This window comes from Cuculus canorus, chromosome 19 (assembly GCF_017976375.1).
Source record: "Cuculus canorus isolate bCucCan1 chromosome 19, bCucCan1.pri, whole genome shotgun sequence".
NCBI lineage: Eukaryota > Metazoa > Chordata > Aves > Cuculiformes > Cuculidae > Cuculus > Cuculus canorus.
The window spans coordinates 9,377,414-9,521,592 of NC_071419.1; the positions used below are offsets into that span (position 1 = coordinate 9,377,414).

Below are 144,179 nucleotides of genomic sequence, written 5' to 3' on the forward strand. Positions count from 1 at the left end.
TTCAAGGCCTAGAAATGAAAAGGGAAAGGCAAGAGCAGGTGTCTCCTCTGTGCAAACTAAACCTCAGTGCTCCTAGGAGACCTTATAGTGACCTTCCGGTACCTGGAGGGGGTACAAGAAAGCTGAGGAGGGGCTGTTTCCAAAGGCTTGTGGTGATAGGACAAAGGGCAGTGGGTATAAACTGGAGAGGGGCAGATTTAAACTAGACATAAGGAGGAATTTCTTCACTATGAGAGTGGTGAGGAACTGAAATGGGTTGCCCAGGGAAGCTGTGGCTGCCCCATCCCTGGAGGTGTTCCAGGCCAGGTTGGATGGGCTTTGGGCAGCCTGATCCAGTGGGAGGTGTCCCTGCCTTTGAGAGGGGGTTGGAACTGGATGATCTTTAAGGTCCCTTCCAACCCAAACTACTCTCTGATTCTATGAAGGACCCCCATCCTGTGCTGATGGGCACAGGCCAGGGCAGCTCTTGGCTGGTGCTGGGACAGAGCACAGCACAGTGTAACTCCTGCTGGGTACCAGGCTATAAATTGGCCACAATGCTGGATTTGACCCTAGGAACTGCTGTGCACTGGAACTGTCAGGTCTCTGCAAGCAAATCCCATAGCTTTTGATCATCTGAGTCTTTTATGCATAAGAATTGTATTTTGCGGGAGGTTTGGGGGCTTTATTTTTGTTTTTTTACACACAGTACAAGAAGTATTCATTCCCTGGACTGCTTTCAGAACAGAAAACCTGAAAGGTGCCTGTGTGCCTATTATTCCTTTCAATATAACCCTTATACCAACTGTATCCTTTATAGTCAGCTTCTGGAAAGGATGCCAGTTACAATAAGTTGGAAAACTCAGAACATTTTCTATGTTTCTTGTCCTTCTTACTGGGTTGTTTGCTTTTGTCTGTCAGTAGACGTAAAGAATGTAAAATAACTTTTTCCTCTTTTACTGAGGGTTAATTTATCCATCTGTACCGCAGTGCTGGAACAGGCACAGGTGCCAAGGGTCGCTTCCAAGATTATATCTTAATAACTTCCTCAAACATCTGTCAGCTTTGAGATGCCAATTGTTTCACTAAGGCATTGCTTGTAATTCTCTCCACACATTTCTTGCTGGATCTGGGACCCCCTGAGTCCATGCCTCTGCTGTCCGAGGCAGCTACTGAAAGGATAAAACCTATTGCGATCTCCTTCTTGAATGGTTATGCATCTTTAAGCATATGCTGCTCAGAGCAGAGGGCCCAACAGAATAAAAAGGACATTTCTCACTGGTTCTTTTGCTATCCTCGTCTTGCTGCCCGCTCAGGAGATTCTTACTTTGTTGGTTTTTTTGGTATTGGAGGACTGTGACACTTCCACTAAATAGGGCATAGGCTTATACCTTCTCAGACTCTTGACTGGTTAGAAATGCCTATTAATCCACCTAAATGTGACTGTGGAAATGAGCCATGTTGCATTCAGGTTGTTAGCATGGGGCTCTGGGCTGAAAGCAGAGTCGATGCAGCAAAAGTTAATTAACCCCCTTGCCAGCCTGTCTTGAGTGCCTGAGATCTGGGAGCATGGATGGGGAAGCACCACAAACAGAAAAGATGGAGCCTTCTGGCTCCATGAAGCTTTTTTTTGTGCTGCCTCACCTGAAAGAAGAGCAGTTAATGTTTTGATAGGGGCTCAGTGTCATTTTGTGGTAGTCTCTCAGTGGGGCTGAGCATCCTCTACCTACAGAAGACAATTTATTGCATTCTGGCTGCTCACAAAGAACTGAGATGCTCCAGCTCTCTTCTTCAGCTACCTTTGATACTCTGAATGCAAAGGAAGTTATTTGGCAGGTTGTTTCAGCAGACAACGTCGCTGTTATTGCCAAATGCTTTCCTCCTGGCTTGCCTTGGGGTGGGCAGGCAGGGAACACCCACAGCTAATTAGAAACAGGTATTTGTCTGCAAATAACATTGCCAGACAGAAGCCTGTTTGCATCTCGCGGAGTCCACACAACATGCAACATCTGAATAAGCCCCATGGGGAAAGAGATGAATTTTTCACACCTGTTTCTCCAAATTTAATGATAATAAAAAAATCCATGCAAGCTGAGGAAGGCAACGTTCCAGTAACATTTTGCTTTTACTGACTGAAATTTCCCGTAAGATGGGCCTCTGGCTGTAGAATGGAAAATCTGTCCTCACTCACTTCCTCCTCAGTACTCGGCGGACGTATGGAGTCTGGTTGCTTTTTTATTCTTGCCAGGGCTGCTGCAGTAGCTCTTGTTGGTCCCGGGTGCCATGAAGTCAGAGCCACGAGTCTCCCTAATGCAGTAGGCGGTGGGGGCTTGTAGTTTGTTCCAGGGAGCGTTCCTAAGCCCTGTGTCACTTCATTACACAGCAAATTGGGAACAGACACTGGTAATGTAGACAGAAGGAAAAAATAAAAAGGCAAAGAAAAAGGGGAGTCATGATACCATCAGCAAAATATGCGTCAAGTCCATAAGTGCTCCTGTCCCTCGGCCAAATGCCAAAATGAAATCCAAGATACTTGATGTGTTGAATTCTGAGTTTCCCATCACATTGTTTTGTTTTATACTTAATTTTTATTTAACAACAGGCAACGAGATCGACTGTGCAGCAGTTACAATGTTGAGGCTGTGGAAAATTACTGTAGGAAGACATGGGCTGAATTTGGCTATGATTGACTGGAATTCATGGCATGGAATATCTTTTGTTGGTGTTACAAAATGGAATTACTTCCTAACAGGAGAGAGCAATCTTGGACATGACCATTTTGGGATACTAAAGCACTAGCTGTTAAACGAGTGTTTCTACTCCTTATTGCATATTGGTGTCCGTAAAAAGCTTTTAAAGAAGAAATAAAATATTTGGAATTTGATGCCTATATAGGTTCTGCATCCTCTTTCTCTTCTCCAGGAATCAATTTTAGAATTCACCCTTGTAGGAGGAATTGCCTTGGCCAAAATAGTGCGGTTTAGAACAACCATAGGAAAAGCTCTCATAATGGAAATATTTGCCCTAACAATTCTTTAGATGAGAGAAGTCTAGCTGCACTCTAACAAAATGAGGGCTCTTCTGGAGATGACAGGTTAAAACAGAGATCTGCAGTTGGCACTCTTTCTTTCTTTTTTTGTCGGATCCTTAATTTTGTCATGTGCTTCTGTGCGTTCCTTATTACAGGCAGTGTGTGCCTTATGTTTGGGATGATCATAAAGTAGAATTTGCTGCTGTACCCAACAGCAAGACTTTTCTGCTGTGTCTTGATAGTTTGGAAAACATAGTTATTATTAAACTGTTGATGCAGATATTGCAAAAACATGAAATGTTTGTTCTTTTCTAAATTGAACTCGTGCATTTGATTAACTTCAGTTTTGCAAATGAGGTTTGGGAGCAGTACTTGCATATTACTGTCACACAATTTGCACTCCAAAAGTATGAGGATTAAAGGATTTATTCAGAATAAAAACAGCATACATGATTCCTGTTGTTGTGTTGTCATACATATAGGTTGCGAGCAAACTTATTTCAGTGCGGAGTTACTTGTATTATTCTGTTGTGGAAGGTCTGCCTTGTTCACTAGCTCTGAAAGGGAGATAATCTTAAATCTGAGATAAGAAAGAGGGTTATGAGCAAGAGAGAAGGTTTAAACTGTATTTGTTCTTCCGTTGTTGATGTTAAGAAATCCCCAAACTTATGAGAAGATAACAAGGTGCTCCTGCATTTTAGAGAATGCAGGAAAGGCACTTGGTATAAGGAGTAGTAGGAGTTAATAATTATTCTGTTTTAGTCTAACGTATATTTTCCTTCTCCTGTGTTATCTGGTGGACTTGATTTTCAGTGTAGGGTGGACTGCACTGCCCTATTAAATATGCGAATATCTGGAAAATAAGATAGGATTGGTTAAGGCTCAATTAGAACCTTGCATTTTTTTATTACATTCATGACTTAGATGCTTCTGACATATTTAGAATTTAGTCTGTCTTTTTTAGGATTTTTTTTTGGCTCAAAATCATTTCTAAGCCTGAATTTCTAAAGACATGGAAGCAACGTCAGAAGTGAGCTAACCCATTTGAAGAAGTCTGGGATTCCAGCTGTGTTTAATAAAATCTGAGTTAGCTATAGAGAATGTAAGTAAGCTAAATCCCATCTGCTTTGAGGTTTCCCTTCGGTCCCAGAAGCAGCCAATTGCAGGATATGAGGAGAGGTGTATGGGCTCCTTCCGGAAATGCTGGGAAAAAGGCAAGGAATAAGGCCTCCCTCGTCCCCTTTGGTCTGCTTTTATGGTGTGAGCTCACTAGTAACACAGAGCAGCGCATTGAGCAATACACAAGGAGAGAGCAGAAAGAGCTTGTGTTCCCCCTTGCTGCCGTACAGATGGGAACAGAGGTCTGTGAAGAGCCACCATCACCTCTCCCATTCCCCATTGCTTTGCTGTGTCCATAGCCTCTCCGGTAAAACGGGCAGCATTGAAATCAGGTTGGTAGGACTGTGCTCTTGTCTCTTCATGCCTGGGTGAAAGTTAGCGATGGACAGTAAGACAATACTGAGGACTCTTGTGAGTGATGCGAGATTAATCACGCAGCTGGTCCTTGCCAGTCTTTGACAACTTGGAGATGATATCCCAGCTGGTCAGGGGGATTCTGAGAAAAAACGGAGGGGAGGGAGACTCTAATTAGCACTTTTCACTAAAAATCAGCAAGATTGGAGCTGGGGAGTTGAGTGCAAATTCTCACAAGTTTGGTTTTCCTTGCCCATGTTTCTTGTTATATTATGAAGAAGTGAGACAACAATTAGGCAAATGTAGCTGAAAAAAAACCCAACTGTTAGTACTTCAGGAAACCAGAATTATATTCCAAGGACACGTGACTACCATATCTAGAAGCCCTCCCCCACTCTGCTCTCAGGATATTGCTCTTGACCCTGTGGCACAACATCCATAGTTAATCCTTCTATGAAAACGAACAGATTAGTTCCAACTCTTGCACTAACACTTGGCTGCTCTGTACAAGTGCTGGGCAGGTCATGCAGCTCTGTGTTTGCTTGATGTCTCTACTATTTCAGCAAATACGGCTAAGAATTACAAAGCAAATGATCCCTTCCCCATCAGCCAGATTCTTCACTTTCTCTAATGATCTTATCTGGTGTTCACCTTCAAAATCAGGACAGAGAGGCTAAATATCCTTATTTGTTAACCCATGACCATGATTTATTAGTTTAAAACAGTTTTAGGATATGTTTTGAAGACTAGAGATATAAGCATATAGGACCAGCACAAACAGGTAATGTTTAGTTGATTTTGGATGTTTCCTGTCTTCTCAACCATGGTTTGATATTTCCAGTACTCGGACAGACAGCTTTCCTCCAGGGATTGTTAGGGTTTTGGGGAGATCCTTTTTTTTACTCAAAGGACAAAAGCGTCTTGTCCTCTCTTATCGGGGTGCATTGAAAAGAAATGGGTATTTCCCTTCTCTTATGTCAGTGGGTCAGGATTGTCTTTGTAACAGCCAGTCAAATGGTGCAAGACAGACACAGTGAGTCTGCTTGTCCTCAAGTAGGTCTTTTAAAGGTGACATTGATAGAACTGGGATGGGAAAACCTACCATAAATACCAACCTGTCTATGTACTTGTTTATCTTCACTCACAGGAATGCCAGTGATGATTTTCATGATATGATGTTTGTAGATGTGGCTAAATAGCAGTGTTTATTTAACTCCTGGAGGGTTTATAGGTGAAGATCCTTATGCCACATTTTCCTACACTGTCTTCCTATGTCAGCGTTTTGCTTTAGGATTAGGACAGCCAATGTGATCAGCTTTCTCCTTCAAAGGTTTGGGCGTAGTTAACTTGACAGCCAGTGGGTCTTGCCTCTGCAGATAGCAAAAATTAATCACTGCACATGAAACCGACCACCTTCAACTCCATGGAACCAAATCCTTGTGAAGCTTCTCTTTTGTTATGTTGGGGTGTGCAGGCATGTGTATATTTGCCACGGATTACCTGTTAAACAGATAACCAGGGCAGGTACAGGTTTTAGACTAATTGACAGCATTGCCTGAAGCATGAGTGACTGAACTGAGCTGTTATCTTTTTTGGTTTTTTAATTTAGAAAATATTTTTTCTCTATTTCCCTCAGAATAGAGGCTTTCATCGTAAGGCAGGAACATAACAGAGCCAGGGTGCTGTGTATTTGGGTACGGACACCTGAAAATTGTCAAGGTTGTCATGCAGGCTTCTGACCGGGTGTTAGAAAGTCTTAAATCTTGTCTTCGATTTCTCATTATGCTGCTGATATCACATTTAATTTTGATGTAGTTCTCCCTCAACAACAAAGTGCTATGTTCTTTACCAAGCTTGTTCTACTGAATTTTATTGGGTTTGGTGTGGCATATTACGGTCTAGGGAAAGACTGTTTTACCTGTAACGTCTCATCTTATTCTTTTTCTGTGTAAATGCTTTGACATTTTTTGATGAAACAAGCACTTGGGACTAAATATTGCTCAAATTCATTAAGAGATTTTCTCTGTCTTTTAGTTACAGCACAGCATGACTCACACTGATTAGAATAATTAAAATACATGGTTAGCCACTAGAGGAACTTCCTGTTAAATCTTCATTCTCCTTTTTCCTAAGAAAGCAGATTTTATATTTAGTGGCAGCAAACAAATATACGTCTGTGTGTCAGGTGTACATTTTTGCGGAGGAGTGGTCTCACGCTTATGTGAGGTGAGAGATCCATTGCTGGTGAAACACCAGTGACTGAAGATGCTTTCTGGGAGCAACACCTCACCTCATGCTTCTTCCAGGTACCTTTTACTGCAGGGCTCTTCAGGGCCATAACTCGGTCCAGGAGGACATCAAAGATTATGGATTGCCCATGGGGTTTTTTTCTGGAGCATGCAGAAGGTGTATGTGAGGTGTTAATGAGGACAGGACATTTGGGTTGCAAGCACCACCAAATTCCTACCCGAAATAAAGGCAGGTTCTTATTAAACAAGTGGTACTTGATACACCAAGATACAGGCCAAGAGAACATTGCTAGCATCGTCTGTGGAGAGCTACATTTTTCAGCTACCAATTTTTCTAACTTCATTAGATGCCCCCCTCTCTACCTAAGGGCGTGTTTAGGTGGAGCAATCCTGTGGGTAATGTGTTACTTTCCTCCTAGGTCAAATCCCTTGTGATGATAGCTGGGTGCAATTGCATCATGTTTGCTAATAAAAACATGCTTAGGTATAAACATTTGCGCTGTATAACTGTCCACACTATCAGCATTAGGAATCTCACCACTGTAGGACATATACCGATAATGGCTATCATTATATTGGAACATGTTTCATATAGAATGGATAAGCACTGTAAAGTTCCACTTTCCTGTTTTCATTACTTAAGCTTCAGGAGAGAAACTGTTCCTGTAAAACATTTAAGGATGTTTAATATCATTAGCTGTAATTTCAACATCAGTAAGCTTAAAATCATGATTACAGTAAAGTGCACATAAGTATTTAGGCACAGTAGAAACATGAGCTTAAGTATTTTTATGAACTCAAGAACTTACAGGATACAAATTGGTGTGACACAATATAAAACCTTTGCAGCAGTTGAGTTACTTTCCTTGTGTCATCTATGCATTAACCACATATGAGTAATGCTAACATGCTGATAAAAGCTTTATGCCATCCCACATACTGAGTTTTGCGTTCTCACTCAGTGCTCAGCAATTTGATATATTCTTCTTTGTCACTGTTCTTACCCTGATACACAGTGAAAGCTATATTTTATCTCATAAACTTCTAATAAAGTGTATTGCAATTACAATAAATGCCAAAGATTTTTATGGACATCAGAAGTTACTCTTTAATCAGAGTCTGACATTGATAGTTTGGATGGAAAGTATTTATGTATCCCTTGTGATGTAGCCTGTGGTCATCCCAGGTCATGCAAATACCACCAAGACATACTTATCCCTTGAAAGACCAATTAAAGAACGGCTAAATGGGTGTCTATCACAACTGCCTTCCTGCGTACAGGCTGTACACAAGCCCGGTGAGTCTGCTCTCAAATATCTGCTTCCTATTTCTTCATTTAGTGAATGAAGGCACCCCTTGGGAAATGTCCAGGTGGTGGCAATAACAATGATAAATCCCAGTAGTAGCTGAAATAGATTGCAAACTTGTACCTTCAGTTTCTGCATTTACCTATTTAGGTCAAACTTCCCGTGGGTTAAGAATGAGCTTCTGCATTCTCTGACACCAAAACAGTGGACAATTTTTCTGCCATTTAACATGGGTTGTAACTATTAGGATCAATCCAACCTCAAAACAATGTCGTCTTCAGCATGGTTGAACATGGTCATAGCACTGCTCATAATATTTGCAAAAGGATGGATATTTATTGCATTCACTAATATTTTCCCAAACAATTAGTTGGTCTTGTTCATGTTTTCATCAATATAAAGCTGTTCCTAGATTTGTTTATTTGTTATGATCTTCTGTACATGTTTTAATTTCATCTCTTATATGAGATTGTAAGTGCATAAAACCACAGCAATAAACTCGAGTAGGAAGCTCAGTGTTCATTTAATTTCTCCCAGTTCCTTTCATTTTAAAAATAATCAATCATTATTTATCTAATGAAAGTGGATGCCACAGGGCACAGTTTTAGTCCTGCCTGTTAAAGATCACAAACTAAAGATATATTTCTGATTAAAATACATTTTTCCCTGTTCATTCATGTTATCATTTGCTTCTGACTCAGTGTCTCATTCGATGTTTGCAACAAAGTGTGATTAAGGATGGGTGAGTCCAAAAAGATGAAACAAGAACAGGCCTGAACTCTTACCTGAAACTCATCTCCTATGGCTTATTTTCTTCAAGTCAGGTAAGTGGGTGGAGAATTATTGGAAAATAAATGAGTTTAAGTTTTGATTGAACAGCTGTTGGCAGAAAAGCTGGTGTGAGCAAATGCTCCAAACCCAAATGCTGCAATTTGCTTTCCATAGTTAATACACAAGCTTTAACTCTCTTGTTTAGACTTGTGGGCATGGACAATGTGAAAGGACTACTGATGTAGTGTAGTCCAACTACTGATGTAGTAGAGGCAGTGAAGGGTCCGTTGCATGGGGAACCATCTTTTCCTGAGTCCCCATCAGATTTTATTGGAAAATTGGTGTTAAATCTCGTATTCAGTTCTTAGCTTTGAGTACACGCTTAGATTGAATTTCACAGGACTACATAATTGGAGGAGGGCTGATGTAGGCAACTACCAGGGCCATTGTAAGAACGTTCTGAGAAGAATTACACCCAAAACCTGAAGATTTACTGGTGGCTGTACAGAGTGACCCCATTGCCCTTGGTGGAGAGTCCAGAATAAGATTCACTTTTAGGAAATCGGTAATCAAAGAGAATTCGGTGCCTTTACCGGGGATTAGTCAACATTTCTGTGCTTCTGCACTAAAGTTTCATTTCTTCTTTCTAGTCGCAACTGCTATGAAACACAGCGTGGCAAGAGATCAGTGCAGAGATTGGAAATGGGTGGTCACAAATGGCTGCTAGGGGGTCATCACTGATTTTAGTAAAACTTTTGATTGCAGTGTTTTATGAACACTTCTGTAATTAGTTGGAGAAGTGGGATCTGGGTTTTTTTTGAGGAATAACTTGTGAAAATTCTATGTTTTTTTGTTCTTGGTATTTCTTCTTTGGCAGCAGCTGTTTGGAAATGGCTAAAATTTGTGCCATGTGCGGAGGAAAGAAGCTTGGCATGAGCTCAGCAATATTATTAGACACAAGAGTATGCACACGTGGAGTCCGTGTTATGTACGAAAGGCACAGCAAAAAAAAATTCAAGACAAGAACTCTAGTATGTATAGTCTCCAAAAATAATTATTCTGAAATGGTGATTCAGAATGTCAGGGTCAGAAATTCTCATACGTTTTAGTAAATGTATAGGATGCACCAAATCTCCCTGGGAGAGCTGTGCTTCTGAAGCAGCAGAAAGAAAGAAATTATAGAATCACAGAATCATAGAATACTTTGGTTGGAAGAGACCTTAGAGATCGTCCAGTTCCAACCCCCTGCCGTGGACAGGGACACCTTCACTGGATCCGGTTGCTCCAAGCCCCATCCAACCTGGCCTTGAACACCTCCAAGGATGGGGCAGCCACCACTGCTCGGGGCAACCTGGGCCAGGGCCTCACCACCCTCATTGTGAAAAAATTCTTCCTACCCTAGATCTTTCCTTCAATCGTGGAAGTGATGTGTGAATCCCCAGAGCCTGGGAAAAGGCCAGCTGGGAGGAGGTTCATTAGAAAAGAAACATGATCAGAAAGGCCCAGGCAATCAATTTTTATGCCCATGAGCAGCCGTGTTCCCAAGTAAGATCCTACTGCTTTCCCACTGGGCTGTCCCATAGCTCCTTGAAATTGGTGAGTAGTGTTCTGCGTTTTCGCTGTCTTCAGAGGTGTTTGGATAAGCCTTACTTTCCAAATCATCAAACAGAAGAGTCATTTCGTGTTTTATCCTAGAAAACAGACCTGAAAGTTAAAGATAAACTTTACTCTCTCCCCCTGTGCTACTGCTCCCCCCTCAACCCGAACAAAAAGATCACAAACCAAACCCAAACCAACAGCAGGCTGGGCTGTAGGCAGGGAAGAGACGCACTTTTAGTATCAGGCAGGAGGGAGATAGATGTTAATGAGAATCCCTCAACTGTGACTGTCGGTTTGTGTCACGAGCCTGAGGCTGAGGGGCACTCAGAGATAACAAACACCCCTGCACAGGGCTCAGAGGAGCGTCCTCTGTGTTACTGATAGCTCTGGGTTGGGAAGCAGTGAGAATGCAGTGACTAAGAAACCATAAGCCTCACAAAAGTGGCTGGATTATCTGTACACACACAGAGCCACGTAATCTCTCTTTATCAGATCTGAGAAGAAAGGGAATCCCTCCTGTGTCATTCTCTTGGGGCTTTTAGTTCCTTTTTTTTTTTTTTTTTTTGCAAAGACTGGCTGGACTTTTCTCTTGTTTTCTCCACTCTTCTCCCTATGGTCTTGAGAGCAGGAGTGCAAAAGGATGCGAAGGAGATCACACGCTTGAAAACATGGGGATTTGCCAGATCCTCAGTTTATGTAAATCTGAATTTTTCAGCTGATTGTAGTGAAGTGAGGTTGATTTACACTAATTACACATTAGACCCATTATGTTCTGAAACTGAAATCCTTTTTGCCATTCTCCTCCTTTTATTTGTTTGCTACTCTTTCACAATGTTAAAATAATGGGGATGAGGGGATTAAAGTTCCTGATAATGTACTCTGCTGATGCTGTAAGGAAAATATTCTGCTTTCTGAGTCATTTGCCCTGAGCTGACTTTCTTCTTTCAGTGGTTCAGGGGTTTCCTTCTTTAGCCATAAATTGCATGCAAATTCTTTTTTTGTGTGTATGACAGTGAGTGTATGCGAGAGTGCGTGTGTGTGTGTCTTTCAGAAGCTAAGCCAAAGAGAGAGGCTGTTCCTTTAAAGCAAAACTGAAAAAAATGCCTTCAGGCATCCTATTACAGTGGAATGAGCCAAGGATCGGGATTTGCAGCTCAGCTATATAAACCCAGCCGAATCTGGCTGATCTGACCAGTTTGCCTTACTGTCAAACGCTTCTGTCTTTCACACACTCACACGCAAAATTAGTCAGCGCAACTTCTCTGAGTTTTGACAGGACAGCAACAAAGTCAGAAGCCGATAGCTGACTTTACATCATATTTATTTCATGGAGACTGCTCCCAGCGGAATCTAATCTCTGTCAGAGTCTGTAAGGTAAGTCTGCTTCCTTCCTGAATTAAAAAAATCAGGAGCTCTTCTACACAAGTTTGCAGTAACACGTTACCCTGTCATGACCCTCATAGTTAGGGGCATCAGTCTGAATAGTCAGGAATCTTATTAAGGAAATTTTTTAACTGGAGCATGCTTGCCTGTTATTTGTCTTTATTGTCCAATGTAGTAATGATATAAGAAATGTCTCAATGACATCAATCTGATCCACTGAATGAATGAAGGATGAGGTAGTTGAATGCTGGACATCTACTGTAATATAGTCAGAAACCTAATTGACAGAAATGGTAGAAAATCAGATATGGGATTTCCTCTTGGCTACTGAAGTAATATAAATGATTTCCCCATCCTCACCTCCGGTAGCAGCCTAAATCCACTTGCAGTTCTTCAAGCTCCCAGGAACTCATCTTCCTATGCTATTGTGTGTCACTTAAGAAGAGTCAGGCCCTTTTCCTTTTTGATTTGCTGTCTGCACACTTATTTTCACTGAAGCCTTTGTCACCTTCTCTCCCACCCCCACTGGGCTCCAGTTTCTTTTAAAAGTGTGGTAACATTAATCTGCAGCAGGGAGCAAAAGACAAAGGAAAATTCAGCTGGTATCTTATTACCAGTACTTAAACGGGTGGGCTCTGGGGAGTGGGAGGGTGAAATTCTCCATCAGCATGGAAAAATGGAGACACTTGCTTTACATTGTGTCTTAACTACTTGCTCCCTTGTGTGCTGAGATTTTCTGCATGACTGTGTCTGCAATTACCAGTTAGGCTCAAATTGGCTTAAGACAGAAGCTGATTAGGAGAAGGTGATCACATTTAGATTCATTTAGGAGTTAAGCCCATTTACTCAAAACTTTGTATTACATCACCTTCACAGAGATTTCCCTTCCTAGTTGCTCTCTGGATAGGAGGAGATAGAGGTTTGGGCAGTTATTCTAAACTTCTGAGAAGTCTGTATCACACTGTGCAGGAGAAAGATATGTTTGGATTGAAATGATGATGCTAAAAGACTGATGATGAAAAAAACAGAACCAAAAGAGGTGCATGTGATTCTATGGACTGGGTAAAAGCCTTATTGTCACTCTGTTGTCTTTGATTTTCTCTCTTGGTTTATTTTTCAAAAAAATTACATTAAATCATGGGAATTCACTTTACATGTTTCCTAATTAACTGTAAGTAGCTTTTGCTTTATTATGCAGGAGTTGTGAATTTGCATATTAAAACTGTGAAATAATAAGGATGCTCTTGTCCAAGAATGAGACGGACAGTGGAGGGTAACGACAGTCCTTTGAAATCTAGGAAGACTCGCAGAACGATGTTGTGATATCTTTTAGTTTTTTTCATAACTCTTATCGGGAACTTGGGACCGAATGTTTGATCGAATGAAATTGTTTAGTCAGAAGAAGAGAATGGGTCTATCTGCAGTTTGCTGTCCACTGTAGTGAAGTTAGAAAGTATTTGGAAGAGTTCTCAGGGTATCTTGGAAGAGTTCTGAGTGCATTCCTGTTGCAGCTACCTCACCTCTGCTCTGTTAGTTAGGGAACGATGCACATCTGAACAGAGCAGGATGATTAGCAGATGAAAAGGGGCAGAGTGTAAGGGATGCTCTGCAGGGGACTGCTTCCCCTCACGGTTCCTGACCCCATCACAGTCTCTATCCTCAGGAAATTGCTATCCATTTCCCATATATTTTGCTCATTAATTTTATCCTCTGGCTTCTTCCAGCTCACAGAAAATTCTTTGCAAGTCCCAGTCCTTAATCCTATAACAACAGTTACTTTATCAGTGTTTCCAAAGCTGTAGGAGAGCCAAAGATCTGCTAAAAAGCACTCAGCCTGCAGGTTAGAATGCCATGCCTTATTCGGAGAGGAAACTGATGTTCTGCTGAAGAAATCTCATCCAGGTATGTTGTGGTGATAGGTGTACAAAAAGAGAACCAACTGATCCAATTCTCCCATTGAAATAATTATGTTTAATAATGCCAGAACTGACTGGGAATTCTCCCAAACTCAGGCAAAAAAGAGCTTGATTCCAACTCTTTAAGACTGACTGGTTCATTTCACCGCAGTATTTGCTTAAAGTTAACTATCATGTTGCTAGAATAGCATTTCTAAAGATGCTTGAAATTCAGCTTGGATGGCTTATTTTTGATATTACTGCTTTTTACAAAGTATCTAAAAAAAGCAAAAGACTATTCACGTAGAAGGTGTTCTGACTCACTGTGAAGAGACTGTCAAAGTTTGTTCTTGAGTATTGTGTCACTTTTGATAAGAAAATGAGATTAGATGGCAGTTTGTGCTGCCTGGGACTTTTTCATCCTTCTCAGGAATGAACCAGAATTGAGAAGAAAATGTGCGTTTGAAACAGTGATGTTTCTTTGGAGCCAGAGCTTTAACTCTTTCTGGTAAAACCATTTGAAATCCTAGACCTGCTTGTGTGGTTCTCTGCCATTTTTCTCCTACAACACAAGAGCGCATCTGTTCATTAGGCTTTGTAGGGTATGTTCAGAGGTCTGACTGGGGCTAAATGACTGGACTGCCTAATAGCTGTCTGGTGTAAATGGATGTCCTGCATTGGCAAATCTGTAAGGGATAAAGCATTCGTACAGTTGGCTGTATATATTAGTGAACCCTGGTACCTGTCTAGGTTGAATATTATATTTGGAAGTAAGTGTAAATGCAGAAGGAAGTGTTTGCTTCATTATCAGATGACCATTTACCTCTCCTACCTGTGTCACACTATTGAAAAAATGAAAAATTCAGAGTGGTTAAAAATTACTCTAATTTGGAGCCCATTATTTGATATATTTATCCCTGGACATGTGCCATCACAGTCTGCTAAGCTGAAGGGCTATTGGCAGTTTTAAGGTCCAGGATCTCATAAAGCTCTAGGTTTAGAACTGGCTTATTTAGATCACTAGAAAGTTAGAAATCTCAGCTTTCCAATAACAAAAAGGCATTCATTTTGAACTGTGGTAGTTTGAGACATCAGGCTTTCTCAGACTTAATTTCAGGTGTGAATTTAACACACCGCTCTCAAAGACTGATCTGAGTTATCAGAACTAGTTGTTATAAACTACAGAAATCTGAAACTACCATAAAATGTAATAGCTACACGTACTATTTTTAAGGAAGCAACTGACCTGATATTGCAGAAAAATCATTGTTACTGAAGTGAGCAACTGAAGAAGTAAAGAGTGAATTAAGTTAATGAGTAAATATCAGCCAGGCTCAGAAACATGCAAAATTAGTGCAAGCAATTGTAATAAGTTCTGGGCAGGAAACATCATAACTTGAGCTCAAGAGCTAATTAATGTGTACAGAAAACTTATGAGTTTATAAAATATAATTTGATTAATGAAACTGCTTGATATCAAAATGGACTTGCTGTCCATGACTTCTATTGGTTCTGTGTAGGAGTTTATTAGAAGCTAGTGGTATTGTTACTGCTGCTACAGCATTTAGAGATGGTGAATAGACAAAATAAGTTACGTTCTCTGCCACAAAGAACTTACAATTGCTATTATTAGCTGTTAAAAAAGTTCTTTGTGCAGTGAAGAGAAAGAAGAAGGAAGAAAGCGTTTCATTGAGGAACAGGACTACCAGAAAGAAGGAAAATGAACAACACCATGAGACAATCTTGAGCTGTCTCTGGTTTCCACTGAGCTTTGGGGTTTATACAAGTGTGAAGCTTCCCCTCACTCAGTGCTTACAGTCCACTCATGTGCTCGACCCTCTGTCCGATCTGAGCTTAAGTTAAATGCCTTCCACATGTGGGAAAAGTTAAAACCTGGGCATTCTTCCAGCTAGAGAAATCTTTCAATGTATGATGTAACTGAACTGTGCGGAATGGGCAGACTGGGGAGGAGGAGTCAGGATGGGATTCTGCCTGACAAGAGATGTCTCTTGATCCAGCAGAAAGTATTTGACATTGTAAGAAGGATTTTAATAGGGATCCTTCTGTTAAAAGGACAAAGTCTGAATAACTGAGTGTCTCTTTTTAACATTGACTGGAATGTTATACACACCCTTATAACCAGATATAGCCTTAGTGTAATATTTTACTGGCTTTCTATACACCTTATTTTTCTCTCTCCTGTGTTCTGCCTATCTCGTTTCTGACAAAACAACAATTAAACAACCCCTATGGCTTCAGTGGGTATATCTGGATGTAGATTTTAAAGAACACTAATTAATATACACTATATGTGTGTATATATATATCTCTCAAATGTGAGATTTTGCTTCTCAGGTTGTGGAGTCCATGAGAATGATATTCTATTTATGTTTTTGTTTGGCTTGCGCATGAGTCGATCACCAAAGATAAATTCATCCCGAGCTGATCTTGTTGCAAGAAATTTCTTCAAATTCACATCCTTAATTGTCTTGCCACTGTAGTTTCAATTAAACTAAGGTAGGATGTTGCCAAGTTTTCAGAACTTCTAACTTGAGGGTCCCTGTGTATGAATAGCCTGTGGCATTTTGTATTCTTTGGGCAGCGGAGAACAACGTTGCCAAGTTTGCATTCAGTCATCCATCACATATTAGCCTACTGGAGGTCCATTCTTCCCTAGCAATAGGGGAGCTCTGCTTCCTACTTAGAAAGATTACTCACACAGAAAGCTCTTTCCCCATAACCAGAACTGCACAGGGAAGAGAAAGGAAGCTTTCTTCAATTCATATAAGTGTTCGGTTTCCAAACTCTTGACAAAAATGATATTGTTTCGTGCTTGGAAAACATATTCTTTTTAGTAATTGAGTAGAAAGTAACAGGGTGGAGGAACAGAAATCTTTAATTCAGATTTTAAAAACAATTCCTTGAATCATAAGCACAACAAAGGTCTGTTGTAGTGGTCTGCCTCTTCCCCATGCCAGGCTGCAGTGCTGGCTATAAGTGTATAGATATTGGCCGAGATACTCAAAGGAGACCGAAATTGTATGCCAGGGGAAATTCCACTGTAACGATTTTGCTTCAACCAAAGTACTTGAGCATTTGCCTGTGCCGTATCCCAAGACGCACCTGAACATAATAAGCTCATAAACCTAAAATTACCAATGTTGGTTTTCTTAATGGATTAGCATATTAACCATAATATTGACTTAAACTGTCTTGTTTCTTCTTTAAATTTATACTTTTACACTATCCTGGCAGCACAAAGCTATAAGGGGATATAAGTATCTTCGGAGTATACATAAAAATTAAACTGTGAGATCGTTTCCCTGTGTGCTCACTAGAACTGACTAAACAGTTATTTCCATTGTTAAGGAACACCCTCTAGAAGGGGATTTATTTCCAATACAGGAGTTCACTTTCCATTCCCAAGAAATCAAAAGAACTGGAAACAGGCAGATTTTGTCAATCACTTTTCGGCTTGTCTCAAAGACAGGATGCAGGGGAAGCAGGTGAGAGAGCCAACTGTGAGCTGAGCACTCCTGTGACTGTGGTTTTCTGTCTCTTTGGTCTGATGAAAAGCCTTCATTTGGACAGGAAAGGTTCACTTTCAGTATGTGTCTTACACTTCAGTACAAGGCCTTAGTGGCTGTCGTCTTTCTTGGCCCAGCATGATCTCATTTTGCCAGAAGTCAGTTTGTTCGACTTTCAAAAGGAGCTCAGTGTCCACTTGTCCACTTTGCCCTGGTTCTTTGTTTTTAGTGGTTCTTGTGGAAAACCAGCCTCTTTCGGATACGCTCAATCCTCCTAAATAGTTTCTCTGTGCTGTGTGAAAAAGGTCTTTGCCAAGAAAGATATAAAGGTAGCTTGTGATGTGTAGGCAATCCATTTCTCTTAGTGAGACACAGGGTAATGCATATTTTCCCTTTACTTGTGGCTTGTACTTCCCTACTGCATTGCTTGTACTACAGTAATTCAAGTCTGACTTAGAATGAATGCTGCACACTGTAGACTACAAGTCAAATGAGAACAGGATACATGTTAAGGGAAAGATCTCAGATCATTTTTCTTATTGAAGTATTTAGGCAATGTAAATAGTTTCCAGGATAAAATGCTGGCATCTCCCATGGGGAGCGCTCCTTATGAATGTCCTATCTATTTTTCCAGTTTGGTGGCCAAGCGAAGTGTTTATATGAGGATATACCATCTACAAGCCAGGAAATTTATACTTCCACTGCCAAGCGTTAATTATGATGTAGACTTATATACTTTACAGGTTAGCAAGTCAATCACAGTGATCCAGCACTACAAGTGCTGCAGTTCCAGGTTTGGTGGAAAGAATGCAGGACCTATAGAGTGCCCCATTCTCAAATGCATTAGGCATTATTTGTAGTTTATTTGTCATTCTCAGGCTGTTCTTTCATATACTGTTCATTCCTCCAAGTAGTACCACTATGGGATTTGACAGGGTCACTGGCAGAAGCAAGGAAATACGGTTTATTTGCAGCCAGCCATGTGTGCCTGTCCATGCCCTCCCCATCACTGGACATGGTGCCTAGGCTCTCGCATCTCTGGGAACTCGGTGTCAGTGCTCCATCTGCATTCTCAGAAGCCTCGTGTTTCTGCTATGGTAATGCCCTGTCGATGAGTAAAATCATTTTGGACTGAAATGATTTGCTTTTATTTGGTTAGGATCCTTCTAGATCTGGGTGTGAGCACATTTCCATATTACTGATGGTCCCCCTGGCACTATTCAAATGGGGAAAGTCTCCTCTGTAAGAAAAGGGAACCAATCCTGAGTTAAGGTGTTTTTCAGGTTATGGTCTGACTCTCTTTTTTAATACAATTTATGTTGCTTAGGAAAAATGCAGGAACTGTTAAACTGCATTTGTTTCTGTGTATGTAAAAGCAGTATAATTCCTATAAATAGAAATATATTACATGTATCCTATAATCCTATATCCTGCTAATATGCTTTACTACATTGACAAAAAAGGGGCATTAGTGTAAATTAAAATTCAGGCTACACGCCTGATTTCAGTGGCCTTACCTGGGAGGAAAGCTTTTTCTGCTAACACAAGGAGTTATTATTTCACTTTGATATGCGATATTGAATGTATATACAGTGTCCTGCTGGACGTTGGCTGAATTATAGAATAGAGACACTTCTTATTGCAGAGGATGCCTTGGCCAGATCTGATTGGTTTGTGTTCATATAGGTCAGGAGTGCAGCTCATGGAGCAACGTGAGGATAAAACCAGGCTGACAGAGAGGGGATAAGAATCCACTGAACATTTTTTATACACAAAGTAGCTTTTCATTGTCTGCATTATTTCTTGTTCACTTCACTTCAGACTGCATTTCTGATAGGATGGTTTTCTCCTATGCAGACTTCAAAGGCTGCCAGCCAGATTCTCATGTGACACAATTGCATTGATTTCACTAGAGATCTGCTGCTGGATAATTGATGCTCCACATCCCTTCTTTTATTCCATGGCTCAAATTGCTGTCAGCTAAGACTTCAGTACAGAGAGGTCTCAAGTCACTGTGGGTTGAGAGAACGAGGTCACAGCATTGTTGGTGGAGGTCTCTCAAGTCTCCCATTAGTGTAACCATGCCCAATTTGTTGACATTTGAAACAGCAGTGCAGATTTTTGTCTGAGTTCAGTCACCGTTGTGACTAATCACTTGCTCAGGGCTGTGTATATGGCTGTATTTTCCATTACATTACATAAGTGCTTCTGCTTTGCATCAGAGCACTGAGAAACACCCTCAGACGAGACCTTTTAGAAAGAGCCTCCTCTCTTTTTCCAAATGCCTTGCACTCAACTTGTTTAATATCTTGTGAATATATATTCCACTTTGTCTTACCAAGATGTGGTTGATTTCACTCCATCTTCACTTTTCATTATGTATTTTGTACTATTAAGAGATTCCCTCTGTCCTCCCCTCAGTCACCAAAGACACAAGTTCCTGATGCTACCACATCTGACAGAACTAGGCCGAGCAAATATCCAGCCTGGGGGCTATTACTGGAAATCCGATTTCAAGGAACTCCCTCTGTGGTCTTGGGAGTTACAAAAATGTGCACATTCCGGCACGTTCCGGATCCTAGTACCAAGGACAGAGGAGCTCCGGCAGGGAGGAAAAGCTGCCCAAGTCAACTAATCATCGTTTTAAAAGCAAAGAACTATTTGGGGAAGGGTTATCCGTGTGTTTTCCCAGGTTCTTTCAAGACCACGACCGAAGTCTGCCAGTGTCAGGAGGCTAGTAATGATATTTCTGATCGCCAAGAATAGTACAGGCTTTTAAGATTGAGTTCTGAGACGTTTTTAGAGAAGTCATTTTCCTTGCTTGAATAAGTACATGGTTAAATCAATGTAAAATTACAGACTGTATGCAAATAACCACAACGAATTCTGAACGTATCCTGCTGCCTGTTGACCAATACTGTCTGTAGCAATTCATACTTCTTAAACACTTTTTGTTATTCCAGGCCAATGCACACGTAAATTACTTGTGCTCTTAGTTACAGCAAAATCATTAAACAGAATTCCACATCACTTGCCTCTGTATCTGGTATTCCTCCAGCTAAAATCTCTTTCAACAAGGAAAAGTGTGACACTGGATGAATGGAGCAAGATGTTGAGCAATTTCTTCCTTCAAACCTGCATGAGAAACTTAAAAACCAGCTTCATCAGAGAGGTTGTCCATCTGCTTAGCCTATTCACTTGTACAGTATGCAAACATTTGTTTAATATTTCAGTGGTTCAGGGTTCTTCTAAATGCAAAGGTCCTAATTTCTGCTGACTGCATAGTTTTCACCAATATTTTTGGTAAGTTTATTAATTTGCTCTCTGCTTTTTGTATCGGATCATCTATTTATTCACCTATTCATATTACCCTTATGAAGAATATTGATGATTAATTTCTCACCTCTCATTAACTGTAGAAAAGCTGATGTTTTGACACCCCAGTTGTGAATTTTAGGGATGAATGAGACTGTCTAGGCTTCTATCCCTAGAACTGGCTGCTACTTTGTTCTCAGAAACTCTTCCTCCATGTGAAAGAAGTGGGAAGAAAATCCTAATTTTCTGTTCTTCCCATCTCACCACAAAACCATCTAGAACTTTTTGAAACAGGTATGGAAAATATATAGGTGGTTTTGGGAGAAAAACCATCCAGAAGGGTCTGGAAGTGAAGCAGAGCTTTGTATATGGAATGAACGTACGTTGCTCTGATTCATGCAAAAAAGCACACAAGCCTCATAGTATGAAACTGCATCAGCAAAGCTCTCAGAATAATTCAAAGCAAAGTCTCTAGTGTCTACCCAGAAAATAATGAACTCCTGACAAAAAGTGTAACTTGGCAAAGAAATTTTCCAAAGACAAGTTTAGAAAAAAGTAGATCTTTTCCAGCTCTGCGTTTTTGCTGTGAGGAGGAAAAAGCCAAGAGAACAAGCAAATGCTTTTGCTATTAGGAAAGGCTTTAGTAAAAGGTACAGTACATATTTAGAAGGCAAGAGCGATTTCTGCCGTGAGACAGTGCGCAAAAGTTGCTTTTGCCGTGAGACAGTGCGCAAAAGTTGCTTTTGCTGTGAAAGGGTTTTTTTATATTGCAAAAAGTACTAATCTAGGCTTCCGTGTCTGTGGCAGCTCTGCTATGGACCTGATTCAATTCCACATTTAACAATCCAGAGTTCCACGTATGTCTTCAGAGACTAACAAGTAAAACTTGCTTCTGTGCTGTAAATGCAAATGGGGCTTCAGTGGGAAAATAAGCAAAAGAAAGGTGTGAACATATCCCTTCTGCTTTCCATGGAGTCCTCCTGAGATGACCCATTTGTACAGTTCCGCTTCTGTTTTTAGAACAGCGATAGTTTTTCTGAATCCATTGCCTTTGTTGTGTTCACATCACTGATGTGTCCTGCTGTTTCTAATCCACAGTTTTTGTCTAGGCTGTATCTGCCAGTGTCTATTTTTATTTCAGCTCTGAAAGCTACAGTAAGAACAGAGATTGCTTTGCAGAAGGGAGGAAAGAAGTCTTTAGCAGATGCATAGTCCTGCCTTTTTTTTTTTCTCTCAAGTTCATGGCAAATTGCTCTACTTGGCTGATTGCTGTGCACCCTGCCAGGAGTCTGAATGCAGCTCAAAGCACCCCACTGACCTGCTTGTTTTGTTTCTCTTTGCTGAGTTCCCATTTCCAGAAATTGATGCTCAAGTGTCCGAGCCCTTGACAAAAAAAAACAAGTTCCAAGGACAGACTGAATTCCCTGTTAACTTCTGCCTCCTCTCAGTCACTGGGAGCTGGACCAGATGGGGTTGGTGCTTGTTCTCCTGTAGTTCTCCTTTGTAATTCACATTCTCTTTTTTTTTTAGTTTATATGTAACACGTTTGAAAAATCAGCCCCGTAAAATAACTGTCTTGTTTCTCGTGGCTTGTACAGAAATCCTGCTGTGGTTTGAGAGGGTTGTAGTATCCTTCTCATACTTCCTGTGTGGAAGCGTGAATCACTTCAGTTGTGTAACAGCACAAGAGGTTGCTACCCAATGGCGAATACAGCTCATCCTGGCAAAAGACTGTACGTGTGTGCATGAACGATTCTGCTGATTTCATAAACTGTCTGGAGACAGCTGTAGATGAAAGGGCATCCTGTAGCTATACCATAATTATCTGGACCCATGTAATTTGTTTTAGTTGCAGATTTTTCTCATTTTCTGCTCTGTTTCTCTGTGGATTTTGAAAACCTTATTTATTTCGATGGGTTCAGCTTCTTATTCTGGTAATTGGTTTGGCACATCCTATGTTTTGGCTTCAGAAGAAGTCTTCAATTTCCTATGGTTACTCTAGAATTTGAAGCCATCATGTAGTCATCTGTGTATTTGCTACACTTCTCTGGTCGGACTTTCTTCTTCAGTGCAAAAGCCTTTTCCCTGTCTGTTCTTTTTCTCCCTTACATTACAGGGGATAACACTCCAGTTCTTTCCTTTTTAGTTATGTTAGTTCTGGCAGCTTTACAGAACTCTTCAGGAAGATGTTTAATTATGGTAATGAGGATTTGACAGAACCTTTCCTGTGGGGTCCTTGGAATACTTAATTCACCAAGACATACATTCCCTCTGTGAGGTTTTACCAGTGGATAAACTGAGACGCACCAGATGCTTACAAAAATCATTTCAGTGCAGGACGTCTGAGTTTCAGTCCTCAGTTCTAACCACAAGACCACACTATTAATCCCTAGACCACACTATTAATCCAAATTTCTGGAGTCTGTGCTGAGAGCAGACAGTTCTGTGGGAAATCCATACATCCAGTCCTAACAAGCCAGCTCTGTTAGCTTTATTTCTCTTGTTATGGTTCAGAAGACTCTGAGATGGTAGACCCTTAGTTGGAAAGCTTTTATCTCAGCTACTGTTGAGACAGTTTTTCTGAGCTTGGGGAATCCATTCCATTGGAAACTCATTCATTTCTCACTTGGCAATGATACTACAAGGTAATGCTCCAAGCCTCACCATGCCATTGAACTAGAACTTATTCTTTGGCTGCCCTAGACATCTGTTCATCTCAAACGTTATTTCTATTTTGATTTTTCCCACCACTCAGCAGTAGACTCCCTATAAGAACATCCGGCATTTTGTAATCCCAGTTTTCATAAAGGAGAGTCTCTACTGTCCAGAAAGATCCATATAGCGTCACAGAACCACAAGCCAAAGCTTTGTGGCAGAGCAGAAGTGAGCTGTGTCCTCCCTTGAATGCCATTTTTTCCACATGCCCTTTCAGACAAATCCAGAAGATACTTAGAGCCGAGTAGCAGGATCCAAATCACACCAACATACGAACCACTGTTGTAATTGTCAGCTGAAATATATATTTAAAATAGTAATTACCCAAATGAATATTTGGTTGCTTTTTTCAGCTCAGCAATCAGCCTATCCTCTTCACATAATAAAGAGGATAAACCTAGTTTGTATAAAACCACTGTGCCTTTTACAGATGGAGCATTTCATTTCCTGGGCTGTGCACCTCAAAGACAGAAAGCAGCAGCAAGAAGACCACGCAAGACATGCAGCCAACCCACTGCAGTTTGCATTATTCTCTTGAACTCATTCAGCAGAGTGCTTTTTATGTGATCCTGTCCTTATTTTTGCCTCAAACCAAAACAGTATTTTTAAAGATGTAACGTAGAGACACATTTGTAGCCCCTGTGAAGCACAGCTCAGAATCACCACCTGAGATAGGATGCATTGCAGGCGAAGAGAAAGTGGAGTTGGCCAATGCACCACAACAGTGCAATCAAACTAGAAAAGTCCTCTGCTGTCCCTCCTCGCCCCCTTCCCAGCTCTTCTTTCTTCTCTTTTCCCAGTCTTTCAAGCTGTTCGTTTCACATCTCGAGCCAAGATGGGTTCCAGCCAAACATGCTGGAGGGTGCAGGGGGAGCATTATTTGTCTTTAGTTATGATATGTTTTTGTACAATAAACAGAACTTACCTCACAAACAGAACAATCGACGTCCTCAAAGGCGGTAAGAAACATGAAGGTAAGCAGACAATGAGTCAGCCACCAGGAAATAGCTCTTTGGCTCTTGCATTACTATTTTTGAAGTATTTTGCTACCTGAAAATTCAGTCTATTTGTGCTTTAAAATGCACAGTTGTGTCTCACTTCCCCATGGGCACATCTAGAGGTGTAAATGAACGTACAATTAATACTCTTTCTCCTTCTGTCCAGGGATGAAGAAGAATATGGGCACTGTAGTTTAGCTTTCATAATGCTTTTTTTTCTTAGCAATTGAAGCCCAGGCTGCTCTGTCTCTTATTAGAAAATGGAGGCTGAAGAAATGATTGAAGTTGTTATTCTTTCAAAAGGGCCATTTTTTTCAAAGCAGAAAAATTACTGGTTTCAAAGAATAATCCCTCAGAAAGACTTTGCAGAGTAGGATAGAATTCCTTCTCAAGAAAAGGAACTCCTGAGGTGTTGAGGCTGAATATATGTTACTTTTGCTGAGTTTGCAGAATCAGATGAGAAATGGCAAAATACGTGCTGTGAAAAAACTTTCAACTAATTGTAACTGTTACTTTATCACCACTGTGTCACATTTCTTTTCTAAATCTCCCTTTATAAATCCAACCTTTATATATCTGGACTCTTAGACATCCAATGGAGGGAACAGGGGAACAACCAAATAACCTAGATTGAGAGGAACAGGGAACAGAGTTTTCTTTTCTCGATACACGGCATCACTGATGCCACCAAATACCTAATCTGAAATTATGTAATTCTAAGAAGTACAGGTACTTAACATCAGATACTTTATAAGTATCTTTGAGTGCTTATATATAAATCAGTGCAAAACAGCTCAAACTGCTCTTAAACTTTACAATCTAAGTTGACCTTGGGAGTGTGTCCTACAAGGGAAATTAGTAATGATTTAGTTATAACTCACTCTTTCCCTGCTCTCAGAGCTGAGCTGGCATTCCTGCCACGTGATCAGGGTACTAAAAAGCATCAAAAAAGTTGTCAGAGCCACAGGACAAAATATTCTCATCCAAAGGACTGTCTTTATTTGAGTCAAATAAAACCCGAGAGTGCATTTTAGTTTATCTCCCCCTAAAGGAGCAAAAGCCGTGTGTTTTGGTATGGATTTCACTCCTGGAGAAAGTAGAGGCTGGGTCACTCCAGCAGTGAGAGGCACAGAATGGCTCCTGGGAGGCTTGTGCTATTTGGGTAGCGCCCTGTGTGATCCTTCAAGGTGATGTTTGCCACATGGATGTGAATGATTAGTATCTGGCCCAGGGCTGGGCTCTGTAGAAAATTTGAAAGTAGATTAAGACCTTTTGTCCTGTCATCTGAGAACAACGAATCCCTCTCTTGTGCCCCTTTCCCATCTTATTGCTCTCTTCTTTTCCTGTTGGATAAAATGAAAGGGGGAAAAAAAGTTTATTTATTCGCTTCTCAATTCTGCCTGAGACTGTTTTTTAAAGACCTCTCTTTTGTGAGTTTAATCAGATGCTTGATAACAGAAAAAGCGTTGCTAACTAACCCGGGTTACAAAGAAACCCCTTCAGAGGAACACATGACCTCATCGACAGGATTACTCTATCACATGAATTCAGACTCCATGGCACACCAGAAATAAATGTAAGGCTCCGTTTGCAGCGAGGTGCTTTATTCGCCTCCCTTCGGCAGGGCATATGCTTTGCCAATATCTCCCTCAGTCTCTGGGATTAAACATGTATGGAAATACTGTACAAGAGGCAGATTTTTTTCCTGGTCACAATTAGCCTGTCGTGCACTCAAAAGCTGCTGGTTGGACTGTGCCTTTGGGCCATTGCCCTCCTGGAACCAGCAAGCTCTGGCACAGGTTTGCGGTCGTGGAGCAAGTCTGGGTTTCGCTCACAGCTCCCATTGTCTGTCTTGGTTTTGTTGGATGCTCAGAGCCTTGGCAGCCAGGACTTGACTCTGGGAACGCTTGTGGGGTCACACACAGCCCTCCCACAACTTGCTCTTTGCCAGAAAGGGGCACACATTCCTCCTTAATATATAAGAAATGACACCACCGTATTGCCTCAACGCCCTCAGGGTTTCTAGAACCTAACGTTGGACAGCATGGATATCCTTAGGACATCCTTTTTGTAGGCACTTCTTGGGAAGTAGGTGGAATTCTAGCCAGGTGCTTTGACATCTCAATCTGGTTGTAAAGGCACAGTTTGTTTTGCCCCTGTGAATGAAGTAGATGACATGGAGAGCAGTACATGCCCCCTCCTTGGCACACTTTTGCTGCACATGGTATAGCAGCAGAGACCTCCAAGAAAAGGCAGGAAAGGCTTCTGCAGTTCTTGAAATAAAATTAACTAAACAGGCAAGTTCTGCCAAGTCACAATCAGGGAGCATATTTGGTATAAGCCACATTATCTATAGTTGGGAGCAATGAGCATGCTGGAAGGCTCAGACTGAGATTTATCATTTATTTGTTCCTAATTATGCAAATTTTACCTGTATATTATATGAAAGGTTAAACACCAAGTTATGAGCATGGTCTGACTAATTTCCCATCTAAGTCACTCAGCCATTGTCTTCATTCATTTTGAACTGAGATAATTTCATTCATTCTGATACTGTGAAAGTTAAGAGCTCTCTATTCCTATGTTTAGTACGGGTCTGAGTCTGGCTGGCTCTTTCTAACTATTATGTAATGCCAGGTTGGATGCTTTTCACATAAACAACTGTGTTTAAGTAGTCGTAATGCTCTGACACAAGCCAAGAGAAGCTGGAATATTCTAAGATTCAGCAGATGCCATTTCCTTGGGGTGTGATCCTATACACGTGAATTCTGCAGAACACTTGTGATACCTGTTGGGGGACAACAGATGTTTCAAATCCCTGTTCTTGAGATTTTCCAGTTGATATTTATGTTCATTGTGACTAATTGAGGTTCAAGCCATTATGAGAGCATCGCATTACAGTACCTGCTGTGCCTTTGCATTTCTTTGACGAACAGGAGGCTGCTTTTTATCACGACAGCCTGAATGTACCACTTGGAAGTTATCTGCAGGAGGAAACATTCAGCAGTAGTGGCCCCTCAGGAGAGCTCCAGGAGTTGTGTCTGGGCAGCAAGCAGAGCAGAAGGCGTGCAGTTCTGCCACATCCTTTGCTGCCCTGAGCCATGCAAACTGCAGCAGGAGCCACCCCTGCCTCCTCCGCCCCAACACCCTTGAAATGAAAATCTTACAGTAACACAAAGCATTTCCATACGTAATCTTCTTTTAATATTGTTAAACGCAGGTTTGTTATTTAATTTTCTCCAATGCTGGCTGACGTCTGGAATGGCTCCAAAGGAAGCACTGACTTTATTCTATGAATAATTGTGTAGGTATGGCCTTAACAAGAGTATCTTATACCCAGGAGCCTCAAACAGCACGGTAGTTGTTTCAGAGCAGCTGTGTTCTAGCTAGATTGTATGATTTCCAAAGTCCCTTTTCACCATCAATCTTGTCTGCTGTCTATCTGTGACCTATTTTAAAGGTGATTGTGATTAAACTAAATTAAGAACTGAAACCACTTGGCTACTATTGTTTAACACACTTGGGGCTTCCTGTACTATCGGTTATATATAAATGCATTAAGGGACAACCTCTGGCATGAAAATCATAGAACTTAGAAAAATTGAGAAAAAAAAAATGAGAAAAGTTTTTACACAGAGGGTAAACTGAAGAATTCTGTAGAGGAACAACTGAAAACGTGAAAAGAATTAAGTAAATTAGTTTGGTTATTCACGTTTTGGCACTTTGTTTAGGGTGCAAATCTGCCATAGACTTGCTAGAAGTCAGGATGATAATTCTCTTGGCTAAACTCATGCCAGAAATTAGAAATGACCTCAGATCTCATGAGTCCCTGCACAGGGCCATTCCCACACACCTGGCTTTACTCTGAGTTCTTGCTCTGAATGGAATAGCAAGAGCAGCATTAGTACTTTCAGGCAGATATTCTCATCGTTGGCCAGGTAATTCCTGAGAAATATAAATCAAAACAGTCTTTAGGACTACAAAGCTGGAAGGCAGTTCTCGGTTACTGAGTTCAATATCCTGTTCTTGCAGGCACCTCATCACTTAATGTGTTTTTCACTTCTGTTTGATTATTGCATGTTTTGAGTAGTTTTTTTCTCCCAGCTGTGTCTCTGCCATCTGATTTCCTTTTTTCATTTAATTAATGAAATTTGCTCATTATATTTAACACTTTATTGATCAAAGGCATTACTGATACTGGAAGAAGACCACCTCTGATCTCTGAACTTTTGTTCCACTTTGAAAATCAGCCAAAATCATTGTTTAGTTTGGGAAGGTCTGTTCTCTCTGGGATCCTGAGCAAGGATAGACCCAGAGAGATTTTCCACGGCTAAAAGTACAAAACTTTTGAAACAAAGTATTTTATAATGGAATAATCATGCTAATTTAACTCAAAATAGTCATTGCACCACAGAAGATTTGGTCTCTCATGGGGCTCCTTTTATGCTTATCATTCAGAATTTACCATAGCTCTTTCACATTTTTATGGATGTTGGCTTCAGTGGGTTATTTTTCCTTGCCCTTTTGTGGCCCTGTCACAGTGATGGCTTTGAAATATGAGCCTTTGCTAAATTCTAAATTGTACACAAAGCAATTAATTAAAATTCCTTCCAAACCAGCCTCGGCAAAGCCCTGTCTATGTGCTGCTTTTCAGCCAAAGTAGAATGGGCAGGGGCTAAACTGAATCCAAATAGTATCTTTTAATGATGACATACAGTCGGATCTGAGAACCAGAGACCATACAGCTTCCCTGAAGTAGAAATGCCATCTGAGAGCAGAAACCAAAGATGAAAAATTACCTGGAGTGAAGAGTTCATGCCTTTAGCTGAGTGATGTTTTAATGCAGGACCTCAGGGGCTGGATGGGGCAAAAATTATCTGTGTATTTGTTTTGATTGCTATTCTTTGGAACAGTTTGTGGTATAAATCTGATCACAATTCTAGTGATCACCAGCATCTACTGTAGAGTTTATTCATGGTCATCAAAAACTAGTTTGGTCTTCATTAATAATTCCAGTAGAAGAGGTGAGGCCCTCAAAATGCACAGTGGATGCATTCTGCTCAGGAAAACTCTGATCTATGAGATCTCAGAAATCAATAATGAATTGATGTGAAAATCAGTTCTATCTCTGTATTCAAAGTGCCCATATTTAAATTTGCTTTGGTGTGAAGTGTGCTGCTCTTAAATGTGCGGTGCCAGCATGAGATGAAACGCTGGTGACTTCAGGGTGTATCCGGAGCTCTGAGGAGTGGATGCTTACCCACATCAAACAAAAACTGCCAGTTTGCCTTTAAATAAAAAAGCTTTAAGTTATAAAGGCAGACTGGTGAAAAGGAAACTATGGTATGAGGGTCTGGTGCTGTAAGGTGCTATAAATGCCTTCTGGGAGGTGCCTGTGTTTGAACTACTGCGATGGGATTCCACAAAGGTGGATCAGCTTTGTCAGTCTTGCAGTGGGTAAAATTCTTGGGTCTAAATGCAGAGGCTTCCAGGAGCTTAAGTGTCTCAGTGCCAGCCTCTCTGTATCTCAGTGTTCCACATTTAAAGCAGAGGAATGATGCTTTTTTTGTCCACTTTAATCACAAACTCTTTTGGAGAAAAGGAGCTCTGCCACACCTTTGGCACACATGGATGCCACGAGTCCTTGTTCGGGGGCTGTGGACATCACTGAGTCATTTCTCTATCAGGAAGTCGATTTTAGTTCCTATACTACCTTGTTTCCTTAGATGTCATACTTCTCCAGTTAAACAAATATGGTTTAAAACTTCTTTCCCAGTTGTTTCCTCTCTGCCTCTTTCTTCATCCAGTTCTTCCAGAGGCTGTTTTCTCCCTCTTTTTCTTTTTTTTGGACATCCACAGACAGCAAGATCATTTTGGTTAATGTTTTCCTTTCCTTTTAACCTCCAGGAACAGATTCAGTCTGCAAATGGGAGCAGAGTAGGGTGGCAAAGGCTTTCAAATTGGCGCATTCACATATTACTATTTACAAAGAGGAGGAGTCGCTGAGTCTGGACTCACAGTTGTTTGCAGGTTTTCCAGATGGGGTTTTTCTTATATAGGAAACTGTAGAGGGCAGGCAGAGCATTTTTCCTTCGTGAACTGGCCATGGAGATAGAAGTGAAGTTGTTCAAATATAGATTAGAGGTAAGTCTTCACAGTGCACCTTGGAAACTCAATGGCACAGTTTATCACAAGGCATTTTATTTATCAAAATTTTTAAGAATGAGCTTCTTTCTTTCTTTTTTTGATAGTTATGATCTTATTTTCCTCTATTCATGCCCTCGCGATTTAAGACTTTGCAGAAAATGCCTGAATTATGAGTATTTCCTTGGAGTTTCACAACCTAAGGACCCGTTTGTATCTGTAGTGTCTAATTGGTATTGAAACAATAGCAACATTTCTTTGCACACATGTTCTCTGAGAGCCTTGGGGAATACAACGCATTTCCTAAATTACTCTAGCTTTGGCTGCCTTAAAATTCTCCTTAGAATGAATGCGATGTAAATAAGGAAGAAAAAGAAATGCAATAATTTAACTTTGATTATTTCTGTTGGAAATCTGCAGTACTGACGGTTTAAGACTGTTATTAATTTATCCTCCTCACTGTGATTTTATGTAGTTTGACCTACATTGAGTACCCCTGCTGATTCCTTTGCTCTGTTGGAACTGAGAATGGAAAGAAAATGTAGTTATGAGAGTATGGAAACAGTAGTGAAAGATGATGAAGTCAGAATTGTTCGTGTTTTGTCCTGCCGTGTCAATATTTTTGGGCCATTCCCCTCCCAGTCCCTTTCTTAAAGAACTATTTTAGTTTATTTTAAACATAATCCATCGACGTTTGAGAAGATGTCTGGAGCCTCAAGAGCCAAGTGCTCTTGGCAAAGCTACATTAGAACTTTTCCTTTAAAAGGTTGCATCTTTTGAAGCCCTGCCTAGTAAAAATGAACTCTAGCAGGCAGTTTCAATTTATTAAGCCTCTGTTACAGCACCGCTTGTATTAATTCCCTGTGTCTGCAGAGAGGGAGTGCTCCAGGTCAGATCAAATTCCTAATGTGTTTTTTTTTTGTCTGTAGGGCAATAGATAAAGAGAAGAACATGATGATGCCAGTGCCTACACACTGGATACCCCAGTCTTGAGGGAACAGATGACACCTTGGTGGGATGACTTGAAACATTAAGATTTGTCAGTTAATCAATCACAGAAAACTATTTTGGGGTTAGCAATTAACAAACCCCTAAATGCTCTATTTTGTGTCGTCTGTAGAGGGCTATGACTCTTCCTCATCTGAGTCTTCCTCTCTTTCAGAATACAGTCCATCACTACTTTTAGGCAGATTTGAACAAGACGTAATTGAATCCAATATATGCTGAGAATATTTGATCCCATCCTGCTGTAACGTTGAAAGTATCTGTTTAGAGAGGAATCATTTCCATTTTTCCTCTTCTTTTTCCTGCCTTCTTTAAGTCTAATTTCCAAGTCATGACATGTAGAAGGTGTCTGAGCAAATCTAATCAGCCTTCTGCCTTCGTTGAGAAGGACAGCCGAAATACTTTTTAACACCTCCATTTCTTCATTGCTGCAATCTGTTTTGATTAAAATCGCACGCGGTTCTCATTTGCATATTTATCACTCCACATACCCACAAATCTTCTCACATCTCTCCCACTCCTTAATTTGCAAGAGCAACTGGAGTGGTACCCTAGAACTTTAAACTATGCAAACATTAATTTAGTATCTCACACCTGCTGGTTTCCAGCAAATATGTCAGTGGAAAAGGAGAATACTCATACGTTATCTTTGCTTTGCATTCCCTGAGAGACAAGATTCTTGGAGTTTTTTCAGGATTGAAAATTTCCTATCAAGAAATGATTTTTTAATTAAATGGAGAGGTCCTGAAAAAGTTCTGGTATCAGAGAGGGGAGCTGTGCGGGAAGGAATGTCTAAACAAAAAATGACCCCGATATTTTTCACAGTTAGACTATGATGTGCTTTCAGCTCCTCTGATGAAAGGGCTGCAGTTGAAATGACTATTATTCCTTTCCTTTGTGCTTTTGATGGTCTATGCTACTTCCACGTCCACTTTTGTATTTTTAAAAGTATTACTAGCTAGCAATCAGATTTTTAAGGAGTCTTTTTCTAGGAAAGGTCTTTTTCTTCTGGATAACGTAACTTTTGCAGTCAGTATTTATACTAGAAAAGAGAATTCTTGTTCCTGAAACTCTCTCTACATCAACTGGCACTGCATAGATGCCATGATTACCTTTTCATCTTGTAAAGGCCAAAGAAACTCTAAAGTGATTTGCAACATATTTTGAGTCAGCCAAGACGGAGGAGTAGAGATGAGACAGCAAGTTTAGCCTGTGGCTGGGATGCAGAAATGTGTAGGATCTTCATAATCCTCTGACTTCAACTTGAACTGAATTCTCCTTACAGATTCCAAACTTTCAACCCCACTGCTGCCTCAGCGGCTGAACTATTGCCAATCACTCTGTTCCAGTGTCGCATTGATACAGACAGCACATTTATCAGAGAGTCTGACATCTCTGTCCTCGGCATAAAGACCAACAATTTCAGAGATATTGCTTCTTAAGTTTATGTGCTGTAAAGATCTTGCACAATATAAACGAAAAAGCACTCTGACGATGACAGCTGGTGCATCCAGTGTTGGTGATTCAAGGTTTACTGCTCAGCCTGTACCTGCATGAGCTGTACTCAGATGGATAGGCTACCTAAGTGTTCTTGGAAGCAAAGAGGTGCATAGCAGCCTTCAAGTGACTCCCAAAGATACACTCTTGCATCTATTTTTTGTCTGGTGCCAGTATGCAACTCATTAAGTGATGTGACTGCAAAATTCTGACCTGCAGGAAGCCACTCCTGATCAAGGAAATTTAAGACTCATATGAAAGGCCACAGCATTTCTTATTATTTATATTGTGGTTGTATCTAAGGGAACAGGAGAGAAGTAGAAAATAACTCTTCCCCGAAGAGGGTGATGGCTGTGATCAAACTGGGAGAACAGAACCTCTGGACTTTTTATTCCGCATAGCAAGGAGAATATTTTGTAGCACAACCACGTAATCATTGTCAAGATTTTTGAAGTCGTTGTGTTGTAGTCAGGAGAGCAGGAAGACATGAGGGGCACAGTTCTTTAGGATGAACAATATTCTGTTTTAGGCAAACATAAAAAGTTGATACATTCTTGGTCTTACAAACCTCTCAACATGTCTGAGATGTGTGCTACTTGGCTCTTTCTACATGCATTACGGCAAAACCAAATTAATGATAAGAAGGGACATCTTCTTTTGCAAACTCTTGCTGCAAGACTTCTAGGTGCCTGTAAATAGTCCATGAGCAAAGAAAATATAGAGAGGATGTCTCCAAGAGGCTGGTTTAAAATACAATGTGCCTGAACCATTCCGAAGGGAAGAAGATGGGGAAAAAATGAAAGAACAGCAGAACCTGACAGTTGCTGTGGCTTCCATTTCTCTGTAAAATGGCCTGCTCCTGGGTGGTCCATTGCAGTCTGAAATGTTTAGATACATTTGAGGAATGGGATTTGGAGAGAAGGATGTCATCTTTGTTCTTCCAGCCAAAAATATTGTTAATGTATAAATAATTTTATGAAGGTGTCTTGTTTTATAGATCTCAGTTCTAGGAGTGGAACTCAAACCATCATGCTGGGTCCTTGTTAGGTCAGACAAGAAACACCTGATCTGAACTAGCTCAGACATCAGACGAGGTGTCAAAATACAGAGGTCACAGATCACTGGGGAATGCTTCTTCTAGACCACCACAGCGCTTCTTCATAAACTTCAAAAGGATGTCAGCCAAGATACATTAAATCCAGGATCATCTGTAGGCTGAGAGATTTGGCTGACTCCAATGCAGCGAGTATGCAGTGAGAGTAACAGTGTTCATGTGTCTTTCATCAGTAGTGGGGTAATAGTAACAGTGACTCCAGTCAGAAGCAGCTTTTTTGTTTCCCAGTCGTATTAAAAAAAAAAAAGATATCACACTTTGTACCATTATAAAATGACGTGTAAACTCGTGTCAGTCAGAAGAAAAACTGCAATCAATCTTCTTGCTTTGGGCACGGCCTGTGTTCTTTTAGGTTTGGATTTACAAAAGCCATAAGGAAATTAATGTTTGGCTTTCAGTAAAATTCAGTGAGAATTAGGTGCAGAGATGCTCCCCGGTTGTTCCACCTTCCATTGGTGATGCATCTCTCAAGCATCCTACCCTTAAATAACTGATTGAGCATTGAACACCAATTTTGACCATATGACTTAGTCTAAGTGCACAAAGTGTATAGCACATGGAATTTCACTGTGTGGAAAGCAATTTGCAGACCCCAAGTGGGAGTGCATGAGAGTAAAATCCTACTTCAGATACTGTCCTGAACATGCTTCACGAGCTGGCAACCTAATTTAGGGGTTGGCCTGAGTTGCAAATGAGACCTGGACCATGTCTGTCTCTGTTATTCTTTATTAGCTACCTTATGGTTTCTCCTGCTGCAGACAGGGGTTTCAGACATGTTTGTACAAATGGACTACGTGTTAGAAATGGCTTAAAGCTGAGTGCTTTTCCATGACAAGACAAAAGTCTCCATTGCTGCTTGTTTACTTCTGATTTATTCCCCAATAAAAAGGGATCAAGTTCGTTCTTTATGAGCTCAACATTGTCTAAAAAAAATAATTAACTTCAGTAAAGTGTCTGATGTCTTATTGTCACTCCTTCACAAAAGCAGCTGGGATAGCATGGGAAAAAAGTGATCTCTACATTTCAAGGGAAGCAGGAGGGTGGAAAAACTATCCTCTCATTTGACAAATGAACTGTCATAAAACTCATGGTGTTTAGAGAATAAAGTACTGTTTCCTCCATTACTGGCATTTTACTATAACTTACAGCTATTGAAAGCACAGTCATTGACGCAACCATTCAACCAAGCTTTTCTGGGAGCAGGAAGAAAAAGAACTGCTAAGATGACATTTATTAGGTGCACTTGTTTAGTCAGTCCATTAGCAGCTTTTGGTTCTGGCTCTACATGCTGAAGGGTTGGTTCTGCATGGAAGGCAGTAGATGGCTTTCAGCTCCCCTGGCTCATATCATTTGAAAAGAATAGGTACAGACTGATGAGGAAGAGGAAACATTGAAGCTAAATGAAAAGAATGAGCGTCAGGAAGAGCTAGTGTAGCCCAGTCATGTGCTTGTAACCATAAGCGAGCTATTGTATTATAGCTGATGAAAGATCAGGCAGTGAGAAACGTTGCCTAATGAAAAGTCACAGTGGTTGCTAAAAGGACTTTTTTACACCTGTATTGATGTAAAGCTTCCTTTATTGGAGAAATTAGACGATCAAAACTTTTCTTTTCCTTCTCTCACTCTCCCTTTTTTGTGTGTGTGTGCGCACCTGTATTTCTATTGCTTTTTCTTACAGTTTGTCACCTTTGTTGGAGTTTCGTCTTCTGTTGTCTCTCACTACTTCTATGATAAATTATTCCTAGCTATGGCACAAGCTCTGATAGCAGAACCTTCAACCTGCAGTGCTTTCCGGAGAACTCCATTTATCTTCATGATGTAGACAAATCATCAGTATAGCGAAAGCTCTTATTAGGCTACAAGCACCAGAGTTCAGATTCCTAAGCAACTGGAATAATTTAAAGCATATGGAAAAGGGCTGCAATGAGTTTAATGGTGCTGATAGGCCTTTTGACAATACTTTTGTTTCTTTACACGATCCAGCCTTCAGTAGCTCTCAAGCAGCGGACTAATGAGTGAAAGAAATACAGAATTTTAGCATCAGTTGAATCATAAGAGAATATAGATTTGTTTAACATATCCCTGTCTGAAAGTAGTGCTTTCAGTTGAGATGAGACCCAGCAGTCTTCTTTGGTCTTCAGCTTGAGACATTTAAACCTTCCATGCTCCACTGTACTTGCTCGAAATTGTAAACAATAGTATCTTCCTTCGAGATTCATGTCTTGTGATGTTTTTTTCACTGCACGCCAAGATTATATGGAAAAGCAAGCTCAGTAGCTTGGATGAAGTGAGATCATCCGCAGGGTAGCACCCCAACCATGATCTTTAAGGGTACCATCACGCATTCAGTGTCATAAGCCTTTTGACGGGTGGTGTAGCTCAGTTCATCCATTACACTGTTCCTTCTTCTTTTAGGGAAGAATTGTTCCAGGAAAGAAAAAGATACCTGACTTAGTTTGAACTGGCTCTCCAATTTCTGCTCCAGACTAAAAGGCCAAACATATATAAGACTCTATCAGCTTTGAAAAGGAACTGAACTTCACCATGGGACTCCCTACCCAGATTTTGACCTGTGCAATCTTGGCTTTGCTGTACCAGCATGTCAGTGGTGGACTCATCAAGCGAATTATCCGGCAGAAGCGGGAGACTGGGCTAAACGTGACCTTGCCAGAGGATAATCAACCTGTGGTTTTTAACCACGTCTACAACATTAAGTTGCCTGTTGGCTCCCTTTGCTCTGTGGACCTGGATACAGCAAGCGGTGATGCAGACCTGAAGGCAGAAATTGAGCCTGTCAAGAATTACGAGGAGCACACGGTGAATGAGGGGAACCAGATTGTCTTCACGCACCGTATCAACATTCCCCGAAGGGCTTGTGGCTGTGCAGCTGCCCCAGACATTAAGGATCTGCTGAGCAGACTAGAGGAGTTGGAAGGGCTGGTATCCTCCTTACGGGAGCAGTGTGCCAGCGGGCCTGGATGCTGTCCTAATTCCCAGGCAGTAGAAGGTAAGGCAGACTGGGGAGCAGCTCTTGGGTAAACTCTTGTGCTGGCTGTAGGTCTTGTTTAGAGTAGATAGTCAAATCTGTTTCAAGAATGAACAAAAGTCAACCTGTTGAATTTGAAATGTAATCAAAACTTGGGAAGTGTTTGGCCAGCTTGCAAGATACGTTCATTCACAACTTTGCAGTTTCATGGATTTGTGGGTCAGAAGTCTGCCCGGGCCGCTTTGTAGCTGTGGCATTGAGTATGTACGGCACTTGGGCATGGTGACAATCTGTGTTGGAGTTAAGGTTGAAACTCGTGTAATCCAGGCTCTTGGCTCCACATTTTGTCCCCTTGAGTAAGCTGCCAATGTAACCATTTTCGATTCCAAGTTTTCTTTCATAGAGACCAATAAAAATACAGCAGGAAATAAGGCAGTAGACAAGCACAAATAGTTAGAGAAAGGGGAAAAGTGGTATCCTTCCGGCTGTTTTTTAAACCAAGGTAAGAGATTGGTTATACAAGAGAGAAAACACAGGTTTTCTCAGTGGTGACCTGTCCTTCCAAGCTCAGAGCCGGTCTCATGGTTGATGATACAGCACGTTGCCCAGCTTTTTAAGTTCTGGGGTGAATCGGTGAAAAATGCCTCATGGTGCATGCCCTAATGAAACAGTCAGGAAAGCTGCTCAGTCACTGGAAGAGAGATTTTGAGAAGGGGAGAGTAATCCAGCATGCTCATTTACCAAGTAGTTGGCAGGAGCTCTTCCCTGGCATTAGTGTGAATTAAAGCATTCCTGGTAAACTAAATCTCACTAGAGAAAGAAGAAGGAATTCTCATTCAAAAGCTTTGGGGATTCTGGAAATTATGTCATGTGGGGAACAGAGAAAATCAGATCTGGTTTAGGTCGTGTGTGCAATGTTGACTTAACCCATCCCAAAGCCAAGGGGAGTAATGGGTTTTCTGGATTGTTGGTACAGGTCGCCTGGACACAACACCCTATTGCAATGGACATGGCAACTACAGCATCGAGATCTGCGGCTGCATTTGTGAGCCCGGCTGGAAAGGTCCCAACTGCTCCGAACCAGTCTGCCCACAAAACTGCTTCAACCACGGCCTCTGCGTCCAGGGCAAATGCATCTGCAATGAAGGCTTCACTGGTGAGGACTGCAGCCAGGCCACCTGCCCGTCTGACTGTAACGACCAAGGCAAGTGCGTGGATGGGGTTTGTGTGTGCTTTGAGGGGTATACAGGCCCAGAGTGCAGCGAAGAGCTCTGCTCACAGGGGTGTAGTGTGCACGGGAGGTGCGTGAACGGGCACTGTGTGTGCCACGAGGGCTTCACTGGTGAGGACTGCAGCGAGCCCCTCTGCCCCAACAACTGCCACAACCGTGGGCGCTGCGTGGACAATGAGTGTGTCTGTGACGAGGGCTACACCGGCGAGGACTGCAGTGAGATCATCTGCCCCAATGACTGCTTTGACCGTGGGCGCTGTGTCAATGGGACCTGCTTCTGTGAGGAGGGCTTCACTGGGGAGGACTGCGGGGAGCTGACCTGCCCCAACAACTGCAACGGCAACGGGCGCTGCGAGAACGGGCTCTGCGTCTGCTACGAGGGCTTCTTGGGGGATGACTGCAGTCAGAAGAGGTGCCCAAAGGACTGCCACAACCGTGGACGCTGCGTGGATGGACACTGCATCTGCCATGAGGGATACCTGGGTGAGGACTGTGGGGAGCTACGGTGTCCCAATGACTGTCACAACCGCGGGCGCTGCATGAACGGTCAATGCGTGTGCCATGAAGGATTCGTTGGGGAGGACTGCGGGGAGTTAAGGTGCCCCAACGACTGCAACAACCGCGGGCGCTGTGTTAACGGGCAGTGTGTGTGCCACGAGGGATTCGTTGGGGACGACTGTGGTGAGCTGCGGTGCCCCAACGATTGCAACGGGCGTGGGCTCTGTGTCAATGGACAGTGTGTGTGTGATGAAGGGTACACAGGCGAGGACTGTGGGGAGCTGCGGTGCCCCGAAGACTGCCACAACCGTGGGCGATGTGTGGAGGGGCGCTGTGAATGTGACAATGGCTTCACGGGAGTGGACTGCAGCGAGCTGTCCTGCCCCAACGACTGCCATCAGCACGGGCGCTGCATCGATGGACGCTGCGTGTGTCACGAGGGCTTCATGGGGGAGGACTGCCGTGAACGATCCTGCCCCAATGATTGCAGCAATGCAGGCCGTTGCATCGATGGACAGTGTGTCTGTGAGGATGGCTACATGGGAGATGACTGCTCCGATGGTAGGTTGCAATGTCCCTTTTGAACCATTTCTCCTGTGTCCATTCAACAGCCTCGGAGGCTCTGTGAACCATTTCTATATAGGTGGGCCCTGTTACTACTCTTTATCATGGTCCAAAATAGCTGAATCAGAGAAGTGACAACACCAATAGCAAGCTTTTGGTCTCCTTTGCTTTTCAGGGTTACATAGTGTGGCGGTTGCTGATGACTTTCGGTGATGAGCAAGCCAACAGGCTGATAATGGTGATGCAGCCCATTAGTTATCTCCAAATTTGCTCCCACCACAATGTCACTGGAGCTGTAGTGAGCACTGACTGGGCTTTGTCACCATGACCCTATGGTTTCTCATAATATGTCCTGATGCTAAGCAAAAAGGTGTCTGAAAGAAAGCGTTCTAACAATGGAGAAGAGGGAAAGGTATCCTGAGTCCTACGAGGTACTCAGCAGGATTAGTCGAAAGAATATGGACTGAATTTTGAGTAAAGAATAAGGCTTTGCAGGAATGAGATGATGTAGATAATGAATCCCAGTGAATAAAGAGCCTGGGTGTTAAATGTTTCTCACAGCCAGGTTCTAGTTCCCAGGCTCGTGCTGGATGGCTAAGAAAGGGGTTTGCATTTACAATGCCATCACTATTGTAGGAGAAGAAAATGACACACAGCACTAACAATATACTCTGCCAGACCCCAGGGGCTCAGCAACTTTGCTTTGGAGGTAGATCTCTGACCCTAAGCCCTGGTGGAGGCAGAGGGTGTAGTGGAGGCAAGGCACAGACAGAAAATAATGTTATCCTATCCAAGAGAACATTATTGAGACAACTGTCATGATGGAATTGCCAGATATTGCAGTGCAAGCTTTCATGGTTATTGGAGGGTCCTTGGGCTACCTCTCAATTTGCCACATAGATTTTTATTTTGAGAGTAAAACTTCATTTTATATATCTGCATATGTAAAAGTGTGTATATGTGTATGTATATAAGTTTAAAGTAAAACCGTGGGATCAGCTGGAGTGGAAACTTAACTGCAAAGCCACATGCTTGGTTTCACAGTGCCGCTGACTCTATGGAAACTGATAGAAAACTTGGCAGCCAGATAATCACAGGCATAACACTATAAACGTGGTAGTTTAATTCAGTAGGTCCCAGGGGAGAAATTTTGGAACTAAGATCTTTATAGAGTAATCAAAGAGTACTTTGGGGCTGGGAACATTCTAAAAGACAATGAATACCCTTGAAAAGAAATTCCCATTTTTAATCTCCTCCTCCTGGAAGAATTCCCAAGCCACATCTTGTGCTCTTGCGCGTGCAAATGTGGAGTAATCTATTGAAAGTATTTACAAAAATAATCATGTTTTATTTTACTTTGGAAAATCTATGCAGTTCTGTGTATACAAATGCCAGGACTTCCAGCTATAAAATCATGTGTTGCTGGCAGTTAAATTAAATGCCAGAATCCCTGAGGACCCAGCTATAATAGCGTTGTGCAGTAGCCGTAAGAGGAGGAGTGGGAACACAGTCAGCCATAGGTTGTGTGCAAGTGTGAGAGCAGAAATTGGCCAGCGACTATTGGAAATGTCTGTAGTCTTCATCAGCTGAACATTCCTTTCTTCAAGCAGTTCATCTGTGTGACACGGCTTCCCCGTTCTCTGTTTGTTAGATAATTCTTATAAACCGCTCCTGGGAAAATGGGAAACTGGGCAAGTCATTATTTTCTGAGCCTTGAGAACTTCTTATAAATAAGGTTTGGTTTGGGTTGTTTTTTTTTTCCTTCCTTCCTAGTGTCTCCTCCAACTCAGCTGACTGTGACAAACGTAACTGATAAAACTGTAAATCTGGAATGGAAGCATGAGAACGTCGTCAATGAGTACCTCATCACCTATGTCCCTACAAGCAGCGGTGGCTTAGATATGCAATTCACTGTGCCAGGAAACCAGACAGCTGCCACTATCCATGAACTGGAGCCAGGAGTAGAGTACTTTATCCGTGTCTTTGCCATCCTTAAAAACAAGAAGAGTATTCCAGTCAGTGCCAGGGTAGCAACATGTGAGTGCAATATCCTCTGTATTCCTTCTTTTGTTTATTCCATATTTATTTGCATCCCCTTTTCAGGGTACTGTTTCTTCTGTATTTTCTATTTTCAATTAATCTTTTCTGGATGAAGACAACCTTCTGCACTTTCGTTTTTCTGTTTCTTTTCCAATACCAATGAATGTGTAGAAAGTACAGTTCTTCTGTTCTTCTCTCTGTTCTTCTGCTCTCTGCAGTGCCTACCAATGTATAGCATGGAGTCTTTGTAAATCAAGACCTTTGGCTTCTTCGTAAGAAGGTGCATTTTTAAAATCTGGTAATGCTTCCTGAAAAAACGAGACTGAAAATACAGCAACGTGTAAAAGAGCAATGTGAAATCACTTGCGTTCAAACTGTTTTGACTAAACTGGAGATTCTATTTGTTCTCCATCTTCAGTGTGTTTAAACAGAATTTATTTTCCATCTGTCTGTTCATTTGTTGTTCATTTTCCTTTTCATACTGTGCACACCACAGTCCTATCCAAACATCCCAGCCTCGAAGGTTGCTTTTTGACTTCTGTCACTGTGTTCATTTTTAGAGATGAGGGGAAGGATTCTTCTCACCAAACTTTGAATGTCCACACTAGGCTTCTCTCAAGAGGGGGGGGGGAAAAAGGAGATTTCTAGATTAAATTTGTTTTACTTTAAGGTGGCGTTTAAAACAGGTCAGAGAAATGTCTCTCCAAAGGCAGAATAACTGGCTGTGAAGAGGGTTTAGATCTCTCAGGTCCAGATACCTACATGGCAGATATTTATAAGAATGGAAAAACATCCCATCCCCAGTACCCTATTATGGGTACTTGTTGATCGTGTAATCATATCCTTTTTTTTCTGTCACAGATCTGCCTGCTCCAGAAGGACTGAAATTCAAATCTGTTAGAGAAACATCTGTCCAGGTGGAATGGGATCCCCTGAACTTTTCATTTGATGGCTGGGAGCTGGTCTTCCGTAACATGGTAAGGAAGCAATGTTCCTAGCATAGAGGCCATATGTAAAATCATAGAATAGTTTGGGTTGGAAGGGAGCTTAGAGTCCATCCAGTTCCACCACCCCCGCCACAGGCAGGGACATGTCCCAGTAGATCAGGGGGCTCCAAGCTCCATCCAACCTGGCCTTGAACACCTCCAGGGATGGGACAGCCGCAACTGCCCTGGGCAACCTGGGCCAGTGTCTCACCACTCTAACAGTGAAGAAATTCCTCCTTATGTCTAGTCTAAATCTGCCCCTCTCCAGTTTATACCCATTATATAAGTGAGAGATCCTGGATTTTTTGTATTTATATTGATTGTTCTGTGTGTTACAGAAAAAGGATGATAACGGAGATATAACCAGCAGCTTGAAAAGGCCGGAGACATCGTATATGCAACCAGGTTTGGCACCAGGGCAACAGTATAATGTATCTCTTCATATAGTGAAAAACAACACCAGAGGACCAGGACTGTCCCGAGTGATAACCACAAGTAAGCACAACCTGTGATTGGTGTAGTGCCACCACTAAACAACTGCGCTTTGGTGTAGCCTAGGGAGTTTTCAAAGACAAATGCAAGATCCATACTGTGTATTGATAGGGCTGGGGCCAGGAGAGGAAGTAGTAGTGGAGCTGCTAATGAAGAATACATGAGCAGCTATTAAATCCTTTCCAAACTGCCTGTTTGAACAGTTAAAGAAATATATGTTTAGCTAGAAGGTAGCGAGCAGTATGCATTTCTGTTCTTTTTCAAAATGTCCATCAACAGGAACTAGAATTTCTTTCATCCTAGTGATATTTGTGTGAAGAAATTATTTAAAAGAGAGCTTCTGTTGTGCAGATGGAGAACCTCTTACGGCCCCTGCTTGCCTTTCCATTGGCAGCTTCTGCTGTTAATGAATTTTGATGAATTTGTGTCTTGAATTGACATTTGGCACTTTCTTCTACAACTACGGAAAGTAAAGGAAGAAAGTAAATGAAGATAAGTTTCAATTGGTAGATGCTATTCATTTTAGTTTTGCTCTAAATCGGCATTTAAAAGCACAAGAATGTGTATGAATTTTCTGGCAGTTTTTCTTTAAAAACACTACCTTTTTCTCTCTTTGTAACAGAGCTTGATGCCCCTGGCCAGATCGAGGCAAAAGACGTCACAGACACCACAGCTCTTATCACCTGGTCCAAACCCTTGGCTGAAATCGAAGGCATAGAGCTCACTTATGGCCCTAAGGATATTCCAGGGGACAGGACAACCATTGACCTCTCTGAAGATGAAAACCAATATTCTATTGGAAACCTGAGGCCTCACACTGAGTATGAAGTGACGCTCATCTCTCGTCGAGGGGACATGGAAAGCGACCCTATGAAAGAAGTCTTTGTCACAGGTAAGAGGCTTGGATACCAGTCCAGACTTCTGGGAAGATAGTGTGGTCGCCATCAATCTTCCTCTGTAATGTGTGTCTTGTTGTTTGAGTTGACAGTTACTGCATCAACGTGGAGTCAGCACTGTTGTAGAGGTACATGAAAATGGAGAATGTTTTTTTGCGCCTCTCAAGTATCCAAATGTATTCTGAATGTGAAAATTATATTATTAAGTCACATTTTGCTCATCATACCCTAAATTTCTGGTTCAGGAAAAAAACTCCTCTGGATTACTTGCCTGCTTAACTAAACATCTTCCACAGTTCCTGTTCCATCTAAGACCTTATTTCTGTTTGTCTAAATGCATAACAGAAAAGCAGACAACTTTTCTGTTTTTCCCTCTTCAGTTCTGCCATGCTTTTATAAATCTACTTTTCTCCTTAGTGATTCTGGGAATGCTTCATGAAAGTGTGGGTCCTTTAGCGTATTATCAAGGTTCGATATATTATGAGACCTGAGTAAATGGTACATAGAGAATTACCTCCCTTTTCATCCCAAAATGTAGTTGTTAATTCAAAGCAGGATCTAATTCTACTGCAACTGTGAACAGTGAAAGCCCACTGAATTTCTATATAATGTTCACCTTTAGTTTTGAGACTTAGAGTGAGTTCCTTTCAGTTATGAATGCAAGGTATACACTGAACAGAAATTCTAGAGATAATCAATTCTCTTTTCTTAGCAGCCTTTTTCCTTTTGAAAGCTGAAAGAAAAGTAGCATTTTTGTCCAAATATGTTTTTCACAAGCCTATTTTGTGATAAAAAATATTTACTAAAATTGAAAATGTTATTTTAGTTTCAGGAAGAAGAAGTTGAATTTCTTCCACTGATTTCTTTTCCAAAGCTAGTGAACTTTCCACTTCAGGCTGAAATAAATCTGCTTGTTGTAGTTAAGAGCACAGTGGTATTGTGTGGGAGGAAACTTAACTTCAGTTTTACGGATCATTTCACTTTTTAATAAGTACTGCCATAAGAGACTTCTGTCATAAGAGAATTATTCCTATTTACTTATTTATTGGTTGATTACAGACTTGGATGCTCCAAGAAACCTGAAGCGGGTGTCTCAGACAGACAATAGTATTACTTTGGAGTGGAAGAACAGTCATGCAAATATTGATAACTATCGAATTAAGTTTGCTCCCATCTCTGGCGGAGACCACGCTGAGATCACAGTGCCAAAGGGCAACCAAGCAACAACCAGAACTACGCTCACAGGTAGGGGAACGGAGAGACTGTCGTTAAAGTCAGGCCACTGCTGTCACCCTAGAACACAGCAGCGTAATGGCAAAACGTCCTTTAATTCACCATATGTAAAAGGAAAGAGCAGAGGTTGCACATTTTGAGTACAAGCACTTAAATAAAAACACATTTGATATATAGATTTATACACCTGCAGATGGATAACTCACCGACAGAATGTGTGTACCCGTTTCACTTTCATGTGCCTCTCTGAATCTCACTAGTCAGTCCCTGAGTTCTAGGTAGCTATGTGCCTTTGTGGAGATGGCTTCACATCCCTGAGTTTAAGAGGCTTTTACGTATTCTGGGGATGGTATTTACTGATGCCAGTCTGCAACATTTTTGTGTACCTGCAAGGCACCTTACCAGCCTGAAAATCTTGATAATAGTATTTTCTCCATATTATATTGATGTCTACCTGCTTTTCTTTGGTAGAAGAACCTATACTGCAAGCTCTTAAAAGTAGAAACTATCTCTGACTATACATCAGTCTTAAAAATGCACTCCCAGTCAGGCATAGTCTTTATCCTTTGGCATGTACATGGAAAAAGATTTATTAACATCAGGTCAGCTGGAGGGTCACCTGAAAGCTTGATTCTTTGCATACCAAGAAGAGCATACATCTTACGTATGGAACAGGAACTCACACTTCTGTTCCTCATCTCTTAGGTTTGAGGCCTGGAACTGAATATGGCATTGGAGTGACAGCAGTGAGACAGGACAGGGAAAGCGCTCCTGCTACCATTAACGCTGGCACTGGTGAGTAGCTTAATCCTCCTTTTGCACTCTGGAGGAAGAATCAAGTCAGATGGAGCCATTCTGATGTTTCTTTCCAAGTGGCGCTGTAAGAAATATTTTAGAAAGTTCTTGATTTCATTTTAGTGCCTATGGGACATTTCCCCAGAGATCTTGAGCTCTGCATCTGGCTTCCTTTGCCTGTATGAGGGTCTTATAATGCTCTGGGAGTTTCGTTTTCAGGTGAACTCGTTAATGATAATTATGTTTGCGCTGATTACTCTGCCCATGCTCTTTCTGGTAGGAATGGGGGTTATGGCCCAAAGGTTGATCTGACGAAGAGCAATAGTCCTGATTGCCCTTTAAATTCAGAATTTTTCTCACAATATACCCCATTTCCCAGGCAAATTATCTGAAAGATCAAATCCTGCTCCTCCTCCTTGGAGCTCCTGCTGAACTGAGCGTAATTGAAGGAAATTTTTTCTAGTGTAGCTCGTCTGTAAAAGAGAACTTCATCATCCTCTACCTATAAGCAGCAACAGAGCTTCAGAAGCTCCAAAAGGTGGATAAGACACTAAGGTGCTGCTACGCACCCGTAGATGTGTCCTGTCTACAGATGCCACAAAAACTGTCCCAGGGCACTTCAGAGACACGTCAGCTTTGTTTTTTTTAACCTGCAGATCTTGATAACCCCAAGGACTTGGAAGTCAGCGACCCCACCGAAACCACATTATCCCTTCGCTGGAGAAGACCAGTGGCCAAGTTTGACCGTTATCGCCTCATTTATGTTCACCCCTCTGGAGAGAAGAATGAAATGGAGATCCCCGTGGACAGCACATCTTTCATCCTGCGAGGGCTGGAGGCAGGGGCAGAATACACCATTAGTCTGGTGGCAGAGAAAGGCAGACACAAAAGCAAACCCACCACTGTCAAGGGTTTGACTGGTGAGTAACAGCTTTTGATGCACCCTGTGCACAAGGTCATTGGGCAATGACTACCCCAGGTACAACTCCATCTGATTCTGTAAGCCATTTCTGGAGAACAGCTTAGAAACATCAGCTGCCTGTAGGGCAGACTTTGCTCTGCCTGACGTGATAGACTTAACTGAGGGTTAGCCACGTATTTCCCCACCCACTGCGTTTAGCTCCGTGTTCTCAATGATTTATTGCTTACCCTTTGAGAAGACTCACAACAAACACAGCTGTTTGTCCTGCAGGAAATACAGACCTCATCCTTTGTTTTAAATGAGGCTGAGGTTTTTTGTGTATTATGTCTTATAATTTGTATTGTTTTCTACAGCCAGAAACTAAGAGGAAGAGCAACCAGAATGTATTTAACATTCCTTGTTCCTGCCTAATGAATTCTTTTCACAGCATGCCTCCACCCATCATGCTTCAGCAGGGTCAGTAGGGCTCTGATGGTGTACTCTTTCATTTTTCTCATCCAAAAGCAAGAAAGGCTACTGCCACAAATCCAGTCATGCTTTCCATTGGATATGGTGATTTTTACGTGTGTCTGCAAAGAAGAGGTCCATTTCTACAATCTCCATTTGGACAAACCACTCCTCTTAACCAGTATCAGTGAACTAGTTATTCGATAAGATTTTATTCTTTGTGAAATATTTTGATCCAGAGTTTGTTGCATACAGAATTATATCTTGGTATAGAACATGAGTTCTGGATCTTTAGGTGTCTTCAGGCTAAATCTTATGAGGCAGAGCCCGAACCCTTTTAAGTAAAGTAGAAACAGTAAAATCAGAATCAGTTGAGCTACAATTGCTATCCTTAGCAGATCTTAAGCTGTTTAGTCTTTTTTCCCCAAAGACCATCTATAAGGTAGACACATGACAGAAGTTGTGGATTTTACCAGTTAATAACTATACTGCTTAACTGATTGAAACTGGTTTCATGTTCCCTGGTAGTGTTCATGCCAGCAGAACCTCTGAGTACTTTATAGAGTCCAATAATCCAGTAGAGGAGAAAGTTATATGGCATGGTATAAACTGCAGAAAACCATCAGTACTCAATTTCTTGCGTGGTGCATAAGCCAGGCTTGTGTCCAGTGTAGGGAAAAATTAAGAAGCCTTAAGACACACTCATACAAAAGAAAGCTGAAGGTTTATGCGATAGGAGTGAGCCTGTTTGGTTTTTTTCAAAGTTATCTGTTTCCCCATCTGTCTGAAGAATGAGAGGTCTCAAAGCACGTATGCATCAATGGCGGAAAGGCAGAAACAACTTGCTGTGGAATTTCACAGCCTGTTCATCCCAGTACTAGCATCCAAAATCTCAAAAGGTGGCTTCTTTCTCCTGGTTTGGTATTTGAGATTTTTTTGGTTTGTTTTTCTCTGGTTTTTTTTTTTTTTTAATGAATATATTCATCTGGCCAGTGTATTTGGTTTAAGTCTTTACTCAGAGCAGCTAGCAAACAAAGTGATCTCTGCAGTGGGCTCCCTAGAAGCAACAGAAGTATTTGACATAACTTGTCACTGTGACCTTTCTCCTGCTTAGGAATGGGCAAATCCAAACACATGAGCATGGAGAGGTAGAAATGCCCTGTAAGCCTGGCGTTATGAGGCATGAGGTCTCTTCTTCAGTTTACTTCTCATCCACCCTCAAGTTAGTCCTCTTTATTCATGTTCCCAGTATTTGGGAGGTCCTGAAATCCTCAGGGTAGACCAAAGAAACTTTGTTGTTTTACCCTCTCTTACAGAGCAATGGGGGACCTGAGTTTTGTTGCACTGTCAGGGAGAGTACTTGGAGCAACCAGGGACAGAGAGGAATGATTGAAGTGGAAAATGCCAGTGGCATGGTTAGGATTGGGCAGTTTCTTCTCAGTGGGGGGAGGAGACAGTCCTGCTGTTCAGAGGGGCTTGTGCCATCCCTGCTGAACAAGGGAGCCAGAGGCTGTGGAAGGGAGGAGAGTTTTTCTTTTCAGAGTTTCTTTTGCTTTTCCAAATCACCAATTTTACATCTTATATTCCTCCCAGCTTCTTGAAGGCTCTGTCAGGCTTCTCTACCAAAAGATATTCAGGAGTTTCCCACTCTTTTTTTTTTTGTTTGTTTGTTAGCATACTGAAATTTCTGCCACTGAGGCTAAAGCTTCTTTCAGCCCTAGAGCTGAAGAGCTTCTGTTGGTGCATCCTCTCCCCTCTCGCATTCTTCCTGTTATCTGTTTATGTGTATCAACTCTCCACAAAAAGACAGTTGAAACATTCAGATCTCATGAACCTCTAGCCAAGGACATGTCACAAAATCTTCCGTAGTAGAGGCTGGCAGCCTTCTGTTGTTCTGTCTCTTCATATGGATGAAGTGCAGCTCAAGTGACAAAGTCTTTTTCTTAACAGATGTCCACGACCGCCTTCAAGGAATGGTAAAGATTAAAAAGTGAACAGTTTGCTAAATGTTATGTTGTCGTGCTGAAAAGGAAAGACTGAATATTTCACACTGCTATTTGCTTCTCTGTTTCTTTGTAGCTCTCTATAGTCTAACCCTAATGCAGGCAATGACTCCTGACCCAAAGGAGCTTTCTGGTTCTGGGAGTTTTCTTGCTCCAGAGGCCTCAGGGATGCAGGAAGATGCACTGGGGGACCTTGTGGTCTCGAAGGTAACAGACCACAGCTTTAGTGTCTCATGGTATGCAAATACAGGAGCCTACGGTAGTTTTGTACTGGAGTACAAGGAAGTCTCACTGGGAGCTGGGCCCCCTGCAGAAATCTTCCTGCCAAGGGAATCCCTTGGTGCTGTGATTGATGGCCTCCAAGCTAACACTACCTATAAAATCAAGGTGTATGGATTGGAGAGAGAACAGCGCTCTTCTCCTCTGGAAGCTGTGGCTACAACAGGTACCTCCTTTCTGTTATTTATGAAGGTATCGCAAACTAGGATACTGCTTGTTCATTAGCGATCCCACCCAGCATCTCACTAAGGTTTTGGTTTAGAACCAGTTCAGAAACCAAAGAAAATGAGCCATTTTACTAGTTGGAGGGACCTTCCTGGCAGCATGTCTTGAGAATGTTACACCAGATTAACAACTAATCAGTAGGGTGAGCACGTAACCCAGCTCTGAGGAAGCTGAGCAGTCAGACTGCATTTTTGTTCTTTCTTGCTCTGGTTCTGGAACCCTGCCTGCATTGCACAATGTAGGTCCTGGAGGAGGATGGACGGTAATACATCAGGCATGAGAGGCCTGTGGAGATAAATGAGGGGACATTAGAGAAACCAAGCATCAACCTCAAATTCCTCTGCTGAAGGACCCAGATTGTGCAGCAACTGCTGATGAATCATGGATGTGATACTGTCTTGCTTCTGGAAGTGAGTTGCATATAGAAGCATGGCTTGGAGAAGTAACTTTTGCATTCTGTTGAATGTTTCCAAGATTTATGCTGTTTACCCAAGACCCTTGTCTGTGTCGTGCATCAGTCCCTCTTCCTTTCCTGGCTTCTACTAGTCCTAGGTTGCACCACCCATTTTTATACAAACTCAAACATACATTCAGAGGAATGGTTGGGTGAGCCAGTTCAGTAGGAAACTGCAGTGCTGACCACTGCAAAAAGAAATTTGCCAGTAAAGATTCTCCATTTCTTCAGCTGATTCCTCTGCTTAAAAGGACCTGGAACCCAACTTCAGTATGAGGGTTTTTAGTGGTAGCTACTGTAGTATTTCTGGCTTGTGATATACTGCAGTGCTTTCTTTATGAAACTCAGAGGAGCACCAGCAGTATAAGCCCGGTTTAATCAGGTGGTTGAGGGAAAGTCACTTAGACAAAGAGTCTGAAAACAACACAAATACCTCAGTAGCGTATCGTTTCTTACAGTGTGCTTGAGCTGATATAAGACTCCACAGTGAAACTGGCCGGTAGCCCCTCTTGGAAAATAGAAAATCCAAAAGGACAGAAAGAAGAAATAATACAGAATACTGTTTGCTCCATCCTAAGTAACTGAGGAAATGTCCTGGCAGAACATTAGCATTCTTTTTAGTAAATTCACCAGTTGAGCATTACAATGGAATTCCTCAAAAGGCCAACAGCAGCAGTATAGACACATTGAGGCCATACTCAGCCTGAAGATTTTACTAAGAGAATTATGTTTAGAAATATTCCAGTCTGAGAAACAGCATACATTTGTTGTCCATCCAGTTTCCCTTCTACATACCTTTGAGCACTTTGGCATCTACTCTTCATACATCTTGCCACCATGAATCATTCTGTCATCCGTTCACCTAGGGCTCCTAGAGCTCTCTTTCTCTTCTCCCCATCTATTCCCCTGGTTCCTAAAACAAGTCTTTGAATCCCATTGGTCTTGCTATCCTCCAGTTTGATTGTTTTCCAGATTTTCCATTATCTGTTATAGTATTCAATCTTCTCAACAATGAACACTGATATTTTCTGTGGCATCAGGGTATTTTCCATGTATTCATACCATTTTCATTTTTCTATATGTTTTATGTTTGCACACAAAACGACATATTCCTCTATTACACATGGACTTAGTGTGGAGTATAAGTGTGTTTGTGTGTGTGTGTGTGGAGTGTAGACCACTCGTTCTCATCCACAAATTCACTTGTGGAATCAAGTCATTGAACCCAAGGTAATATTCAGAATTAGATCTGAACAAAAATCAGAGGTAATGTAGCTAAATATAATTACATATGCTCCATGAGATAATCTGTACATAGCAACCTTCCATGTAGCTGCCAAATTTGGCAGAGTAAAATTAACCCTCTTGTGGCAGCAAAATTCTGAATTCAAATGTTAGTTAAGTGGTTGATCCTTCAGTTTTTGAATAATTGAGAAGAACTGTTGCTATATTGCCCATTCAGATTGAAGAATCCAGGTCCATAAGTGGTTATACTGTAACCAGCAGGAAAGTGGGAGAAATGTCAGCAGGGATGATCAAGTAAAATGAGGAAAAATGAGAAGCCAATTTTGGCTAATATTGTACAGGGTTTTTCTCAGGGATCTTCAGTATATCAGGAGGATAATGCCAGCTTTTTCTTTTCTTCCCTTTGTATTTTTCCATGTTTGGTCCCATGTTTCCAGCTCAGGGTGCATGGCAGTTTCCCAGTGGGACATTCCACAGCACAGAGCTGAACATGCGTAGTGTATTGCTGCCCTTTCCTCCCCGCTGGTCTGTTCACTTCATCTATGCATGTCTTCTGCAGAAACAGTCCCCGGTGGAGCCCAGCTACCACTATGCATGTTAAGTAGACAACGCCAAGGCTAAACACTTGCTTGATGCCACAGTTATTTACCTGTTCCCAGAATAGGAAAGAACTGGTTGGCATCTAATTGTGCACAAGTCGCTGAGAGTGGCAGGAGGCTAAAGATTCTGTACTGCATGTCTTCCTGTTTGATTACATGAGCTCAGTAGCCCTGGTGCAGTCAATCATGGGTTTGACAGTCCATTTACTGAGAAAGAGGGAATATGTTAGTGGTTACCACGCTGGGGTGATGACAACATGGTTGTTCACCGAATAACGGTTCAAATCATGTTCTACGCTAATTTAAGGAGGGTCCTTACCTAAGCCAAAGATATCCATGATAGGCACAAACCTAAATCACAAGCTCCTCTCCTTCTAGAGATGATCAGAAATCAATGTTTTTTAGATCTGTATTTGTCCTGAGAGTATATTTTAAAGATAAATTTTTTGCATTTGTTTGAAAACCTTTGTAATTGATCTTCTTCCTCTGAAAACTTCCTTTGTTTCCTGATACACGTGTGAATTTGGAGACACATACTGAATCCTGAGTACATATTTGTACTGACCTGATTGATGTGGTAGATGACTTGCTCTCTCTTAATTGAATGCAAGCGAAGCATGAAAGCGAGGCAGTCATTGAGATGTGAAATGATGTTGTTTTCCACTAATGAGGAGATAATTCTGCATGTCAGAAAATTCACCTGCTTGCTGCCTTGCAGCTGTGATCAGAAACACATTTCCTGTGATGTTCACAACTCTCAGATTTTCAGAATCTTACTGTGTCACGAGATACGTTTACAGATCATGCAGCATGTTAAAGGCTGGGCTCTTTTCCCCTTCCATTTCTTTGAATGTCTTAAAAGAAAGATTGCAAGTTCTTTCTGTCTTGAGTTTTAGGTAAGGATGTGAGTCCCCCCACCTTTTTTATAACGGCTGCATGTATCCACATGGATAACTCCTCCAAGCCTGTTTTTTATTGGATAGAATGAGATTTAGTATGCTTCTGCTGCGGCTGATTTCTCAGGATTCGGATACGTTTGTGATATTTGGCATGCATCCCTGTTACTCTTTGTATCAGAAGCAGTGACTGATGTGCTGTAGTAAAGATAAAAGGCATGGCTGAGAGGCTTAGGGTTCAACTCCTCACTGGTGTAAATTAGCAAAATTCTTTGGAGGTAGTAAAAATTTACTGATTTACATCAATGGAGGAAGTGCCCTTTTCTCTGCTGGAAGCATTTCTGCTCATCTTTGTGTTCAGTGGTTGTTGCTCTGGACTGCTAGTTAGTGTGGTCATGAGTGATGCTACCTTTGCTTGTGGCCTGGATTCAGTCTCCAAAAAAGAAGTTCCTGTCTGTTTTCTCTGTTCTTAGAGCCCTAATGCAGAGCACACAAACTTGTTTTGTAGCAGATATGAGCTGTCTTTTGTATAGTTGGGGGTTTATTGTCAGAAAATTTTAACTTGCAATTTACCTCTGTTTAGCACATCTAGTCACAACAGCTGGAGAATCAAACAATGAAACGTCATTTAATCCTACTGCTCCTGCACCTACAGAGCTAAGTTATTTACTAAACCCCAGTACTTATTCTCATGCTCTGCTTTCGATGCCCACTGATCTTCCCATCTCGGAAGCCAATGGTGCTCTTCATGACCTTAATATAACACACAGGACTTTCAGCAGTTTCACCCTGTCTTGGGCAGCACAAGATGAGGTATTTGATCAGTTCTTTATCTCTCTGAAAGACCTGTCCAGTTTAAACAGAACACAGGAAATCTTTTTGCCTGGAAACCATCGAGAAACAGAAATTAGCAATCTCACAGCTGGCACACAATACCAGATTACTCTTCATGGAAGCACTCAAGGTCAGCTCTCTTGGTCCCTGGAAGCTCTAGCTGCTACAGGTATTTTCTATGGATTCATTAGCCATATGTTCTTTTTCTGCTTTGAAATATAGAACTTCATTTTTACTGCTGTTCCACTGCAGGAATGCTAGGCTTCATGAGTGATGCCTTTCTTATTAGTGTATTTTTTCTTTCTTCTTTCTGCACGAATCTAATTTCTATGGAACGAGAACCTTGAGTTGTGCAGCATGGACAATGGCCCGTGCATCAATTGTAGCATCAATTCTCTCTTTTCAAATTGCATGCAAGGAGAGAACATTGATGCATCTGCTATTTGCAAGACATGTAGAAATAGCAAGATGCAACAGGTATTTATCTGGATTGTGGTTCAAACACAAGAAGGATCACAAGGAGGTTGCGTTTTACAACACTGGCATGGAAGTGGTGATGTCAGAGAAAAAAAAGATTGTAACACATTGGGAGTATATCTGTCTGAAAACTTCCGCCTCTTCCAGTTACATGAATTTCATGAAGATCAGGCCTTTAGACACAGGGTTCATTTCAATAGCGATCAAAGTACCATTGCGTGAGTTCATATCTGGGTTTGTTCAGCCATGAGAGGAGAAGGCTTAGAGGAGACCTCATTACCACGTACAGAAAGGATGTCTGCCAAGAGGATTGAGACTCCCTTTTTATGAGGAGTCACATGGAAAAGATAAGGGGTAATGTGTATATGTTTCTCCTGGGGAGATTCTGACTGGATTCCAGAAAAAATTTTTTTATGGTTAGAAAAGTTAAACATTGGTATCATCTCACCACGGTAGTGGATTCCTCTATATCGGAGACTTTTAAGGCTCAGCTTGAAAGCTGAGCCATCTCATTTAAACTGTACATTACCTAGAAGGTTAGACCAAGTGATCTCTGAGGTCCCTTCCAACCTGGCATTCTGTGACTCTGTGATCTGGAGAACTTAGCTGGAGATAAATGATTGCACCTGTGCATCACCCCAACCCCAGATTCACAACATGAGATAAAATAGTTACATAGGAACACATAGATTACTACACACCTACAACAAGCTCAAAGCAGTCTCATCTCTCAATGGTTTGTTCTTTCTTTTTTTTTTAAATAAGAAACATCATCCCTTGATTGCATTTGCCATGACGTTGTCATATATGTTGGATGCATAATGGATGAGGCTTTTGGAGATCTCCAACAGTCCAAGTTGGTGCATGATTTTTGTATGAGAACCTCTTGGTCCCTAGGGAGCATGATGGGGTTGCGTGCGCTTCCATTTCAGATCTGCATGACAAATAAACGGGAGGAAAAGGGACTGCATCTTGGAAGCGAATGTAACTGAGCACTCTTCAGAGAAATCTGAATTGCTTTTAAGCTGTGATGATTACTGCATTACTTATTATAATCAAGCTTTTACTCAAATGATTTCACCTTACTGTAACTTTTGGTTTATCTTCATTCTCATTTTAATGTGTCTATTTGTTTCTTTTGCCACCAGAAGATCACAATTTCTGCTACAACCGGTTCCTTTTCTATCCTGCTTTCTCTTTTGCAGCTAAAGAGTGCTATTTTGACAGGATTTGTATTTTGCCACAGCGAGTCTCATTTCTGTTCTTGATTAAAGCCAAAACAGCTCTGGATTCATGCAGTTTTTCACTGAACAGGATTGTGTTATTTCATAAACAACCTTTTCCTTTCTAACAGGATGGGAAAAGCTCGTCAAGACTTTTTGTGTTGAGTAGTAATAATATACTGTATTTTGGTAAATTTCATTGAAGATAATCGACTGTCATTTAGGAGTGCTCAGCTTCTGCAAATACAACCCCAACTACCTATAGAAGGCTGTGCAGTGGTCGTACAATAACACTCTGTTTTTACAGGGGGGAAATTCATATGATTAATGTTGCTGAGCCTAATTCTTTTTTTTTTCAGGGCCCCTTTACTTTCTGTCTTAAAATATGGATAAAGCTTGCGGTTGAATTTACAACTGACAAATCAAATCTATTTCCATTCATGCATTCTCACTTATGTATTCTTAATTGTGTAGATTGGATTTATTCACATGGACTCCGTTCTTATTATAATGTTTATGTGTTGACAATGCAAGTAAATAAGAAGAGTGCTAGAAAGTCATTGCAGCCCACAGGCCAGTGATAGAATGCAGAGCAAGAATTTCCATGTAGAAAAAAACATTACTCCATTGTTTTCCCAAATGGCTGTTAATTTTAAAGAATAAGTTGTATTTCCTCTGTAACAGAGACATTTTCTTGCTGAGAAAATGACTTAAATGTTCAAATCGAAGCTCTTCCTAGTGTGATGGCTTATGAGCACACTGATTTCTGTGAATGCAGATAGCAATTTTGGATTGATATTAGTAACTCTGAAAATCCAAGCTCTCCGCCCCCAGGAAGGTTGTGTGGACACAATAATGTAAATTAAGGAAGACAAATTCTTTTAACTAAAGACATGCAGACACAGAGGAATTTTTCCCTTCTTTATTGTTTTGAATCAGAAATAGTTTGGAAGGATAAACAACATCCTTCATATGGACAAAATTAAAAGCATAAACATCTGAATCCCAGCTCCTTTAAACTCAGTGTTTTCCTACTCTTACAATAGGAGATATAGCAGTATTCACAGTCACTTCATAATGGCAAACACTGAGTTGTTAATAGTGCAGTGAAGTGGTTACACTACTGCTTCTGTCATAGTGTAGCTAAGGTTGGCAAAATGCAGCTGTTAGATGGTCTATAAGGTGCTTTCTGTAAGCAGTCTTTTCACAGTAAGGGGATTATTATCTGTTATTACAGTTCTTTTCTATTTCTTTCTGGTTTACTGTGTCTCTGAAGAGACTTTGCGAGTCATCTGGGGCAGCTGAGAATGTAAATGTGGGTGTATCTCCATGTCACCGATTACAAGTGAAATTCATTAACACAGAACATCATTAAGTAAGACATCATCACCACTGGTCTGTAATCTGAGTAACTAATTGACTCTCTGTCCTTATTCAGAGGAGGAACCTGAGCTTGGAAATCTATCAGTATCAGAGACTGGCTGGGATGGTTTCCAGCTCACCTGGACAGCAGCCGACGGCGCCTATGAGAACTTTATCATTCAGGTGCAGGAGCTGGACAATCCTGAAGAATCCCGGAATATCACGGTCCCGGGTGGACTGCGCTTTATGAATGTTACAGGCCTCAAGGCCAACAGCCCTTATACCATCACACTTCATGGTGTGACTCAAGGCTACAGGACCAAACCCCTTTCTGTTGAAACTGTGACAGGTACCTTTTCAAGTCACATCCACTCTCATGGTTCCCTTTCTTTGCAGACCATGATGTCCGCCAAAGCTATTGCAACTGCTCGGCAAAGCTTGCTCACTTGCATGGGGTGCGCTGAACCCATTAAAGCTTGGCTGAACATCTCTGGTGTGGAAATGTCCCATGATCAGACTTTCCAAAGGGAACCTCAGTGCCCCTGTGGAGCCCTTTGCTTTTAGGAATGCTTCCCCCCCTCCCACCTCAGAGTGGCTTATTTTGTTCTCTTTACTCACTTTTCTGCTGGTAGACACTAACAGCACACCCCAAGTGGCTGTTGCACAGGCTCAGGAAAGCCCAGATTGCCTTGTAAATGTATAAATATCTGATCTTTATAGCCCAGATAATCAAAGCCTGAGAGTACGTTTAGTTGTTACCCTTCAGAAGCTACCTCTGAAATTATGCACCAGCTTCTGTGTAAATACAAACTCAGGGGTTCATTGTGTGCATCTGTCTCAAGGGCAAGGACAGATATTTTCTATATGATCTCCTATAGAAAAGAACACACCTGAACTCCTATCAAGATCAGTATCATATATTAAGCCACACAAGGTTGTTAAATAGCCTGGGTGGTCTGGAAAATATAAAATGCAAGAAAAACAAATTCAGCAGAACTACCCTGGCATAAAACTGACCTGAAAGAAGGGAGGAAAGCCCTGAATTACCAGAAGATCGCATGAAACTAATCAAGAGCCACAAAAATAATTTTCTGGCTGATTTCAGGAAATACAACAGTTTTAAATGAGAGGTTGTCATGAGTTTTATTGTGAGAGGTACATGTATACTCATGGCTATCCTGTTTGGGTCATTAATTCTTCCAGCTACTGTGATCATTGGTAACGAACAGGGTATGAATTAATTGGCAATAAAGGGGCACCATGGGCTCTTCCTTCAGATAATTTCTCGTAGACAATACCTGTTGCTTCTGGGTTTCCTTACAGACCTTTGCAACCCTTTGTGATTGTGAGATGGCCAGAACTTGCAGATATTTGATTTCCCTAAGCACGTTACCCAGCACCAAAGGAGATAAAAGTACACATAAGAACTAAACAGAATTGAAACATTAAACACAGTAGTGCTTGCTTTAAAATGCGATTAAAAGCATTTTAATAATGCTTTAAGCAGCCTGGCTTAGGTAGAAACCTGTCTGGCACAAGGCAGTAGCTCTGGGCTGTGTTCCACTGCAGGCTACAAGTCCTGTGCTTTGAGAGTCCTGAGAGGGAGCTGGAAGCAGATTGCCCTTTGAAACCAGACAAATGTGGCTAGACAAAAATGAGCCTGTAGAGGAACAAACAAGAAAACAGACATCGCGGGTGTCCTGCGGAAATATGCAATGGTGCTCTCTTTTTATTAACTTAATGAAAACAGCAGAAGATGCCCTGCTGAGGTTTTCCCTTGCCTTTCTGGGTCATGCTCAGCACCCAGCCTTTCAAAATTTTCCTCTCTGGGGACTTGCAATTGTCAGAAATCTCTGAGCCTTCCTGTAACACGTCAGAGATGTCTACAGAGAGGAAGAAACCTCAAGGCAGCTATCACTGCTTTGCATTTTGGCTGCAGCTCCAAAATTTCGTGCCAGCTTTCATAAGCTTAAGCTGAAAGGGGAAGTAGAAGAGCAAGCAAAACACAACCTTTTCCTTTGGATAAAGCAATAGCTCTAGTTTTAGCTTCTCCTAAAACTGGAAGCCGAATTTCCAAATGCCCCAAGGGCATTCGGAAAAGTACTTTTGCATCTGCTTTCATGCTCAGACCTCAAAGCCACAGCTGCTCCTGGAAGTATAAGTAAATAACCATAGCATGAAAGCTTGTTTTTCTTTTTTTTTTTTTCTTATTTAACATTTTGAGATGTTTCCATCAGATTTCTTCCCCTCAATGACTGCCTGCTTGTAGCATGCTTTTCCTCAAACTCTTTTCTCCATCCACACCTTGGAGTGTCGCTAGCATGAGCAGAGAGACACACAGCATTTCTGAGCAGGAGGAGATATAGGGCTGTTCCCTTCTGACCAATGTTGTTTTCCTCCTCAGGAGTGCACCCAGAAGTTGGTGAGCTAACCGTTTCCGACATTACTCCTGAAAGCTTCAACCTTTCCTGGACAACCACCAATGGGGACTTCGACGTCTTTACTATTGAAATTATTGATTCTAACAGGTTGCTGGAGCCCATGGAGTTCAACATCTCAGGCAATTCAAGAACTGCTCATATCTCAGGGCTTTCCCCCAGCACTGATTTTATTGTCTACCTCTATGGGATCTCTCATGGTTTCCGCACACAGGCAATAAGTGCTGCAGCTAAAACAGGTACATAAAACCTGCCTCGATTGCTAATTCTCCTTTCTTCTAACTCTTCCTTACAGGTTCTACCCCTTTCCCTGCCCTCAGCCACCCCATCAGCCTACCCATTGCCAAATCCTCTACCTCATTGTTTGACACCTTCTAAGGAAGACCTGCCGGAGACATTTGAAACTGTGAATGTTAATCCACCATCCCATCCAACCAAGTCAGTCAATCACATTGCGAAGTGATTTCATTCACACAAGTTTGTTCTTGTTCATACAGTAAGGTTGGGGCAATCTCTGACACAGATGAGAAGCAAAACAAATTTTCCAAGAAACAACTGGGAGATGATTCATTAATTTAGCCTCGTAACATGTATTTGCATCTGTCACACAGCATAGAGGAGATGTTATTTCTCTCAGATTGGCAGATTTCTAGATATTGTTTCTATCCTGATTCTCTAGATAGATTTCAGGTACATTTCAGTCTGTGACAGCAGACTCCTACAAGGCAGATGTATTGCTTGAACTCAGCTTCGGGATTCAATTTATATTAGATAACAAATTGAAAGGGTCCATTTGGCTTGATGTTGGTGAAATGAAATAGGTAGCATTCATTTGTCAGCACATTGTGCGTTTTGAGGTTTTACAGTAGGCAGTGTTTCCAGAAAAGACAGGAAAGTCAAATGTTCAATGTATTTTAGCAAATTGCTGTGTGAAAGTGTAAGGATGGGACTCGACTACAGAAGCAGAAGGTGCATTCTCGTAGTAGGCAGATAATAGATCACATTGTGATCAACTTAGTATCTCTACCAAATTTTGCCAGCAAACATGATCTTAGGAAAAAATAGGGATTTGTCATAGACTAATAATTGCCATAGATTAATATGGTCAATGACACTAAACAGAACATCAAATTTCAGTGATCAGACAATACAGAGTTGCAGTTTCTGGTATCAGCAGATCGTGAGTATCCTCACTGGATCCTGGCTAACAAGGGCAGGGTGATGACAGGGGCTGCGGTATGGAAAACATTGAGAAAGGCAAGGCTAGATGATTTTTGTGACCTGTGTCTCATATGAAGTCAGACTTCTATATTATTTTCTTTTGTTTCTTTGGGTTTTAATAATTGCAATACATTTCCATTTGTTTTTCTTCCTGTAGTAGAGGAACCTCTCCTTAGCAAACTCACTGTATCAAATGCTACCTCAGACAGCATGTCATTCACGTGGGAATCGCAGGACAATGCCTTTGACCATTTTATTCTAGAAGTCAGAAACTCTGACTTTCCTTTGGACTCTCTGGTGCACACAGTGCCAGGGTCTTCCCGGAGCTATGTAGTCACCAACCTCAAAGCTGCCACTAATTATACTGTCCAACTCCATGGTGTAATTGATGGGCAAGGTGGGCAGACCTTGACAGAACTGGCAACCACAGGTATTTCGTTATTTCACCTTTCAGGTTTGCTTTTTGCTCTTCTTTCTTTTGCTGTCCACCGAACTGCTCAAAAACATGGCTCCAACTCATAATCGTTCCTCTGGTGAATTGTAGGGAGATCACTATGAGGTGAGACTGGAATGAGCTGGGCTTGACAGCACTTGGAAAAAGAGGGATCTGAGACAATGGAAAAGGCTGAAAAAGTGTCCCCAGCATTAAGGGAGCCAGTGGTAAACCTGATTGGTTTCCTTATATATACACTTACCTGCAAGTTCTGTGTATATATAATTGACTTGCTCCACATAGTTGATAGTTTTCACAGAGCATCTTTGCACTTAGTCTTGAATAAAGTTCTTGTTCATCCCATCCTCACTCGCTTTGCTGTGGGTGGGAGTCCTCCATATCTTTATCAGCCTGGAGAGGCACCTGCATGCCATTTCGGTTCTTGTCTTAAAACCAAGTATCTTCGAAGACATTTGCATCTCTTGTGGGAGTATCGTGCAGCATGCTCAATGACCAGCCAAAACTGCATGGAGTGGTCTGGCTGCTTTGTGCTGGTTCTTTTATTCTTCTCTGCCAAGCATTTTTATATGCTTCCAGCAGAGAGCAGAACTCAAAAAGCAAGTTCGTTCTTTCTTGATGGTCAGTCCACCACACTGTCTCTTACATCACTACTGTTTGAGTATCTAAGACCTGTCTTGTTTCACTGGATGTCAGAGCTTTTCCTATGGTGATGGTGGCTCCAGGATGGCAGGAGATCACTCAGACCTGGTGAAGAGATAATGTCAACTTATTTTGCATGTAGTGTTCCTTGCAGCCTGGATGACGTGGTGGGAATGTGCCTGACTGGATGTAAGTAGCATGTGAAGGAATGTGGCCATTTCAGGATGAGATTGGAAAGGATCAGTTTGTCTTCTCTGACCTGCATGTGGAGCTGAAGGCTTCTTGCTTAGTTTCACTGGATTTTCCACCCAAGCCTGTTTGCTTTGTGGATATTTTCTCATCTCCTCGCCTGTCTTCAGAAGTACCATGCTTACATGGTGACATCTTCACTGTCAGCCATGAAGGCATTGATGGTCACTGGTTGAGAGCATGACAAAAGCATGTGTCCTTAATTGGGGCCACTTGGATTCACCTCTTCCTAAGCATTCCCAGAAAAGTAGGTGGATAATTATTTGAAAGCCTTGAACTAAGGAACGGTAGTAAAAGTTGGAACATCTTGCAGCAGTTCATGTTTTAGTTAAGAAAAGGATTTCGTTCTTTCGCTGTTCTCTTTGTCGGTGAAACACATCTTCCTTACTCTTCTCCCAGCATGACTCACTGACGTTGTTATTCTCCTGGCTGCATTTCCCAAGGTGTTCTTGGTTTATACTCAGTTAGCAAGAAGAAAAATAGAAAATCAGCCCCGACAGCAGACACAGCATCCTGTGACCACCTGGCTGCTGTGTCACGTCTGTTTTGTCTCTGTGCATCTTTAATGATTTTATGCTAAATGGAATAGCTTTAAATCAGGACGGGTGAGGAACTCTCCCCCTCCTATAGCAAAGACACCAAGTTTATCCCTTGGCAAAGGGGACTTTGAATTTCCTCTAGCAGAAAAGGAAAGTCTTTGTTTCTTAAAGAAGTGCCCTGACCACCAAGCAGTCGGGAAGGAGAGCAATAGTCATGTTGTGAGAGCTTTTTTTGTTCAGTCTTTTATCTATTCTCTGATTGTGCCTAATCAGAGGATGAGGAACACCTTCTCTGTGGAGTCCAGGGAGGTTTTGGCCTGAGATTAGTGCTGAGATAATCACTGTTATGACTGAGACCCCTCATAAACTTCAGGATCCAAAAATAAGTGTATCCACAACTCCAGGCAACAGAAACACTAAACAGAAGCTGAAGATTTCAAGGATGTCTGGTTTGAACTCACTTAACTGCTGCCTGAATCCTACTTTTTATCTGCTCTGGAATTTAATCTGCTTTTTATCTGTGGGGTTTTGTTCCCATCAAATGCCCAACGCAGAGTTCCTGCAGTTTCTGTGGCTTTACCACAGGGCAGTGGGCTGCTGGTGCTTCTGTAAATCAGGACTACATTTCATGAGGAGAGTTGAGGAGTTTTAAGAAAATTGAATGAATTGAAAAGATAAAATAAGAGTCAGCACTAATTTCAGCGGCTTCTTTCCAAAACCTTACAAAATAGCTGTTGAAATGTTCCTTACTTCTTCCTTCAACCACTGCCAAACAAAGCTGAAACATTTACCCTTAAATTTAAGCTTCTATAAACCTCCACTGCTGATTCCCCCGGCCCCCACGGTGATGCTACCTCTTCACCTGTGTTCCTTTCTTCTTCAGAGGCTGAGCCACAGCTGGGTACGCTCACACTCACAAATGTTACCCCCGACAGCTTCAACCTCTCCTGGACCACAAGAGATGGGCCTTTTGCCAAGTTTGTTATACACGTTAGAGATTCCCATGCTGCACACGAACCCCGGGAGCTTACGGTGTCGGGAGGTGCTCGCAGCGCTCACATCTCAGGCCTCCTAGATTACACTGGCTATGACATTAACATTAAAGGGACCACCAGTGGTGGGGTTCACTCAGAGCCCCTCACTGCTTTTGTCATGACAGGTACCTACTTAAAAGTTTGCAGTCTATTTATTGGCTTATAAAATATACATTCCAGTATGGATAAAAAGAATAACTCTCTACGGCATTGAGTATCTTATCCAGCAACGACGGTTTTCTTTGCAGCTTAGTGCAAGGATGGGTCAGAGCAGTCATGTTGACGTCAAAAAATCCAGAGAAATTGAGACTTTTCCCATTGGTTCCTCACTTTATTAACATGCAGTGAGAACACCAGTGCAGTAGCAGCATTCCTTAAGAAATGAGCAACTGTTTGCTTTCAAAAACTCTGCTCTTTAGCTCCAGCAGAGCACAAATGCTTCGTTTTTGCAAATACACCAGGAGAGTGTTGTGAGAGGAAGCTTCCCACCACTAGGTAAACACGGGGCACCTGCTGCACAGCACAAGGATGTGCCCGCAGTTGACAAAAACCTGCTGGGTTTAGAGTGTTGGTGTCACTCATCACCTCTCCCAGGAAAATAATCTCAGCATTTTGGGCTCATTATTCGTTTATCCACCCTCATAGAGACCAAACCAAGAGTAGAATCTTTGGGATTGCTTGATTAGAAGGAAGCGAGCTGCAAAGAAATGTGTCCAAATTGAGTGAATTTGAGCTGAATCTCTGACACTCAGATGTGTAGCTATCAAAACAGAAGTGCTTCCAAATTATGAAACTTTAGAAGGCAATTTTTATGCCAAATTCTAACAAAACATCCATTTCAGCAGTTGTGAAATATTAAAACGAACCCCAAAACCCTTTCCCAGAAAAAAATCTGTGCTTAAGTAACTGGTATCTTCTTAAGCGAGTGGAATTCGAGTGATTGGAGGATCAGAAGAGTTGGATTCTAAGCTCACAAAGCAAGAATTGACAAATAGCTTAGAGAAATACTAATAATTGCTCCAGGGATCCAGGAGCAAGACCACTTGATCTGATTTAACTTGTCAGATTTCGAGTAAGAAAAACATACTGAGAAATTATCTTGTGAAAGTTTGGCCTGTTTATTTTCAGAGATGCGGTGGGAAAGTTTTGAGGAACTGATCCACAACCTCTAAACTTTGACAAAAGTCATGGTGATGTGGAAAAAAAAGACCCCTCAGTGAAATTTAAGTTGTCAACATACCACACTAGGAGCTGCCTGTGAAGACATTAGAACAGATTATTGCTCTGTTCTGCAGGCATTAGCTCCTGCCCGGAGTGCAAACTCTGGCTTCTCTCCTATTCCCCACAAAAATCAGTCTTGCCAGTATTTATTACTTGCACTGGCTATGACCCTGACTGGACTGCTTTTAGCAGTCTTGGCACTTCTGACCCCTCCGTCACTGAAAAGACAAGCTGGAGATATTCACGTGAAGTAGAGAGGTAAAGAAGCAAAATATAGGGATTGTGGATGCCAAAGTTGAGGTTTGTCCCTAAAGCTTTGACGGTGGACAAAAGTGGAAGGAAGTAAAAGCTTTATGCTGAGGATTTTTAAACCGGTTTTGGTTATAACTGTCTTGCAATGCATGTGTAACAGAAGAAATGTCCTTACACAGTGAGCTTGGAAGGAATTTCAGTGGAGCCTGTGAGATGAGGTGTTGAGACACCTTTGATGAAATTTAAGAATAGAGAATGGACTTATGAAGGCTCCATTGAAAATCCTAGCCTTGTGGTCCTGGCTATGCACTTCTATTAAATCCATATTTTGGGTAAAAATGTGATTTATGTTTTGTGGAATCTGTGACACTTTCTAATTTGCATTGTTTTTCGCTTCTTTTTTCTGTGTGTTTTTGGACCTTCCCTTCTTTTAGAGGCCATGCCCCCACTGGAAAACCTAACTGTCTCTGATATTAATCCTTACGGGTTCACAGTGTCGTGGATGGCATCGGAGAATGCCTTTGACAACTTTCTAGTAGTCGTGGTGGATTCTGGCAAGCTGCTGGACCCACAGGAGTTCCTCCTTACGGGAGCCCAGCGGCAACTGAAGCTTAAAGGCCTTATTACTGGCATTGGCTATGAGGTTATGCTTTATGGTTTTGCCAAGGGGCACCAAACAAAGCCCCTAAGCACTGTGGCTGTTACAGGTATTTCAATGTGAACAATTTGTTCTCTTCCACCCTTTCTTTCTTGCTTTTCTTCTCACATGGGAGATGTTTCGTGCAATCCATTTGCAAAGCGAACCTAGGCTTTTGCATCCCTTTCTGCATCGTGGCTACACGTAACTCCTCGTGATTGATAGGTTCACCAATGAAATTCTGTTCCTCTTAACTTGATGTTTCCCTTTTGTCTTTATGAGGGATCCTATAGAAGTGCATGACCTGGGTTGAGGGGTGAGAGTCATGAAAGTACTTCTAACCAAAGTCTTTAGTGAAAACTGGCTGCATGCAGGAGCCCGTCTTGTTAACAGCTGCTAGGCACACTGGTGTTCTCCAACGTGCCAACAGTCAGGACCTTCAAGAAGAAGAGTCATGGATTTCTTGCCCATGGTGTCCTTTCTTTCACTCTGTGTGTGAGTTTCACCCAAAGACCAGCAAGTGTGATCATTGCCACCCATAAAGTTGGCATCTCTCTCCAGAAAACCTTAGCTCGTGTTTTCAGCTTCATCGCAGCTGCTCTTTTCCAGCAGCACTTGAGCTTTCTTGAAAAATTGCAGACGGATTCTCTAGCCCCATCACCATCAAATCTCATCTGCATGTTGCTGTCTATGCAGCAGTAAGGCTAGGGGTTACCTGATTGGAAGTTTGCAAGAAAATAAATGGGAATGTCCTTCTGTGGAAGAAAGAAATGCCTTGGAGATGCTATAAGATAGTAACCACTCCAGCAGCATTTCTCTAGGTAATGATACTTGACCATACTGAGCTGAAGGTATTTTGCAGGTAGTTAATAACTTGCAGCTCCTGGCATCCTCTTGAATGGGTTCTTTCACTAAAGACAGTAGGTCTTGCATTTTTATTTAAGTGTGCTGTTCAAGAGACGTGAATTTTCATGATTCCCTCTTTGCTGCTTCAGCATCCGTTTAATATCAAAGTAAAGGATTCTTCTGATCAGAAGCATCACAGATGCCAGAATTGCATGAAATAAGGGTTTTGCATGAAGAAAAAAACTCTTTGAAGTGGCTTCTATGTTGTCCTTCTAACAGAGAGACCTGATAATATTACAGGCATGCCTGCGGTTCCATAACAAGAGCTTGTTTTTATCATACAGGAGGATTTCACATCAGTAATGAGGGAGAAATGCACATAAAACTTACTATTAGCATGTGTAACTTTGCATGCCAGAGGCAAATGGTGTCTGTCCATGCAGTGGATTAGCTATTAAAGAGTGAAACTTGGAATGGGCCTGCACACATTCACATATATCTTCTTCAGTATGTGTATAATGCTAATAATCTTTTTTTTTTCCCTCAATAGCTGGCAGATTGTTTCCCTTTCTTTGAGCTGTGGTTGGATTCTTGCAGTGTGCTGTATCCAGACCTCAGAGGGGTCTTTGATAAACTGATTATGAAATCATTTCTTTTCCCTACCACTATCTTATCCTTTTTTAGAAGCAGAACCCGAGGTCGACAACCTTCTGGTTTCAGATGCTACTCCAGATGGCTTCCGTCTGTCCTGGACTGCAGATGATGGGGTTTTCGACAGTTTTGTTCTAAAAATCAGGGATACCAAAAGGAAATCAGATCCACTGGAGCTCATAGTACCAGGCCATGAGCGCACCCAGGATATAACAGGGCTGAAAGAGGGTACTGAATATGAAATCGAGCTCTATGGAATTAGCAGTGGACGACGTTCCCAACCTGTAAATGCAGTAGCAACCACAGGTATTGTCTTTGCAACAGGAAAAGCGTAACATGTTCCTACTGATTTCTTTCAGCTTCTCTCCTTTTCGCAGCTAGCATGAGTTGTTTCTGAGGTGTTCAAGTTGTCTCCTGCACGTCCTTTATCCAAGTTACCAGTTCAATGTGGTGTAGTTATTTCTAAACAATCATCTTGTATTCCTTAGCTTTATCATAGAATCATAGCATCATAGAATTATAGAATCATAGAATAGTTTGGGTTGGAAGGGACCTTAAAGATCATCCAGTTCCAACCCCCTGCAACGGGCAGGGACACCTCCCTCTGGATCAGAGTGCTCCAAGCCCCATCCGACCTGGCCTTGAACATCTCCAGGGATGGGGCAGCCACAGCTTCCCTGGGCAACCTGGGCCAGGGCCTCACCACTCTCATTGGGAAAAAATTCCTCCTTATGTCCAGTCTAAATCTTTCCCTCTCCAGTTTATACCCATTGCCACTTGTCCTATCACCACAAGCCTTTGTGAACAGCCCCTCCCCAGCTTTCCTTCAGGTACTGGAAGGTCGCTATGAGGTCTCCTGGGAGCCTTCTCTTCTCCAGGCTGAACAAGCCTAACTCTCTCAGCCTGTCCTTGGATGGGAGGTGCTCCAGCCCTCGGATCATTCTTGTAGCCTCCTCTGGACCTGTTCCAACAGCTCCATATCCTTCTTATGTTGAGGATTCCGGAACTGGGCACAATACTCCAGATGAGGTCTCACAATCTATTCAATATGGTTTTATTTTATTGCTTTAAAGATCTGGAATTAGGCAATAGAGTCTAGTAATTAAACTACTGGCTTTTAGGTCCAAGAAATATTATCTCTGAATCAACCTTTTTTAGTGCTATCCTGCAACTAATTACATATCACTACTGCACAACACTTTACCTCCCGATAAAAGAGGGATGCCAACAGGAATTTACCAGAGCTATTGAGAAGTTTATTTATGGCTTGATCAGCCAAGGACTAAGCACTATTAATGTACACTGATCCTACCAGGAGCAAAATATGCTCAATAATTCAAAATAAACTTGAGTTTCTTGTGAAATCAAAGCTTTGAAGTCCCTCGGCAGAAGTTGTTGTACATTCTCAGCCTTGTGTGCTCAAAAAGCTTGATGTAAATTAGTTTAGAGACTTCCTCAGGTAAAATCACCCAGAAGAAAAGTGCAGAACAGAGCTTCATTTTGTCAGTGCCAGAAATAAGGAGGAAGCTTTTGCTCTTTGTAACTGGAATATTTTTTCTTCTCTTATTTTTTTAATGAAAATATGCAGGTAATAGTCAAGTTTAAAGTTCTTGAGGCCTAGGTTGAATTAATTAGTTTAATTTAAACAAAAAAAAAGGTTCCTTATTTATAGTATTTAATTCTGGCACTTTTCAAGGAAGTGGTAGCCTGATCTAGTGGGATGTCTGTGTCCATGGCAGGGGGATTGGAACTAGATGATCTTTAAGGTCCCTTCCAACACAAACTATTCTATGATTCTATGAAGGTTTTCAATCTTTTCCCGCCAAAATCATGGTTTCATTTTTAAATATTATTAAATCTAAAGGAAATGAAGCAATGTCTCGTGACCCAAAGTCACCATTTGAATTAATTTTACTTACTGATTTGAAAACATTGTCATTTCAAATCGACCTGATTCTGTGAGGAGGGTAATGAGGAGAGGACGGGAGAGTTCAGTGTGTGAGAAAGCCAACAGAAATGCATAAAAAAGGCATTTTCTGAGCTCTACCAGTGTACTCCAGACAACACATGGAGAAGGGACAGCAATAACTCAGTATTGCACAGTTTTTCCTGAAATAGCATGGCCCCATGATTCCCCTTAATGCCTGCGGTGCTGGTTGTTAGCATGGAAAGGCACATTTCTGACCAGCTCCCCGACTGCCATCACACCCTTTGAATAAACAGCAAGGACATATATATAGCAGCAAGGACATATATATAGTCACCCAAACACTGACATGAAGCAGAACATGCATCCATCACGAGCCACTGTTCTCCACGCTCATGCAGATTGACTCCTAATGGAGAGGGATGTTTAAAGTCAACTGCACTTGTTAGCAGCGTGTCCCCATTTTCACTGACTTCCAGGATATTTATGGTAAACCACTTAGAGTTATCATTTTCCTCATGATTACATTCTTATTCAGTTCTTTCAGGGAGATTTAGCACATCACCTACTGAAGCCAGTACTCCAAAAGATGTTTGTCAGATGTAAATACCCCAGGCATAATTTCTAATAGAGCTGGAGCCACACAAACCCAGCTAAAAAATTTGGGCTGCAGGTTGCACCACAGTGGGTAGTTGGGCCACCAAAGCATCTCACAGATTTCTTTTTTAGGAGTTGATTGTTAGACAAATATATGTATATTTATAACATCTCCAGTCTGGTTGCAAAGATGTATTTTTATCTCAGAAGGCGGTAGCTCAGACAGGCTTATATTCAGCCTTACTTTATTCTGGCCTGCGCACAAGTTACAAGTGAGCAAGGAATAAATTAGTTCTTTAGCTTTAGTAGAAGAGATAGTAAAATAACAGCTAGCAAACAAACCAGTAACCCTAAACCAAACATTACCACGGAAATGTAAGCAGGAAAATAGTCTAGATTGAAAATCCATCCTTGAATTTATCACTCAGTGATAAATCAGTGATCACCCTTGTGCACCCAGCTGCAGTCTTTGGGAGATGGGTCATCAACTGGTGTAACTGGTGCTGTTGAGGGAGTCTGGTTTGAGCACTGCCATGCGATCCTTTCTGAGAGTCTGACCTCTTGTCTTTGTCCAACAAACCACCCATCCACCATGTGGAAGGAGGGGAAGGAAAGTTCTTGCAGTGTTCACCTTCGCTACCTTGTCCTCCTCTGTGGATTCCTTTCTTTTTTTCCCTTTAAGAAGAAGCCAGCAAGACAGTTGATCTAGTGAAAGTCATGGGCTTTGGATGTGGAAAGAATGAGCAGGGCAAGAGGGGCATTTGCCTTTTTCTCCATGTAGCTCGTGTTGGTTCTGGGAACTTGGCCAGAAGCTGAGATGATCTCCCTTGCTCCCATCACACCAGGAATGTAGAGTGAAACCATTGGGCATGGGAGTTGACAACAAAGTCATACTTCCCACACCCATTGCAAATAGTCCTTCCTCCATCATTTACTCATACGTACAATTGAACAGCAACAGTTTTCCCCTGAGAGCTGCTGCTGATAATGTTGTTAAAAGGTTATTCTCTTTGGGGTGATGGTGGTACCCACTGTCCCCACTCTCTGCATTTGTCTGTCATTTTACCCTCATCAATTCTGCTGAGGGTAAATTCTCATCAATTAGAAAACAGTAATTATTAAATCACTGTAGTGCAGGGCAGCACCACACAGATCTGCAGCACCTGATCGAGTTGGCACAAGGGAGTTTGTCCTCTGCGGCTCTCAGAGGGACAGTCAGCGTCTTTTGGAAATTCATCTGTATAATGTCTGTAAAGGCACTGTGACAGCATTTTTAGTCTGAGAGGATCACAAAACACTTCACATACTCCTTATACCTGATAAATGCAACCTGATGCTTCCTAGTGCTCAGGAAGAGAAAGCCAATGAACACACTCCTATAGCAATGAAAGAACAATCATTTTAGCAAAAGAAATCCCCAAAGAATCGCAGCTACTCAGTTATCAAGGGGGCTTTAGCAACTTTACAGGCAAGTTCTTGGTCTCTCGTACAGCAAATGGGGAAAGATGTTAGAGGATTATGCTAATTACTTGCATTTGCCCAGCAGATGAACTGAGGTTTTATATGAGTGACATCACAGAAGCACATTGGTCACTTTTTATGCCTGCTTTCAGGTAGCTCAGAAGATGGTTTCATCTGCTCCTTTTTACTTCTCCTGTGCTCAAAGCTACTACTCTCTTACATCTCTGGGACTCGTTCCAGGGCTGATGCTTGATCTGATGGTCCATTATACTTCCTTTTTTCTCCCAGGAATGTAGCTGCAGTTGGGGTAGTTGGGGATGGGAAATTCTCAGAACCAAGGCTCTTCTCACTACTGTTTGCTACACAGTTCACCTGGTACAGAAAACAAGCATGAAGCCCATGGAGGTGTGCACAGCAGAGTCTAAATGGGATAGATTGGGTACTTTGTTTTCTGGGAAAGGCTGGAATTTCTCAAGGGTGTGAAAACAGAGTGCTTTCCATCCCTTTGGTCTCCAGGATCATCACCAGCACTTTCCCCAGTCACTAAGGTCATCCACAATGTGAAGCAAAGTCAATGTGATTCTCACTTCTCTCTCTTTCCCAGATTTCGTTTATGGTCCTTGTTTCCTTCAGACTGTGCCTAAATGAGTAGCAACTTTGTGTGACGTGGCTTTACTAACCCTACCTTGCTTTCTTTGTTATCTTTAATTCTTTTATTCTTTTGGCTTTTCCATGTGAGCAGACCCCACAAAAGCAGCATGTTTAGTGAGCTCCAGAGATATAATTTACATTTCTCTCGAGAACTCAGTTATTTTTCTTCCCTTGCCTTTCGGTTGATTTAGTGCATTGCTGCTAGAGCTTTGGGGACACATGGAACAAACAACCCTCTGACTTCTTTCCCGCAGACACGTTCTTTCCAAGCTATTTCAAGCACAGTCCCTTTTTTTTTTTTTTGCCTCTTGCCCCCCTTTCCCTGCCCTCAGCCTGTCTCCACCACTCTTAATGTGGATGGTAGATGGTATCTCTCCTCTTTGTGCTAATGACTTATTTTATGTGGGCTGTTTATTTTTTTAGCACGTCAGTGTTGTTTTGGTAACAGTCAAAAAAAGCAAATTGGAAGTGAGATGCTCAGTGTAAACTTTGAAGTAGCAGCTCTCTTTACCATGTGCTTCCATTCCACGCTTGTTTTGCAGTAACTTAATTAAACCTTAAACTGGAATATTTCAGGTACCTGTTGGGTTGCACCTTAAGAACGGGTCATTATGGCAAAGCTTGGGCTTTGTTTGCCCAACTTACTGGTCTATTTATATAGGCAAATGTAGGGCTCAGGTTTATACAGGGAAAGGCTGAGTTGTATGACAAAGAGCTGCAGCGGAACCATGTCTTCTTCATGATGATTATAGTCGGGTGTCCTCTGGACAGATGTGCTCGATGTACGTAAGATAAATCATGGGTTGAAGGTAGTGTTTCCAAGAAGAAAATCCTGTCACTTCTAGTTTGAAACCAACAGAAGTCACAGACAGGCAGTGCTTGAGAGGATGGACCCTTGATGAACTCACACAACTGAGTCCAGGTCTTTTTTTCAGGCATTGTGTAGTAGAAACTTTATCCTCTGGAAGAGAGATTCCTCCACTAAGTGTTGTTGCTGCTGCCTGTCACAGACAGGGCTCTTAGACACAATGGAAAGTCTGAAAATCATCCAAATGAAACTGGAGAGGGAAAAAAAAATGTAGAATGGCATTCCTGTAATATTTCCTCCATATTTTTCTATAGCATCTCTGTTACTTCTGTGTACACAATATGTAGATAAATGTCTGGGTATTTTTAAGCTATGTACTACTGTAATGTTACTGTAAAAGGGAAATTTAGACCAAATAGATTGTTCCTGTCAGTATGTAACAAAACCATTTGGTACTCCCTGTGTTAGTGTTGTCTAGGACAGAATATCGATAGCATCAACTCTTGGGATAAAGGGATAAGAGAAATCAGCGTTCCAGCACTAAGGACTGCTAAAACAATTATTTACCTTTTCTTTCTAAGTGATATGTTTGTTCTCTATTCTCTACTGGCAGTTGTTGGATCTCCCAAGGGAATTTCTTTCTCTGACATCACGGAAAACTCTGCTACAGTCAGTTGGACACCCCCTCGCACCCGCGTGGACAACTACCGGATCTCCTACGTCCCTGTCACAGGAGGTGAGTGACTGCAAGAGGTTTAAGGAGGGAGATGGGAAAAGGGAGAGCAAAAACGTTTGTTATGCTGATCTCCTTCTCTCAGTGCATCTCCCAGATGACGTTACACAGATCATCTCTTTTCTTCAAACTGCTGACGGAGCTGTACATACACACTCCCAGGAGCCAACCTCTGTCTGAACGTACTGTCCCACATCCCACGGACAAGACTTGTCAGGGAGGTTAGAGTTAGTTGCTGGAATGATTGCAGCCCTAATAGGGCCACATTCACCAAAATCTCTGTACCAGCCAAGAGTCCTAAATAAGGATTTATTTCCAAACCATCTCATTATTTTATAGGCACTTTATGAGCCAAGGATGTTTGAAGAGATGGCCCTTGGAAATAATAATCATAATCCATGGTTATGATAGTTTTCCAAGGCAGTGATTTTTCTCAGTACTCTCCTCTGTTGTTTCACTCCATCCATTAAATCTCTGGTTTAGTGTTCAGCTTGAAAAACTTCCTGTAGTTAAATAGGTTTTTATCATAACTTAGGGACATGTCTGAAAGGAAACAGCTAGAGAGCAAACACTGCAGATGTCAGGACTATAAAAGACACGCTACTGACTAAGAGAAGTAAAGATATAAGCCTTTAGAGAATGCAGTAAGTACACGTGCAACTCTAAATATAAAGCAATCCCCCAGAGGAAAAGAAGCAATCCACAATCATAAAGTTAGGCATTTTCAAAGTGTCTTCTTGGAATAAATCCAGAATTTGAGACAAGTGTGTCTCCTAAGCCTTCACCCAAACATGCAGCACCTCTTAGAATAATATATACTGTATCCTTATTGGAAACGAGGTGGGTGAAGGAAAAACCTCCAGCCCTCACTGGAAACAAAGCAGATCTAAACTGCAAGCCCTGGCCTCATAGGTGCATGAACTTCCACACAGAGAGTGCTGTGCTTTCACCTTACATCTTATTTGTAGAATTATATTCTTCTGAACAGAAATGTTACTTTTTTCTTATTGTTGGCATACCACGAGAGATGAATACAAACCAATGTCTTAGATTTAGGTGATGTGGGAGCAATATTTTTCCCTGAGGCTGCTCGTTGGCATCAGTGACTGTAACTAACCAGGGAAAAGTCACCTTCTCCTGTACAAGAATATCCATGTTGGTCATAATGTCATAACTTGAAACACATTATTCATTACTAGAGTATTGTGTCACTAATCCCTTGGTGTTTGGCTTCATCCTAGGTACTCCAAACATTGTTACGGTCGATGGAAGCAAGACAAGGACCAAGCTGATGAAGTTAGTCCCAGGTGTAGACTACAGTGTTAGCATCATCTCTGTGAAAGGCTTTGAAGAAAGTGAACCCATCTCTGGCACTCTGAAAACAGGTAATATATAAAGAGTTGTCTGTGCTGTAGGAAAGATTCATTGGAGACTCACTAGGATCCCATTTTTGCTGTCTGCACAAACTGTAGAAAGTATTTTGACTGTGCTTTCTTTTGTGTCTGTATTTCAGAGGAGTATAGAATTTGTGAGTTTGCTCAGGCTCCTATTCGCTAAGTGCTGAACCAACTTGCAGTGAGACAGAGACAATTGTAGTATTTACAGTTCAAAAACACCAAAAAAACCCCACTAGAAGTTTAATCAATACCATTTTACAGCTGAGGGAGCAGAGGACAGCTCAGCTGAGCTGTTTAGATGAGTTTCTGTTACGGACTCAAACTTCATAACTTCTAGGTTCTGCACTTTGTTCTAAGCATAAAAACATTCTCTCTCCTGGTCTTTCTTCAATGCAACATTAAATATCCCTGCAGAAGGTGAGGGGGTCTACTATGCTGCTGCCACCACCTTGCAGTCTGCTTTGTTCTTTCTTTTGGGGGGGCTAACAAGTATTCAGAGAATTGGGACAAGGAAAAGTATTGATGAGTATTGGCTAATAACATGGCATTTATAGTACTGGAGGCAGGCGTGTATCCCAATTCAGGGAAAGTATAAAACTTTGAGCAAAATAGAGTGTCCTGAGGAAGCAAGGCAAGATGTGTGGGTATTTTGGATGGTTGGCTGGCTGTTTGGTTTATTTTTAAACATGCAGGGCAAGCTGGTGGAAGGTCACAGTGGCCGTCAGTTGCTGTCACATTGGTTATTTTTCCCATCTGTGTCTCCAGAGTTTGCTCCAAAAAGCAGTCCAGATTTGAGGGTGTTGAGGGAAATACATGAGCTCTGACAGAGCTGTTAAGATTGATGAGATCAAGATTGATCTGAGAACACAGTTAGCTATGTCTGTTCCCAGTGTTTCATCTTTTCACATATTGACCTCCCTTTCCAGTGGACAAATTTGATGTCTCTTTATAGGCACTGACGTCTTTTCTGCAGAGCTCCGCTATTCCAAAGGGGATCATAAAAGCTTCATCAAGCAGCAGTGTTTGCGCATTTTATGTCATGTGTTTACAGCAGAGCATTACACAGAGCTCAGAATATTTGTCAAATTCCTTTGATTTGTTATTCTCTTCCTTTCAGCTCTGGACAGCCCATCAGGCCTAGTGGTGGTGAACATCACAGACTCTGAGGCTCTGGCAACCTGGCAGCCAGCAATTGCTGCTGTGGATAATTACGTCGTCTCCTATGCCTCTGAGGATGGTAAGAAGAGTTAGTGATGGGTCACGGAGCGGGCAGTGTTAAAGCTCTCGAGAGATGCTCAGAAATGGGTGCAGCAATGTGACTTTGGAAGGATGGTGGGGGGCTGTTATTTGAAGGAGATGCCTGGCTGGAAACACTCTGAAAAGGATCATTTTTTAAAAAATCATTGAGATCTCATCTGGAATATTGTGTCCAGTTATGGAATCCTCAGCATAAGAAGGAGATGGAGCTCTTGGAGTGGGTTCAGAGGAGGCTATAAGGACGATCCAAGGGCTGGAGCACCTCTCATACGAGGACAGGCTGAGAGACTTGGAGTTGTTCAGCGTGGGGAGAGAGAAGGCTCCAAGGAGATATTATAGTGACCTTCCAGTACCTGAAAGGGCTACGAGAAAGCTGGGGAGGGGCTGTTCACAAAGGCTTGTAGTGATAGGATGAGGGGCGATGGGTATAAACTGGAGAGGGGCAGATTTAGACTAGATATAAGAAAGAATTTCTTCATGATGAGAGTGGCGAGGCACTGGAACAGGTTGATCCAGGGAAGCTGTGGCTGCCCCATCCCTGGAGGTGTTCAAGGCCAGGTTGGATGGAGCGTTGGGCAGCCTGAGCCAGTGGGAGGTGTCCCTGCCCATGGCAGGGGGGTTGGATCTGGATGATCTTTAAGGTCCCTTCCAACCCAAACTATGAATCTATGATTCTAGTTAAGCATTTCCAATTCGGACACGAACAGAGATAACGGAGATTCTTGAAAAGATGATGTTATAATTGATATGAACACTAGAGAGTGCTAGTACCTTTCGATAAAGACCTCTGGTGTTAATTCAGATTCAGCAGAGGTGTAGGCAGAGAGGTGAGTTCTGGGCTTTTATTTTTTTGCCCTTGCTGCCAGCTAGTAAATGAAAAAGAAAAACTGAATTAAGCATATTGTTGAGTACATTGTGACACGTCTGAATAATGCCGGGACCTGTTCTGTGTTTTCTTCTTAGAACCAGAAGTTACTCAGACAGTATCAGGAAACACTGTGGAATATGACCTGAAGGGCCTTAGACCTGCAACTGAGTATACGCTGAGTGTCCACGCATTGAAGGACACGCAGAAGAGCGAGACCCTCTCCACTCAGTTCACTACAGGTGTTATGTCCCATCTCACTGTGGGGAGAGCTGCTATCTCATCTAATTCCACACGGCTTACATTTCTCTAATACCATAAAGTCAGCCAGCACATTGTGCTTTTTTTTACTAGAAACTTAAATTTTGATAGTATTTGCATGGAATTGTCTCTGTTAGAAGGCAAGTGTGACTGATCCAGAAGGAGGTTTTCTATCTCCAGTTGTCCAGATTCTCACACAAAGCAGGAGCTCTTCTTTGGGGGCTGATGTTGGGGTATCAATGCTGAAGGTATCCAGCTGGTTTCATACTTATGGTTTTCCACAAGCATCGATGACATTGTGGATGTTTCCCATTCTCCTGGCTGTTACTTGACTTGTCCCAGGGCATTAACTAGAGAGCCAAGAGCTGAGTCAAACAAACCCTGTGTTATAATTACAGTGGAGAAAGGAACCTGTAGCCAAATCAAGTATGAATATTTTTCCTATTCAAAAGACGAGTCACTAGAATCGGAGTTTTTCTTCCTAGAGAAGTTTTTCTTCCAATCTGCCTTCTTGTATTAAATAACGGAAGGCACCATTCTGTTTCAAAAGATATTTCAGTGCAACTGTTTATAAAATAAAGTGCCTGGAACAAGCCAATATTTTAACTTAGATAAAATAAATAACTTTAGTTTTAGAAACTTCCAATGGGAAAATTACTTTTTAATCACAAAATTTACATTGTAATGTCTTCTAATTTCAAATTCCTGGGGAGAAAAAGTTTGCTTTCCTGGCCTGCTTTAATATACTGCCCATAAGATAGCCCGTGTACTAAGTGTGATTGTAATTGAGCTGTTGTTTCTTTCAGGACTGGATGCTCCAAGAGATTTAAGTGCCACTGAGGTACAGTCAGAAACAGCTGTAATAACTTGGAGGGCTCCACGTGCTCCTGTCACTGGTTATCTCCTGATCTACGAGTCCATTGATGGCAGCGTCAAGGTAATCTATAACCAAACCAGAAGGCCTATGCCTCAAACCTGGGCAGTAGAGATGCTCAGAAGTGTCCAGCAAGGGAATGTGATCATGTGCCTTACATTAAACACAGTTCAATACTAAATACCTCTTTCATTTGAATAGAAATGCATTTAAAACCTCTTTAAGTCCTTCCCTGTATTATATCCTGAAAAAGAAGCTCAATTGCAACCTGAATTTTGACAGCTACCTCTCCACAATATGGTTAAAAGCACAAGCAACCATTTTCTTTCATTCCAAACCTGTATCATGGAAGAAACCCACACACCCGAAAGAGTAGGATTCCCCTTTCTAAACTCAGGAAAACTCATCCTTATGCAAGTGAGGTGCTGAAGGAAGGGTAAATTGCCTTTGAAAGTGCTTCTTGCTTCCAATGATGTTATTATGTTCCTACATAACTGGATTACATGAGTTGCTGAAATATGAATGAGCAAAAGGGACAAATAGGTTTGGATGCCCAGCCTGGTACATCAGAAAGGATTCTGGTTTTCAAGGAGGCAAATTCCCTAAGCATACTGAAAATCAGTATTTTAAAGTTTCAAGAAAGCAGCCTTTTGAAGACTGGAGTACAATATCTTATTGTCCTAAAAGGTGTTTCTCGTCAATTTTTTACGGTCTCACAGAGGCTTCTATAAAATGTGTACATTCGAGGCATGTAAACATGTATGCTGCCTTGCTTTGAACCCACACAGCTTATACATTATGAAGGTAAACAGTCCTTTCCAGGCAACTTTTCCCAAACTTCTAAAGAAAGTTAGCTTGATAAAAATCTTGGAGGAATAGAACTTTTGTAGTAAATAATTTAGATGGTAAAAAATATGGTTAATAATTACCACAAAAAAAATAATGCGGTAAACGAAAATACGTAACAGGTAACTGTTCTGGTCATTATGATTTTCTCACTGAGATTTCTCTGTATTAATCCTCCTCACCATAGGAAGTTATCCTAAACCCTGAGACAACTACCTACAACCTGGGAGAGCTGAGCCCATCTACCCAGTACACGGTGAAACTCCAGGCTCTGAGCAGATCTCTGAAGAGCAAGACGATCCAGACTATTTTGACCACAAGTAAGGACTTCAGGGCACGTGCATAGCTGAAATAACATCTAAGTTACTGCTTTCTGGACAGAGCCAAGCTCTGCAATGAGCAGACATAGACCTCACAAAGAGGTCATCAGGGTTAAAGGTTTTAAGCCTAAAGAGGGGAGATTTAGATTAGACAGGAGGAAGAAGTGTTTTCCTGTGAGGGTGGGGAGGCCCTGGCCCAGGTTGCCCAGAGCATTGGTGGCTGCCCCATCCCTGGAGGTGTTCAAGGCCAGGTTGGATGGGGCTTGGAGCAACCTGATCCAGTGGGAGGTGTCCCTGCCCATGGCAGGGGGTTGGGACTGGATGGGCTTTGAGGTCCCTTCCAACCCAAACCATTCTACGATTCTATGATTTTTAATCCCACTGTCAGCACGCTTCATGTACTTGCAGGGTCAGCACAAAAGTCCCAGTTCCCCCAGAGCTGTAGTGTTATCAGCTTTCCCTGCACTGGCAGGAAGAAATCTCTTTCTTTATATCCATCCACATCATCTATATAGTCCTCTTTCTGATGAAATATCCTGCCTTTCCAGTGCAAAATATCGAAGAGACCTTTACTCTTTAAAATCCAGACCAACACCCCGACTTAACTCTGTGTTGATGCACAGCAAGCTGTTAAAGACGATCAGTATTTAAGTTGAAATGAAGCAAACCACACACACGTAAACATAAATTGGTTCAGTGACTCAAGAAGATTAATCTCTAGGCAGGTTTTTGTCTCCTCTTTTTAATATTGGTTTTCTCGCAGCCACACAGCATCCCTGTTCCAGCTTTTAACAGGACAGCTCTGCACTGAGCTGAATGCAAGAACAGATTGGGTTCTCTGAAGGTCACTTCACAGCTAACATTAAGAAAAAAAAAAAGAAGTCCAGCATTAACTGTGAAGCCTTGCCCGTCATTTGTCTCACTTTTCATGGTTTCCAGCCTTTCAGACCCAGTAGGACCTTCAGCAGTTTCCATTCTCCCTTCTGCCGCTTGTTCCAACCTCAGCCCAAGGACTCACGGAAGTCACACAGCCCTGAGATTGCTCATATTCCCTCCTTGTGTAAGGCAATGTAAACTCCATCAACAGGCGACAATCCACTACCAGAAATAGGAGAAGAACTAAATCTGTGTGTATTTAAGTGATGTTTGGCAAATTGACCATAAGCAGGGACTGAATAGAGTGCCCATATGCACGCAGTGCCCACCTCCTTCAGGCTGAAGCCTGGCGTTAACTCTAAACATACATTTATGTGCTCTTTAGTGCAAGGGAAACACTGAGGTAGCTCCCTGCACAGAGCCACTTTTCTCCAAATCCCAAAGCTGTTATAAATTCTCTGTAGGTGAGGCACAGTCAGGAACTTTCAGCATACTGGAAAGGGAGCAACAGCCACTCCGTGAGCCGCCACAGCTATAAACTCTCCTATAGACACACCTAAAGCATCTTTTTAATTAGACCATTGGGTGAAAATGTTCATGACCTAAGTGAACCTAAATAGAAAAAAATGAAAAGCTTTTTATCATAGAATCAGAGAATAGTTTGGGTTGGAAGGGACCTTAAAGACCATCCGGTTCCAACCCCCCTGCCATGGGCAGGGACACCTCCCACTGGATCAGGCTGCCCAAGGCCCATCCAACCTGGCCTTGAACACCCCCAGACGCAGGGTAGCCACCACTTCCCTGGGCAACCTGGGCCAGAGCCTTCCAACTCTTTTTAGAAGGTTAGAAATTGTTCTGACTGCAGCGATGCTCTTAGCTTGTTGTCAGAAAGAAATGCTTAACAATATTTCCCTGTAGTTTCAACTGTTATTGTTTGCTTTGGTTTTTAAATGTCCAGTTTTATAATATAGTTAATATTGTACTTGCTAGCAAAATATTCCCTATTTTTTATTTTTCGTTGTATTCCTGTCTTTGTATTTCCCCCTCCCTTTTTTGTCACATCATCGGAGATTGGCAGATTTGGGGTTACGCGAAAGTTGCTGTAAACACAGCTCATGCCATTTAAATATTTAGCTGGAGGATGCACTCCCATCATAGCAGGGAGTAGTTATCTGGCATTCACAGCACTTCCAAAAGCATAGACAGATGTGCAAAAGCATATTCAAAAGAAAAATTTGCATCGTCTGCTCTTTACTGTGAAACTTTTTTGTGTAGGATAGCAATTACAAGCCCATTCCTGGCTTCTGTACCTGGCAGCACCGTTGACCCACAACAGATTATCATGAGCCATCTGTGTTCAACAAGTTCTTTGTAATTGCCGGTTGCTAATGGCTGCTTTCTGATTATTTTTTTTTGTTTTCTTTTTTTTTTGGGTTTTTTTTTTTGTGTTGTGCAGCTGGGCTTCTCTATCCTTACCCCAAAGACTGCTCCCAGGCTCTCCTGAATGGAGAAACTACCTCTGGACTCTACACAGTTTACCTGAATGGGGACAAGGCTCAGCCTCTGCAAGTCTTCTGCGACATGAGCGAAGATGGGGGCGGATGGATTGTGAGTAAGAGGGAGAGAGACTGCACCACCCTCACTCACATCTACTTGTGCTAAGAGCGGAGGGAGCAGATCCCACCCCTGCTCATCCATGGCATCCCTCACAGTGCTCTGTTATCAGAGTAGGGCTGACTTGTCCGTAACTTTTGAGGAATCTCAGGTAGGGCACCTATGTTTCTAGACCAAGGATACCAGCTCTTTCTCTAGCTGGAGAGAAGAGAGGTGTCTCTCAAGGATGGGTCATATCAGTGGTTTCAGCACCTTGGAAAAGCACTAATCCCTCTCCACTGGCTATAAACGGTGGTGAAATTACCATCTTAGATCAAATATGTCCCTCCTAAATAGCTGCTTAGTTGAGGGCAGAGTAAGCTGACTCTATTTGGATAAGAGAGACAGTGAAAGAGGTTAAAATGCAGGAGAGAAAAAGCATTTGTTCAGCAGCCACATGATGTGGCGGCCAGTTGGTCTTCCCAGAGCATTATTCAAGGGGTACGTTCCACCCAGACCACAAACGGATGGTGATAAACACGCTGGCTTTCTGTACTGACATCCTCAAATCTGAAGCCAGAGAGACCCAGGGCACAGAAAAGAAGAAGGAGCAGGAGAAATGCGTGTCTAGGAGATGGGGGGATGTAGAAAGTCTTGGCTGAGCAATACAGAACTATAAGGGGCTGTTAAAAAATACAGGAAGCCAGAACTAAAGGGTCACATCATACGGGGGAGTCCGGGAACTCAATAGAGAAACTGGAGGCTTAAAAATAAAGCAAGGAGAATTCAATGGTCTTGATACAATTTAGTAACTGCAGTGACACTGCTGCTTTGAGCAGTAAAGGCAGGGGAGCAGCGATGCTAAACTCTGCATTTGTAATGCTTCACATTGCTACTGCCCTTTCTGTCCATCGATAACACTTCTTATGTGTGGTGGTTGTAGGTGTTCCTGAGGCGTCAAAACGGAAAGGAAGATTTCTACAATAACTGGAAGACTTATGTGGCTGGTTTTGGAGATCCTCAGGATGAATTCTGGATAGGTGAGTGGCAAGAGTTTGTCTTCTTTAAAAGGAAAACACAAACAGAGCCCAAAAGTCTAGGAGCCACTTTTAAGTCTCCATTTAGCTGGCAAGAGAATTTGTAAAGGGGAACGTAGTCTCGTAGTCTCGGCAAAAGAGGCTGAGGAAAGCATGTTGTGAGGGAGAGCGGAGTTGTCAGGTCCAAGGCAGTCCCTCCAGTAACATCTTATAGCTATCATGTTCTTTTGTCACTGAATGTCCCAAAGTGCTCTGTAAGTAGTCAGAAGGTAACCTGAGAAGCAACTGCAAACCTTCCTGTACACCCAGGACACACCCCCCCCAACCAACAAAAGCACATCACACAAAGAAGCAAAGAGGGAAAAATTGAAGTAAAAAGCAAATTTTCGAAGAGATTGCGCTACATTATGTTTGGTCATAAATGAAATACAGTGATGATCAAGCAGCACAACTTTGATTGCTTTCCCCAAAGGGCTGCCTACTGCTGTGATTCGGAGGGAAGAGGTCTCCCGATCAGCCTGGTTTTACCTATTTTCGTTCTAACATTACACTACAGCTGAAATGTCTCACTTTCCTCAGCAGTACGAATTGTTCACTTGTGTCCACAGGTCTGGAGAACCTTCACAAAATTACCTCTCAGGGCCAGTACGAGCTGCGTGTGGATCTACAAGACAAAGGTGAGACAGCTTACGCTGTCTACGACAGGTTCAGCGTGGGAGACGCGAAGAGCAGATATCGGCTACGAGTGGATGGGTACAGTGGCACAGCAGGTGAGGTGAAATGGCGTTTTTAATTCTCATATACAATTTCTTCCCAGTTGGCTCAAGGTAACCAGGCGAATGTCGCAGATCAATGTCTCAGCAGGTACCTTTAGTATGTTAGGAGTTTGAAAATACAAACATACGAATATATTTTGTGCTTTCATTTTAAATCCTCCAGTCGTTTAGGTGCCACGTTTTACAGCATGTTTATGAGAGATTATAAACAAGTATATTAAACAGCCATATATCTCATCAGGCTAATGCTTGATTGCAAATTATAAAGCTAATAACATCTTGGCACAGCCTTATCCTTTGCCAGCAAAATCCTGCTATAACATGATTTGTAATTCTGCTGAACAAACCTTACTGCCCTTATTGAGTCCTCTTCAGGGTTTCAAAAGATTAACTGGTAAATCCACCCCCATAGAATGTCTTAAAGGGAGAGAATTTCGTGCTGCCAGGTGTATAAAGGAGATCACAGAAATGTGTGTGTAAGGACTCTGCCCTGTCACCACCACAGGAACTTTTTGCACAGCCTATAGATATACAGAAAAAGGATATGCAGTAGTAGTAGAATTAATGCCTATTTAAGGCAAACACGATGATGCAGAGCAGTAATAGCTGCTACAGCCAGTAGGGTTCAATCCTGCTGCTTCCTCCTCCTAAACATTCAGGTATAAGATTAGTGGATGGAGCAACACAGATACTAAGGCATGAATGTGACCTCTGCTTTAGGCACGCACTGAAGGCTGCTCCTATTGCTCCCATCTGTAAATGGGCACCCAGACTCTAGGAGGAGGAAGCCAACGGGAGGCAGACATCTCTGGCTGTATCTCCAGCTGAAGAAGATGGGTAGATTTACTGCATGGAATAGCAAAGCGTGGGGCCTCCTTTGATTCACTCCTTGTGGAGGTCCTTTGGGCTTGGTCTGTCCATGCTGCCTTCTGTACGTGACTAACATCCAGCTTTCAGCAAGAAGTGCAGAAACCAAGCTGAATTTAAAAAGCTCAATAAGTTGGGTATTAGAAACACCTTGAAAAATGTTTTTATTTGCCTCCCAACCACTAAAAGTATGCACTTCTGTATTACGAGGGACTGCTTACAAAGGCTTGCAGTGATAGGATGAGGGGCAATGGGTATAAACTGGAGAGGGGCAGATTTAGACTGGACATAAGGAAGAATTTCTTCACTGTGAGAGCGGTGAGGCCTTGGAACAGGTTGCCCGGGGAAGTGGTGGCTGCCCCATCCCTGGAGGTGTTCAAGCCCAGGTTAGATGGGCAGCCTGATCCAGTGGGAGGTGTCCCTGCCCATTGCAGGGGTTGGAACCAGATGATCTCTAACGTCCCTTCCAACCCAAACTATTCTATGATTCTATGGAATCTAAACTTGGCAAACCGCTGACCTTGCTTTTCCTTTTGCCTCTTCACCCAGGTGACTCCATGACATACCATAACGGAAGGTCCTTTTCCACCTATGACAAGGACAACGATTCTGCCATCACCAACTGTGCTTTGTCATACAAGGGTGCATTCTGGTACAAGAATTGTCACCGAGTCAATCTGATGGGCAGATACGGCGACAACAGCCACAGTCAGGTGAGTTTGATGTTTGAAGGCTTCTGTAATGCATTAAAAGAAGGGCAATTGCAGTTATGGATCTGGTGGTTCAGCTAGCCAGACATCAGAGCACCAATCAAGCCACTCTCCAGACCAAAGGATCATAGGGAAAGATGTGGGCAGTTGCTCACAAAACAAGAATTTAATGTCAGCTGGTGAAATATTGATGGTTTTGTATGAGTTTCCAAGGGAATATTCTCAAGTGTGCAGGAAACAACTGTAGTTTTCAACACATGAAAGAAAATGTTCTTCCTACCATGAAAGCCAGGCAAAGGGCGACTGCTCTGGTGAGCAGGAACATCGTGCATGTCAGTGGCCAGAGCCTTGTGCTCCCCAAAGCCCCTCTACTTGGTTGTGCCTCTGCTCCCAAGTTAGGAAACTGCCTGGAGTTTGAAACGGGAACAGTAAAGGCCAATAACAGGAGGAGTGCATGGATGACATCCTACGCTTCATCTTTGTCTTTGCAGGGTGTTAACTGGTTCCACTGGAAGGGCCACGAATACTCCATCCAGTTTGCAGAGATGAAACTGAGACCTTCCAGCTTCCGAAACTTGGAAGGAAGACGAAAGCGAGCGTAAAGCCCCAGAGGTGGCGAAGGGGCTACGGGCAGGGTGTCGGGGGGGGAGGGATACAGAGTGGGGGTGTGGGGAGATCCTCTGGCAGCAGGGGGGTGGTGGGATGTGAGGAGCTGGTAGCCGTACCAAAGCATCGGTGACCCTTGGCCCAACAGAGGCTTCCGCAGCAATCCAAACAAGCCTTAAGTGTCCCAGCGTTTTCAGCAGCGCAGCTCTGGCTGCCCACCAGTAATATCTCCACACCAAAGACAACAATCTCAAGGGTTGTATGTTGTTCTATGAGTTTTTGCTTTCTCAGAAAGCCTCTGGGATAAAGTTCTTCCACAGTCTGACTATCTCTTGGGTGGCCCAGGGTAGGGGAGGGAGAATAGCTTTGTACATTGGTAGTTTGTTTTAGAACCAGCCATATTTTACACACAGAAATGTGTATGATTAATTATCATTATTATTATTATTAGTTATAATTGAAATTCATTGGTCGTCAGAAAGCCTTTTATATATATATATATATATATCAAGTACCACAGAGAAGGAGGGGATGGGAAAGGGAAAAGCAGTATGTTTTTAAACTTAAGCATAAGATTAATATTATTAATATAATGACAAAGTAATAATAATAATGATAATAATAATAAGCTAAGTTTGTGTCATTTTTAAGAGAACCTTGCTTTTGGAAACACAGCAGGACAGTGTCTGATTGTAAATTTTTTTTTTTATATAAATAAAAGCACAATTACTTTTAAATAAATTTCTACCTTTCTTCATACATGTTGAGTTTGTGCACGTCCAGGGTGTATTTACTTAGATAGGGGAGTAAAAGAAAGACTGAGAATGATTTGGCTGCTGAGCCCATACAGAAAACTGTTCCTTTTGTCAGTGCTGGGTTGTACGTATTCTGCTGGCTTTGTTACAGTAAAACGCCTGTGAGAATTTTGTTTCTTTTAGAACGCATTTCTCTTTTATTCCTGCCCCAAAAGCTTTTTTAAGTGTTTTCCTAAGTATTACTGACCAACGCTTGCTCCATCTAGGTGGGAACAACTAACAAAAGGATACCAAGAATATATGGAGTTGTTGTTAGGTACTATTGGCGACTTTGAACACTTGTGTAAATAAAGGGCTCTCTTTTTTTTTTTATATGAATGAAACCTATGTGTAGTTTTCTGTATCATACTCTTCGGTTGAAGACAATAAAAGATCTTTTGTTTTAATCCAGTCTCTCTGCCCTCCTTCAAGGTTGCACTTTTTGAACACAGCAAGTGTTTTTCCTCCTCCTCCTCCTCGGCAATCGCTGGAAGGTGGCTGGGAAAGAAAACTCTTTCAGGCAGATCAAATATGATCAGCTCTGTGGATAAGACTTACCGAGAAGAGCTAGCTGTTAGATAAGGTCAGATGTTATTGATTTGACACAGGGTATAAAAAAGTATGTGCAAGTAGGAAATATCAACTTTAAAATCGGAAGGAAGGAAAGGGAAGAGAGAGGGTATTACTTCCATTCACCCTAAGGTCATGTCTTGCTAATTATTTTTAATATTGTTATTTTTAATTGCAACTCTTTGATTCTTGCATTTCTGAGCTTGAGGTGAGCATTAGCCCTTTGGAATGGTGATGTCCCAGAGCCATCTTGTTCATGGTCTTGATTGAAACTTCATCATCTCTCCAGAAGGTAGAGCCTGGTGGGGTCCCTGCACGCTGCGGGGTGCACTGGGACCAGCTTTACTGCTGGGGGGTGCAGCTTTACTGCAAGAGAGCCCCAGCACAGAAGGAAACAATGTATGGAGACACAGAAAATGCTGTGGAGAGAAGCATCAAAGCCTGTGTGCTGGGCTTTATTAACAGTCAGTCTCAACAGCTACATTTCAGAAGTGTCCGATTTCTGTAGGTATTTATAACACATCCCCCAGGAACCATCCCACACAGTGTGCACACTTCCATCGCTAAGCAGAATTCAGAACCAGAGCCTAGGAGAATGCTCGGGAATGGTGCAGAGGATTTACTGGTGGCAACAGGCAATGCCTGACTGGGCAAGTGGGAAAAGTTCTTAACAGAATCAATAAAACATCGGAGGTCTCCTGTTCATACAGTTTGAATTCCAGCATCTCTTAGGAGCCCTCCTCACTCTCCTTGTCCGTTTTAAGCCTGGCAGCCGGCAGATGGCACACAGAGTTCATTTGCCTCAGTCTGTGCCTGCTCTGTTTGGCAGCACTTGGAAATCCTGCAGATATCCAGTGGTCTACATGCCGTCATTCTTCACTCTTGTCTTCTAGTGTGGTTATGTCCAGAACTCCAAATTTCCCAGCTGCTGTCGCTGTCTCTGCAGCAGTAATCTTTGCTAGGAAAACTGTCTGCCTGGATCAAAACATTTCCCTGTGGACACACAGCAGGAACTTTGCAAGGGCACCTGTGAGAAAAAGTTGATTTTTGCCTTCCAGGAGTAGGAACTAAGACGCAGCCAAAGCACAGATTGGAAAAGAGCTTCCTTCATAGAATCATAGAAACATTAAGGTTGGGAAAGACCTCTAAGATCATCCAGTCCAACCGTCAGCCCACTGTGCCTACTGAACCATGTCCTGAAATGTCACATCTACATACTTTTCTCAACCCCTGCAGGGATGGAGCGTCCCCCACTGCCCTAGGCAGCCTCTGCCAGGGCTTCACCACTCTGTCAGAAAAGAGTTTTTTTCCTAATATCCAAACTAAGCCTCCCCTGGCACAGCTTGACACCATTTCCTCTCGTCCTATCACCTCTTACTTGGGAGAAGAGAGAAGCACCCACCTTGCTACAACCCCCTTTCATGCATATTAATCTCTGTAGTTTGAATTTCTGACCCCCAACCCAAGATATATGAGTGAATATTGTTTGTTTTGCACAGCGAACACAAGTCTCCTTTGATCTTCCAGACCACTGGCAAGGGGCTGAGTAGAACACTCAAATTCATTCTCTGTAATTAATAGCCCATCTTTGGTGTTTGTCAGAACAAATGGTTGCACTATAAAAGAGAGCAAAACCAGTAATGAAGAAATATGCTCCGCTCTCGAGATGCTTTTCAAGTTATTAGGAAATGGCAGCAAATCTGTTTAACTGAGGGCTTGAAAGCTCTCACAGTCTGTTTGCAGACATTCAGAGGAAGAATTGACTTTTATGATATTATTTCCTCGTCTCTAGTAACATCCCAAAGCTGACTGTATCTGGCTGTGATGTCATTTAGCTTGGCAGATGCAAGCAGAGCTGCTGGAGAAGGGCTCAGATTTGTACCTTGCTCCAGAAATGACACGAACGCTGCACAGAAGGATGATAATGTTTCCTGTAATTACTCACTGACAGATGCCCCGCTCCGTATTTTTCATGATTGCTTCTGCAAAAGAGAAACTGGTGAATCCTTCAAGGAACACATGCCAAAACAGCCTTTAGAGCTGACACGAGCTTGATTCGGTACCAAGCAGCTCCATCATGAGCTATTGTCAGCAATATTCGCTTTCTGGCTTTTCTCCTCACCTTTCCTGATGGGAACTTGGGAGAATAGCTTAAAGACATCCTTGGCTTTGAAATCTGTGTATAAATCTGCCAAAAGTGCACCAAATTGTTGTCTGATTGGTCTGTCAGCTTAAAAACCCATGAGGCATCTTAGTGCTGATGTTTATACTTAGCAGTTTAGGAGCCCCTTAGGCAGCTGAAGAGGAAGGCCTTCAAAAAGGGCAGCAATATCCAAGGTCTCAAAGATAGTAAATGGGATTTATGGGGTTAGGACTGTATCCATAAGGGACATTTTTGAGATAAGTAGATGGCAAAGCACCTTTCCCAGTGCTGCTGCACCTATCCTGCCTCCTTCAGCCAAAATATATGCCCAGTGCTGAAGAGACCTTATTCATAACACAGTCCTGGAGAGAACTTGTGCTTGGATTTCTTAATTAGGTAAAAGACAGCTGCGAAGGTAATTTCTGGGCAATGAAGTTTAAATTGACGGCAGCTTTTAGGTTATAAAATCCTCTGGCTTTCTGTAGGACTACTAAACAATCTAGTTTTTTTCTGAATCCAGGCATGAGCGCGCAGCCACGGTGACCTAGTGGTGACAGCACTCCAGTTAGATGCAGGAGATGACAGATACTTTAAGTTCCTCCACCAGCCAGCACAGCTTGACCACAGGAGAAGACCCTACTCTGCTGCACCACCTCTGGGTGTAGTGCCCTTACCTCTTCTCCTGTTGTTAAATTCTGGAATCCTCAACATAAGATGTATATGGAGCTGTTGGAATGGGACCAGAGCAGGCTACAAGGATGATCAGAGGGCTGAAGCACCTGCCATATGAGGACAGGCTGGGAGAGTTGGGCTTGTTCAGCCTGGAGAAGAGAAGCCTCCCAGGAGACCTTATAGAGACTTTTCAGTACCTGGAGGGGGTACAAGAAAGCTGGGGAGGGGCTGTTTCCAAAGGCTTCTGGTGATAGGACGAGGGGCAATGGGTGTAAACTGGAGAGGGGCAGATTTAGACTGGACATAAGGGAGAATTTCCTCACGATGAGAGTGGTGAGGCCCTGGCCCAGGTTGCCCAGGGAAGCTGTGGCTGCCCCATCCCTGGAGGTGTTCAAGGCCAGGTTGGATGGGCTTTGGTCAGCCTGATCCAGTGGGAGGTGTCCCTGCCTGTGGCAGGGTGGTTGGAAATGGATATCTTTAAAGTCCCTTCCAACCCAAACAGTTCTATGATTCTATGCTATTCCATTTTGTCTATTAATCAAGGGAACTAATCTCTCCTATTGCTGGGCTGAACGAAACCACAAAAACCAGGGCATGTTGCCCAAGTCTGCATTAGTGAATAAGTAGCAGTGATCTGTAACAGAAGACATCTATTTCCCATCTTTCCTTTACAAGGATGCCACTTCAGTCAAATTGTTTAACTTGCTTTGCTTTAAGAGAGGCTGAACATAACAGGGTGTTAAAGAGTGTGTAAAACTAGGAAGTGAGTATCAAGTGATCCAGGGGCTGCCCTTTCCACCCACTTGGTCTCAGCCATCACTACCTGAATCCAGAACTGCAGCCCCGAAAAAACTTTCTTGCAGCTGCCACATTAAATCTGAGGGCTGTGAAACTCTGCAGAAGCGGAACATTTTTCCTAACTTTTCCTCTTTTGCTTTCCTTTATCCTTCCCCCCCCGCCCCTTTCTCCTTCTTTTAAGCATTCTTTTTGCTTCACCTAATGAACTTTCTCCAGCAGACCTTGGTTAGTAGAATGGGAAGCTGAATAGATGTGTTAAGGTATCATCAACAAGCAGCAAGACAATCCTCCACCCAGAAAATGGCAAGGTGGTGGCATCAGCCTCATAGGTACCTTGCCACTTCGTACTTCTGCCTTTCAGGAATGTGGACGAGATGACAGAGGCCTCTGGAACAGAGCTGGGATGGCTGAGATGTTGCTTGAATGGTTGCTGGTTGTTTTCTGCATTCTCTCAGGAGCTACAGGCAGACTGGAAGTAACAAACAGATACGAGATACCTTCATAATGTTACAAATACAGGATCTTGACAAAATGATCATGCAAAATGATAAGATTTATTTTATGGGAAACGGAGGGAAGAAAACCCTACTTAAACTTAGCAAAAAAAAAAGGAGATTTCAGGAATCTTTTAGCAGCTTTAGAGCTCCAGGAAGGGATATCCCCTGTTGAGGATTGCCTTGTTTGAAAAAAAGTCTGCTCCAAAACCCTCCTGACTTTAGTTTTTGTTCAGATGCCTTATTCTTAGGCATTTCCCCAGCAGCCTCACCAGGTGAGGAAATCAGCCTGCAGTGCCAGAGCAGGTGTTGTGCGCTGTGTGTTCGTGTGTGTGTATAAATACGTTTGTCTTGATAAAGAAGGTGTGGTTTGTCTCCAAGAGACTGCCAGCAAATATCAACAAAAGCTGCAGGTGAGATCTTTGTTGTTGGAAGGCTAACAGGCTCCTAGTGAAAAAACACATCCTAATCAGACCTTCAATCTAGAGAATAATATGACCTCTCTGCGGTCAAGAAGCAGGTTTTGACCACAAGCAGGTTTTTGAGATGGAAAGGCAGTTCTCAGAAAAAAAAAGATATTAAAAAGATGCTATAGGAACAGCTATGGCTTTCTGGGTCATCTTCAGCTGCTTGCAAGTTGTTCCTGGCTCCAGCTCAAGAAGTACGGAGCAACCACACAAACCCAATGAATGTACGATGGACAGGTTTTCACTTGAATACCAACCTTGGTGAGGAATTTCCACAGGGTTGAGAATGAATCTCCATCCAGACTTGTGTCAATCATGTTCCTTCTGCAAAATGAGTCAGTCCTATTTCATTTTGCAGTGGAAATTACATCCCAAGTAGAGGATGGAGTGGGAAAATATAACCACATGTGAGCATTTCAACACCTCTGTAATTTAAAGGAAAGTTTTCTGGAGGTAATAGAGGAAAAGAAAGATAGATGAAGTTATTGCGTTGTAGTTAAACAAAGAAGCTGATGTTCTACTCAGGTAAACAATTTCTGTCTGCCTTTCATCCCTTCTAATCCCACATTCAGATACACGCACACTGAAACATTCACCTCAGATTAAATCACCTTTAACTTGTGGGGAAATCATGGTCTCCACAGGATGATATCTGACTAGTTACTCAGTTGTGCACTTTTAGGTGATGTTGAGGACAAAGGGGTTTTTTTTCAGTGTAAAAGCCCCTCTCCAGGACCTCAGAAACTGCCAAGATTTGGGCTGAGCTTTTTTGCTGGGTCTTGCAATAGGAGACCCAAGTCATATTCTTTATTGATGATGTTATGCTTCCCCAACTTTGCTTCTTAGAAGACTGCAGAGAGGAACAGAGGAGATGGATTCTAAATGGACCAATTGCTATGCCATACAGACAGGAGTTTGCAGACTGCCTCTCCCTGCCCAGTATCCCAGCGCAGCTCCTGAGAGCCAGCCTCACACTTACCAGTCTCTGGACACAGAGAGGAGTCTCCCAAAGCCCACACACTGTGTGAAGAATGGCCATTAGTTACAGTGTCATCATGGAATCATAGAACAGTTTAGGTCGGAAGGGACCTTAAAGCCCATCCAGTTCCACTCCCCTGTCCCGGCAGGGACACCTCCTGTTGGATCAGCCCCATCCAACCTGGCGTTGAACCCCTCCAGGGATGGGGCAGCCACCACTTCTCTGGGCAATGGTTATGTGTTAACGGTTGAGTTAACGGCTAAGAGGTATTTTGGGGGTTACAACATGCAATGCTACTAATAGCTGCTGTTATTCACAGATTCAGGGTTCCCTGTGCCTGGACTGCCACAGGGAAAAATTCAAGTCTTGTGTACCTCCCACTTGCCACGTACTGGCAAAAACCACTTCAAAGGCATCTCGTTGCAAGTCAGCGTCTCTGCCTGAAACCACTGAGGATGCTTAGGTACTGATGAAGTCAAAAGGCCTGATGACTTTACTCATTCACCTCTTTGTCAGGTACTTTCCTCAGAAGAAATCATTCATCTTCCTGTGTTTTTACTGTAAATTATATGCAGCAAAGAGGAAAGAGAGAAAGAGACCAAGACAGATAGATTAGGAGGGAAAAAACCAACATGTGGGCGGTTTCAGTACAGATAATCCCTTTCACTGCCACTTTAGTGGCTCCCTTTGTCTAAGGCATCTCCTGCCTCTATAGTTGTTTGGAAAGGGCTAAAACCAACAGGTAACCTGAAATTTTGTCCACTGCTTAAACTGAAACTAGTTTTGGGGCTGAAAGTGCTCGTTTCCTCCCTGCCCTTCCCCTGCCTCTTTACTTTTACTTTACTCCGTGCCTTGTCCTTCTGTTTCTGTAACTGGCAAAGACAGAGGAGAAACAACGTGAAAAGGCTGGTTTCTTGTCCAAGTGGAAGAAAAAAATAAATCTTGGTTAAATCACCAGAGAGCACAGCCATTCAGATTTATTCTAAAAGATAGTGTCCATGTTTTCATTTAACCAACTGCAAAACTCTCAGCTTTGGGAAGAGCTGGGACATTTTTATTAACAAGATGTTGCAGGATGCCATGTGAATAGGATGCTGCTTGCACAGAAAAAGGGAGAAAAAGGCCATCTTCTCTAAAGAAAAGTTTTGAAGGGAATTACTGAAGTAGCTCACTGAGTAAAGATGTTTCATGTCCGTTATGACAGATCCAAGAAGTGTAACTGGCTGAAATAAACTGATAGGGGGAAAAAAATCCATTAATTCTGAGTATGTGACATTTCCCTAGAAAATAAATAGTGCAAATGAGCTCAGACTCCCCTAAATGTTCATTTTCATATGTTTTAAGTACAAACTGTGTGCATCCTCTACCTTACAGTAGCCAGAATACCTGGAAATAACACCGCCCACTGCAGCGTTGGCATATCAGCCAAATTGATTGCAGACGCCTTTTTAACAAGTCAATTAGATAAAAAGACAAGCAACAGCTCTGTGTTTCAGCAGTTGTCCATCAGCCCAAAGGAGTCTCCTCTGAAGTCCTATGTGTGAATATATATTTCAGTCATGGATAGCTGGGGAGGGTTCAAGTGGGAGGATACCCTGATTTCACATTTGTGATTGTACTTGACCAACACAATCATTGCTTTCTGAAAGGCTTTCCAAGCAGTCACAGCTCCAACTGCTGCTCTGAACTCATCTCACTGAAATGGGTCAAGATCTCTCACCTACCAAAACCTCAGTTCCCCTAAGCACAACCTCAATGTTAAGCCCTGCTTCACCCCAAACCATCTCCTCTGTCTGTCCTGGTTTCAGCTGTGATGGAGTTAATTTTTTCCTGGTGTTTTTTTAATTGTTGCTAAGTAGTTTTCACACAAAGTCAAGGCCTTTTCACCTTCTCCTGTTCTACCAATGGGGAGGTGAATAAAATGCTGGGAGGGAGCACAGCTAGGACAGCTGACCAGAGGGATATTCCGCACCACATGACATCATGCTCGGTATATAAGCTGAGGAGTTGGTTAGGGAGGGTGGACTTTGGTCATTTGGTCAAAAGTGATACCGTACATCACTTGTTTGGTATATTATTATTATCATCATCATTATTTATCTCCCTTTTGCCATCATATTAAACTGTCTTTATCTCAGCACACGAGGTTTACTAATTTTTTTCCCCATTGCACTGCAGGGAAGAGAGAAGAGCAAACTGCTGCACTGTGCTCGCTTGCCAGCTGGGGTTAAACCACTACACTGTCCCAAACTCTTGTCACCCCACTTGGCCACGGAGCTGAAAAACAGTGACAAAGTGATGCTTTGACAAAGTGCTGCTTCCACACCATAGCAGAAGACCCCCACTGCTGCAAAGGGAAACAGGATTGCTCTGTATATAGAGTCCAATACTCATATATACCAGCACAGATGGAAATGTATGTGTGTGTGAGTGCCCTTTAGCTGTTCTACCTTACAACTGCCATCATGGCATTCAGACCAGAAACACCTCTGGTAAAATCCAGTTTGCTGGAGGATGTAATAAGTCACTTCAGTGACACAGCCCTGGTCACTTCTGCTCCACCCCACACTGCAGTGCCACACGGCGCAGTCCTCTTGGCTGGTTCTCTTTTCTGTCTGTTTGGAATAGTGTGGGCTGTTGTGGGTTTGTGGAGGCCCCTGGGCCGTGACTTTACTGGGGCAAAGGCTCTCCCAGCAGCTTTTGGAGCTGGGTTAACATCCTGCACCCTACCAGCTTTCCTTCTTCTAGCAGCCTAAATGATGCCCCAAGTGCAAGGGAAGCACTGATGTGAGCTGCCAAATCATTTCAGCCTTCAGTGAGTCAGCTGTATATCTACAGGTGATATTCATGTATAAATGTGCCTACCTATGCATATGTAGAATCATGGAATCATAGAATAGTTTAGGTTGGAAGGGATCTCAAAGCCCATCCAGTTCCAACCCCCTGATATGGGCAGGGACACCTCCCACTGGATCAGGCTGCCCAAGGCCCATCCAACCTGGCCTTGAACACCTCCAGGGATGGGGCAGCCACAACTTCCCTGGGCAACCTGGGCCAGGGCCTCACCACTCGTTTCCCTTCAGGTACTGGAAGGTCGCTATAAAGTCTCCTCAGAGTCTTCCTTTCTCCAGGCTGAACAACCCCAACTCTCTCATTCTGTCTCCATGTGGGAGATGCTGCAGCCCTCAGATCATCCTTGTAGCCAAAAAACATGGTTTAAGGGAGTGTTAGGAATGGTTGGACTCGATGATCCAGTGGGTCCTTTCCAACCTGGTGATTCTATGATTCTATGATTGATTCTATGTAGGCATTATCCATGCCTGTATATGCATTTGCCCACAAATACGCATCTGTCCTAGAGTGTATTCACTGTGCAGGAGAGAGAGAGTGTGTGTACACACACGAACAGTACGCACATGTGCCCATATACACACACACATATATACACGTGTGTATATATATGTATAAAATATCTTTGCAAGGCTAGAAGGTGTTTAGCTGAGCATCACTGGCACAGAGACCCCAAAGTGCTCCCAGCTCAGCATAAATTTCAGTATTTCTTCTTGCGGCTTAGAAATCAAGCAGAAATCCCTGAGGTTTCAAGTGCAGCAGGTACCAAGGTCTCAGCATGGATGCTGGTGAGCTGATAGCAACCACCTGGGGCTTCTGAGACCCACCAGCCCCACACTACCTGCAAGGAGAACTCACCAATTCTCCAAAACATTTTGATGGATACCCTCTTCCAGTCTTCTCTAAGCGTGAGGGTCTTTCTTGGTAGAGTGTGTTTATAAATAGGAGTTTTTACCCTGAGGGTGGGGAGGCACTGGTCCAGGTTGCCCAGAGCAGTGGTTGCTGCCTCATCCCTGAAGGTGTTTAAGGCCAGGTTGGACAGGGCTTTGAGCAACTTGATCCCTTAGGAGGTGTCTGTGCTGACGGCAGGGGGTTGGAACTGGATGGGCTTTAAGGTCCCTTCCAACCCAGACTATTCCATGACTCTATGACTCTGATTTCTGCAGCAATCGCTTCATTCCTTTATGTGTATGCTTCAACACACGCTGTAGGAAAAGAAAAGAAAGGAAGAACCAAAGAGGTGCCTCTGTCCTTGGGAGGGATTAATCCCAGATCAGAGCTTATTTCGTGTGCCTAAGCCCTGAGCAGGTGGGGAGCATAACCAAAGTAAAGGAACAGTGATTGTGTACTTCTAGCTTTTTTTTTTTACAGCTCCTAGCTGGAAAGTTCTGCTTCTCCCAAGGAAGGATTTTAATAATCTGTTGCCTTTAGAGCTTCTCCCCTTCTTCAGTTTGGCAATTCTCATCCAAGTTCCCAATTCAGTAAAGCATTGATTTGGGAGGCTTTGCAACAGGCTGGGTTTTGCAGAAGTCTTGTTTTCTTTTAGTTTAACACTGAATAAACACCACCTGATCTGTGGGTACCCAGGGAACTTTACAGTACAGCAAAAGTGGAGACACATGGCACCTCTGAGAGAAGAGATCAACATTTCTTTTAAGTGGTTGGCAGTAAAAATGAGAATGACTCCTCAGCTCTCTCACAAAGGCAACAAAACCAAAGGCAGCTGCAGCCCATGGGCTGTTTGGAGTTAGAACACAGCAAGGAAGGAAAACACTGGCATAATCAGTTGTCTCAACAGTTAGTGTCCAAATTAAAAGTGGATAAGTTGTTTGCACACTTGGTTAGACCATAGATTTGGAGAAGAAATTGTAGAAAGGATGCACATGGTGGACAAACGACTTTTATTCCAACTGCAAAGCAAAAAAACAGGTGATGAGAGTTTAAGGTTTCTATACTGAAAAAAGCCATCCACTTTGCATACATTACTGGCCAAAGAAACATCAGCTGCTTTATTTTCCACTTGAAGGCTGCATGATTATCTGCAAAAGCAGAATCTATTGTTAGGGCTTTGTTCCCTCCCAGGTGGTCAGATTTCCAAAGCACCGAATGTGCAGATTTCTGGGTGCTGTTCTGCACTTTGCATTTCTGGAACTAAGATCACCTTGCTAAGTGGCCACCTAGAGACTTAAAAACCTGATCTAAGCATCTTATTTTTTTGCTAGTTTAGTCCTGAGATAGCCATGCATGTTCACACTGATTAGGAATCTGATTAAGCATGTATATAAAGTGAATATCATAGAATCGTTGCATGGTTTAGGTTAGAAGGCACCTCAAACCCCATGCAGTCCCACCCCCTGCCATGGGCAGGGACACCTCCCACTGGATCCGGTTGCTCCAAGTCCCATCCAACCTGACCTTGAACACCTTCAGGGATGGGGCAGCCACTATTTCTCGGGACAACCTGGGCCAGGGCTTCACCCTCACAGGGAAACATTTCTTCCTAAGATCTCATCTCAACCTCCCCTCTTTCATCCTAAAACCTGTACCCCTCATGCTATTCCTGCACTCCCTGATGAAGAGCTCCTCACCAGCTTTCCTGTAGGCGTATGGAACCTATGATAAGAGCGTGTGTTGTGCCAGCTAGGAAATCACTTCTGTTTCAGACAATTGAGTGTATAATGGTAGTTTTAAAAATCTTTTATTGGTGATCAGCTAATGTGAATATGTGTAGGTATACGTAGTTTTAATATATACATATATCACATAAAGATGTTATCTATCTCCTGTAAACAGCATGGCAATAGGTGTCTCATCAACACAAATGTATTGACTGTGGTGTGAAAATCTAACACCCAGCCCAGCATCTAGCCCAGCTGCCCTCTTCTCAGAACAGAACCTTCAGAAAAGGAAGGCAGTGTATCCTCAGCACGCTAACCCTTGGCACATGAGGGCATCTCTGTTCAGATGTTTTTCCACTGACAAATCAAGTAAATGGCTAGGTTGGTGCGGCACTGCCACATTTCTCTGAAAAATTACCTCTCTTTCCTGGGAAGACAACTCATGTCAGGGGTCAAACACACCAAAAAGCCTTGCTGGCTGAGGGGTTTTGCAGGTTCTGCCCTGGGGGCAGGGAGCAGAGCTGCCTTTTGTGGTCACCACAGCTCACCTCAAGAGAAATCAGTCAAGAAGCTGGCAGACGCTGGTGACTGCGATGGGCAAAGTGAGAAAATAATAAAGGAAGGCAGGCTGTCAAAGAGGATTTTTAGCAACCAGTACTCAAGTTAATCCTCTGACCTAGTTTCTGAAAGGCCTATATAAGGAAGAATATTCTCCACTGAGCAAGCAGCTAATAAGCAGTGCCAGCATTTAAGAGTTTGGAGCACATCAGTTCTGAGATTCAGCTGCTTCTTCCTGGAAAAAGCACAGAAAACAAACACTATTCAAAAAAATTAAAAAGTCCACCCCCTTCAACTATTTCTAACAGAGGCTTCGCACTTTAGCAACGTTGTCAGTTGGCACCGTGGCCCGAAAGAGAGTGCTGTGCTTGCCTACTCGTGGGTAAGCTGCCAGGTGGACTTCAACGGAAAGGAAAATTCCTCCCCTCAAATTACCGCAGTTTATTTTAATGGAGTGACTGCAAACACACATCCGTTTGAACCACAGGCATATGCAAGCAGACATTAGTGCAGTATTGGCACCATACTCTTAAATTTCCTTTGAGGACTGTTTCCTTTTTACAGTTTAAAGCTGCTGAGAACCTTAAGCCTACAATCTGCATAGGTTGGGCAGAAAGGCTTCTCACTTCAGCCAGTGTCACCACTCTTCGGAAGTCACCTGTGACTTTGGGAGCCTTCATTTTCACTTGGCCACTGTGAGATGTTTCAAGGCTCAGCTCGTCATGAGAGTGGGGAGGCACTGGAACAGGTTGCCCAGGGAAGTTGAGGATGCCCCATCCCTGGAGGTGTTCAAAGACAGGCTTAGCTACGGGACCTTCACTTTGACTTCCAGAGGGGCTGAAAGTATGAGGTTTATTAGTATGAGGTTTATCAAGTTGGACTTCAAAAAGCAGGAAACCTGGAGCTGTTGTCCAAATTTGATTATTTTTGCGAGCTTTCACATCTGGCAGCTCTTATTTCACTGCTTACATTGGTTCTACCTGGGTGTACATCAATAAATGGCACTGTTGCTATTTCTAATTTATGAAGCTGAAGGCTACACAGTCCTTATGAGAGTCATGAGGTTATTTTGAATGTCATTGGCTTTCCAAGAGATGCTTCATATGTTCTAGTGTAAGAGACATCATAGTGTTTCAAAGCTTCTCACACATATACCAAGAAAGAAGTGCACTAGAAGTTATAGAGAAGTGCCTTCCCTTCTGAGAGCCTCTGTCCTTTGCTACATAAAAAGGTACAAAAACATCAGCTGGTAACAATCTACACCTCAAGATAAGGATGTTGTCAAGGCCGTTGGGAGAAAGTGAAAACTCATTGTGCGGTGCTGTGGTTGGGGAAACAGAGATGGTTTGGTTCATTTTTCATCTAGTATCACTGATTCTGTAACTTTCCTGCTTCCTTCTCAGGTGAACACTTGCAGAACAAGGGTTTGCAAAAAAAAGCACAGCCAGAAATAGGTGTTCTCCAGGGACATATGAGTATGGGGAAGAATGCAAATCAAGAGCTACTTGATACCATTCTGTACCTTAAATGTTTTCCTAATCTTTCTACTTTTCACATTCAATTTTTCTTCTCATAGAGAAATCTGCTAGAAATCACTTCCTATTGGAACCTCTTAAAACACATCACGAGACAACAGCCCTCCTCCTTGCTCCTGAGGATTTCCATTTCACCTAAGTCAAAACCTAAGCGCAGAGGCACCAAATGCCCCTTTCAATACATACAGTAAAACACTGCCACGACCAAAAGCATCATCACCTTCCTCCCTTGACTGCCATCCCCATTGCTTCAACCACACAAGCATCTGCTCTCATCCTTGACTCTCTCCTCCTCAAGACACAGGGATTGGGATAGGCTCATCATGCAGACAGAGGCTGCCTGGCTCCTTCCTACGATGCCGCTCTAATAGTTTCCACTGAATGTCCCCTATGAAATAAAAAAAAAAAAGAATGCAAAAGCTACTTTTCTTTCCTGAATAAATAGCGAGCCCCAGAGGAACATATGACACAACCATCTCCCTCCTCCTGTTCCTTCTGCATCATCTTGTACAACTCACACTGCCTTGTGGGAGGACCTCTGAGAGGAATTTGCCACAGGTGCTAGTAAAGCTAACCACATTTTTCTTGCAGCTTCATAACCATCTGCCTCATCGGATGTCAAAATCCCTCATCAAGGCGTGCTCACGGCAGCTACAGGCAACCTCCAAGCAGGTTTGTTGTGAGGGGCCAGCAGACAAGGCCACCATGGCAGGGCTACAGAGCTTTGCTCCTCGCTAACCTTTCACAACACCTACCTGTTTATTAGGTCTTTAAAACACTCAGGGTTGCTTGTGGGTTTCTCTAAAACTGAAAACCAAGAAATGTCCTCTGATTCTCAGAAAACCATGCAAAACCACACCAGAAATCTGCCAGCTAGTCTGAACGCGTTCGCACTGAGCCTGCCTCGATAAGGATGGAGGCATTAATGCAGATCAAAGGGAAAATGGACCCGGCATTGACTGAACTGAAAACAAACCTAATAACCTGCTTCAGCTCTTTTAACAAGTAAATATTGTTTCATTTTAGTTTTTTCTTCTTAATGTTGACCTGTCTGGGATTTCCTACTTCTGGATAAACTTCTCAAGGCAAAGCAGAGATGCTCAGTGTTTCACCCCCCACAGCATCCCTCCTGGCTCTGATCCCCCCATGGGAACAAGCAGGGAGCTCTGCCTGCTGCCTGAGCTGCTTCCTCCTCGCTGTGGCATTCTCTGTGCTCACACTGGATGTTTTGTTTCTCTGAACCAGAACATCATTGCACAACTCCCTTCACTCATTGTCTCATGGGGTTCCAACAGCAGCTGCTCCTGGGGTTCAGAACCCTTCATACCCGGATGCCCTGAAGGGCTCTTACTGAAGAGCATGCCTTGCTTTTGATCTGACTTATTTTTATTCATATGGTCTGAGACTTCAGGCAGCTTCTCCCATGTATAGCTGGGCTCTCCGTTTGCTCAGGAATTCGAGTATTCCAGAGACAGAGCCCTCTTAGCAAAAGCTGACAGGAGCTGAGTCACTGGAGAGAAACGGCTACTTGTGGGGCATGAATCAGGCCCTCCTGAAGCAGGTACATAAAATAAGCTAGAAAAAAACCCTTCTGAAAAGTGTCTATTTGTCCTTATGAATTACAAAGTAAGAAGCACAATAGGCAGTGAAGTCCCATTGCAGTTTAAAGCTGGGTAGAAGTAACTCTCTTGCTTCCTCTAAAACCCATCAACCCCCAAATCAAGAGGCTCTCAGTACTCTCCCAGCTCAGTCTGCATGCCATGAAAACCAGAGCACAGACCTAAAGGTCCACTTGGTTAAGGGAAAGCTCGTCAGCATTCATGTCCTGCACCCCAAGGGCTGCAGCTGTGGTTTGCTTGGGAGACCCAAGGTCTGATCACAGGGAAAGCCTTGCACAACAGGGCTGGTGTTCTAAGCCAGTTTTCTGCCACCGAGCGTTTGGGCAGCATTATCACATGCAGGAAAAGGCCCTTTTTGGTGCTGTAGCTGCTGTCATACCATAGGGAGCTGGAAGGTCTGGAGAGGGTGCAGAGAGGGTTGGAGGATGCAATAGATTCTGGGCTTTGTCATCAGTCCTAGAAGAGTAGGTATGAAAAAGCACTATGGAATATCGAGTGCCTGGAGGCAGCGAGCCACAGATGAAACCAGTTCTTCTTCTAACAAGGCTAAGAGGGACCTCAGGAAAATAAATCCTTCAAAAGATTTTGAAATAAATGAGAATAACATCTGCTTTATACATTGCATGATTAAATTTTGGATCTGGTTGTTTCAGTGTGTATCTGCACCTGAAATTAGATATTTCAGGTGAATGCCCGCTGTATTTTGCCTGTTGCTTGTATTCTTTCCCAAAGCATCTTGTACTTAATTACTGTGCTTGTAGATGGTGTATCAGTCTAGATGAGTAGATGTTCTGACTCAACACAGTGCTCTGCTTCCTTGCAGTGGCCAAAGGCAGTGGGTGGTGACCTGTTTGGTGTTTCATTAAGTGACTCTTAACAATCTGCATCCTCTGGCTCCAGAATTGTTTTATTGTGTGTTTGGAGCGCACCTTCCTACTGAATATTGCTTTTACTGCTCCTGGCATAAAAGCAAAATTACAGCTCTCTCCTTATCCATGTAATATTGAAAGGGTTGTCAATCTCTGGCAGGATCCAAGTCACAAGTGTTTGAATTCACAGACTTATTTAATAGGTACTCATTCTGTAAAACTGAGTCCCAGGGAGGGAATTTTAACTTGCAGTTTTCTGGAAATTATCATCAGGTATTTTCCTACCCCTTTATTCATTTTATGGTATTTTGGTCTGTGCATGCTATTTAGTAACAGCAATATCTAGAGGATAGGAGAATACTGCTCAATTCTGTGGTCTGAATTACTCAGAGAGGGAGATCATATCTACCTGTTATTGTGGTGTGCATTAATATCTTAATCAAAGCAGTTAATGGCTGAGTAGCAATGTGTCTGTCACCTAGCTCAGGTTTTGGCAAGACTCAAACCCATCAGAAGTGTAATAGCAGTTAATGTTTGATCTGTCTAAACCACTGTTTCATCTTGTCTAATTCCAGTGTTGCAGCACTTCCAAAAGTTTTCAGCACTTGTGGTTTTGGCCTCAACCATTCCGCAAAATTTAGCTGAAATTCATGAACTGGTTCAACTAACCCAATAGTGCCTTTTCCAATGAACTGATGATTCACTGAACCATTTTCTCCCAACTTTAGAGCCACAGCATTTCATGGAAGCCAAGTCCTTGCTCAGAGAAATGGCTATCATAACCAATTCCACTGTAGGAGTATTGAAAGTGCAGACTGTGGGCTGTGCAACTATCTAGGACTGTCTCCTGTGGTAACTCAAACACTTGTGGTACCTCCTCCTCTACCTTCTTCCAAATAATCTAACAGATTTATTGCCATTCCACTACTGCATTCAGCAAACTATTTACCAGGGTTAAACTTATCGGGCTTTGCACTCTCCTTATGACTAGAATGTGCTTTGATTTTCAGGTCCATCGCATGCTCTGTCATTTTGCTTTCCACTTGGATGGTTCCCCTTATTTATGCTGCACAGTCAGCTGTAGGTCAGGCCAAATATTTAGATTTTAAAATGATAAGAAAAGAGAGGCAAAAAGTCTCAAAGGTGGCCCATAGAAAATTCCCCTTGGTGTGAAGAACTGCTGTCCCAGCCACTGATTTGAATCAGAAAAATGGTTCCCAAACCAACAATTTTCCCTGTGAAAAGACGCAGTTAACAGTGTCTGCTTCTCTACTGGAACACTCACCAGAGGAACTGCCTGACCTCTGTTCATCTCCATCCGTGGCAGCAGTTGCCTGTGAGGATGGGCACCAGCTCCTTATGCCCAGGTCCTGTGAACGCTGGCCAAGCTTTGCCCTCAGCTGTCTCCCCCTACTCCAGCTCATTCTTCTCCAAAGCGGACATGTGAGCAGCAGCAGCGAGATTGAATCTTCCCCGCTCCTCTGAGCCGTGCACCACATCCTCTGTCTACATAGTGACTCACCATCGGTTGTAGCATCCAGCGCCTGTGCAGCACCCCATTGTCTGCTCAGGACACGCATTCTCTGCTATCCCACTGCGTTATCTTCATTCCCAACCTCCTCTTATTCTCTGTTCCTCTTCAGTCCCCCAACCATATGTGTAAATGTCCTGCCCACCTCTGAACAATATTAATGCATATCCATCCTTGGTTTGCCCCACATTCCTAGTGTGACGCTCCTCCTGGGCACCCCACTAATATCCCATCGCCCCAGCTCCCTCCTCCAGCCCTCTGCCACTCTCTCAAGTGTTGCATCAAGAAGGGCAGAAGCTGTTCCCTTGCTAGTAAGGCAACCCAGTCTCTTATTGCTTTAATGGAGCCGCTGATACTGCAGCATTTCCTCTGTGATGTGTAGCTGTATCGTGAATAACCATGACCTTTTGGTAGCCCTACACTCCTTTCCAGGGAAGCCCAGCACGTTTGATAATGTTCCAAAGTGAGATTTAGTGGTGGCAGAATTAGGAAGCCCTGGGTTTAGGCCAGGTCTAAACTTGGCTTCATGAAGAGCACCCTTTCCACTCCTACGGACCCAACAGGTTTAATCTTTCAGCCATCCAGTCCATCACCTACTGCTACAGCTCCTTGTTTCTCTTCCATCTCTTCCTAAATCCCATCCTGTCTGCTAGTCCACAACCCCTCTCCCCATGTCTTTGTGCACCATCACCCAATAATTATTAAACTGAGATGCCTCTTCAGAAAGCAAAGCAAACCGATCAACTTTCAAAGCATTATGAAATTCATTAGATTAGCAGTAAGAGATGGTTTCCTGAATCACAGAGTTTGCTGTCACTGGTGAACCACTGGTCATGCAAATATCTCATCGAGAACTAGTTTTTGTGTTTGAGTTGTAATGCTGCGAGTTAAGAAAAACACCTTATTCAGAAAGAAAAAAGAATCCTAGAAATGTTTCACAAAGAAAAAGTCCCTTTCTCCACCACCAAAGTGTAGCAAACAGAAATCAAAGGGCTTAATTTTTCCCATAGTTTCAAGCTGAATAAATATAGGGAATAAACAAAATACTATCAAGTGAATGTTCCAAAACAAAACTTCATTTTTACAGAAAAATGAAATCATTTGACTCCCAAAATACTCAACCTGCATCTTTCAAACTTATTAAAATGTAAGAGTTTTTTTAATTTTCTGAAAAGTTTTATCAGAGTGGCCATCTTTCCGAAAAAGTGGTTTGCTTTGCTTTTAATGAAAGAACGTTTTTGAGTGGAGGGGAATCCACTGCAATATTTCTGACTGCACATTGCACGCATTTTGGGCTCAGACTCAGAAGAGCAGAGCCCTGGCATGGGAGCTGACGTAGATCTGGAGTCTGGCTTTCACAGGTCACTTCCTTCAGGCTAGTGCTACCCTGATGGCTAAGGTGGCCCTGAAGGTCACTCTAAAGCCTTCATTGGCCAGATATACCCACAATAAAGGCCAGATATGCCAATGCATCCATGGAAGTAAGGATACCTTGGGTCTGGTGAACCTACTAGCAGATATCTACCAGCTATTACTTGCTGAGACTCTCCCCATGCATATAGACCACCTGGGCAAGCAGAAATGCCCGTGGGATCCCCAGGACCCCTATATCCTGAGTGTTTTCTCCTGCCAGTCCTCCCTTTCCCTCTCCCCAAAGCCAGACCTGCTCCCTGCAGGACCATCCTTCATGCACCAGCCCCGAAAGGCTTTGCTGCTCACCTCTATGGATGCTCCAGGCAAGCAAGGGCAGTTCATGTACTTCAGGCTAGAAGATGGAGCCTTGGAGACCAGATAATCGCCACTCCGTGCTTTTACTTCCTATCAGACTTCGCATCGCCTGTTTAGACAGTAAATTCACAAGCCTGCCTTGTAATATGTTTGCACAGCAAGCCAATACCGCATGTTTCCATTGCTAGCTGTTACCACGACACAAGCAAGGCTTTGTCAAGGCTAAAAAGCTTCCTTAAACGAGTGCAACAATAACCTGTCTAGCTGCTTATCGATGCTTTTATGTCTCATTGCTAGTTTTCAGACTTTGAGGTCTTTGTGTCTCTACCTAAGTCGTCTTTTGGCAAGAAAAGCAATCATAGGAATATAGATAGTATCACAAAGCAACAGTAATCAGAGCCACAGATTAGCTCTTGGGCTGTGCTGTCTCTTCTTTGCCATAGATGAGTGAATGACCTATATTTGGCTTGTGGCAAGCTCGTATGTTGTACATCACAGCCTCAGCCCCTGCCCTCCCATTCCTCATATTGACTAATAATAACAACAACTTGTCTGCGAGATGTTTACCACCCACATATATCCACCCCTGAAAAACCCCAGAGGGAAAAACACGGTCTAACATGCATTTGCTATTTATAAAGAGAAAAAGATGATTCCAAGTAATAAAACAGACAGATGTTTATCTGCGACGGCAGAAATGTTGAGTCGATTTTTTTGAAATTCCAAACCTGAAGTTTCCTTTCCTTGTGTCAAAGCTATTTCATCTTCTCTCACAACCTACATCACCTCCTCCTCTTTCTCATTATCTTCATCAAACCTCTTCCCTCATTCCTTGCCTTGCCTGGCAGCATGTGAAGGGACTGTCCAGACCCAGCTGGGATGCAAGGACAATCCAGTGTCACAAGCACCGTAGAGATTTTCCTTGGCCTGTGATGCAAATCGTTTGAGTTCATAAAATCATGGAATGGTTTGGGTTGGAAGAAACCTCAAAGCCCATGTAGTTCCACCTCCCTGCCATGGTCAGGGACACCTCTCACTGGACCAGGCTGCTCAAGGCCTCATCCAACGTGGACTTGAACATCTCCACGGATGGGACAGCCACAACTTCTTTGGGCAACCTGGGCCAGGGTCTCACCACCTTCATCACAAACAGTTTCTTCCAAATATCTGATCTCAATCTTCCCCCTTCCAATTTAAAGCCATTCCCCCTTGTCCTGTCACTACAGGGCCTTGTAAACAGCCTTTCCTCAGCTTTCCTGGAGCCCCTTTCAATCCTGGAAGCTGCTCTAAGGTCTCCCCGCAGCCTTCTCTTCCCCAGGCTGAACAACCCTAACTCTCTCAGCCTGTCCTCATAGCAGAGGTTCTCCAGCCCTCTGGTCATCTTTGTGGCCTCCTCTTGACCCATTCCAACAGTTCCATACCCTTCAGCATAGAAATCCACTATGGCTCCATGGGTCTCACATGTCCAATGCACCTGACAAAGGTTTTGGAAAGACATGGGTGTCTCTGTTCAATCAGATATTTCTCCATCCTCTACCTCGGGTTTTCTGTCTGTAAAATGTTAATAGATCAGGGAGACCTTTCTTGTAAAAGGATTTGAGCTCTGGGTTGGCAAAGGCCAGAATTAGGTATATTGCAACAGATCCAAAGGCATTAGCGGGTCCTTCTGCTCAGTGCTGGGTTCAAATGTGTCTCTTCTCAAGGCATTCACAGGACAAGCAGACAAGTTCAGCATGTGTATTGGCGGCTTTCCATGCAGAGCACTCATTCACTCCCCTCCCACCCTCTTCCATTGGCCCTATGGCCTGAGAAACTCAAACAGCTGAATCAAACCAAAACAAATCAGCTTACCAGCATACATTTGCCTGATTACATTGAACAGTGGCCACAGGGAAATAAGATATTTTTCCATTTGAGTGGGTGCCTCTAACTTTCAATTGTTTGCTCTGTTTTTTTCATTCGAAACACTGTTTGAAGTTGCCATTTGCAGTATCCATCCTGAGAAACATACTCTGTTACAGGTCTTCCCTGCTAAACAGTTGCAGGGGCAGGAGTCAGCAAGTGATTTCGGGTCTAGAAAATGCCTTTAAATGACAGAAACTTGAGCAATTCAGTCAATTTATTTAATCAAACCGAGGAATGAAGAAAATGTGAACCTGGGTCCCTGTGAATTTAAGATGGGAAAAGGAAAGTTTTGACCTGTAGAAATGAGTGTTGATGACAAATGAGATAAAAATAAAACCCACAAGGTTTTCCTCTTTTCTGTCTGACTCTGCCAATCTAACAGGAAAGAGAAGCAAATCCATTAGATTGAAGTCTCCTGACTCCTTGAAAGAAATGGCAAGTCCATCATGACTTGAAGTCTTTGAAATGAAAGCTAGCTGTCTTTTAAAATGAAATCTTCCAGCGCAGTCGAGTTTCCTGCTTCAGTTGTGCTCAATAAGGTAATTTCCAAGGAATTCAGCAAAAGAATTAGTACTGATGTATCCTGGATGACAGAATTGGCTCAGTAGGTGAGACACAGCCTTTGGATATGCATCCATGAAAAATAGACATATTTGCTTACAATGACTAAAAATGGTTATATTTTGAAGCAAATTTTCTGCAGTATAATACACCTCTAGTACTGACCACCTTTCATCTCTTATTTTAATTTATCTGCTATTTGACAGTCATGAATTCAAGGCTGAAGCTATCTTTAATGTACACGGTCACACTCACACGCGTGAGTACTTTATGAGTTCTGTGGCCTGACTTAGAAATAACCCAATTTTATTCCCTACTGGAAGAAGTCGCTGTTAATAAGAAAGAACAACACAAGAGTCTCTTTAAATCTTGAGAACTGAAGGAAGTAGACCTGTCTATGCCGTGCCTGCACCATCCATAGATTTCCACCATGACAAAGAGAAAGGTCTTCCAGGTGTATATTCAAGGCCAAAACTATACTAACAAGGCTGATATGAGGGTCAAAACCAAGTCCAAAGCTCAGGATCCAAGGAGGGCCAATAAGTCAATCTATTTTCACTTAAAATGAACTGGGAGTTCACAAGTTGTCTCTTCGCAACGAGGCATCCGATAGTAGAGACCTGTATTGTCGATCATTATACTCCCCAAAGTAAAAGTGTATAGATATCAATTAAAAGTGTTTAAACTTCATGCTTATATTTTTTTTGAACTCCATGAAATTTCATAATGAATCTCAAAAAAAACTAGGTGAAATGCATGGTTTGGTCTGGAAACCATGAGCAATTCTGTGGTTTAGGCTTAGATTTGTACTGAAACTAATCCAAACTAGGTAGTTTCTTCTAGCTGAATTTTACCTGAACATTTTGAATTCATTCATAACTGAAACTGAGAGTAAAATTTAGGGGGCATGAACCCAGATCATCTAAAAGAAGGAAAATTGATTTGCATGAAACCGCAGGTCAGGCTTGTTAAGTGAGTTTAGCACCATTTCAAGTTGCCCAGTGTGGTGTTTGCTGCTGACGCACTGAGCCACGGCTGTTGGCTGATGGACCCCATGACTCTTTAACTGTTTGTGAATTGTCCAGTTGCTTTGGGAACACACAGGAACCCAAGAGCTGCTGTTTTGATAGTAGCACCTCTGAATGTATGGCTAAACCACCTTGTGGCATTCTATCTACGTTGATCTCATCAGCAAGAAAGCCACATGTAGTCTGTCAGTCCTCCAGTGTGGAAAAGTCTTGGAAAAGAGTACAAAGAAGTAGTATTGCCAGAAATACACTTACTATTTGATAAGGTGGTTTGTGCTGATGAGTTCTCTAGTCTTTTGGGTGTCTCAGTCTCCAGCTCTTCTTGGCAGGGTGAAAAACCTTCTTTTCCATCAGCAGAACATGCTGTGTGCTGTACACCCATGGAAGTAGAAAGACATTTGCATAAAGAGATCAAAGAAAGAAATAAAGAAGTTTGCTGGGGAATCGGGGGCAGGAAGTCAAGAACGGACAAGATTAAATTTTTCAGCAGAAGCCTGCATAAATTGAGACTGACATTGCTAAGGTTCCTGGGTTACATTAATTCAACAGAAGCTGAAGTAGAAATGATATGAATATCAATGGAAATGCACATAGCTTTTGTACGCTATGATTGAAATCAAAGACAGACACACCAAACGTAGTTCCACAGAGGGCAAACAAAACAGGACCCCCAGTGGCTATGTCCTTGTGGATAAGAAATACAGCTTTGAAAAAAGCTCTGGGTATTTTTAGAGTGAACTGTTCCAGTGGAGATACTGGCAGACACAGTATTTTAGAATCATAGAATCACTATTTTTCCTGACATTTAGCTTTGTAGGGATGAAGAAGGACTGTAACTCAAGGCTGAATATTTTGATTTTACTTTTTCATTCTCCTGTGACTTATACCTGTTCTCCAGGTTACATAAACGAACAGCCAGTTTTTCCAGAGGTGATCACACTCTGGCGGTGATGACTGTGTGTGACACAGTGATGCTTCGATTTCCTCATCTCACTGTCACTGTTCCTCCTTGGATATATCTGATTATTGAGATAGCTCTCAATCCTTAGGTCATCAATTCATTCCCAAACATGGTGCATGTTATCATTTCATTCCCAAACATGGTGCATTATTTATGCTTATTTGGTGGCTGCCACTTTCATAAGGGTGATGTCAAAAGGTGGGTGTCGTTTTTCACAAGAACTGCAATGATTAACCTCCCAGCACTCCACCTGCTAATGAGGCTCATGCTCCTGTATCATAAGTGCCCCCAGTCATTTTCCTTGCCTTTAGCTAAAGATATCTATCTAAACCAACCAACTTGTTTCTATATTCCCTCCATGATATGGGTTGGGACACAAACATTACCAAACTGATTCACTCGACCTAATTCCAGTCTTTTAAGACAGGATGAATCACTTACAGAGGATACACAATCTACCTTACATAAATGCCTGCTTTCAGTATTGGTCTGGGGAAACAAGAAGCATTTAGTCTGGCATATATAAGAAAACCTTGCTCTTTGTCAACAAGAAACCAAGCAAGTCTGAAAATTCACTGAAGAAAAATGCTCATCCAGAGCTTTAAATCAGCACAACTGCAAATTAGCATAATTGTAATTGCTTAGGGCTGGGGTCTGAACAGCTCTCTTCAGAGATGTTGATTGCAGCCATGAGCTACTGCTGCTCCAGGAAGGGAACTTGCAGCCTTTCTTAGGGTGATTTTTCTGTCTTTAACTGTATTTATGGGAGACTAGAAAGCAGCTATTGCTTGCAGGTGTCCCAGGCCCAAGCTTGTAACCAAAAGGAATCAGTAGCTCCAGGCTGACCTTGTGCTAATTGCCATGAATTAAAAGCTCCAGGTGACTTTCATAATTTCAGGCTTTTTGAAACATCATTTGTGCCTCACTCTTAGAATTTCTACCAATTCCACACCTGAGAACAAAAATCCTAACCCCCTGAGGAGACAGGGTTTATCGCCTTATTTCACCATTGATTTTTCATGTAGATTTTGACAGATCACTTAAGCTGAAATGCCCTTGGCTGCAGCTTTCCTGTGTGCGCTCAGGCTCCTGAGCCACGTCCAGTCAACTCTGCAGAGGACTGAGGAACTCTTCAGGGAGCCTTTGTGGGCACCAATGCCTGAAGAGGGTCCCTAGACTTGAGTGCATGGCTGTAATCAACCACTAAGCCTGTATAGGGGCATCATCAGCTTCTGATGCTTCATTGCTTGTCTTTAGCAGGGAGACAGAGGAGAAACACTAGCATTGATCCACTTTAAATAGGTGCTGTGAGGATAAACCCATCTCAAACTATGAGGTACTCTAAGGTAGCTCTGACACCTATGCCATGTGCTACAGTGGAATCCTGCAAGCTCTTTCCTTGCACTGCAGTGATGGAAAGATAAACAGCTTCACAGTTTCTTCCCTTAGAGGAGGAGTGATTGAGCTTTATTATTTTGAGAAAGGTGAACTACTGAAGCCTTTCAACTTGCCAGAATTATAAATATACTTTCAGCCTACATTCCCGCTCTTCCTGTGCTGTATATACTGCATTCCAAGCTAGCTGCTATGTTGGCTTTTTGCTGGTTGTCATATTATTTCCTGACAGGGTTTGGTGTATGAATGCCACACTGAGCAGACTGTATTATTTCCCTCCTTATAAGACACAGTGAGATTTAGTAGCTGTCAAATGTAGAAAGCAACCTATTCACATGGTCTTTATTTCTAATCTGGATACATTATATTACCAGCTAAACTCAGTCATAATGTAATTCTGCTCTTCTAGGGAAGTTTAACCAGATATGATGTGGTCCCTATGAAGGTTTCATTATTTTCCATCTGACCTCCAGATCACTTATGTCTCTTCAATCAAAAGCTTTCAACACACTTCTAACACACAGGGAGCCCAAATAATAGCATTTTACAGAAATCAGACCAACTAAGTCTCCAGGATTCTGCTTCTTACCAGAAGAAGCAATTCTAGCCAATTACTAGAAGTTTCATATTCCTACACAGGAAAACTCTGATTGTTACACCCAAACATTCCCAGAGCAATGCCTTAACATAGACTGTTATATCCCTGTCTCCAAAGACATACGAGTTCACTTTTCCATCTAAAAGGTCATTTCCAAAACCATTGCCCAGCTGCATCCCCAGATACCTACATGACTCATGCTCTTCCTTGGATGGAGTGGAAGAGCCACAGGCAGATGCAAACCACTGCTTGAGTCTGACCCTGTCCCACAACTCAGCCCCCACCTGATGTTTCTTTGCCCAAAGCATCAGCATTATTATTTTCCAGGTTTCTCAGGTAAAACCTCATGCCCTTTTCCTGAACAGCATGTCAGATTATACAATCTAAGGGCGCTTTTCTGACTTAGAAACTGTCTATCTCTTACACACATTAAGTATAAGATCCTTTTCTGTGATGCCTTGATCACAGTATTGTGTTTCTCTGCCAGCCCTGGGTATTTCTGGATACAGCTGGTTTCAGCATCACTTCCCCTCAAACACCACAGGGCCAAAATGTGTTCTCTGCACACCTCATCCGAAGTCCAGTACAATAAAATGGAGCCATTCCCTTCCTTTCTGCAGGTTTCAGTGCCTACAGTTATTTCTTTCTGCCTCCTGAATCTATTTATTGGAAATTCTTCCTTTTAACCCAAACCCACCGCATGGATTTGCTCAGGCCGAGATTTGCAGGTGTGTCCAGAGACTTTCATTGAATACAAGAATGGTTTGGGTTGGAAGGGATCTTAAAGATCATCCAGGACACCTTCCGTTGGATCAGGTTGCTCCAAACCCCATTCAACCTGGCCTTGAACACCTCCAGGGATGGGGCAGCCACCACTGCTCTGGGCAACCTGGGCCAAGGCCTCCTCATCCTCACAGCAAAACATTTCTGCCTAAAATCTCATCTCAATATCCTCTCTTTCAGCTGAAAACTGCTCCCCTTTGTCCTGTCCCTGCAATCCCTGATGAAGAGACCCCTTCAGCTTTTCTGTAGCTCCCTTTAAGTACTTTAAGGACCATACTCAGATCAGCAAGGGCAGATATCCTTTTTTTCCCCTCTTGACATACTTCAAAGTGATACAATCTTCATACTTTTGAATTTAGACCCCAAGGTAGGTAACAGAGTCTGAGTATACTTGTGTGGCTCAATATTTCCTTACACTGTTTGAATTACTAGAAATGCATTAGTTTTCAGGAAATTATGAGAATCATGCTGGAAATAAAGATCCTTCCAGTGCTTAGTAACAGAAACTGGAATTTCGGGTATCTGCAATCTCTAGACATGCCAGAAAATCACATTCTAAATAAGCCTAGATTTTTTAATTTAAGCTATGTTATTAGATATCACTTTTCTTTCAGCTTCGTGATTCATGCATTATCTTCTCCATATCACTCTGAAGCCATTAATCAGAATACAGAGGGGTTTAGTACTTGGAAGAGTGTTTCCAGTGGGATTGATTCCTATCAGCAAGTGCTGCTGAATGATACCAAAGATTTTCCATGCTACACGGGAAGAATTCTTACTGTTTGGACAGGCAAGAACTCCCACTGAGTGAATACATTTAATAACTGGAAGTTATTGCATTTTTATAACTGTTCTATTTGTACTGCGTCATTATTGCATTTTATTTTCTATCCTAATGCCTCTAGTTTCTTCTTGCACCTCAAAAAAGATGGATTGTGTACATCACCTACGGTATAAAAACATGTTTTGCCCCAACAGCTAATTTTCAGCTAATTTAATATACCTGTTTTTCTATTGCTTTACAAGGCTTAGTGATATAATTCTTTTGAATAAGGAACACAGTCACACAGCATGAATAAACACTATGTAGTTTTCCAAGGAGATAATACTGCACAACAGCAGCTCTAATCTTTCTCCTTTTTTTCCCTTATTTTCCTCTCGTCTGATGTCTATTTTTACTCAGTAATTTTATTTGAGAAACAAAATGGGAAAAGAACATTGCTATTCCTGGAAATGTTCCAATATGTTTCAGGAACAGAAGGCTTAGACGAGAGACACACAGCATCTCCCTCAAAAGACCATTTTAGGGAGACCGCCAACAATATCATCACGAGAGTGTTAGGAGTGTGATGATGGAGTGATATTTACTTCATGCTGTGACCAACATTTGGATTAGGATCAAATGAATAGACACAGATCTTAATTAATATAATTTAACACACCCCCCACACCCCTCTCCAGACAAACAACTCTGTCAACTCTGGCTCAGGGACCCATCTCCCTTGGCTTGCTCTGAGATGTGGAGGACAAATGTAACACTGAAGTGCAATACGAGAGAGTGAGTCATCAGAGGAAACTCAAAAGCCTCTGACAACAAGGTGATTCATACCTTGAGTGTTAACGGCATTTTGCATTAACCTCAATTTACTGATTTTTCATTTCCATATCAAGTGATTTACAAGTGCTCACATGTGTTCACATGTTTGTAGCGTGCACTCGGGTGCAGCTCAGTTGAAGTTAAAGGACTCTATCTTTAATGGAATCTCTCTTCGTAGATAAGATGCCCAGTAGCTTCTTTGCTATCTAAGATCCTTAATGAGAGGGATACTAGCAATCACTCAGGATAATAAAATATACATTACAGTGCATCTTCTCTGAGCTCTTTCAGATCTTGAAAAGCTAAGGACAAGGTTCTGGTAGCAAACTACTTGGATGTAAACATGAATGATGATTGTGATGACAAATGCGTTCAGTTCCCATCGAGGATAAAACCAGAAACTTCTAAAGGCACTCGTACACTTCACACCCCTGGATTTCAGGGTCAGCTTGATACCTATGTGTATTTGAAGAACTGGCATTTAATGTCTTTCAAAAAAGCTTTTAGTTCTCACAGACTTCAATCAAGGGTGAATTCCCATTGACCACAGGGATGGATTTTCGGTCCTCAGCAAGTTTATTTCCTTTCAGCAGAGGAGTAGATAAATAAACATTCAGAAGGGGCTGAGATAATTTATGTTTTTCTGCCAGAGAGAGTCACTTGCAAATTCTACCAAGTTATAATTAGAACTGCTGGCTTTGCGGTTCACTTGTTTTCTCCCTCTTTGCCTTTTTATGTAAAGCTCTCTGCTGCTGAGGATGCAGCACAAACAAATGCAAATACAGGGCAAGCACTTGCTATTTAGCCCCTTGAACCTGAGCTTGTGAGAACTGATGCAACTTTGGTCAGAAGACATAAAAGCAGTGAGCTGGAAATCAAGCACAATCAGACAGATAGTGTGACAGGGTTTGTAGAGTTAGGTACTCCAGCTTAACAGCATTGCACTAAAGTCATGTTTGAAGGGCATCACCACCTGCAAACCAGGTAAGCAGCCGCAGTACCCCAAGAAAGTCTATTTAACAGGCAGGTACGGTGGTTAATTTACTGACAAAGACAAAGCCTCAGATGCAGCCACTCATCCTGCAGTGTTACCTTGCCAAAAAATTACCAGCTGGCTGAACAATACATTTGCCTTAGCTGAGCAGTATTTCACTGCTGCAGTTCAAGATATTTTACCCATCACTAGATGGGGATCATTCATAGATCCTGCTGTCGCCTGGAGCAACCTTAGGTGTTTGCCTTTGCTCTTTTGGAACACTGTATGTGATCTTCCTAGCAGATTTCAGCATTTCTAACTCACTAAACTCTGGATTTCCAGTGCTGCCCCACTGAGCTAACCAACTTTAGCTTAGAAAGTAACAGGTCAAATTTAAGCTGGGTTGCATTTATTGACACAGGGGATTAATTTGTCCTGTTTTCCCTCACTGGCCTTCACTGATCTCTTTTTCTTTTGCAGTTGTCATCACCTCTACAGTATCTGGTTGGCATAAGTAAGTTTAGCACAAGTGTTTTACAGTTTTGACCATGCACACCCACGTGCAACCACAAAAGCCTACAAGCTCACAGAGAACCGCGCTCTCCTCACGACACCCAGCATGATCTGACATCCTTAAAACTATACCACCATTATCCCCTAGAAAATCAACTTCCTTGCTGAGGACTGTATCTGCTCAGCCATGAGCAAGAGATGTTGAAGCATCTTTTTAAGAACAGCAGATGTTGCCAATCACTGGGAGATCTTTGTGGTTTGGGTTCTCCTGCATTTCAGAATTGTCATGTTGTCAAGGAGAGCTGAGAAGCAATGATGGTGTTAGAGGTCCTCCACACTCTGCTTCCCACAAGGTGGGGTTGCTGCTCTGTAGGAATGACTGCTTTAATGGGTCAAATGGACTATCACAGCCAAGACTGTATAAATCTGTCCCTTGCAAATCAAAATGAATTTCCAGCACAAACCCAGGCAAGTGAGAACACTGCTGCCAGCAGCTGTGCAAGGTTTTGCACTAACCAGGCAAAACTCAGCAGATGAGGATCCATCTCATCCAACCTGGCAGGACTGTGACAGATTTCCCAAGGAAGGCTGTTACACTATTGTCTTATCCTTAAGGAGAGGAGGCTATGACCCTTTCGCTCTGATTAAAGTAGATTGTGCTTGTTTCCATGGCAATAAGAGGTGCTCTGAAAAACACTATTTTGGAAATCTATAGAAACCTTTGTAGTGCTGTGCTCTAGTGATTTTATTAAAAGATAGTAGTAATAATCGTAAGATGCCAAGACCCTTGAATAGTAGCTGTGTAAAGAATTGGGCTGAAACAGAAAGGTATTACCTCTGTTTTGGGAGCCGTACGTGCCTAAATCAGAGAAATTTGAAGAATTAAACTCAATAAGTAATTCTGCCTGCTTTTTGTGTTCTGATTTTCTTCCCAAGACATCCCTTGTTGCTCTCGGCTGAAGGAAAGATGTTGAAATAGAAGGACCACTGGTAAGCCCCCGTTCAGCCTTTCTAATATCCTTGTGACACTGAACTGAGAACAGCTGAGACAAATAATACTCGTAGTCATTATGATCACGTTACACGAGTTAACTGGCTTGCTGTTGATATGAAGCAAAAGATGACACACGCCAGTTCTCAGAAACACCCAAGTGTCTTCAGAGCCAAACTGACCAGAAAACAAGGAGTTATAAAATAGGCACAGTTAGAAATGGCTGCTTCTTTCACACTGGAATGAAGTAGGAATATTTCCAGCTGAAGAAATCTCATTTAGGTTCCATGAGATGCCCCATGGCTGGGTGATGGTCCTAGGCTAAGACAGAGGAGAGACTTATGGACAGGATAAAAATGAATATTAATTACCTAGCTGTAATTAAGGCAGGATACAGAGGTGAATGCAGCCATCCTCTATGAGCCCATCCTAACATCATGCTTTCAGCAACTTCGGTGTAACTGCTTTCTTCCTAAGTACCTGCCTAGAATTTGCATCTTGTAACAAAGATGTCCTCCTAACATATTGCTGTGAAATACTTCAATGAAAATCTCACTCAGCCTCTCCAGACCTTCACAGTCAGGAGCTACAGCCACCAAACTCAAAGCCTAAGTCATTTCAACACAGAGCTCCAGATATCACAGCTCTGGGACGCTTCAAGGAATAAGATGAGGTTACTCTATGCAACAGGAAAGCAGAGCTCTGGGTCGATTCACTGTGCCAAACTGTAGCTGCACTGAGTATAAAATGAAACAGAATTTGCGTAGCTCTCTTTGTCACAGAAAGCCAGCGACGGGAGGGGACGACGACTGATCTTGGTAACTGTTCACCTTCTGACATCAGAAACCTCTGATGCAGCAGACAAGACTGCCGTCGCAAAATCCCTGATCAAGAACATGAAGCTCCTTCCTCTCTTCAGAGCTGCGACCTGCTTCACGCCCCCAGGTCCCTCTTACTTTGTACTACAAGTGATGAAGTTTTTTTTTCCAGATCACATGAGCCAGGATGAAGGGGGAAAATCCTGCCAGGAGCAGAGGTGGACTGCAACTTGAACCTGATCAAGGGGAGATACAGAGCAGCACCCTCAGAGCTATATAAGAATGAGCTCAGCACAGGAGCAAGCACTTTTTCAGGTGAAGGACTCTCATGAATCAGCTATGTGTGGGAATGAAGACACCATTTCAAGGAGGCTTGGAGCCACTAAGAAAATGTGTTTGCATTTCGTCATTGCTGCTCTTGTTGTGTTACTTGTCTTTGCGTTAGCCACCATCATGGTCTTAGTCGTTCGGAGGACGGTAAGCAATTTCTTACTTTATTCATTGGCCTTTTCTTTCTTTTTCTTTTGTTTTAACCTATTGCTTTCCAAAAACTATTCTGTGGCCAGAAAAGCTGTCTCTGCCTCCTGTTACAAATGCACACACATGAGTTAGGGAAGAGAAAGATGAAACAAAGAGGGAGAGAAAATAACTTCCAAAAAAAGATGACCTTTCGTCATGGGCAGCCTTAATTTCTGGGATGCAATTTCTACTCTGTAAATGGAAGTGGAAAACTCATAATCCAAGATGAAAGCCACCACCTAGTTGGGAAGAGAGGTAGAGAGAAGACAGATTACTACCTTAATATTTGCTAACTGGTTTCATATGTATCTCCTGTTGCTTCTACAGAGAGTGGCCACTGTCCTAGTTGGTCTGGTAGTACCTACATACCTTCCTCACAAATACTGAGAAATTTTAGCAGCAGACATAACACAAGACATCTCTATGTGTGATGCTGTGTGGTGCTCTCTGCTGAGCTACACCATGATGTGGCGGAGCAGAGCTCCCTTGAACTACCTAGAGCACTGGGTGCCGAGTAGCTCACTGCCCCTCTCTTTTTTGCCAGTCCTGTTCTTGGGAGTGATTTTTTAATGCAAAAATAGCATTATAGAAAGGATGACTGAAGGATATCAGTGAGGCAAGGTCTGACAAGAACATCTGCTCTCTCTGCCTACAGGTATTTTTCCCTTCTTAAATTAAGTAGGTTTGCTTTCAAGTGGATCTGGGTTTGAATTAGTGAGACAGTTACAGCCAGAGCAGAGGTACAGGTGGTGGAGAATATGAAAAGCACATTTCTAATCTTACCAGGAATGTTACCATGAACTTTACAGGCTAAAATGACAGCTTAGACTTTTTATAGGCTTTGAGATCCCATTGCAAACATCTGAGTGCTGAAGTACCTCCACCACTGTTCATAGAATGAATGTACCAGCACGGGGCTGCTGGAGGAAGTTTGCCGTGCAAAACAAAATATGGTCTTTCAGCTCAATATTTTCTCTTACTAGATTTACCCTGTGCAATTTGCATGTCTGTGTATACACATTACCCAGAAATGAAACCTTGAAGGCTTGACTGATTCCCCTTTAAGTCGCACCAGAAGGAGTCACTTACCTGAAATCAGCATTCTTCCAAAAGAAAAGCAGTTTGAGCACAGTTAGAATGAGACATAGGGGTTTTCAAGTGATAAATAGTGGGACATTAAGGGAGATATTTAAAATAACAGCCTAGGTAATTACAGAATTACCACAGCTTTCCTATATAATGAGGCTTTCATTTGTACTTATTATGAAAGTAAGCATTAAATTACATCTTCATCAGGATAAACACAGTTACACTAGTTGCCAGAGGAACAATATTACTGAAAGAGTCAAGGTTTTAATTTAAAAGAGTAATGACATTATTGCAGCTGCTTTGGAAACGAGCTTGGCTGAAGGAGAAAGTAGGAAGCTGAAGCATGTGAGAAACGCAAATAAAATCAAGCAGCAATTTTACACTGTGAGAGGAATTTGGCAGTAAAAGCATAGCTTCTGTTCTTTTCTAAGAGAGCTGAAAGCTCTGAAGCAGCGCAGTCATTCTCCATCCATGACTGGTTTTTAATTCTCAGACCAGGGAATAGGTGTTGATTCCGTGAGACAGGTTTCTCAATGAACTCCAGGGCTTGCTCCAAAACCACGGCCAGTGTAAGGCTGGGCACAAACTCCTTTTGTAAATACAGTTGTGGTTAGGTTGAACATGTTGTAGCATTGACTTCAGCAGCTCCAGAACAGGAGGTCTAGGGGGTTCCTGTACTTGGAGCTCTGTGGCTATTGGGTCCTGTTGCTGTAGGGTGTGGAGCATCATCAGTTGGCTTAATTACTTTCTTTGTAATTTTTCAAGAGAAGATCGACATTTTGTGTGATCAGCGTGTTGGGATGACCTGGTTTTCTCTCCAGCTGTTGTCAACTGGATCTGAGTGGCCCTTGACAACAGGGGCAATGGTGGCAACTTCATACCCTCCCTATGTTGAGCTGAGATAGAAATCAGTGTTTTCCTCTGGCCAAAGGACTGTCACAGGGTCTTGGGGACAATGCAGACCTTGTGACTCATGTCTCAGGTATCATTGCATTAAGAGGAGGCTTCTGGTTGCAAGCAGATCATACAGTCCCCTAGCCTCATTGCAGGTTCATGGAAGTCTGCTTGTCTTCCTTTTGATTAATTTACACACCTGTTTGAGATGAAAGATGACACATTGGAAACGGAAAATCAGACTGTGTAGAAACAACACTTTTGCCTTGTTTCTTTGAAGAAGGGAAATACAATGTGAAAGACCGAAACAGAAAAGCAACTATGATTCCAAAGCTGCTTCTCTGAATCTAATAGCATTTCTAATATATATTATCGATGCTCCTCCCACCTCCGCAGTTTCAAACAGCTCAAGAAATTGTCTTTATGCTTTGTTTTCAAGAAGGGTGGCACAGCACATTAATGTCAGACCTAGGAAGTGTCATTTCTTGGAATTAAACTATGTTTTTTGGAACTAACTATGTGAAGTGCTCAAGCCACTTCATTTATTCAGCTTTCATCCACAGAAACCCTTGGCTTCAGGCCATTCGCTTGTCTTATTCCTTCACAAGTGACTTTATTTTTCTCTGGAATAAGAATAATCACTGTACAGCCGTCTGTAGCCTTCATTTGTCTCCGTAACACTTGTAATAAGGTTGCTAAAACCTCCACCTTCCTGCCTGCTGCATTTCACTGCTGTTGGGTATATAGATATATGCATAACTGTGTAGATATTTATGTATATAGAGAGACATATATAAAATAAATGAACGAGTACGAGACAGAAAGGACTCAACAAATGAAATTTGAAGACACAAAGACTTTAGTACATCTTATGCTGTACTGCAGGGTATGCTGGGTGAGACAACAGGGGCAGCTCCCTCTACAAATTCTGTGTGAATGCCCGAAGTCCATAACCTGGGATGGTCTGTCACTGCTCTGGATTTTGCAGACATTTTGAACCTCTACATTGTGTAGTCAAATCTTTTCAGCAGAGTTAAGGTACCAGTGTGGCAATAGGTAAGAGTCAGTCATTTGTATTTGCTGATCTTCAAGGCTACTGAAGTAAAAATGAAAAATCCCTTTAGCAGTGTGACTGCCGTAACCAGAAATCGCCCCTGCAGCACTTAACACGTTCCTGCACCTTCAGGAGCACTTCCCATCTGAGGACAGGCTGGGACAGTTGGGGTTGTTCAGCCTGAAGAAGAGAAGGCTTTGAGGAGATCTTATAGCGACCTTCGGGAACCTGAAGGGGCTAAAAGAAAGCTGGGGAGGGGCTGTTCACAAAGGCTGGTGGTGATAGGACGAGGGGCAATGGGTATAAACTGGAGAGGGGCAGATGTAGACTAGAGAGAAAGAAGAATTTCTTCATGATGAGGGTGGTGAGACACTGGCCCAGGTTGCCCAGGGAAGCTGTGGCTGCCCCATCCCTGGAGGTGTTCAAGGCCAGGTTGGATGAGCCTTGGGCAGCCTGATCCAGTGGGAGGTGTCCCTGTCCATGGCAGGGGGGTTGGAACTGGATCCTTAAGGTCTCTTCCAACCCAAACTGTTCTATGAGTCTATGGCTCTATGATTCTGTTTGGTAATTATAACACAATAATCTTATCTTGCTTGCCCCAATCAGTGCCTCTTGGCCCCCTCTGGTGGACAACTCTGACAAAAATCAAAACTAAAAAAAAAAAACCAAAACACACTCCAAATTGCTCCTGAAAGCAGATTTCCCATTAGTTGAACATCACAGGAAAACCACTGAGGCATTTTAGAAGGAAAGCATGTTGTTCCAACTCTCATCATCAATGTTCTGTACAGCAACAGTCACCTGCTGTCTAGAGGTGTCACTTTAATAGGCTTTGTTGGTACTGGAAAAACTGATTTTCACACGGAGCTGTTTCCTGTGATGCTCATTATCAGATCAGCTGTGGGGACAGTGCTCCGCTTTCTACAGTGTTCACATCTAGTTTTCACCTTTGCCTCTTGGCAATTCAGGGCCACCTACCTAAAATATCACTGCCTGCAGCCAGAGGTGGGTAAAGATCATTTGAGGCTGAGCAGAAACACAGGAAAGCTTAGAGGCTTTTTTTTCAAATTGCAAAGCTTCCTTCAAGGAACAAAGAGTTCATCCCTGCAGAGGTGTGAGTGGCCACGTTGTGCTCTTGGATGAGCCCTGGACCTAGTTAAGCTGACCCAGGGCCAGTTTCTGGGGGCCTGTGCGTTCCTACTGTGTTCTCTTGGACTTTATAGAGGCGGATACACACTTTAGAGACCTCTGGTTAAACGAATTTTCACAGTTCAGACACAGGCCGTGAGAATGACCCTCCAGTCTGGCTCAGCTTGGGAAAATTTCTTGAAAATTAATTAGGGAAAAGAAGAAAGAAATTACTTCCACTGGCACCCGATTGTCATTTTCTCTAATGAAGCAAACAAATTATTCTCTTTGCTGAGTAAAGACTGAGCTCCTTCATCATCAGCACCCAGATCACACCAGACACGGTGAAATTCATTGTCATGAATTCTTCCTGAGCTGACACTGGAGAATTTAATCTTTTTGGGCTCCTACTGTGTGTGTCCTTGCATTCCAAATTACAGCATTGCACGCAACATTTTTGCTGTTAGAAAAGAGAGGAATAATGCCAGTAATTTTTCAAAGCAAGCTCTAAAATTGTATTTGAATATCTACTCAATTGCCACTGAAACAAATTGTATTAGTATCTGCTGTTTTCACCCACTGGGAGACTTCCCAGGTGAGAACACAATATATTGGTACATCTTAATTTTGTTTCTGTTGCCCTGACTACAAAGCAAGCTGTGAGCTATCAGCCTTGTCCTGCACGCCATCTCCGAGGGAGGGCTGCAAGGCAAACACCTCACTGTTGCTAATGTCTCAATCACTTTACCAAACACTTCTCTACAGGCAGCAGTGGATCTGCTGTCTGCTTTCATTTAGCATAATCTAGCTGGGGACAGAGCATCCCCTTTCTCTCAGGAAAAAAAGTGCCTTTAATTCTCTGCAGAGGGCAGAGAAGTGGTGAGGGACTGGAAGAGCTTGCCCAGGGAAGCTGTGGCTGCCCCATCCCTGGAGATGTTCAAGGCCGGGTTGGATGGGCCTTGGGCAGCACGATCTAGTGAGAGGTGTCCCTGCCCATGGCAGAGGAGTTGGAATTGGATGGGCTTTAATGTCCCTTCCAACGCAAACTATTCTGTGATTCTGTGATTTCTGTACAGCTTAGGAGAATCACCTGAAGAAATACTGTCTCAACAGATAACTCCTCCCCTGTGACACATTGGTGTGGGGAGAGAAAAGGAACAAATGTGTTACATATACTCAAATTATGAAGCACCTATGCCATCTCTGTCTGCAGGACACAGTATTTGGGAGGATGCAGCTCTACACTTCAACCACGGTTGAAAACATGGTCACATTAAGCCAAAGTCTAATTAAAAATATTCTTTAACATGTAAGGATAGAACATCAAGAACCACAAACAGACACAACAGTCACTGTCTGACCATCCTCCTCCCACCACCACACATCGTCCTATTTAGACTGAGAAACAAAATACTCATATTTTAAGACCACTATGGATGAATTTGTCTGCCACCACACGCATGGTGTTGCTCATTTCTCTCAGGAGATATTAGATGTTGGGGTAAAGCTAATACCAGCTTCCCAACTCTCTTCTCTTTAGATATCCTAGTCTGTCACTGGAACAGAGTTCCCAGGGAAGTGGTCATGGCATCAAGCCTGTCAGAGTTCAAGAAGCATCTAGAGAACACTCTCAGTCACATAGTTTATCTTTAGGCAGTCCTGCGAGGAGGAAGGAGTTGAACTCAATGATCCTTATGGGTCCCTTCCAACTCCAGATATCTTATTCTATGCTAAATTGAGCGTGGTCCGTTGAGCCTAAGCAGTTAGCTCAGGTAATTGGTATTGACTAGCTGGTTTGGGCTAGCCTGAGCGAAAACCAGTCCCTGACACCGAAATTGTTGTGGGACTGCCCAGTGTGTGTAAATGAAGAGATGTGGCACAGAGTTTCAAGCACCGAGGCACTCTCAGTATCCTTCTTGTCTATTGGAACAACTTGTTTGCTTCTCAAGGGCACTGATGGATGTCTATGAGCTGTCAGTGACTTCACTTGTGTGGAAGAAATACGCAAAAAAACACAGGCTTCAGGGTAATATGTTTGGATGGCAGAGGTGTGATAAAACAGAAGCAAGACCATAGATGAAGCCTCTCATATTTCTTGCTTGGAGCATATTTCCTGAGAAGTTCTCAAGCCATGCTGACTGAGAACAATTTCCTGTGCCGTTTTGACCTTTGGGTTTACATCTCAGCAACAAGAAAGTGGAGAGGTGAAGCAGAACAACTCTGTCACTCTCAGACCTGTGTTGGTGCTCTACATCTCTTACTTTCACCCAGCTACTGGCTTCCCAGGGATGGACACTGGCTCTCAGGGTGTACAGTCTCACTCTGTCCTACTCTCTCCATGCTTTGCAAGCCACAGAGTGAAGTTTTCAAGGCTTGTACTTCTGAAACAGCCCCCTTAAAAACCAAACACATTTCATATCACACTGAGAGTGGCTGGCTGTTCAGAATGATCTTAATGTCTTTTCCAACTTAATGATTCTATGATTCTGTGAAATGTAGATTTTCTATGTTAGGAAAAACAAAAGGCAGTGAGGAAAGATGACTGAGGATGATATTTGGATGAGCATAGAGAGCTTGCTGGAAGCATTTGCTTCCCAGTAACCCCTCACTGACGTGTAAGGCTCTATAAGGAGCCATACACTCTGTAGTGCCTGGTGCTGGTTCGCTGTGTGTCCGGCTCTATATCACCTTCACAGCATGCAATGGAAATGTCTAAGATCCACTTTTAAAGCAGGGTTGTACTTGAACAAAGATATGCTCCCAGAATAACCATCCCTTCTCTCGCTTCTCTTCCAGGCACCTGATCCTGCCATGGAGGGCATCGCAAAAGCTATCAAGACAGGTAAGACCCCTAAACTGAATACACATGCCATTTATCTCATCTGTAATGCAAATGTTGCCCAGAATCACAAATAAGCCAATTGTGCACATCTTAACATTTCACGTAAAGTCTCTGCTTGGTGAAAAGCTAATGTAGTGGGGGGGAGGGGGGAATAAAAGAAGAAGAAGAAAAAAGCTTTCAAAATACTCGGTACCTCCGGAAACCAGCGCATGGTTGAGGAAATAACAAGTATGTCTGAATCTGCCCTGAGGTGTCTTTACAAAAGAGCTTTTTTGCCAGAGGATGTGAACATCAGTCTGACTATTAGGTCTTATTTTTAAGGGCTGGCTCTTGCACATGTGGGTGTAGCGTCCCTGTTGTCACAAGGCAGCGGTACAAATGCGTTGGCACATATTTCAAAACACTGAAACTCTTCCTGTACCCCTTTGGCCAGGAGCAGTCATGTGTTTCCTACTGGTTGGTGGGGAAAAGAGAGAAGGGAAGGGGTAGGTCTAGAATGGGCAAATGGATAACAGCAGCAAGAGGCACCAGGCAAGGAATTAACACAGGTAGAGTATGAGCACAGGGAGCCCAAAACAGGAAAAAACTGCCCCATTAGACAAGCAGAGACAGTGTACCAAGATCCTTCTTCTCCTTAGCGTAAATCAGGAGGAGCACTATTTATTTCATCGGCATTGCCTCCCTGGTTCCATGGCCCTTAGCACCAAGCATTTTGACTGCTTGCAAATACAAACTAATACTCAGCCCTCGAGGATAGGAGGTACCACTGCCTCCCACCCTACAGGAGGGAAAATGAAGCAAAATGTTTATCTAGAAGTGATATTCTTGAAGTTCAAGGTCCAGAGAGTCCTAATCATGGAACCATAATTTCTGCAGCTGCATTTTTGCACATAAGTGACATCACTGGGCAATGCATACTCTAGCTTGGCCAGTTTTTGAATCCAAGACTTCCCTATTGGGTTTGTTCCATAGCCCATAGGTCTCAAAGTAGTCCCTGTATGTGACTGTGTCTTTCCTGAGAACTTCACATCTTGCCTAACCATCATTTCATATGGTTTTAAATTCCTTCAGCCTGAAGGGATTTCCTTTTCCCCTTAGGATGTCTCTAGGACATGCTAAGCACATACTGCTTTCTCTCCCTGTCAACCTAAGTAGACCTTTAGACTTTTTTCAGTCTTTCTTAAGTCTTCTAGTGCTTTGGTTTGTGCCCGTCGTTCCTCAGAAATAAAGCAGGGTCAAGAAAGATTTGGATAAGGGTGTTTGGACAGTCACATGCCAGCCCCACTTCAGTGTGTTCCAAAAGGAACTTTTATCAGGGAGTGCAGTGACAGAACGGTTTTCAGCTGAAAGAAGGGAGATTGAGATGAGATATTAGAAGGAAACTCCTCACAATGAGGGTAGGGAGGCACTGGCCCAGGTTGCCCAGAGCAGTGGTGGCTGCCCCATCCCTGGAGGGGTTCCAGGCCAGGTTGGATGGGGCTTGGAGCAACCGGATCCAGTGGGAGATGTCCCTGCCCATGGCAGGGGGGTTGGAACTGGATGGGCTTTGAGGTCTCTTCTGACCCAAACCATTCTATGATTCTATGATGATTCTATGAAACCTAAAGAGCTGCAAAGCATCAACCTCACTGTCCACACTCCCATGTTGACAATGGAAAGACCCCAGGAGCTGTGAGGCAGGACAGCCCCACAGCAGAGCCTCCGCTCCCAAAAACCAATGTAATCTCAGACAATTCACCAGAACTGTGTTGGTTTTCTTGCCTGAGTTTTACTACCAGTTAAGAAGAGCTAGTGAATGCTGTCACTGCGGAGTCTAGTGATTGAGAGAGGAGGAGCCACAAAGGCTGTATCTGTAGGTCAGTCTTGTTTCAAAGCAACAATGGCATTCCAGGGGCAAGGAGAAGAGATCTTACCCATAGAAAAGTGCATCGCAATTTATATATTAATATATACTATTATTATTATTATTATTATTATTATTATCACCATCATCACATCATTCAACCTGTGCCAATTGCTTTTTCTCCTCACCAGTAACTGACAGGTGCCAGGCAGGAGGAACATAGTCTCTCCAGGAATGTACAAGATGCCACTTTGTTAGCCAGAAACCTTTCTGTCTTTGGGACACCCTCTTGCTCTGAATTCTGCTGCTAAATCTGAGATGATGCCATTAGTGAAAGACAAAGGAGGGAAGGACAGAGAAACCCCACCAGGCTGGAAGTGTTGCTGAAAGCTGTTTGCAGTGGGTGTGAGTGCTCTATCAGCCTACCCTCATTGCCTGTCAAGGTTCTGTTGTGTGTCTCTGACAGAGTAATGGAGCATTAAAGTGTAAGCGAATTAAAATGGCCTTTTATTTTTCTCTTAAAATGCATAAAGCAGGGCTAATTGATTAATATATCCCAGCGGGTAATTTACTGAGCCCCCCTCAGCAGAGAGCTCTGTCACACGCTGCCAGGCATCGCTTGCTGACTTCTAAGTAGGGAGTTGCAGCAACCCTTGCAAGGTCTCATCCAGCGGCTGCAGAGCAGCAAGAAACAGAAGTAGAAGAAACATTTCAGGACGGGGACTGTGGTGAAACTGAAGTTGCTGTGGATTTGATATTTATGAGGCTGAGAGAGTTGGTTTTGTTTAGCCTAGAGAAGAGAAGGCTCCAGGGAGACTTTAGAGTAGATTCCAGTACTGAAAGGGGCTCCAGGAAAGCTGGGGAGGGGCTCTTGATCAGGGAGTGCACAGATAGGATGAAGGAGAATGGTTTGAAGCTGAAAGAGGGGAGATTTAGATTGCATATTAGGAAGAATGATTTCCTGTGAGGGTAGGGACGCCCTGGTACAGGTTGCTCAGAGTAGTGGTGGCTGCCCCATACCTGGAGGTGTTCAAGGCCAGGTTGGATGGGGCTTGGAGCAACCTGACCCAGTCGGAGGTGTCCCTGCCCATGGCAGGGGGGTTGGAACTAGATGGGCTTTGTGATCCTTTCCAACCTAAACTGTTCTATGATACCGTGTTTTAGATCTGGATGTGTGTCTGCCTCTCAAGTCAGCCTGCGGGTTGACAGTACAATTTGGATGCATTCTGTACCCATTTTGTTCACAACAGGGCTTTGAATTCTGCATTGTGAAAGAAAAAAAATAAGCCTTGCCAGGTTGGTGCTCAGCCTTGCTCCAGCCCTGTGTTGATACCGACAGGAGGTTGAAAGTATCTACTTGTGCAAAACATCTCAGAGATGCTATTGGAGGATACAGGATTCTGCTGGTGGGAACACTTGGGGTTCACTCAGGCAGAGACTGAACTGAAATGCAAATGGACAGCAGTCCAGACACAGCCACATCTCTGAATTAATGTTGTAATGATGTTAAAGCAGGAAAACCAGGATGATTTAATTTAGATTTCCAATAAGATTATGTTCTATTATTAGCTAAACATCAGTGGGCACTAAAGCAGATTTTTAGAAGTTTTACCATCCTGACTCAGCTGTCGGACCTCACAGGATGGGTTTGCAGGAGTCGGCATGCAGTAGCAGAGCACGGTGCAATGTCAGCTAATTTAATGCTTGGTACCAAACAGTATCAATCTCCTCATAACCTCCGTGCCATTGTCAGTGGAGTGCTTGAGCAACAAGGGGAAAGAATTTGTTGTGAAACAAACCACTCTATGATTCTATGATATGTTCTTTCTGCTGGAATATTTCTCCATGGAAATTCATCCCCATTTCATAAATATCAAATCATATCTTAATATAGGTCAGAGAGGTATTATCGTTAGGTTCATTTTTTAGAGGGAATACTAAGTTATAAAGGAATTTATGATCTGCCACCATCTAGAGACATTCAGCCCTCATCATCTCCTCACTGTCCTCTCCGAGCCTTGCTTCCCTGTAAACATTGTAATCCTGGACTGATGGCTTTTCCTGTTATATTGGACTACAAAGAGATGATACCAAAAGCTCTTCTCATTTATAAAAGCTTATATACGCGCATACTATTAATAGATATTTTGTCTGGCAGTAAGTTCCTCTAGCAGTCAATGTACTAGACAAGAAAAGGAAATCCAGCACCCTATTCACAGCTTCAGCGGGAAATGAGGCTTTGAGCCCCATGATCCAGTGGGAGGTGTCCCTGCCCATCGCAGGGGGTTGGAACTGGATGATCTTTAGGTCCTTTTCAACCCAAACTATTCTATGATTCTATGATTCTATGATTCTATGATTCTATGATTCTATGATTCTATGATTCTATGATTCTATGATTCTATGAAATAGATTGCCAAGTAAAAATCTGACTCTGAGAAATTAAGACAATACAGGTGACATTCACATCCTTGCTACCCTAGAACAAAGCAGGATGAAGGCACTGAAGCAAAGTGGCCTTTCCAGATTTGCAGCAATATCTCTGAGTGCACTTTGACCTTCTCCAATTAAACTTCATCCCTTCCAGGCTGGAATTGTCCTTCTGCAACACTAATGAAGTTGCTGGGCTGTTAGTCACAAATCCCATGATGGTGGGAACTTCAGAAATGCATATTTCACAACTAGGCTACACGGATTTCTGCCTTCTCAGCTTCAGTACACATACATGTTTGTATGCATATATGTGAAACCATATAAGGTTCTGCCTGCTCTTGGGGAGGTCAGGGCAGATGAGCTGTGTTTCTCAGTTTGAAAACTTTGGGCAAGCCTGAGCTTGTAAATGCTAGAAAGAGCGCTCCTAGGCAAGCTTCTGGAGGAAACTGCAGCTAGGCAGATTCCAATTAGTCATAACAGGGGCCAGTTGTTTATTTAATTATTAATGAGATGATCCATACTGTTACAAAATGTTGAACCTTAAACCTTCCACCTCTCCAACTTTTAAAACACAAGTTGTAGTTGAATACAGTATAGAATGCTGTAGTTGGGCTTGTTCAGCCTGGAGAAGTCTCTGAGGAGACCTTAGAGTGACCTTCCGGTATCTGAAAGGGCAACAAGAAAGCTGGGGAGGGACTGTTTACAAAGGCTTGTGGGGATAGGACGAGGGGCAATGGGTGTAAACTGGAGAGGGGTAGATTTAGGCTTGACATAAGGAAGAATTTCTTCACTATGAGAACAGTGAGGCCCTGGCCCAGGTAATTTGTGGCTGCCTCAGCCCTGGAGATCTTCAAGGCCAGGTTGGATGGGCCTTGGGCAGCCTGATCCAGGAGGTGTCCCTGCCCATGGCAGGGGGGTTGGAACTGGATGGGCTTTAAGGTCCCTTCCAACCCAAACTATTCTATGATTCTAATGTATGTACATAATGATTAATAACTCATGAAATTCTGTGACCTATGCTGTACTGACGAGCAGGCTAGAGACTTGAATAGATTCAGCCTTAAAAGCTCTAAGTTTTGCAGTAGACAGGTGTGCAGTGATGAGTTTGTAAGACGTTCTTCCTCAGGTTGGAGGACAGAAAGGGATACTTCTAAAGTTTTTGGAAGGAGGTGACATTGGTAGCTGAGTTCAGTCCCCTCTCAATGCACAGGATCAGTGCCAGTGCTTGGGCTCTTAAGGACCAAAGGCACTAGGTACATGTGTGACAGGCACAGCCACCAGCAGATCCCAGCTCTGCCACTGAGCCCAGGAGAGGACATCACCCCACTGGTGTTTATCACAGCATCACTCAGCTAGGAGAGTCCATCAGTGCCAGCTGCAGCGGTTTGCAGGACACTTAGCTGGAAGAAGAAGCTTAAAGACAGCTACAAGGACCTCAGGTAGTGGCTGCTGAGAAATGAAAATTAAGCAAGTCCTGCTCACTCTAGCATGCTGACAGAGATGTACGAAATCACCTTGTCTAATTTTATAAGCACATAAATCAACAGGGCGTAGAGAGGAATTGAAAGCCTTTTGTTGCCTGCCTGTACTTCTCCCCCTTGTAATTTATGTTCAGGTTTTTGACCTGCCCTTATGCCTGTCCACACTCAGCCTCCAGCTAGCTGTAATGCCATGCACACTGCAGGAGAATATCACTGTGAGAGGTGACCGATACTCAGGCAAGCCTCAAAAACCCCATTCAAGGGTCTTTCCACATCTGGGTGGCAACAGTTTGCACTCTGGCATGCCACTTCCAGCTCCTGTTTTCACTGCCTTTTGTCCATGCTCCTTTTATACCCACCATAGAAGTGGGGAAACCGAGGCAGCCAGCAGCAAGGAGAGCTGCCCAGGAAGAGTTACATGTCCTTAGGCTTGGCTGGCAGCAGCCCATATGTCCACATAGCCCACAGCCCTTTGATTCCTCTGGCAGAACACAGTCTGTCTGCTCTCTGTCCTTTTTTGATGAGACTCTGTCCATTTTGCACTCTGAGGTGGAAATCACGGGAATGCCACCGAGTCCAGAGCTCCTCTGAGTCCCATGTCACAATCCTGCAGTGCACCGCCTTTGGATCAGTGGGGAAAAGATGCTCATGGAAACAGTCTGGCCCTTTTCCTCAGAGCTGTGCCCTCTGGATGCTCACACTATGGTACAAGGGGTCAGAAAGACAACGGTGAATTATCTCCTGGTATCTTTGTTAGGACAAAATAGCCTAAATGGCGTCCTATTGCGATCTCTTTTTTTATCAGCAGGCTTTCATCAAGCAGCTTGATTTACAGCCTCTATGCATCGCATCAGACAATGAAACCAGTGTGTTCTCCTTAGTCCTTAGTCCTAAATGTGGCTTTGCTTTTCCTCCTTCTCACAGCATTTTTAAGCTCACATAATCTTATTGACTGCTGTGGGATTACTTCTGATTTACAGTGTTTCTAGCGCAAAGCCAATTAGGCGATGTGATTGAACATAGCCATCGATCAGTCTTGAAATTCGAGTAATTTCTGTCCCTCCTGGCTTTCACCAAAATGTTTCAGATAAAAGAATTAAACTGAGAAGTAAAACCAGAAAACAGTTATAAACCACCTCTGTGGAGCGCGAAGTGGAAACATCTCTATAAAACAATTTCTTTCCATAACTTGCCTTCTCAGAAACACAGCTAATGTCACTGAATAAAGGGTTTAAACACACACACACATACAAAACTTGTTGACATCGATAATTGTAAGCACAGCTTTGGAAAAGCAAAGCGCAGTCAGCTCAGTGAGAGGTGGGTCTCGAGAGACATCAGGAATATCCTGAGACAGCTCATGACCAACAGGGCTCCTGGCAGCACCAGGCTGTTGGCGTGCAGGCACAGCACTTTGCTTGCTTTAGCAGGGGTTGCAGGGCTGCAGCTCCCACCGTCTGCTCCAGCAGCAGGGGATTTTCTGCTTTGTAGGGTAAACCCCTGAGTTTTTGTAAAAATGCTCTTCCTTCTTGCAGGATATTTGTAACACAGGCTCAGGGTTCTGATTATGCATTACCAGAGACTGCTGCTACCACCACAGCAGCTTTAGTTTGAAATTAGGGCCAGAAGGGTTTTCTTCAATCCCATATAATATTTCTACACCCCTGTAAGCATCCGTGCACTCACTGAAGCTCTATATTGCCATGACTAACCTCAGGAAAGCAGGCTTTGGTTTTATTTTGGGGACTTCCAGCATAGTCAGGGGACCTCAGTACACAACATACTCACTCCTGGGGCACAGTGAGCACCTTCTTCCCTCAAAAGTGTTTAAACTACTCAAATCAGAGAAAGATTGCAGTGCTTTCAAGATCTCCACAGCCTCCTCCTCCAGCTGTGAGTGCAAAGGGTGAAGCGTTCCAAAGCACCAAACAGGGGAATGTGTGGGGGCCCTGATTTATCCATCCTCCTGACCAAGTGCCTCTCAGAAATCAGACCATGCAGATACCACAGGGTCTGCAGGTGTGAGGAATTTTTCTGTACCCATAGTTTCAGGAATCCTATGAAACCTAAGATCCTTATCTCACTCTGCATTTAGTAGACCTCTCTGTGTTCATGTCAGGAACAAGAAATACGTCACCTGATGTCCTGGAGTATCATAGAATCATAGACTGTTTTTGTTTGGAAGGGATCTCAAAGCCCATCCAGTTCCAACCCATCAAGCGCAGGGACACCTCCCACTGGATCTGGTTTGCTCAAAACCCCCTCCAACCTGGACTTGAACACACCCAGGGATGGGGCAGCCACCACTGCTCCAGGAAACCTCACAGCAAAACATTGCTTCCTAAGATCTCATCTCAATCTCCCCTCTTTCAGCTTAAAACCATTCTCTCTCCTCCTCTCGCTGCACTCCCTGACAAAGAGCCCCTCCCCAGCTTTCCTGGTGCCCCTTTCAGTACTGGAAGCTGCTCTAAGGTTTCCCCACAGCCTTCTCTTCTCCAGGATGAACAAGGCTAGGTCTCTCAGTCTGTCCTTATAGGGAGGTTCTCCAGCCCTTGGATCATCTTTTGGCCTCCTCTGGACTCGTTCTAACAGATCCATGTCCAAGATTTCGAATAGCATAGTTTTTGATACACACTATTTTCCCCAATCTCTGTCCGGTCTGGGTATCCACGTGCCTGTGGCTGCACAGGGCAGGGCAACCTCTGCTCCACACAGCTACAAAATAGAGAAGGAACAACCAGTGCCATTCACCGAACACGCAGTGAGGTGAGAGGAGGAAAAGGCTACATGAAGAGGATGGGAAGGTGAAACCTGGCTGGAAAGGAGCAGGAATGCAGGGGAAGCAGTGGGCTGCAGGATACGAGATGCAGGAGATGGGATACTGGGAGGCAGTGCAGGGATGCAGGAGATGGGACACCAGCAGGAGGTGCCTGGATGCAGGAAATGGGACACCAGCAGGAGGAGGTGCCGGAATAGAGGAGATGGGACACCAGCAGGAGGTGCCAGGATGGAGGAGATGGGACACAGGGAGGCGGTGCAGAGATGCAGGAGATGGGACATCAGAAGGAGGTGCAGGGATGCAGGAGATGGGACACCAGCAGAAGGTGCAAGGATGCAGGAGATGGGACACAATAAGGCAGTGCAGGGATGCAGGAGATAGGACACAAGGAGGCGGTGCAGATATGCATGAGATAGGACACCAGCAGGAGGTGCCGGGATGCAGGAGATGGGACACCAGCAGGAGGTGCAGGGATGCAGGAGATGGGACACAGGGAGGCGGTGCAGATATGCATGAGATAGGACACCAGCAGGAGGTGCCGGGATGCAGAAGCATACCATCCAGCCAAGAGAAGGAGCGCAAAACATTTCTTCCTAAGATCTCATCTAAATTTACAATTTATATTCGAAAACAATTTAGATTAGATTAGAAATTCAGATTAGAAAAACACACTTTTTTTTGACTGATAGCTGCAAATCTACCCAAGCTTTAGACTGTTATAAATGTAGCAATCGAGTTATACTGCTGTGAATTCCCTGTGCAGATCCGACATCGTCTTCTGCAGAGTAAGATTCAGCTTCCCTACAGGCTGTTCTAGCTGCTGCCACTTGTCACTTTGGAGGTGCTGCACTGCAGGTTGTCCATAGTGCAGTTACAGCAAATAAATGGGGTGTCAAATGCTGACAGATTTTTACAGTACAAAAAAAACAAAAAACAAAAAAAAAATCACCAGTGCTCACTTAACCTGTTGTTTCCCTCAGGAAACACCTCCGAAGACTATTTAAGAACCCTACTGAACGTTCCCACCAAGAGAGCCGCTGCGTACATGAGAGGTCAGTGAGGAGCCAGAGGAGGGGAAAAGTTGGCAAAGAGAGACTGTGGAGCTGGCTGATGAGCAGGCTCTTCACGTTATTCCACCTGTTTTAGTGGCAAATTGCTTTTTGATCAAATGGGCATTTTATAGGAAAAAAATCTTTAGTTTTCCTGAAAAGTGGGTGTGTTTGGAAACCCTCCCCCTGCCTCTGATCACATAAAGAAAAAATAAATCTTAAATATTATAAGAAAAAATAAAGATACACCCTCTGCACACAAACACATGAATATACAGCTCCATCGTTTCCCTTTAAGTACTCCAGAGGGCTGTTTTCACAGCACCTCCCTGTCTTGGGTTTCCCAAGAGCTATGTAAGTCCTTGGAACTCTCTACTTCCATGTGTGAGCTCTCAGCCATCTGGCCAGCACCTTTTCTTGGAGTTCCCTTCAAGAAAAACACTGAACAGGTATCTCTGTTTACCAGGAAACACAATGCCAAAAGTCATACAAGGCTGAGTTCAGGTCACCACAGCCCAGCTGCTCATTTTAAAACTTGTCTGCTTTTCTTCCTAGTGTCCAATCCAGTAAACAGTTCAAAACTGAGCTTGGTCGTGAAAGGTATTTGTGAAGACATTGACTGCGAGAGGGAAGAGCTGGTGATAAGGGAACAAGGCCTCTACTTGATCTTTTGCCACTTGAACTTTCATTTCCCTGGCTGCTCAAACAGCCCCATCGACCTCAAGATAGAGCTCCTTGTGAATGACAAAGTCAACAGGCAAACATTATCCACGTGGTGCGCATCAGAAACGTGCCAAGAAAAGACTTTCAAGACCTTGTTCCAGCTCCATTTGACACACCTGAGAGTGAAGGACCGAATATCAGTAACACTTAATCATCCTAAGTTCTTGAATGACATTTCGCTTCCCAACGATAACGTTCTTGGGGTCTTGAGGTACAACGATTAAGTGTGAGCAGCGTTCTGACTTCCCACTGCTGCCCAGACTTATCTTTCTCTGAACAACTGTAGCCTGCTTTTACTAGGCAACACCTTGTTTTCAATGTCCTATCTCACTTCATCGCTAGGGTCAACAAGGAATGTTGTGAGTGTCCCAGAAGGAAACCTAAGCCACCATATGACCCACACCTGAGTGACTGCTCTGGTTTGGCTCAAGGTAGGGTTGTCATTGGACTATCCAGTGTATAAACCATCTTGCCAACAGCTCCTTGAAATAATATTGTGTAAACAGAGATTAAAACATAACTAAATTACAGGAAGTATACACAAGATCAAGACTTTTGGCTAATGGCTGGCTGGCAAGGTGCCTGCACTATGGCGTCCGGGAATTTTTTTAACTGAATTGTTTGGAGTAGCATTTTAACGTGGTCTTTCTGAAAAACTAACAGTCAAAGTTTGCAGTTAAAACTTTCTTTATAACTGGAGCGTGCAACCACAACTTTGGAGCAGGTCAATGGATAGATCATAGGAAACCAAAGATGATTAAATTATTGACTCACAGGCTGGTAGCTAAAACGTTGGGACAGGACATAGGAGCTTTGGGACTTGCAGGATATTTCTGTGCTGCATTCTGCTATGGACTTTATGCAATTTACTTCCAAGTGTCTTCCTTTTCACTATTTATCCACCTTTTCTATTTAAATATTAAGCTCTTTGGGGCAAAGACTTTGTACATGCACATTGCTCGGTCTTTGTGCTCACTTGGGGTTTGTAGACCTTCTCATAACAAATATTAAAATAGCAATCTGGTGGTAAATCTAGCTCCACAACAAAGTTCATTACAGTACACCCTGCACGACAGCAGATCACACTGGTGTATAAATACGCCTTTAACACCAGCACTTTCTGAAAATCCAAGATTTAGATCTGAGATTCAGACTTTCCCAAAGACAATTTCCGACCTGGCCTCAGCTGAGAGCCACGGTGTTTGGGCAGTCTAGAGGACGAATATTATTGGACTTTCTTCGGCTTACCGGAGAGCTCAGATAATGAAGGATAACAGAGTCACCTCAGGACCTCTATGAATTGCAGTAGCACAGGCATTTAATTGAAATGTGATTCTTACAGTGTGGGGAGGGAAGTGACCAAAATGTAACTAAAGCTAGTACCGGTTCACTCTTTTCCCTTCATTCCTGAGATCTTACTAAGGTTTATTTTCATTTCTATTCAATTTTTTCCCCTTGTGTAGCTGTACTTATTTCTTTTATATGACTAGAGCTTGAAGAACCCTTCATATCAAAACATGTAGTCAGAGATTTAGTTTCTGGCTTTGGAAACTCAATGTGTGCTCTACTTTTCAAGCTTAGTCGATGTCATCAACTGATGTAGCTTATCTTGTGTGAGCATACTCAAAGTACTCCTAATAGTAGTAACTTGCTACTTGTGTTATGTCACCAGAAACTCATGGTATGTATTGGTGAGGTTCCGTCCTACTGACCAGGTGACTTCAAAATACACAAGAAACTTTCAAAGAGTCATGAGCAGCTGATGTGATTCATTGCTACAGATGCCTCCATTCTGTTTGGATAAACATCCATGAAAATACAAAATTTTTTTGCTATTAACAGTTGGAAAGAAAAACAAGAGAAGAAAACTAAATCTAAGTTTTCTTTCTTTCCCCTTCAAGAAAATACATTTATTTTTATGAGTCACCTCACCCTGCCCTATGACATCGTAACCTCCACCTCTTATAAATCATTGATGTCTCTGAGTAGGGTTTTTTAACTCTATCTGCTTCCACCTCAACACACACAACTAACGCCCGGAGAAGTTTAAGCAGGTCTGGTAGTCAGGAATGATAGCTCCTGAATATAGAAAAGGCAGCCAATGAATGAAAATGTGCATTTACTCACACATACCCATCTCCTCCCGGCTTTCCCTGAAGGCTTTGAATTGAAAGAGAAAGACCGTTCTTTAAAAATAAAAAAGCTCTGTGCATAGGATGATTTTCTTCTATTATTTTCCCAGATGGAGAAAATCCTGACAAAGCAGTGCTAAGCTTCTCAGCCCCGGGCTTTTTGATACCACGGGATAAGACAGTCTGGCCTCTACTCTGTTGCCTCTGAGAAATAAGAATAAATTATAGCCATAAATAGAGCCCATTAATAGTGGGCAATTTTTCTGTCAGTTATAAAACTGTTAAATAGCTTTCAGCAAAACAAGGCCCTGAGCCAAGCAGCAGCCTCCGAGTCACTTCACTCTTTTCATCTCTATTCCTTCTCTTATCTCCTAGTTTTTTGAAGCAGGGCATTTTGGACAACAATCCTGTACTAGGCTGATCCTTTGCACAGTGCCATATCTCTTCAGCAACATCAACAGCAATGCACTTTGGAGAACGACCCGTTCCCACAGTCACAGCTTCACTGCTCGCAGCAGATGAACTTTTCTATAGGAAGGTCCTCCCTCTTCTGAGGAGCAACTGAGACCTACAGCTCCTGCTCTCCACCACAAAGCTCAGCCCATGAGCAAGAGGGCAGTACTGAAAGCACTGAAATGACAAAGAAATTTAGAAAATTCCTCCCCCTTATCCTCAGATGTGGCAAATGTGTGGCTTTCTGTGCGTATGCTCTCTTGCTAACTCGACCAGAAACAGGAAGCATCAGCAATCTCACAAGCAAGTCTGCTCTGTTGAGGTTTCATGGCCCTTCTCAGACAAGAAAAAAGCTGCACTCTTAAACTGTTCTATGCTTGGCTAAGAAGCATCTACAGGAGTTAATATATGCCATTATTCATAATCTTGGTTGATAGAAAAAGATGCGTTTTATTGGCTTAATTCTGGATTATGTTAACTGCTATATAGAAGTTTAATAGGGATTTAAATAGAAGTCAAGTCAATGCAATACGCTTCCATCCAAGCTCGCCCGGGGGCAGCAAACCAAAATCAGATCAAGTTTAATATCTGAAATTACAGAGCTGGATCTAAACTTCACCAAAGCTGTGAAGACTTTGAATCCAGGATTGCAATTAGACTTTTCACCTCCCATTAAATTGGCCCTAACCCAAACTCCTCAAAGCTCAGATCTGAAAATCAGGTCACAGCTAATCTGACACAGATTATTTATTTAGGCTACGCAAACGCTTGCTGAGGTCTTGGGAGTTTTGCATTCACTTCACTTCTGGTTTTGTTTCACTTTATTTTCTTCCAGAGGAAGGAAACATCGTAGTCACTCAGAAATCCTTTACTGTTCCATAAGGCAACCAGGGTCTGTGTGCTACCTAAAAATCTGCAGCAGTCCTATGATCCCGCTTGGATCAAAAGTGCACTAATCTTCTGCGCTCCTGCACTACCTGTGTGCACCCAAATTCCTTTTGAGTGAACAGCAACCAGCAAAAGCCTCAGCCACTTGCTCATACGCTTAAATTAATATTATTATTCTTCGTAATGCTATTGGATACAAAAATTACAAGCAGCTCTCTTTGGTTTTGAGCACCGTGTCCTGCAGTTAAAGTCAGAAAGGAACCACTCAACACAAACAATCAACTGAAAAATGAAATAAAAAAAGAAGCCTTTGCTTTTTTGGACCTCTAACTGAGCCTTGCTGACAGGGCTCTAAAAACGGAAGTGACACGACTTGTGTTGGGTGAGAACAGCAAAGAAAAACCTCAAAGCAAAGGCAGCTTCTGTCGGAGGAATAACTGTAAAAATGCAAATTCTGATGAGCAACACTTGTGACAACAGGGGTTGCACTCAGTAACCTCAAAACCTCTTCCAGCCTTGGCTTTTTGTGGTTGTAGTAGGCTCAGTTTCAAGAAACTATGATGGACTGTGAGGATATAGTGTCTTGGAAAATTATGTTGGAATAGTGCATTCCGCAGCAGTGTCCAAACCCACTAGTGGAGCTCAGCGGAAGCTCTTTATATTCCCGATTTCTAGTTTCACTGCTGATCCCAGAAGCTTGAAGATTTGGGGTGGAGGAGGGTGGAGATCAAAGAAGAAAAGCACAGCACCTTCTGAAACGTAGATGCTTCCAAGCAGAGTGAAGGTAGAGAGCACTCAGAGTCCAAAATTTCCACCAGGGCCAAAGCCTGCAAGCTCTCCATGCTCAGCATCCCTGCTCGCTGCAGGCAGCACTCACCCTCCTCTGTTGTAAGAGGAGGATGTTGTACAAGGGTAAAGTCATCAGGTTTTCCCAAGATACCATATCCTGCAGTATTGTCACACTATTTCCATTCAGCTATGTCCTCAGCATCTAAATTTAGGATCACTATTTCCCTCTATAGCCAGTGTGAAGCAAGAGCCTCCAGGAGGTGAATCAGAGCACCCAAAATAGCCGCCTAGATAAGGCTTCATCGGCTGCTGCATGAGTCTCTATTCAGTCCAGTCACCGGGTCCTTGGTCTCAACAGCTTCATTCAATTCAAGCTAAATAAAAGGTTGTTTAATCTTGTGGATTTAAAATTACTACATGCTTTCTACTGATAATTTCTAGACACTTTCTACAGCTTCCCACCAAGCGCTGCCTGTGCATTGAGGCTGGGTGAGGCTCTAGGGAAGCCCACAGCTCTCCAACAGAATCTATTTGTGAGGTAAAACACAAACAACAACTAAATTATTAAATTTCTGGATAAAAAAAGAATAAGATTTTCCTGCTTAGGCCTTTTGCACTCACACCTGCACCTATTGCTTGGACTGGACTGGAACTCATAGAGGAAGAGCAACATTCTGGAATTAGGCACCAATTCAATGCTTAGGATTCAAAGTGACTCTTTCCTCATCTAAAACTGTTTGGTAAATATTTGACAATTTTATTTTCAATTTACATATTTTTTATTTCCCTGTTTTTCTGTTATTTTACTTCTTCCCCTCTTTGCTTCTATTTTTCAGTCTCTATTTCTACATAAAAGTGGATGAGGGAAAAAATAAAATATAAAATAACAAGAGGAAGAAGGAAACCAGAAAAGTGTGAAGAATAGGGGGAAAAAAGCAAACCTGTTTGAACAGTTAAACGAGCCTAAAGAAGCTCAGACTCCAAGAATGCGAGTGAATATTGTCCTATGCAACAATCTGAAAATAGGTATTTCTAAAGCTTGTGCTTTAGAGGAAGAAGGAATACATTGCTTAGAAACGAGAATTTAATGCAGTTTTTTTAATACTTTATATAAATGTAATTCCAGGGGCTTCAACCAAGCTCCTCAAGCTTGACAGCGGCAGAAAAGCAGAACTTTTGCCTCTGGCAAGCAGAATTGTGCGCAGTATAGCAAAGCCTTTATATTTAAAGGGTATTTTTTTTCATGTATAAACCCGACTGTGTTGTGAGAAAGTCCACTGGGGGCTTTAGCCATAGACATATGAAATGTCAGAATAATTATGTCATATAGAATGAAATTGGTCTGTGTTAATTACTGCCGTTTAAATATTGGGTATATGGGTGTTTTCCCAAATAAACACATCTGATTCATAACACAGTAGCAAGGGTCTTTACTCAGACTGAGAGAGTGTGACTCCAGGCAAAAATCGATAACAGCCCTGATCCTGCAGACCAGCCAAAGCCAAACCTATTCCTTACCAGTGAGTTCATCTGTTCACCTTTGGACTACGTGCTCGGGCAGGAGGCTGCAGTGAGCATCCGCCCTTCTCCAGCAGTGTGGACCCTTGTTACAGCTGCAGTCACGTGCATCCTAGGGTCTGGTTGGCCTTTAACCAACTACGGTCCTGAGGGGAAGGTAAAGCTGATGAAAATTCATAGAATCATGGAATGCCTTGGGTTGGAAAGGACCTTAAAGCCCATCCAGTTCCAATCCCCCTGCCATGGGCAGGGACACCTCCCACTGGAGCCAGTTGCCCAAAGCCCCATCCAACCTGGCCTGGAACACCTCCAGGGATGGGGCAGCCACCGCTGCTCTGGGCAACCGGGGCCAGGGCCTCACCACCCTCATCGTGAAGAATTTCTTCTTATTGGCTAGTCCAAATCTTCCCCCCCTCCAATTTAAAGCAATTCCCCCCTCATCCTATCACTCCATGCCTCATAAAAAGTCTCTCCCCAGCTTTCCTGGAGCACCTTTCAGTACTGGAAGCTGCTCTAAGGTCTCCTCTGAGCCTTCTCTTCTCCAGGCTGAACAATCCCAACTCCCTCAGCCTGTCCTCATATGGGAGGTGCTCCAGCCCTCTCATCATCTTTGTAGCCTCCTCTGGACCCGTTCCAACTGCTCCACATCCTTCTTATATTGAGGATTCCAGAACTGGACACAATACTCCAGATGAGGCCTCACAAGAGCAGAGTAGAGGGGCAGAGTCCCCTCGCCCTGCTGGCCACGCTTCTTCTGATGCAGCCCAGGACATGGTTGGCGTTTGGGTTGGTTTAAACATGTTGTGAGCTGAAATACAACCTGGAGTGATGGGGTGCTGGTTGGCTGCTCCCCTGAGGCACAGTCAGACGGACAGCAGTGGGATGAGGTTGTGGAGCAACTACTGAAATAAGAGGCTGGGTCTGACTCTGTGCTTGTCTTGAGTGGGTGCCGTGTAAGGAAAGAGAGACAACTGGAAGTATCACAATGCTCTTGAAGTTAAAGGGCAGTGATGAGAGGCAGATCTGGCCCTGAAAATGCAAGAGCTGCATTTCATAGAGGCAGAGAAGTCAGCAGCATCTGCCAGTGCCTGGCAAGTTTTTCTATTTTCTCAGATGAGAATCAAATGTCTGTGTGAATATTGAACGATTTAAACATTTTAATTATATGCTAATTAAAGCCTTGGAATTCAATCTCGGGAAGTGCTCAACACCTTTGTTCTGACTCAGAGGAGTACTTTAGTGTAGACCTCACCTCAAGCAGGTGATTAATTGCAACCAAGAGGCTCTAAAATTTTGTGGCCACTTAAATGCCTGAGTGCTTTTAAGCAGGAACAGACACAGTGGGTGAGTTTAGGTCCGAATAAATTCTGGGTCATGGCATCATATCAACGATTCAGCAATGTACATCTGTCTAGTGTCAATATATTTAAAGAGTCACTCGAGCTTTTCCTTAGACTTGGATCCTTCATTAACATAAAGGTCAGGGGGGGTTGAGCTGGAAATACCTTCAATTCAACTTAAAGGTTGTAAAACTTAATCGGAAACAAGGACTTCAGTGTGCATTTTGTTTAGACATTATATAAAGTCACTCAAAGAATAACAAGAACTGAAGAGCCAAAGATCAAAAATAACCCCTCTTGATTTTTAGACATTTTAAATAAAACTATTAAAGCATACAATAGCAACTATAAATTTGCTTAAGAGAACACTACAGACATGACTCATTCTACAAGTCCTCTTATATTAAATTCTGTGTAGATAAGAGAAAGTCACTTCCTTATTGTAAAAGATAAAGAAATTAGGAAACAGCTTGATATATAATCTACCACACGAGGTACATGCCATGTACAGTTGAAAAAGTAATTCTTCTTTGTTCTGCTGGAGCCTGAGATTTACCACGAGTAGGACTGCAATGTAACAAAGCTATGATTTATGGAAGCAGGTTCACTAGGATGTTATTAATTGTCGAGGGTAAACTACATTAGCAGCACTGCCAGCTAGAAGACTGAAAGGTGAAGTAAAGTCAGTTTATGTACCGTAGAGGAAAGCAAAACTTGCTGGCCTGAGCCAAAATCGAGAGCTATCCTGGCATCTGCAGTGGCCAGCACAGTCACATTGGGTAAGATGGTTAGACTGGACTTAAGGAGAAATTTCTTCATGATGAGAGTGGTGAGACCCTGGCCCAGGCTGCCCAGGGAAGCTGTGGCTGCCCCATCCCTGGAGGTGTTCAAGGCCAGGTTGGATGGGGCTTGGAGCAGCCTGATCCAGTGGGAGGTGTACCTGCCCATGGCAGGGGAAGGAACTGGATGGGCTTTAAGGTCCCTTTCAACCCAAACTATTCTATGATCCTATGATTCTTAACATGCTCAATGTGCATCAAAACCCCATTGCTGTGAAAGATCACATTAAAATCTTGTAACTCACCATTCTCCTGAAGTGCAATAATTATGCAGAAATGTTAGAGGAGGAAACATCAGTCTTCTTCAGGCTGGTTTTAGTTCATGCCTTTTATATCAGTGACACACCATTGCTCAGCTTAACTTGTTGTGCTCACAAAGCAAAAATATTTTGCATGTCCTTCACTTTAGGTATCACACTAACTTTTATTGATTTAGAGTCCATTTCATGTGTTTTCTCCCCTGTTGCTATCAGAGCCACCTACAACAATAAAGGAAAGTGGGTAAATCCAGGAAGAAAACACCTGTAACTAAGCTATACACAAAGGAAACTAAAGAATGGAAAACAGTGAAACTCAGTGTGAGAAAAGCCAAGACATACACTCTGCTGCTTAACTTGTGAGATAATTCAGCTAATCTGGTGTTACACATTGTAAATATTGCTTAGAAACTATCTGTTCTTACCATATGACTCAAATCGTGTCA

At 42.7% G+C, this 144,179-nt stretch overlaps 2 protein-coding genes and 1 long non-coding RNA gene across 8 annotated transcripts; 2 read left to right on the forward strand and 1 right to left on the reverse strand.

The window, feature by feature from the left end:
- The first annotated feature begins 11,572 nt into the window (after positions 1 to 11,572).
- Positions 11,573 to 86,342, forward strand: TNC (tenascin C). Of its 5 annotated transcripts, XM_054084583.1 has the most exons (27): positions 11,573 to 11,783; positions 36,418 to 37,009; positions 37,965 to 39,278; positions 41,055 to 41,318; positions 42,183 to 42,298; positions 42,646 to 42,802; positions 43,422 to 43,691; positions 44,755 to 44,940; positions 45,634 to 45,723; positions 46,380 to 46,643; positions 56,766 to 57,038; positions 59,094 to 59,366; positions 60,506 to 60,778; positions 63,113 to 63,388; positions 65,171 to 65,443; positions 66,904 to 67,176; positions 72,928 to 73,050; positions 74,289 to 74,432; positions 75,562 to 75,681; positions 76,665 to 76,808; positions 77,634 to 77,764; positions 78,735 to 78,867; positions 81,200 to 81,351; positions 82,280 to 82,376; positions 82,982 to 83,143; positions 84,566 to 84,729; positions 85,218 to 86,342. In XM_054084583.1, the coding sequence occupies exons 2-27, from the start codon at positions 36,547 to 36,549 to the stop codon at positions 85,326 to 85,328; spliced, it is 6,246 nt and encodes a 2,081-aa protein (XP_053940558.1). In that variant the 5' UTR covers positions 11,573 to 11,783; positions 36,418 to 36,546; the 3' UTR covers positions 85,329 to 86,342. The 5 variants fall into 5 exon arrangements, with proteins under 5 accessions (XP_053940558.1, XP_053940555.1, XP_009567715.2 ...); XM_054084580.1 differs by lacking the exons at positions 60,506 to 60,778; positions 63,113 to 63,388; positions 65,171 to 65,443 and adding an exon at positions 13,517 to 13,694 and having other exon boundaries at positions 11,579 to 11,783; XM_009569420.2 differs by lacking the exons at positions 60,506 to 60,778; positions 63,113 to 63,388; positions 65,171 to 65,443 and having other exon boundaries at positions 11,579 to 11,783.
- Positions 86,343 to 86,491: 149 nt separating this feature from the next.
- Positions 86,492 to 95,318, reverse strand: LOC128854128 (uncharacterized). Of its 2 annotated transcripts, XR_008453041.1 has the most exons (4): positions 92,250 to 95,318; positions 91,528 to 91,717; positions 90,643 to 90,778; positions 86,492 to 87,723 (listed from the first exon to the last, which is right to left on the reverse strand). It is a non-coding gene; the product is annotated as an uncharacterized LOC128854128 (long non-coding RNA). The 2 variants fall into 2 exon arrangements; XR_008453040.1 differs by lacking the exon at positions 92,250 to 95,318 and having other exon boundaries at positions 91,528 to 92,203.
- A 22,356-nt stretch (positions 95,319 to 117,674) lies between these two features.
- Positions 117,675 to 141,148, forward strand: LOC104055884 (tumor necrosis factor ligand superfamily member 8). The gene is made up of 4 exons (XM_009557071.2): positions 117,675 to 118,160; positions 125,164 to 125,209; positions 134,726 to 134,797; positions 135,350 to 141,148. The coding sequence occupies exons 1-4, from the start codon at positions 117,966 to 117,968 to the stop codon at positions 135,739 to 135,741; spliced, it is 705 nt and encodes a 234-aa protein (XP_009555366.1). The 5' UTR covers positions 117,675 to 117,965; the 3' UTR covers positions 135,742 to 141,148.
- The last annotated feature ends 3,031 nt before the right edge of the window (positions 141,149 to 144,179 follow it).

What these genes read in the sequence shown, in the direction of transcription:
- TNC (XM_054084583.1), top strand. Translation starts at nt 36,547, where the DNA reads ATGGGACTCCCTACCCAGATTTTGACCTGTGCAATCTTGGCTTTGCTG. An exon ending in GACAGAACTGGCAACCACAG is followed by an intron (nt 60,779 to 63,112) that starts GTATTTCGTTAT and finishes TTTCTTCTTCAG; the next exon opens with AGGCTGAGCCACAGCTGGGT. An exon ending in AAGCACTGTGGCTGTTACAG is followed by an intron (nt 65,444 to 66,903) that starts GTATTTCAATGT and finishes ATCCTTTTTTAG; the next exon opens with AAGCAGAACCCGAGGTCGAC.
- LOC104055884 (XM_009557071.2), top strand. Translation starts at nt 117,966, where the DNA reads ATGAGCTCAGCACAGGAGCAAGCACTTTTTCAGGTGAAGGACTCTCAT. An exon ending in TCTTAGTCGTTCGGAGGACG is followed by an intron (nt 118,161 to 125,163) that starts GTAAGCAATTTC and finishes CTTCTCTTCCAG; the next exon opens with GCACCTGATCCTGCCATGGA. An exon ending in AGCCGCTGCGTACATGAGAG is followed by an intron (nt 134,798 to 135,349) that starts GTCAGTGAGGAG and finishes TTTTCTTCCTAG; the next exon opens with TGTCCAATCCAGTAAACAGT.